Source organism: Arvicanthis niloticus, chromosome 5 (assembly GCF_011762505.2).
Source record: "Arvicanthis niloticus isolate mArvNil1 chromosome 5, mArvNil1.pat.X, whole genome shotgun sequence".
In the NCBI taxonomy this organism is placed as follows: Eukaryota; Metazoa; Chordata; class Mammalia; order Rodentia; family Muridae; genus Arvicanthis; species Arvicanthis niloticus.
In genome coordinates this window covers 773,394-915,107 of record NC_047662.1, presented here as the reverse complement: position 1 = coordinate 915,107, position 141,714 = coordinate 773,394, and the positions used below count along the sequence as shown (strand labels likewise).

The window sequence follows — 141,714 nt, the reverse complement described above, 5'->3', positions numbered from 1 at the left end:
CCCAGGCCCCTGTCAATTGGGGTCACCCTGACATAGTTGGCCCAGGCTGCCCAACATACTCAGCATTGGCCAACCTTCCAGCTGGGAACTCTGGAAATCAGGTCTGACATCCCTTTCATGGACCTCTTTCTGAACTCTTGGACACCATCCTTCACTCATGGCCTCCAGTGCCCAGAGGACAGATGGACCTTAGGAGGTGCCACACAACACTGTACCCTGGTCACATGTCCCCTCAGTCAAGTTTTGGAGAGCTCTCCTCATGCCACAACTCTAAGAAACTGAGCCTCATAGAAGCCAGGCCTGCCTGGATGGACCACCCATCTCTGACTGACTCTTGTATCTTCAAGGGCCACAGCAGGTCTTCCATGGTGAAAGTTTGTAACAAGAGCCTCAGCAGGAGGGAAGACCCACCCTCTATGCTGTCTGAAGTCTCAGAAAAGCAGGCACCTCAGCTTTGAATGTCAAGCTCTCCTGTAATCCCCTGAGAACACAGTGTTGCCTGACACTCCTCAAATATAGGTGACCACTGGTGGCAGCACTCATCTCTCAAGCCTCAAAGGATCAGAGGAACAAATGGAGGGCAAATGGCCACCACTGTCTAAGGACAGGGCTGTATCTTTGACTCTCAGCTGCGGCTGTCACCTTCCTTAGGGCATGTCTAACCCTGAGGCCCCAAGACACTGCTTTCCTGGACAGAACATCTCCAATCCACAACTTTCACAGGTGAGAGAGTACCTCTACATTTCTCATTTCACTGCTTGGGGCTCAAGCTCTGGAGAGGCACCCAGTTGGCAGATTTCAGAGTAAGTGGGGAGGAAGGCTGTGGAGGAGATTCTTCCAGGGGGAGATGAAAGAAGAGGGAGTACAGAAGGGGTGCAGGGGCGTGGAGAAGTGAGGAGAAAGAAAAGAAGGCAAGAAGGGTTGGAGAAAGGGAGAGGGGAAGTAGGGAAGGAAGGGGCGCCGCTTTTGTCAGTTGAGGAAACTGGAGTCAACAGGTTGAATTACACTGCCAGTAACCAAAGTGCTCCCCAGAGGCAAAAGGGAGGGAGGGGTGGGAAAGACTGACAAGTTCATGACATTGGGAACTGTCCAAGGTGAGCCAATACCCTAAGGTGTTGGCTGAACCCACCCTAAGGGCAAGGTGGATCCTGCAGGGTGGATCGGCTTTAGCTTGGGGGTTCCAGGCAGATGAGCCAGGCTCTCAGCTTTAACAGGCTCAACTACAGAATCTGCAAGCCGGAGGACACAGCTTTCCCTTTTGGCAGGGGCCCTTCAGGCAGGAGGCAAGGCTGCAGACCTGACATCTTTGGGTGGGGCTGGCTGCTAACTATCCCCTACCCTCAAAATCTTTCTTTCTCTGGTTCTACCAGAAACCCGCCTCCAAATCCAGCACCACCATAAGTTGGCCACAGTGAGAGGGCTCCCCCAGGCTGAAAAGAAAGACGTCTACTCAGGCAAGGAACTACCTCAAAGGACCACAGCCACTTGTCTCTGTGGCTGGGACGGGCCACTCTGTAAAACTCCTAGGAATGCCGAGAGCCCAGTTCAGCCACAGGACCAGCATTCCACTCCACTCCCTTTCTCCTTCCCAAGAGCAGCGACCCTCGACCCTTGACCTGGGAGTACCCAGGTTGGTTCTAGGACACACAGCACCTAAGGAAGAAGCCATCAAAGCCTTGGGACTCTACCTGCTTTCTGTCTACACAATCAGAGTCAAGATTATGGGATTCTCCAGCCCAGTCTGGGCGAACCAGCCACCAGAAAACCGACACCACCACTTCGCAGTCATCACTCAATGCTCCCGGGAAACCATACTGACCACTGTCAAGTGCTCATCCCTCTATTCGAGACCGCCCCGCCCCCCTCCACACACTCCACCCTCTCCCTCCCAGAAAACAAGGTGGAATCCAGGGCTAAGGGCCGAGGCTAGCCCCCAAAACCACCTCCAGGAATGTGACAAAAAAGCCCATCATTCCTGTCCTCTAAAACAGGGCAAGACTGTATGTATTCTTTCTGGAGCTCTCCAAAAAGTTCTGTTCCCCAAACCAAAGCTGCGAAAATGTGCTCTTAATGTTCCCACAACTTCAAGCATTCTTGTGCGTTCCTTTATCTGGGTCAAAGGTTTTCCTTACATTTAAACCGCGACCAATTTAAATAACCTTGGGTGTTGTTTTGGGGTTTTTTGTTGTTGTTGTTTAATGCACCAGAAGTTTTCACAATCTGATGAAAACTTTTAGACCATGCAAGTTTGTCCTTAATGTCCCTGACTGAGACCACAGCTAAGAGCGCAATAACACCCGCCTGGTGTGTGCGCCCAGAGAGAAATAACTACGCGGAGCGCGCCCCGCCCTCGAGGTTTCCCTCGGGCCACATTGAAGGGCGCCACGGCAGCTCCCGGGGCGCCTCACCGTCGCCTCCCTGCCTCCCTCGCGCGCAGCACCGACAGCCCCGAACTCCGCCGCCGCGCAACCCGCTTTGCCCGCTGTCGGGCGCTGCGCGCTCACCCGCCGTAGTGCACCTTCAGACGGACGCGGCCGCCGCTCCGGTCCATCTTGGGGTCCGTCCTGCTGGGCATGGCGCACTCCGCCAGCCGCCGTCAGCGCTGCTTCCAGGGCGCTCCGGCCATGGCTAGCGGCCCCGGAGAAGGGCCGGGTTGCCAGGCGGGGCAGACGGCGGAACGCGGAAGGGAGCGCGCAGCGCGGGACCGACGGCACCCGCCTCGCCAACTCCGCGGAACTTGGGCGGTGCGCGGGGCGGGGGGCACACTGGGCAGAGGCGGAACCTGGCCGTCGAGAGGGCCAATCCACGGTGCGGGAGGCACCTGTGGCCAATGAGGGCTCCCCGGGGCCGCCACCTGGGCCAATCCTCGGGGGACAGCGCGGCCGCGGCCCAATAACCAGAATGCAGGACGAACTACCTGTCGGGCGGGGCACGGCCACCTGCGGCCAATGGGAGCGTGCACGGTATGGCTTTGCCCGGCAACGGGCGGCGACCTGAATAGCCCAGGGACAGCCAGGCCACTCCGCCCCGCGCTTGAGTGTACTGGGGCTGTCGTGCGGAAGAGCCGGGCAAACTTGATGGAGGTGCGGGTTGTCCGGTGTTTTCAGACCTTCGGCGTAGAAACTCTAGCTGTCCGCGGGGTCCCCGAATGTGAGGTTGTAGTCCGCGTGAGCGCCACAGACCCACAACTGGCCACGGCCCCACACCCGAAGCTGCGAGGAGCTGAGCAACTCGTCAAAGTGCGAGCTGGACTGGCCCTCAGGTCCCAGCCCTCCCAACTGCAGGGGCATCCCACATCCCCGGCCAGGGAGACCTGTCTACACTCGCTGCCTCTGCTCCAGTTAGCTTCTTGGCCGGACAGATCTGGAAAATCGTAAGGCCTTCTTAGCCCTTCGCTTTACATTCCACAGGCGTGCCTGGTTCTTCTTGGTGCCAGGCACTGAGGTGACGCTGGAGGGCTGAAAAGACGCAGCGGCCCTGATCTTTGATCTCATGTTCTTTCTACAAGACACCTGTTGGCCTCCTGCTGGTCATCTCCAGATGCCGTTTTGTTTATTTGTTTTGTTTTTTGAGACAGGCTTTCTCTGTGTAGCTCAGGCTGCCCTGGAGCTCACTCTGTAGACCAGGCTGGCCTTGAACTCAGAGATCCACCTTCCTCACCCTCCCAAGTGCTGGGATTAAAGGCTTTTAAACACTTTCATCTTAAAAATAATTTTTAAAAAATGGTTGCATGCCTATAATGCCAATATTAGAGAAGCTGAGGCAGGAGGACCTGGAGCCATAGGCCAGCCCGGTAATTCCCAGTAATGTCTCAGATAATAATTTTTTAAAACTCTTTCGCCGGGCAGTGGTGGCGCACGCCTTTAATCCCAGCATTTGGGAGGCAGAGGCAGGCGGATTTCTGAGTTCGAGGTCAGCCTGGTCTACAGAGTGAGTTCAGGACAGCCAGGGCTACACAGAGAAACCCTGTCTCAAAACAAACAAAGAAAAAAACCAAACCAAACAAACAAACAAAACCTCTTTGGCCTCAAACCTGGTTTCTCTGCACCTCTGTAACCTCTGTACATCCTGCCTGGCTAAGAGCACTCCTTCTCCTCAACCACCCAGGCTCCCAAGTGCTGAGATTCCAGATGTGTGTCACACTGAGTTCAGAGAGATATATTTTTGTTTATTTTAGTATTGGGAATTGGACGAAAGATTTGTTTTTATTTTAGGTGTGTGAGTGTTGTTTTGACAGCATGTGTGTTCCTGTACATTTGCACACCTCTTGGTGCACGTGCAGTGCCCTGAAGAGATTAGAAGAGCATCAGGCTCACATTGGAACTGGAGTTAGAGCCAGTCATGAGATGCCATGTGGGCGTGGCAGGTCCTCTGAAAGGGCAGCCTGTGCGCTTAACCACTGAGACATTGATACAGCTCAGTATTTATTTTTGAGATACCTCACTAAATTGCCTGGGCCAGCCTTGAACCCTCAGTCCTCCTGCCTCAGTCTTCCAAGTTGTTAAAATGACAGCCTGAGTTAGACTTTGCTGCTTGGACTTTTACTTACTTTTCTGTTTGTCTGTTTGTCTCTTGTGTAATTATGTAACTATGTAGCCCATGCTGTCCTGGAACTCACTCTGTAGTCAAGGCTAGACTCAAACGCAAACTGCTTGCCTTTTCCTCCCACATGCTAGAATTAAAAGCATGCTGTACCATGTCCAGTTTAACCTTTAACAACAGACTTAACCAGGATGTTGTTCTTTATAACTACACCCACCTTCCTCTGGTCACAGCCTTTTTTTGTTTTTTTTTTTTGTTTTGTTTTTTTTTTTTGTTTTTGTTTTTGTTTTTCAAGGGAGTGTTTCTCTGTGTAGCCCCGGCTGTCCTGGAACTCACTCTGTAGACCAGGCTGGCCTCAAACTCAGAAATCCGCCTGCCTCTGCCTCCCAAGTGCTGGGATTAAAGGCGTGCGCCACCACTACCCAGCTGGTCACGGCCTTTACATTTTACTTTTTATTGTTGTTGTATTTTGGGGAGGTTTTTGTTTGTTTGTTTGTTTGTTTTGTTTTTTGTTTGTTTGTTTGTTTGGTTGGTTGATTTTTTTAAGACAAGGGCTCCCTATGTGGCCCCGGTCAGTCTAGAACTTGTGACCCTCCTGAGTCATCAAGCACTGGGTTCCCTAATTACATGGCCTGTCAGTCTGGGTACCCAGACACTCAGACATTGGCGGCTTCTCAAGAAGATGTTCTCCAAGCTCTGATCAAGCCTCATGCTTCCCCATGTCTTCCCAGCCCTTCTACTAGCATGCTCCTGAAAGCTACCTTAGCATCACTGTTTCCAAGGTAACCACTGCCATCCCTACCCTCCACTGAGTGCCCCCAAGAACTCACATGCCCCTGCACATTCCCACAGTTTTGATATATTCTCACGGTCTACCACGCACCTCCCTTTATATTCACTAAGAGCCATTGGCCTAGCCTCCCTCTCTGTGCTGGGATCATGACACAGTGTCCAAGATCTTAAAAAAAAACAAGTCAGTCCTTGATGGGGTTGTAGTTTAGTGTTTAAAAGCCTCTGGTAGAAACGGGAGAGATGGTCAAACGGTAAAGAGTAGGGGTTGCCCTCCAGGCGGGTTCTCTATTCCTAGGACCCACACCTAACTCAGATTCCAGTTCCAGGTGATCCAAGGCCCTCTTCTGGTCTCCGTGGTCACCAACACATGTATGATACACATACATACATGCAGGCCAAACACTCACACACATAAATTTAAAATGTACATGTTAAAAGCCTTTGGTGGTTCCCCTTGCCCTTGGGTGAAAGCCAGTTTTTCACCACGGTAGATAGATTCATAGGACCTGGGACTGCCCTCCTTTCTGCTGTCACCTTCCCCCACATTCACCTACCCCATGGCTGACCTTGTATCCCCTGGCCATGGAACCTTTGCCTGTGCTCTCAGGAGCACCTCTGATGCCTGCCCAATGCGCTTGATGTCCATGTGAGCAGTCTGTTCTCACCCCAGTCACTAAAAGGCAACTGGACAGACATGATGATGAACCTGATCTTGCACCCAAGTAAGAGTACACTGTATCCCGCCCAGCAATTATGATCTAGGAAAGTCATGCTGGCCACCTGTCCAGCTCTGCATGGGGCTAGCCATATAGCCATCTTGAACCCACTTCAGTGTATAGCTTTTAGTACTTCCTGATATTTTGGGAAGAATAAGGCATGCCTTGGATGAGCTAGGGAATCTGGTGGGAAGGGATGTTGGTGTGGGTCCGTGTTCCACCCCGCCGCAGGGAAAGTCTGGGGAGGTAAAATGCTGACTGCGCTCATCCCACACTGCCGCTGGGCAGGTGCTGGGCTTCAGGGAAGCGCCGAGACATCTTTCCGTGGGTAGAAAAATGCAGTCTGAGATATAGGGAAGCTGAAGCTGGGGTTCCCAGACCCCTGGGCATCCAGGCGCCCATGGGGTAACACCACACAGAGGAGTTGGGAACAAAGTGTCAGGGGTCCACGGCCCGTGAAGAGGCTAGGACCAAGCGCCCCCAAACTCCAAACGTTCAGTCTCTACTGAGTCTCAGAGAGTTGAGAGCAGAGTCAGATGCTCATCTCTGTGAAGGTCCTTAGCTTGGCTGCGGTTGTGGTGGGAAGCACAGAGAGGCCTTCTGCAGGAAGCTTAGGCTGCAGCTCTGTAGGTGAAGGCCTGTTCCATGTTCCCCATGGCAGTTCTCGATGAAAGAGACAGTCCTTGGTTCCAAACTGTTTATTGGTTGTTCAGCATGGAGAATGGATAGGTACCATACCAACTTCCCAGGGTGGGCCCAAGATTACATACCTTTTGCGGAAGCGGGGGAGGGGGGGTGGTGTCTGGGAAGGGAAGGTTATTGGCTAAACCCTCAGGGCCTCTAGGTACCTCAGTAGCATGGAGAACTCTGTTCTCGGCCTACATGACCACAGGTCACATATCCTTATGTGGGAATTGTGGCATAAGTTCCAGGCCAGGAATTTGTCTTGGAGCAGGGAGGCACAGACTATCTCAGGTGTGTCCTGGGGGTCTCAGACCTGCTCTACCCACCAAGCTTCCTGGTGTCGTTCACTGTCACACATGCCGGCACGTCTAGAATTTCCTCCCTGGCCAACTGGAAGAAACAACATATCCCTGTCCCAGCAGGCAGGATAGGCTATTGAGTGTGTCCCCAACTAGACACCTAAGTCTTTCTAGCCTTGGTGGCCCTGGCCAGGGAAGTCCCTGTGGGATCCTCAGTTCTAAGAGAGGAGTCAAGGGTCCTCTAGACCTCTGACAACCTCTAGTCCTGGTGAAGCAAAGCTGGGTTTGTTGGCTGTTGGACAGGCTCTATTTTCCACAAGGGCAGGGAAGGACAATGAGTCCAGGTCCCAGTCCTGGACCATTTACAGCCAGAGGGGCCTTAGGAGAGGTGTCATGCAGTATGTGAAAGCCTCTCAGTAGAACAGAAAACTGAGCTCTAGGGTTAACTGAAGTGGAAACTTCTAGTTTCTTTGGAAAGTTAGTTATGTCAAATGTTTGCTGGGGCACAGAGGTGAGAGGATGTCTTGCTAAAGCCAACACATGAAAGATTGTTTTCCTGAAGCAGACGCATGAAAGGAGGTGTGATGAGGGAGTATAAGTGTGACCTCACAGACAGTGGGAGAGGAGCACTGAGCCTTGGTTTGGTTTGCTCCGCCCCATTATTCTTTGCTAAGGACACACACACATGTGTTGGTTCACTAGCCCAGCTGGGTGGGGAAGACCCACATGCCTGGCGTCACTCAGATCTCTTGGGACCAGCTGGTGGACGGTGTCTTACTTCGGTTTCTATTGCTGTAATAAAACATGACCAAAAGGGAAGAAAAGGTTTATTTCTTTTACACTTCCATATAACAGTTAATCACTGAAAGCAGTCAGGGCAGGAACTCAAACAGAGAAGGAACCTAGAAGCAGGAGTGATGGGCCATGGCAGAAGGCTGTGTCCTGGCTTGTCCAGACTGCTTATGGTACACCCAGAACCACCTGTCCAGGGGTGGTGCCACCCACAGCGGGCTGAGCTCTTCCACATGACCAGTTAAGAAAATGTCCTTCAGGCCTGTCTACAGCCCAATCATATAGAGGCATTTCTCAGTTGACTCTCAGATGACTAAAGCTGTGTCAAGCTGACGTAAAACAAGCCAGCACAGAAGGGCAGGGTAGATACTTCCAGGTGCCAGGGTGAAGGGTAAGGAGTGGCCAGTGGCTCACAGAGGGTTAAGTGAGGGCTCCTCCCACCTCCCCAGGAGGCTCTACCAAGTCCAGGCTTCCCTGTGGATCTCTGTTATCTGGTTTTCTCAGAGCCCATGGGAGAGAGGAAACATTGTTCACCTTTCCAGATGTGAGGCTGACCTGGGTGGGGTCTGGCAGGAACCCACCTGCTACAGGAAGGGCCTAGAGCATTTGCTGACTGGTACTTGGCATCCAAACCAGAGGGAGGCACCCTACAGCAGATGTTTCCTTTCTTTGTCAGGGTTCATAGGACTTAGAAAAACCAACTGAAGTGACATCAACTGCACTTATTCATTCACTCACTCATTCATTCATCAGACATTGCTTCATGTCCTATTAAGTGACAAAAGTTGTGCAGCCATAAGCCAGGGTTTTTCCCTCATGCAGCCTGATGCCAGTCAAGACAGGCCGCTGTCAGTGTTTTCCACAGACCTATAGAGATGACAGTTCTGTGGGGCTGGAGATGTGGCTCAGTGGCACCCACGTAACAAGCTGTCTGTCCAGCACGTACCTGTAAACCAGCTCTGAATGGAAGGTAGAGGCAGGAGGATGACTGGGGCTTGCCGGCTTTCATAGGTCCAGGGAAAAACCCTGCCTTGATCACACGTAAGTGCACAGGGTCTTGGTTCCCTGCCTATTGTGGTAAACACCACGACCAAAAGCAACCTAGGGAGGAAAGGGTTTATTTGGCTTAGATATCACCCAGAGTCACAGCCTGTCATGGTAAGTCAAGGCAGGCACGTAGGAAAGGAACTGAAACAGAAGCAGCCTGCTCAGTTTGCTTTCCGATATACCTCAAGGCCACCTACCCAGGAAGGGCACCTAGGACAACCACCAATCAGGAAAATGCCCCACAGTCTTGCCTGCAGGCCAACTGAATGGGGCATTTTCTCAACTGGGGTTCCTACTCAGACTGGCTCTAGCTTCCTTAAACTGACAGAAAACTAACCAGCACACCACACATACAAATACACTCACACATAAATAGATGCCAGGGTTATGAAGCTTTTTGTTGTTGTTTTTCAAGACAGGGTTTCTGTGTGTAGCCCTGGCTGTCCTGGAACTCACTCTGTAGACCAGGCTGGCCTCAAACTCAGAAATCCGCCTGCCTCTGCCTCTCAAGTGCTGGGATTAAAGGCATGTGCCACCACTGCCCAGCTAGTTATGAAGCTTTTAATCCCAGCACTTGTGAGGCAGAGGCAGGTAGATCTCTGTGAGTTAGAGGCCAGCCAGGGATATACAGAGAAACTCTGGGGGGTAGGAGGAACAGGAGAGATACAACAACAATCCCCCCCCACCGCAAAAAAAAAAACCCTAAATAAACAAGTAGATTGACGACTCTGTTGAATGTGAAAGACCAGGTTCTTGAAGAGACTGGTTTGGGAAACTAACAACATATTACAGGGGATGGAAACGATGGGCTGGCAAAGAGGCCTATGACCCCAGGAAGCAGGGAATTCTGGGAAAGCCAAAGCTGTGGAAACGGTGGAAAGAAGGATACAGGGTTAGTGAAACAGTTGGGGGGACACATCAGAAGTACTAGATGCCCATGGCCAGTTTTGCCTCGACCTTGCATTTCGCCTACACTGCTTGTGAGATGAAATTCCAGTCCACCTGGTCCTTCCTGTCCTCCATAGGCAAGCGCAGTACCGAGCATTCCCAGAAGGGGGCACAAGAGAGACGCAGCTGAGGGAGGGCTTGGCTCTTTGTTCCTTACCTCCACCCTAGTGCTATCCTAGAATGTGGGGATGCTACCCTACTTCCTCGTGATCCCAGCTCTGGCCAGCTATCCCCCCAAGACCATCGCGTGGGCTCTGGCTCTCCATCCCCACACAATCCCGCTTCTCACCTTCCAGGCCCATAGGATGTTTTCTGTATCTTCAGTTCTGCCTCTCCAGTCATCTGCTCCTCCCTCCACTGCACAGTTACTTGTGCTAATCATTCCGGGTTTTGTTTTTTTGTTGTTGTTTTTGTTTGTTTTTCGAGACAGGGTTTCTCTGTGTAGCCCTGGCTGTCCTGGAACTCACTCTGTAGACCAGGCTGGCCTCGAACTCAGAAATCCACCTCCCAAGTGCTGGGATTAAAGGCCTGTGCCACCACTGCCCGGCCTTGTTTTGTTTTTTTTAAATCTGTGAGTTGCTAAAACAGAGCTCTTCGTGAAAGCCTGTAATTCTCACCTGTTTAGGAGACTGAGAAAGGAATTATTGAAGGTTCAAGGTAGCCCAGCCAACTTAAAAAAACTTTCACTCAGAGTAAAAACCAGAAATGTGGGTTTGGAAATGTAGCTCTGTAGCACATAATGAGGTCCTCAGTTCAACTTTCAATAATACCACAAGAAGCAAAGAAATTTTGTTCTCTTGATTTAAATAGTATTTTGACTTTTATTTGCTCCGTCACCTGGAAATTTGCTCTATTGAAACCCTCCCAGAAATTATTGCAAGTAATTATCCCATGGCCTTATGCTTAATATTGAAACCAAAAATAAATACTGTTCTTCTGGGGATGCAGCTCTGTCCCTAGAATGTACAAAACCAGCGTTCAACCCCCCCTCCCCCCAGCACTGCAGAAACCAAGCATGGCTGTACACACCTAAAATCCCAGCTCTCAGGGTGCAGTGTGATATGCCTAAGAGGTCAAGTACAGTGCTATCTCACCTAGAAAAGGACTAGCAATGCATGTTGGAAAAAAAAAATAGGTCAGAGGGGTTGGAGGGATGGCTCAGTGGTTAAAAGCACTGACTGCTCTTCCAGAGGTCCTGAGTAACCACATGGTGGCTCACATCCATCTGTAATGGGATCTGATGCCCTCTTCTGGTGTGTCTGGAGACAGCTATAGTGTACTCATACATATATAATAAATAAATAATGCTTTAAAAAAAGTTTTAAAAAATAGGTCAGAGCTGAATGTGATGGCACACACCTTTAATCCTAGCACTTGGGAGACAGAGGGAGGCAAGCCGATCTCTGTGACTTCCAGGTCAGCCTGGTTTACAAAGTGAGTTCTAGAACAGTTAAGGCTGTTACAGAGAAACTCTGTCTCAGAGAGGGGAACAGGGAAGAAAAAACAGGCCAATGCAATATGGAATCTGAAACAGAAAACATTGTTCAAAACTTGAGAAACCCAAATAAAATGTATTCTTTTTGTTTGTTTGTTTGTTTTTCGAGATAGGGTTTCTCTGTGTAGTCCTGGCTGTCCTGGAACTCACTCTGTAGACCAGGCTGGCCTCGAACTCAGAAATCTGCCTGCCTCTGCCTCCCAAGTGCTGGGATTAAAGGCGTGCGCCACCACCACCCGGCAAATGTATTCTTAATAGTATGGAAATTACGTGTTTTATTGTAATAAACATGCCATGGCTATGTGCAGCCTTAACTTCCAGTTATAGGATGAGTGAGAACCCTGTGTATCTTCCAACCCTCCAAATTAAATTATGTTACCATTTAATATTATCTATTTATTATTTATTGTGTGTGTGTAGAAGGATGTGCACCTGTAACAGTGCACATATGGTCAGAGGACAACCTGTAGGAACCCATTCTCTCACCATGTGGGATCTAGGGATGCAGATGAGGTTGGTGGCAAGTGTCTTTACCTCTGAATCCTGCCCTATTTTTATGTAAAAATAAAACATTTCTCAGAAAATAAAAACCCATGGACACTAAACCTTACGACACTGAGTGTACACATGTCCCTGAATGTGCAGACATAATCTTCTTCTATACATGTGTATCTCTGTGTGTGTGTGTGTGTGTGTGTGTGTGTGTGTGTTGTATCTGGGTATTTTGAATGTGGGTCATGCTAAGTCAGCAAAGGTAGAAAAGCCAAGAAAAATTGTCGGTTGTTGGGTCAACAAGCTAGAAAGAAGGGGAGCTAGGTAAAAGTATAGGAGAATTGTAAAATAACAAACAACCATCTAGACTGTTCCCACACACTTAGCAGCCAAGCTATGCAGAGGGCCCAGGCCATGCTCTAGGGCTATATCCTGCACAGGGCACAATTGTGACTCCCTTTGTACCAGGTATCACCACCCAAGCCTCAGTATCTCCCTAGGATGTGGAGTCAAGACTTTACATGCCTGAGAGACTCCATACTTGTTTCTTGGTCGTGTGCTCCCAGGGTACAGGCCTAAGGCCTGAGAAGCACTGGACCTGTTCTAGGATCACATGGCTGCAAAAGCAGGGTGAAGGCTCAAGGTCCCTGCAGATATTCTAGGCCACAGCAATACAACACACATATACTCACTCCTTTCTCTGTACCTTGGCTGAACACAGAGTGATGCTGACCCAAGCCTGAGTTACAGGTTAGGGGAATTGTCAACGCATGTGAGCATAAAGGCGGCTGGACTACTGTGCTGCACCAATCTGGAGGCCTCTGCAAACAAACTGGGTTCCACTGCACCTTCCTGAGGACTGGGGTTACTTAAGACCCAGTGGAGGATGAGGGGACTCTGCCAGAACCGTGTCGCCATGGCAATGACTACGGCAACAGCTCCAGGACTACCAGCACTATTTTAGCCCCATGAAAATAGTCACTTTAACTCAAACAATCAGACAGTAAAAAGTTTCCCATCCCCCAGTCTGAGTCCCCCACTGGCTTTATGCAATCTGAGCTCTGTGGTCTTGGGTGTCAAGCTGCCTGCAGTCTGTGGGGTAGCCATCAACTAAGCTGAGCTCAGGCCCAGAATATGTGTGAATCATTCCTGAGTGAGATGCACAGAGAGAGACAAAACGTTGTCCAGTAGGTCCTCTGACCTGGTAAGGCTGCAGAATGGGAGAGACCCACTCTCCAGCTGCCTACTAGGGACTTGTTTTTAGAAAGCAAGTTAAAAAGGACAGCAGAACCTCAGCAGCACCCATGACATCTTTCTGATCATTCCTCCTCAGGGACCCAACCCAAGGAAAAACCTGGAAGTACAGACAACTCTTGAAGCACACGTCATCAGCGAGTTACTGTGGTGGCCAGGCGGCAGGTGGTTGTGGCCAGCAGGGAAGAGTAGCCCAAAGCTACCACAGACTTCACTTGGCCCGTGGCCCATGGCCTTGGAGATGAAAGGTCGCACATTTGGACATGCAGATCCACCCCACACAAGACCCTGGCACTCACACGGGCCATACAGAAGCTGTTCTGCCAGGACATAAGGAGGCATGCCCCTGCTGGGTGGCACTGGCTCCAGCAATCTAGCAGATGGAGAAGTTGCTGCTCTGTAGGGAGGCTCCAGACTGAGGCCTTGCAGCTTGGCTGTGTCCAGGTATCTTTCTCTTTGGAAGCATCTGAGCTTTCTTGCTGAGAGCAGCTCATCAAGATCTCACAAAGATCAGGAGCCTCCGAAGAGCAGGGCCCTGCTGGATCCCCTGACTTTCCCTAGACAGGGTGGCTTTGTGGACGCTCTGGACACTTCCTCAGATTCCTTTGTACCCTAGGACATGGCAGCTGTGGGGCCATCCTAGGCATATAAGCTCAGTGTACACACACACACACACACACACACACACACCCCGCCATCCCCCAGCCAAGATGGCTGCACAGAACTTGAGTTTTGGAATGCTGAGGTTAAGGATGCTGAGGAAGTCCCAGAACAAAGGTTTAATAGATTTCTTGGGAATTAAGGGCCCGCCCGCACAGCCACGGCACTCATCTGACAGAGACAGAAAGGTCTAGAGTGTGGAGCCAGATGGACTGGAGTCCTTCTTGCCACATGGCCAGGAGTTACCTCAACCTTTCCAGGCCTTGAGTTCCCCACATGTGGTATGGGAGCTATCCCATCTCATCCAGGGTAGTAGCTAGCCCTGCCAGGTGCCAGCTCCACGTCAGAAGCCCATCTTTCTGCATGTCTTCCCAAAGGCTATTAACACTTAACAAGGAGACTTGAGCCAATTAATAAAGCTGAACTGTATCCACTGAGGGGAACAAGAGATAGACAATGTTCTAGATGTTCTGCAGAAGAAGCAATATTGCCTGGTTTTATGGGAAATGCTAACTTCCCGTTGTCACAAAATACCTGGAAAAAAAACTTGATTTTTTTTTTCACACAGGATCTTCTTGTGTAGACCAGGGTAGCCTGAGCCTCACCACGGAGCTCACCACTATGTCAGACACATAGATGGGCAGATACATTGACATCTTTCCCTAATGTCTGAATTTATTAGATAGTTAATAAATTCACAAGTTATGTTGATTTTATTGGCTATAATTTGTCAAGTAGTCCTGATTTCCCTTGATAGCTGGCTGTTAGCAAACAGATTCTTTATCCAACTTAATTGCTAATATTAACTCCCAGATACAAAATACACACCATAAATATGTAAATCTTCTCTCTCTTTCTCTCTCTCTCAACACACACACTCACGCACGCACACACCTGTGGGCACACTCATGCACACAAGCTACGGAGAATTGTCTCTGGGAGTTAAATACTGATATTGAGTTAGATACTATAGCCAAGCTGGCCTCAGGGAATGGATGAAGGTCAGAATCACAAAGAATCCATGGAATTGCAACCTCAGTAGTAGAGCAGAGTGTGAAGTTCCCTTGTCTAAAGTCTCCATAAGTGTCCTAAACCATCTTCTCTGTTGTCTTAGTTTTCTGCAGCTCAGCTACTAACAAGTACCCACAGGCCTATAACACAAAAGCACAAAAGCAGTTCTGAGGACAGAAGTCTGAATCTTCTCTCACTGCAACCAAAACCAATAGATGGGACCAGTTCTCAGAACAGCCTGAAAACACATCAGGTCTCCACTGGCAACAATAGCCTATTGTTACTGCATCCTGGACCATCTGTTCTGGCAGAGTCCAGGGGTCAGAGTCCAGGGGTCAGCTGTGCAAGTAGTCCAGAGAATGACTGGTGGGGGAGGGCTTATCAGTAGGATACCCTTATCTGACTCAGGATTAATCTTCCCATAGAGGTAGAACAGCCCAAATACACCTTAGTGGGCCTTTGAAACTAGGTCACGATGGTTGCCAGCTATAATGGTTATTCCTGGTTGTCAACTTGACTATATCTGGAATAAAATACAATCCAGAAATGGAGGGCTCACCTGAGATCCAGATATTGAGGCTGGAAGACACAAATTTCTGACCTGGATCTTAGCATGGAGATCTGAGGCATAGTGGCCAGGTACAGTAGTACATGCCTTTAATCCCAGGAGACTGAGGCAAGATCTCTGAGTTCAAGGTCAGCCTGGGACAAAGCAAGTCCCAGATCCAGGTGTAGTGGTACACACCTTTAATCTGGGCCACACCTTCTGCTGGAGGCCTACATAAGGACATTGGAAGAAGGAAGATTCACTTTTCTTCGACTACTTCTGCTCACTGTGGGGTCATATCCAGGTTCCTAGTATACTTTGAATGGCAAAGCCATGTTTGTAAGCCCTGGCACACAAGTGGCCAGGCTGTTCCCCACCCTGAGGTCCCATCCACAGAACATTTTAACTTCCCTACAGAGTAAAAAGCACAGGCTCAGGGCTTAAAATTCTACCAATCCCTATTCTGAAATCTCCACCCTCCAAGAAATCTTATATAAACTGCTTGTAAGTAGTGTAGCTCCGAGGGAAAGGCTTCCCCTATTATCAATGTTACAGCTCTGCTCAGACGCTGGCTTCTTCATTGCAAGTATAACAATTGAGGGTAACAATGTTACAGGTCAGCTTCTGGCAGTAAGGAGCCACGGATTACCACAAAGTCGAAGCTTGCACAAGAGATTTACTGAGAAGGAAAAACCCAGGAGGGTGTCTGCCCCTGCTTGAGTGAAAAGCAGCAAGTAATTAAGGGAAGACAGGGTGGGGCTGGAGAGATGGCTCAGTGATTAAGTGCTCTTCCAGAGGTCCTGAGCTCAATTCCCAGCAATCACATGGTGGCTCACAAACATCTATAAAGGAATCTTACATGTTCTTCTGGTGTGTCTTAGTCGACAGTGTACTTACATAAAACAAACAAATAAATCTTTAAAAGGGGGGGAGGTGAGGAGACCAGCTTTATACGGGATTTCTGGGGGTGGAGCTTTCCAGGGTTGAGAATTCCAAGGTGAGGATTGGTGAGATTTCAAGTCTCGAGCTTTTAGGCAAACTCAGGGATTGGTGGGTTTTCCTGTTCAGGGATTGGTGAGTTTCTGTGGCATGATTAGGGGTTTGGTCTTGATCATTGGGCTTGGGGTGAAGTCAGAGTCAGGGTGTTCTTTCCTTTGCCCCCTTTACCCTACACTCTGTCTTCTGTGGTGTGTGACTTTGTCTCTTGACAGCCAGAATACCTTTCTTCTCAGCGCTGTAACACTTGCATTGATGATTCAGATAAACTCTCCTGGAGTCTGCACTCTCCCTCGGGGGTCTAAGATGTACTGGAATCTTTTTTTTTTTTTTACTTATCAAATCATAATTTTTACTTTTTAACATAGGGGTTATAAACACAAAAATGCAGGATGTGGGGAAGGGGATGACACAGGAACATAGGTGTTCAAGGTGAGTACAGATATCTTTCAGAACAGGGTATCAGCTGGGTAAAGGTTCAGGGGACAGGTCACTATGACTCTGCCTATGATTCACTTGTCCTTATCTAAATTGGTACTATCCGCCAAGGCTGCCTATTTGATGTACTGGAAGCTTATTGCTCATCTCTGCTCTCACCTAACATCTCACTGATAGTTCATCGCCCCATCCACCAATGGCAATTATGTAAGTTTCCCCTTTGGTCCATGTAAATGCTTCCCTGAGTCCGAGGAAGTGACCGTGGAGTGCCCAGCATACCTCTGGTATTCTTGGAGGTAGAGATACCCCAGCCACATCTTTAAAGCCCTTTTTACCTGACCCAATCCCCCCTCAACCCTTGGACTTGCAAGGTTTTCTTAGGCCCAACTGGGCTATCATGCCCCTTCCTGCCTGCATCACTCACCTTCCTTTCAGAGCAGCCCATATTCTCATAGCTTCTGTGGGACCGATTGGTTTCTGTGACTCTAACACTTTCATGTGGATGAGGATATTCCTCCAGCTCAGTTTCTGAGCTTACCTTACCTTCCAGCCTCCACAAGAGCCCTGGTACCAGGCACCAAGTCTCTCCTTTGGCTCATCCAGGCCAAGGCCCCCATCCTCCATTGAGTGTGGTGACACACTGAATGGCTTGGGTCTCCCTCTGGTCCTCTCTGACTCCTGGGGACACCCTGGACTACAGGTTGCAGTGACATTTTTTCTCCCTTTCTCATCCATGGGAACAGTTTCTTCCATCCCCTCACTCCTTCCTGGGATGCCTTTTAGAAAACCTCCAGCCTTTCCACCTGATGCCCAATTGGAAGGGCCCTAAATTTATTCACTTTTTTCAATCAAATTTAGCCTCAACATGCCTTAGACAATCAACCCAAAGGGCCACCCAAGGGCACCCTAGGTCCTAATATTATTTGGGACCTTTACAAATACTGTGAGCTATCAGGAAAATGCAAAGACATTCCCTATTTCTCTTTTCTCAGCTCCAAGCCCTGTCTGTTTTTGTCTGGTCTCCCCAGCACAGGCACACAAATGATGTACATGTCCTGTCTTTTAAGTCACCATTGATGGATTTGCAAGCTTGTTGTGAATGGGAGCCCAGAGCTTGGCCTAGCAGGAGGGGGAGAAAGCAAAGGAGTAGGCCAGCTACAATGTATCCTATCCACACACTCTCCGTACACACTCTGATCGCTGGTAGTCTCTCAACTATCTCCTACAGAGTCCTCTGTTTATACACAGGACTCGCACATTTCCTATCTCTAAGCCTTCTTTGTTCTTAGCTTACTGGATTCAGTTTTACAGGGATTCAGGTGTCTTTAGGAATGAGTGGCATTAAACTGTTGTTTTGTGCTGCCCCAGGACAATTAAAAGCTAGCTCTGGAGTTGAGGTATGGATTCCCCCTCCTCTAGAGCCAAACATGCTTCTTTAAAGGTTTCCTCTAAAATCTCTGTCCCATATCAAAACAAAATAAAGAGACAGACTATTCCCAGTGGGGATTATTGAATCTCATCTTATCTCATACTCTTTTGGTTTTGGTTTAACTCTCTAAAACTTTTGTTAAGGTATAAATCTCACCTCAAGATTCGTAAGACTATTATGTAAATTCCTCATACATCAAGATTCGTAAGCATATTGAGTATGATTAAAACTCTGAAAAATCTGTAACAAGAAGGTTAACTTAAGACTTGTAGCACTGGAGTTGATAGTTAAAAATTTATACGTAGGTAATCTTAAAGAAAACATCAGGCTTGCTGCTGTCTTAGCTGCTGTCTCCCTATCAGGATGGAGGTAGCCATCTGGCCCACAGACATCTTTGCTAGAGTTTTTGTCGTGTGACTTCACTCACATCTTGATTAGAACTGACCACATGCCATAAGCCAACCAAAGCCAGAGAGAGAGAGAGAGAGAGAGAGAGAGAGAGAAACAACTCCTCCTAGCTATGAAGCCCAAACCCAATGATTTCTCCAGAAGCCTCCCCTTATCAGCCTGAACCCACAGTCTGTTCTTTTGCTCTCTGGCCTCTTCAGTCTCCCTTTCTCCCTCCTCAGTGATTGACCTTTCGCATCAACCCTCCCAGGCGCCCACTTTCAGCTCACTGCCAGCCCTTATTCCTCCCACCTCTTGCTCCACTCCTCCATGGGACACCCCCCTTTATCTCCCCCTACCCTGCCTAAACTGGCCACGGTTCTCCCTTTGCAGGAAGTTGCCCAGGTAGGAGGTTTGGTCAGGGTACATATCCCTTCTCATTAAGCAAACTCTCAAATAGAAAAAACATTGGGGTCTCACACTGCTAATTCTTCCACCTTTATTAAGAATTCCAGTATGTTACCCAATCTTACAACCTCACCTTCCATGATGTTTATATGATTCTCACCAACGAGCCCCATGCCCCAGGAGTGCAGGCAAGCCTGGGACCAGACACATGCAGACAAAATCCACCCAACTAATGCCACCCAGCCAGCTGGGGCTGAGGCTGTCCCTGACCAGAACCCTGAATGGAATTACAATACCCCAGGGGACATCCTTGCTAGGGATAATTTAATTACTTGCTTCCAGGCTGGTCTCTGCAAGGCCAGCTGCAATGTGTACCACTCCACCCTACCACTCCCTGCAAGTAGTAAATTATGAAAAAAAAATCCAAGAGGCCATTCATGATGAACAGAAAAGCCCGTCTCAATTCCTAGACCTCCTTACAAAGGCCCTCTTGCAGTATACCAATCTGGATCCCGAGTCTTCAGATGGAAAACAACTCCTTATGACATACTTCTTCTTCCACACGTGTATCTCCCAGGATATTCTCTCCTAATAGCAGGGTAATTTCCCTGATACTAGGGCCAAACTTAAACATCTAGAGAAAGGGGCCCTGACTCCACAGACAGAAGTCTTAGCAGTGGCCTTCAATGTGTACCATGAAAGAGACGAAAAAATAAACAAACAAACAAAAATACCTGATGCTGGCTAAGGCCTTTTAGCTGGTCATAGCAGCTGCCCAGGCTCCCAAAGCCTGAGAACCTCTGGGTCATTGGCCAGGGAGGGGTCTATCCAAACCCTTGAAAAACATTCTGGCCATGCCCACAGTGCCATCAAGAGGAACACTGGGCTGTTGGCTGTCCTCATGTCCTTCAAGGCATAAGGACACTAAGCCCAAATCACCCTTCAGCCAACCTCCTAGGTCTGGCATGGATAACTGAGGGGGCCCAGGCTCCCTTGGTCTGATCACTGCCGTCTTCAACATGGAACCTCTGGTAGTCATCACAGTATAAGGGGGATTTATCTCCTACCTTCTGGATACTTGGGCCATTTTTTTTCATGGTGGAGTTTGGGGGACCCACCTCTTCTTCTCATTCCTCTGTTGTCAGAGTAGGGGTACAGCCTTACCAGTGTCATCAAACCCTACCTCTTAGCTCTATTTTTAGGGATATTCCCCTTGCCCATCCTTTCCTACTGGTATCTGTCCTGTTCCCTTGCTGAGAAGAGACCCCCCCTAGCTAAAACAGAAAACTCTATTTCTTTTGTTCCCCATATTTCCTTGACCCCCCGGGTCTCTAGCCACCCTCTTCTCTTCCAAATGACACAATCTAATATGTTTTTTCTTTTCCAGGTGGATCCCTACATATGGGGCACCCCAAACCCCTCTATAGCTAAACACTATTCCCCTCTCATCTCACTTACCCAATTACAAAGCCCTTCCACTCCCACCCAGAGCAACGGGCAAGACATAGACCGCCTGCGTGGTTCTGGTTGTTTGAAAAGCATGTCTATCTGTCTGTGTATGAAGATGGGTCTATGTTTTCTGATGTGTCCATAAGTTTCGTTGTAAACCTGGGAGCAAAGACAGAAATCGGTTGGGCACAGAAGAGTGTACAAATGATTGTGGCCACCTAATGCTTCGTGTCTGACTGGTCTTTGAGTATATGAACTTTCTGTGTTCTGTGTTTATTGGTTTTGTTTTTGCTTTTTGTGCTGATGCCAGCCACCAGCCACCACTCCTAACACTGCTTACTAGGGCTGCTTTGATGGCCAGAGATCAGAATTTATCTCTGGGCTTTCTGGTCACTGGATTCAGTTGACGTGAAACCGTGAAAAGTATCTTGGTCCCTGGTTGAGTTAAGGCTAGAAGCCCTGAAGACCCTAAAGGGACAGTAGGAGCTTTGCCTGCCCCTGGGCAGGCCCCTGTCACTAGCTGCAACCCACCATAGATTCGTGGCCATCAGTTACATAAGGGCAACACCCCAAGCCCTCCACATGTAGATGAGGAAAAGGAAGTGACCTGTGGTCATGTAGGCTCAAGACAGATCTCCATGTTAATGAGGTACATAGAGGCCTGGAGGGCTTAGCCAATAAGCTTTCCTTCCTAGACATTCTTCCCTACAAAAGGTATTTAATCTCAGGCCTACCCTGAGAAGTGGGGTATTGTTGTGGGAAATATTTGAAATGGCGTTACCCGATCTGTCTTGTGCCATGTTTTTGACTAGGCAAGGCCTATGGCCACAAGCGGTGGCTTGGCTCAGACCACTGGCTCAGGCAGCCAGAGACCCCAGCCCTGCCACCCACAAGACACCAGCGTGGGAAATGGCTCTGTCAATCTTCCACGCTGTCTCTACAAAGCTGGGCTGTGCTCAGACCATCCCGCCATCTATGTGGGCCTGGTAGGAAATAAGACTTTAATGTTTAAATATTAAGCAAAGGCTTTATGTTTGGTAATGTTCAATAACAATATGCCCATACAATTAGAGGTGTTTTCTAATTAGCTAACTTAAGTATAAGTTGTTACCCAGGACTGCTCTCCATACTTGCGTGACTCTTTATTCTCTTACATCTCTGTCCTCTCTCCCTCACCTCGCTCCTCTTCTTCCTTTTCTCTTTCCTCTACTTACTCCTCCCACCTTAACTCTTCCTACAGGGTATGGTTTTACACATCCTCTTTCCACCATAACAATAAATGCCTTAAAACCATGGACTGTCTCTTTTCATTGGGATCCACCATGGGGAACCATAGAGAAGACCTTTGTATAATCTCCCAGCCAAGATTGCCACCAGTTGTCAAGCCAAGGACTCTCCCCATGGGACCAGCTGGAGTTCCTCCCTTCTCCCCCTCCAATGCCCCTGTAACCACTGGCCAGACCCAGTCTGTGGGCCCAGATTCCACCCTCAGCTCTTCTACGACTTCCAGCAGCACCTGGGTGTCCAAGAGCCTCTGAACTCCATGGCCTCAGCCTCTTCGCAGGCCTGGGGACCGCTGAACCAGCTCCAGCTATCCCATGAGTCAGACTGCACTTTCCCACCCCTGGAGCAAAGTTGGGGTGGCAGGTGGCTTCTCTATGGCCCAACAACCACCCTGCAATGATATGGGTAAGCACAGTCAAACTTCCCGCATCCCACCTTGCCAAGCAGCTGTGACCTGTGGCGGATAGGACACGAGACTTACTACCCTACAAGTTGACAAAAGATATGTTTATTTAATAAGGTATTAAAAGCTATATATCCAAGGGACCTTGACCTCTAACCAACATCCTGTTTTAGCAGGGTTGGGAAATTGCTCGCTCTCTCTCTCTCTCTCTCTCTCTCTCTCTCTCTCTCTCTCTCTGAAGCTAACAAAGGCCAATTCAGTCCCCGATAACCCACAACTCTCTTATCCATGTCACCTTCTCTGGGGCTTACCCCATACCTGTTTAACTCTATGACAAAAAATGATTACTGTAAAAAGTGGACAAAACTTTAAAGAGTAACTACCCACATTGATGCTGTAAATTCCATGGATCTAATTTGGGCTATCCTAATTGCACATGAGCTACTGAATAACACTATGCCTGGCCACTTTGGATAGTGCTGCTTGTGTGTCCCTCCCAGGTCAACTCATGGACCTCTGGTTCTTAGCCTCACCCATTGGATTAGGGGAAACTCTCACCTTGCCTCTCAATAACTGCTCCAGTTCAAGTACCACTATCACCCTTATGTCTCCCACATCTCTCTTCAGTATTGCAGACTCTTTCAACTCCTCAGGGACACACTTTATGGGCACTCCGGATCGCTCAAACTGTAATAATACCTTGACTCTGAGCACTTCCACCTGGTTCCTATGTCCGAACACTCACAATACCTCCATCCTCTGTGGCACTCAGGTTATGGGTGCCTACCTGCTAAATGGTCTGGGACTTTTGCCTAGATGTTCATTTTTCCAAAATCAGGAGTGGTACCAGTTAAAGAACCCTTGCCAATTCCCATCAGAGGGTTCCTAGTAGCAACACATGACAACCAAGTGGCCCAGAGCCTACCTTTTCTAGGGTTCCTGGCTATAGCTGCTGGTGTCCCACTGGAGCAGCAGGACTGACTACTTCACTAGTTGTTTTCCTCGGTTTTTTCTAAGATCATTCAGGATCTCCAATAGGAGGCAACAGGGGGCTCAGAGCAGCCTTAACCTCCAGGGCCAAACAGACTCACTGGCCACTGTAGTGCTGCAAAATAAGCACGGACTGGATTTACTAACAGCAGAGAGAGGTGGTCTTTGCCTCTTCCTCAGGGAAGAATGTTTGCTTCTATGTCAACCAGTCAAGTATAGAAAAGTCAAGATCTGACAGCTCCAGATGGATTCCCCCCTAAAATGCAAGAAATACCTGGATGCTTCTAGCTTCTAGCCAGTGGTTCATTGGATATTACCCTTATACCCCTTTCTCCTCCTTTCCTTAGTCCTTCTAGTCATACCCTGACCTATAAACATGTTGTCTGGATTTCTTCAACAATAAACCCAAAGGATTTCTTTTTTTTTCTCCTTAAGACTTATTTGTTTTATGTATGTGAGTACCTTGCCACTATCTCCAGACACACCAGAAGAAGGCATTGGATCCCATTACAGATGGTTGTGAGCCACCGTGTAGTTGCTGGAAATTAAACTCAGGACCCATGGAAGAGCAGTTAGTGCTCTCAACTGCTGAGCCATCTCTCCAGCCCTGATCTGAAAGATTTCTAACTAGACTTTTAATCAGTCGCTATTACAGGATTATTAGTCCCTAGCTTCTGAGCCAGAGACCTAGGACTCCTAATTATCCCCTGATACTCAGGGTAAAGTTTGCTCCAAGGATTTTAATGCTCTCGTTCAGCAGGAAGTAGTTTAATGATAGCATCATCCCCCCTTTCCTGACCCCTGATTGTTAATTGATAATAAACAAAATAGGGGGGAAGCCCTTCAGTCATGCAAGTGGCCAGGCCCCCTTCTGAAGTCCTTCAGGTTCCACCCAGAAAACACTCCAATTGCCCTAACAGCTGGACCCAGCCTCCGCCCCACAGAGTAAAAAGCCCAAGCTCAGGACTTGAAATCCCACCAATCCCCACCCTGGAAAGCTCCGCCCCACAAGAAATCCTACATAATCTTCTGATTAGCTCTCTGCTGCTTCTCACCCGATCAGAGGCAGCCACCTTCCTGGGTTTTCCCCTCCCAATAAATGTCTTGTGGGAGGTTTATCTTGTGCTGTGACTTTGTGGTATTCCTTGGCTGTCAACCTCCAGGATGGATACCTTTTCCGTTGGAGTTTAACACATCATTGTTTTCTCCACCTGTGAAACAATGTCTACAGTAGAAGAAGCCAGGACAGAGTCTCTGTGGTTTTGGGTTAACATTAGAACCCTTCAGAGGCTGGGAAGAGAAGGTCTAGATGTCAGAGGACTTACTACTGGAGCTTCCCATAGGCATACAGTTGTCCAGTGACTGCTGTATGGTAAAGATTACCAAGGCCAGCACCTGGAATGGCATGTGTCACTGCAACAGAGACACCTAAGCCTTGAAGTTGGTGGGGAGGGAACGGATTCACGCAGGCATGGCCTCACTCCTTGAGGCTACTACAACTGAAAGGATAGCTAAGTTCATCTCACCAACCTCCCATTGTCTATTTTGGCGGCTGTTGCTACAATGTTGTTACAATGACAGTTGCTACAATAACAGCTACAAAGACACTACAAATGGACTTAATGGGTGCCTAAGTGTATGCAAACAGTATTAAGGGGTGGATTGCAGGTGACCCTGTCTGGCCTTGGTTTAAGCAGTAGCCAAAGGAGACAGGTGCCTTCTGGTAATACTATGGCACTGGGGTCGTTCACTCAGCTGGAAAGCATTAGGGACCTGGGGGCAGTTACTCACTAGGGGTGTTTAGAGATGATATGTAGATGTCCAGTGGGATGCCCGCTCCTTGCTCTGGGTCATGAAGCACATTCTCTGCTTTTCCTCTTTCCCATTCTCTCCCTGCATCATACTCTCCTGCTTCTGGGGTTGCCATCTGTACTGAGCTGAACAACTTCCTCCTGGGACGCTTCACACCCAAAACCTCAGAATGTGGCTTATTTGGAAATTGGGTTCTTGTAGATATAATTGGCTAAGATGAGCCATGCTCCAGTTTGCAGGTGTTTGTGTAAGAAGAGAAGGGGCAGAAGCCAAGTGTGTGATGATGGACATAGAGGTCAGGACAATAAATCTTAAATCCAAGGAGTGCAGGCGACTGGGGAAGCAGAGGGAGGTTGAGGTAAACTCTTCCCTGGAGCCAGCCTGCCTGCTCCTAGGCTTATTATGACTTCTGGCCTCCATAGCTCTAACAGAACAGTTTGTAGCCCTAGAAAATAGAAACCCTGACCCTAGACCTGTCTCAGCTCTTTTGATACCCTGCATGTCTTCTCACCTTGAGTCTGGGAGATTGTCTTGTCCTTGATGCCAGAGAAAAGCAGGGCTGTCTCCTGACATCCAGGCCCCCTCAGCTACATCAGCCTCCAGTCTCAGGAAGGAACAGTCCACATTCAAAGCATGCACTCTCCAGCCCAGGACAAAGAGGAAGGCACTGTGGGTTCCAAGAGCTGTCCCTGCTAGGATGAAAAGCCCCCTGCCTGTCACCCTTTGTCCCTGGTGCCATTGCAGGCAGGAGGCACTGACATCCTCTTTCTAAGCTGCTCTTCTCAGCTGCAGCCCTTGATCCACCCCTAGCCTTCAGTCAGCTCCTGTCCTCACCACTGGAACAGAAGCTGGTGTTTGAAAAGCATCAGTCCTTCCTGTCCTTCCTCCTGCCCTGTAAACATGTGGGCAGAAATAGAAGCCTGCAGGCTGAGGGAGTGATTGCTGGTTGCAGAATCAGGCGAAGGCTGCTGCCCGGGTGGGCCTGGCTGCGTGGGAGCCCAAGGCAATCGCAAAGGCCGCTTTAAATAGCTCCCCGTGGGTACATGCAGCAGAAAGAGGGCAGACTGCAGGCGGCAAGAGGCAGGGCAGAGGCGGGTGCTGAAGCTGGCAGGTTGTGTAGTTGGAGGGGTGTTAGGCTGCTGGCCTCTGGGTCCAGGTGAACTCAGCAGCTCTGAAAACTTGAACCCACCAGCCTCCCCGCCCCCCAAAGGCCCGGAGAGCTGGAGCTGACCCTGCCTCTCCTGGGAGTTGCTTGCTCTCCTGGGAATGGGACCTAGATTGCACTAAAGGTGAGACAAAACAATAGGGTGTCTTGGACTATCTACAGTGTGTCCCATCTAGGACTTACTTGTGTCCCCATCCCCAGGCAACTCTCTAAACTGCAGAGGTGGGAACAGTAACCATGTAGGAAGCCTATAGAACAGACATATAGAGATGAAGAAAACACCCCAGCTCCTGGGCCCAAGTAGGGACATTCCTGTCCTGTGGCTGTCCCAAGGTGATTGGGTTTCTTCTGCCTCTCCTGTTGTCAGGAACTGGAGCCCCAGCTGACCCAGATCAAGCTTTGCTTGACCACCTGCTCTCTGCTGACTCCTAGGTCCATTCTATCATTGTAGTTCCTGATCACGCCAGGGCCCAGTGCTCCCAGCCACTGGACAGCCTGTAAAGCTATACTACCTCATCCTTTAGCACAAAGTAGCCAAGGTGCCTGGAGGAAGGTGTTCTTAGGTCATGGACCTTTGAGATAGAAAGAAAGAATGAGCACTGGTGTGTGGTCTGAGCAGAGGGGCCAGTGTCTTCCTCTACACTTTGAGAACAACACGGTCCTGTGTATCTCATGAGCCCTGCAGTGGTGTTATGGTACTGCTACCTATGATGATTTGGGGCTGTGGAGGGTCAAGCATCTTAGCAAGTGGGGGCCCACCAGGACCATGCTTCAGGACTAATGGAGCATGGTCTGACATTACCCTGACTAAGCAGAGTGGTGGGTCTGGCTGACTCTGTCACCTCTTGAGTTGCTAGCTGCTGACTTTGAACAGACCCAGGATGAAAAGCTAATTGTACCCTTCAATTTTTCTACATGGAAGACTCTGTGTATGGAAAAGCTGGCCCCCTTTATTAGGAGCTGCCTGTCACATGCTCCAATGGTGTCAGGGTTCTCAGGCTGCTGTGGGAAGTAGCTAAGGGGTGTCTCTAGGTCCTGAGATAGGCTCTGAGTTCCCATTACCTCATCCAAGAAGGCACCATAGTGGCGCCTTGGGCCTGAGCCTTCACCAGGTGATCAAGGGCTCAATCAATGACTTCTTAAGCCATTCCCAGGTTTCTGCACCTCTGCCTTTCCTGACCCTTCATTTGAACCACACAGCTTATCCTCTGGGATACAACCCCCAAACTTCCCTGGCTACAGATCTGTTCCCAGTTCTGAAATTTTGGGGAAGAATTATGTGATTTTGGAATCTAGGGTTCTCAGCTCATGCTCCTAAATCTGCTTCTGCCTTAGTGAAGATGGCTCCAGTGTAGTCCAGTGACAGGGAGGGACAGATGCCAATGCATCATGCTGGTTTCACCAATGATCATGTCATCAATGCTGATGTTACCATGTTGATGTCACCAATGCTGGTGTCACCAATACTGATGTCACCAGTGATGGTGTCATCACCAATGCTGGTGTCACCAAAGATGTCACCAATGATAATGTCATCAATGCTGGTGTCATTTATGCTAGTGTCACCAATGCTGATTATTATTCTTTCCAAGAACCCTCTCCCAGTGTCATCTTTGTTAGTCAGCCTCTCTGTTGGGACCCTGACCCCATTGCTTCCCCTGCACAGAGTGCATGCTTACCCTAGACTTTCTGGGTTTCTGTAGGCTGTCCCTATCCACATCCTTCCTATGTCACCTGTGGCAGAGAGAGAAGCCCACACTGCAACTGCCATGTTCAACAAAGACAAAATCTAGCTGCCAGGTCAAGGCTTTATTTCATGCTGGGACCAAAGAGGCCTCATAATGCCCTTCTCCTCCAGTTCACCATGAGAGTGGTCATCCAGCCCCACTCTCTTTCTCTCTGATCCTGATCCCACAGAGCAAAGACCTAGAAATCAGGACCATTCTGATGTGATTCTAAAACTTCACAGCTCCCAAGGGCCCAGCAGCGCTAGGCTCAGCTTCAGGGTCAGGCCAGCTATGGCCTCTATGCAAAGCCTATCCTGCTTCATCTACAGGAAACGCAGGCTGGTCTTAAGGGCAAAATTGAGGTAAAGCCCAAGAAGCGGAGCCTCCTCTCTGTCCCACTTTGGGACCCACGGAGAGGACTGTTCCTCCCGGAGTTTGTGGCAACCACCGCACGTGGTACATGTACATCCATCACGTGGTGTACGCACTGCTGTCACATGGTGTACGCCGCCCAGTAGATGATGTTGACCGCTGCAAAAGCTGCCGGGAACACGGCGCGGGCATAGATGTCGATGGTGTCTGCATCGATGGGTTTAAGTCTGGAACGGATACCTCCTGGGCCCCCTGGGCGGGACCCCGCCTCCTTCTTTGCCTCCACTTCCACAGACCTATAGGAACCCATGAGGTTCCCAGGGACCCGGCCTTGACGGCGGGAGATAGCCAACTCCTGACTGACCCCAGCAGCTGAGAGGGAGAAAAGGACGATGGCGTTCCTCACATCCATCTGCAGAGGGTGGGGCGGGAGACAGGAGGACAGCGCTGAGGATGCCCTGGTTGACTAGGGTTCCTGTGCAGTACCCTGTTCCTGTCTGTATTTATTAAGCACTGCTGAGACCCTGGAGAGGACTGTGCTAAGGAGCTGGCCCCAGGGATAGGGGCTCAGGGCCAACAGTGACCTCAGAGCTGGCCAACAGAAGAATAATATTTCTTTCTGCTCCCTTTTGCCAGGCAGGAATCTATCCCTGATTCTGAACCCTGAGACAAGCCCACCCACTCTCTCACCTCTGCCCTTGGCTTCGTGACCTTGACCTTGGCTTTCCGTTTCTTCCTGTAGTCAGCATTGAAGTGGGCAAATGCATACTCCACCAGGGCAGCAAACACAAAGACGTAGCAGATCCAGAAATACACATCCAGAGCCTTGATAGCAGAAGCCCGTGGCAAGGAGGAGCGAGCACTGACCATGAGTGTGGTCATTGTCAGCACAGTGGTGATGCCTGGTGGGAGTGGATGGTCAGCGATGAAGCCTTACCCTCTCCTCCTTACCCTAGCCAACGGGGCCTGGGTCCCCGGAAAAGAGGAGTTCTTCAGCCCTCCACTCCCACCCGAGGCTCGTGAGGCCAACCCTATTCTGACCGGCCATTGCATAGGGCAGACAGAATGAGGTCTAGAGTCCAAAGAATTGGCTCATGGATAACAGGGTCTTTATACATCGCTTCCACCAGCTCACGGGAAGGAAAGACAAAACTCATACCTAAAGATACTCTGGCAGGTACCGCTGCCTGGCTAATCCAGAAGGAGACCCAGGACATGGCAACCAGGAGGACAGAGGGCATGTAAGACTGGATGATGTAGACACCCCGGTTCCTCCGAAGCTGGAAGTGCAAGCTGAGCCGTGGGAACTGGCCAGCTGTGGGGACAACTTACTGTCAGATGAGCTCTTCCTGACTACTCCATCTGCCCATATGCCTCAGGGAGGGCACCTGGTTGGCTGTTGGGTCTACTGTGAGGCTCAGATGGAAGACCCTAGAAAACCCACCTTCCACACATTACTCAAGGTCCAGTCACAAGGATGTTGGGTTACCCAGACTAAGAAGGGAGAAGGGTCAAGTTTGCTGACTTGATTCTGAGCAACCTGCCCAGCTAATGTCAGGGTACCTGCTGCCTCTCTTTGTGCCTTCCGCCCTACTCTAAGCATATCCACACTCTGAGAGGAAAGGTGGCCAAGAAAGGGGCTAAGAGCCTACAATATTCACTTTCATGTTCTCTCTAAGCCTAAAGTACTGGGAAGAAATAGCCCAAGAGTAAGAAGGTAGAACCTGGCTGTATGGCATGTCAGCATGCTCCCATTCCATCTGAGCACAGCCACCAACACTCAGCTAATGCCCAACTCGCCGGTTTTCCAGGTGCATCCTCCACCCTCAGAACTGGCTGGGAGCTCAGTTATAAAGCACAAGGAACCTGTGGGTAGCTCACGGGAGAGGCCACATTACCTGATTTGAAGTTCATCAGCTCCGTGGTGAATCGGTAACTGGTGATAGTGAACTGGGCCAGTTGCAGCCTGTCCAGCCCGTGGATCTGCTCCTGGTTTTCTGACCAGTAATAGACGATGTCCTCAGAAGAGTAGCCATCTGTAAGAGAGCCCACCGGTGGGCAGCAGGGCCTAGCTCAGTCCTTAGCAGCCTCAGAGGGAATGCCCCATCTACATGGAGAGTCTGAGTGGTGGAGCTGACCAGGTGACAGCAACGGAGACCTCATTCAGTCATGTTCAGTCAGGGGTGGGGGTGGGAGATGCGGGGGAGCATCCTCAGCTCTGGCATGACATTCTACATCTCTGAGGAGGATGACAGGGCCGGAGGTGCTGACAGAATTGGAGCCATCCTTGATGAGATATACAAAGGGACCCAGGTTATCTGAGCTCTGTTCTGTTGGTACAGCCTGGTTGCCACAGCCAGATCTTCTGGGCTCTTTTCCACTTGTGCTGGCTAAGTTCCTTTAGGTCTCCCAGCCTAAAGTGGGAGCCCAGGTTCCCACTGGCTCTTAGGAAAGCCCTGTCCTGGATGCTTCCCTGTCCTCTGATCAAGACCAGCCTGGCCCTGGGTCTGAGCTTCACAGATTTCCAATCCTTACTGCCCTGACCCACTGGAGGAGCCAGGGCAGCCCCAAACAAGAAGGAGGCTACCCCAGCTTTAGAGAGGACACTCACAGCTCTCCAGGTCCAGCATGCACTCTTGCTCATCCATGGGGTACTTTGCGAGGTCCATGTCACAGGCCACTGTGGAGGTGATGCTGTACAGGCAACATGGATTAATGAGGTCATGGTGTCCCTTAGAAGCTAGCAGGTCCCCTGCCCCTAGATAGCAGATATATACCCCCCCCCCCTGCACCAACACAGAGGAGCCACATGCAGCTCCAGCTGCCTACTGTAACATCTGAAGCAGCCCCCAAAAGCTAGAGGGGACAACATGTACCACCGTCTACCACCATGTTTCTGTGTCGTGGAAGAGTGAGGGTCTGTGCCTGAGCTTATGGGATGCTCTTCCAGAAGGCATGGGGAGGTAGACCCAGCTCACCGGATGCTGTATAAAATCACTCCGTCAGGCTGTAGGCGAATAAGCTTGTTTTCCACAGTCACATCATGGAACCAGGCGGACTTGGCATTCACAATGAAGGTGTCGGGGAGCCACAGCTTGTCCACAAAGCGGCTGTCCAGGCCTAGGGTCTCGTTGGTATGGTTGTAGGACAGCCTGCTATCTCGCCAGCTCTGGTGCAGGAATACTGTCATGGTGTATTCCTGTAGAGAAGGAGGGTAAGCACTGATACTATTACCCTCCTCCTAATGTCACACAACCCAGGAAGCAATGTTGGCTGGCACCTACCATGTTTGCCTCTGAGATGTGGTCAATGCTGGCCACCTCTAGGGCAAGTGCCACATTCACAGGAGGACCTGTAAGAAGGAGAGGCCTGCTAATGTTGTCGTAGTAGAAACCCCAGCCCAGCACCCAGCTCCCCTTCTAGGCCAGCCCAAACAGGTGGGACAGAGGAATACCCACAGCCTTTTCAGGGAACTTATACATTTGCCTCAGTGCCTGGGGAGATACATCTTCCATCTGGGATGCTTGGGGCTTGAAATCCAGCGAACCCCTGGAATTGCCAAACCAGAGCCCAGCAGAGCCCGCACCCACAGCACATCCCGGGTTGGAACTGTTTCTGTCTGTGTTCCTATGCCATCATCTGCCTGTACCTCCAATGCCGGGTCGGAAGTTTCGGGCATAGCCCTCCATTAGGCCATCGAGGTTGGGGAGCCAGGATATCTCCAGGTTGGAACCCACGTAGTCCCCAATGTCATTCATTGCTCTGGGAACACAAGGTTAACTGGTCACAGTGGGCAGAGCACAGGGCCTGGGGGTGAGACATTGCCCTCAGTATAGGTGTCAAGGAAGAGCAGGTGCCGGCCGCTTTGGGCCCTTCAGGCAAGACACAGGAAAATGAAGAGGTCCTCTACACTTCTGCTACCTTTCTTGTCAGGCACTTTTTTGTCTGCTCTTGAGAACTGATGCCCTGTGTCCATCCTAGAATATAGACAAAGATCCCAGACTCCCTAGTCCCCTTCTTCCATGTATCTATGGAGAAAAATTAAAGGCTTGGCAACTGGAGTCCCAATCCCCAGGGCTTTTCTCCAAAGCAGAGAACCCCAACAAGACCACATAGTCTTCCTGTCAGCAAAGATCCCCTGGATGTGGCTGAAAAAAAAAGAAGTGAAAGATACCCATGAACTCCAGCTCTATCTTCTCAGGAGGGTCCAGGCTGCCCCACCCTCTCATCCCAGCTCCTTAAGCAGCCATGCACATCTGGGGCTTAGCCTGACCCTGGAACAGCTGGGGACAGCACTACAAAAACCTGTGCTGGCCCTGCTGTTCCCAGCAGGGCTACCATGTAGAACAGAAAGACAGGGGAAATCTTGGGGACATGAGAAGAGAGAGGAACCCCCTCACTTGGGAATCCAATTGAAGCTTCTGGCCAGTAGAGAAGCAAGAATTCCACACAATCAACAACTCTTAAGTCCCCCCCCCCACCGCCTTTTCCTGCTGAGTTGTAAACACTTGCAATTTTCGAGGACTTTCACCAGAAACCCCATTTACAGGAAAAGGACATGTCTTAAACCCTTTGTGTAATTTAGTGGCTGTCGTGGCCCAAGCTGCCTCATGTTGGGCTCCAAAAATGTTGAGAACCACTTTACCCCATGTTTGGGGGCCAAAATGTTGAGGACCGCTCTGTCAGTGTTGGAACCCGCACTGCCAAAAGCCTTGGGGGCTAAATTATTAGAGCCTGCACTGCCCCAAGCTGCTCCGGTCTGTGGGTCAGGGTTCAGCAAGAGAGCGCGTGAGGACGGACGCGAAGAATGGAGACCAGACAGAGTATGATTCAATCCCGCTTATTCCTCAGTCTCTTTTCCTAGTCCAAGTCCCAAGTCTTGAGTTCTTAGTCCCTAGTTTCTAGTCCCTAGTGCCTCCAAGTTCCAAGTTTCCAGTTCCAAGTTCTAGTGCCTAATGTCTAAATCCAAGTTATTCCTTCAATTGCCAAGTGCCTAATAATAGTTGAATGTCTCGAGTCTCAAGTGCCTACCCCAAGTGCCTAATACTTAATAATAACTTCTTCTGTCTGCCTCTCGCCTTTTATATGTCTCACTTCTAAGCCACACCTCTAAGTCACGCCCTTAAGTCATGCCCTTAGGTCTTGTCTCTAAATCTGATCTCTAAGTCACACCCTTAAGTCACACACCTTTAAGTCTCACACACCCAAGGGAAAATCCTGGGTATCTAAAACAAGATGTTATCAGAGTGTGCTCAGCTGTTGTAGGCTGATGTAATCAAGTCTCTTGTCAGGGTATATGGCTCAAGATGGCTGCAAGGATCATAGCCACCTTCTGTTGGCTCCCCACAAGTGGCTTCCGGTTCTACTGGGGTATTGCTTGAGCTGTCCCATATCCTCACTTATCGGGAAAGAAAAGAAGAAAAAGCTTCTTAGTAACACTTTAAGATGCAACTAGAAAACCCACAAAAAAAAGGTATTTATGGCTAAAGCTAATACAATTAATCGAGACTCCCTTGAGAAGCCTGTATGTTTTGCTTTCCACTGCTTGCTTTTGGGAAGCATGCATATACTATATGACTGTCCGTCTGACTGATTTCTCTTCTCTTAACCCTCATGCTTAAGCCTATATTAAAATATCGCTAATAAAATATGGCCCTGTAACTCCGACACTCAGGAGACAGAGGCAGTCAGTGCCTGTGAACTCAGAAAGTCTGATCCGGTTTATATAGTGAGTTCCAAGCCAGCCAGAGCTACATGAGATCCTGTCTATATACCATCTTTCTCTCTACTTAATAAACTACCTAGTACCAAAAATTTTCTGTACTGAAGCCACAAATCCCAATATAGCCTGAGTTGAGGTCCCTAAAAGTTTGGGGGATCTCCCCAGGCTACTGAGGGTAGCAGTGTAGACACCACTGGATCCAAAACTACCCATGAGGCAGACATTGTGACTCACCCTACCACCAAAGCAGGCACCGTCAGAGCAGGGAGCCCTTGGCAGTCTCTCCATACTTTCCTCTGTTTGCCAAAACTGTGCCCCTACCCTTCCTCACCCTCCCAGCCTTCATTTCCACTGGGAACCCGAGTATGGGACCTTATCTGAGCATGAAGTCTTTGTGAATGTAGTTAGGGGAAGACCACATTTCAGTAGGGCAGGCCTCTTAGTAGAAAACAGATGGCAGAGATGGGAAGGCAGATAAAGACAAGAGAGAGGCTGGGTAGTACCTCTACAAGGTGAGGAGTGCTCAGTACTGCTGGCCACAGCTAGAAGCAGGAGTGAAGCCTGGGGCAACTGTGCTCAAATGTTCCAGAGGGTTTGGGGTTTCTGCCTCAGAAGTACAAAAGAATCAGTTCCTGTTATTTGAATGCACCCAGTTTGTGTGATTTGTTGTGGCAGCATGGGACACTAATGCATGCTACGCTCCTGCCTATGGGGAAAATGGTCCAGCAGGAAGGAGGGGACTCTACTAAAAGCATGGGGACTGATGCTGGGTAGGAAGGACTTAGACATCGCAATGAAGGAAAATAAGGTTGCGTTCTGGTAACAGTGTCTGCTGTTGGTCAGAATGCTCCTTTGTGGTTGAACATCCTTGAAACTTTAGTGAGGTTTGCTCCATACCAGGAACAAAGGCACCAGAACCTTCTCCCACACATGTGCACTAACAAAGGGTCTGTATCCTCAAGAGACTTGTTGTTACGGTATATTCTGCACTGTGACATTGACACCACTTTTTTAGAAAGTCATGTGAAGAAACACCCTAAAAGAAAGACCCGCCGGGCAGTGGTGGCACACGCCTTTAATCCCAGCACTTGGGAGGCAGAGGCAGGCGGATTTCTGAGTTTGATGCCAGCCTGGTCTACAGAAGTGAGTTCCAGGACAGCCAGAGCTACACAGAGAAACCCTGTCTCAACCTCCCCCCCCCCAAAAAAAAATGCCTGTCCACTCTGATTTGAGAGGGGAAAAGTGTTATTCTACCCCATAAATATACCACCCACCTCATACACATTCATAAAAGTGTCTTTTAAAATGCACAATCCAGAACCACTGAGCTGCTCCCTGTCTTGTTGCAGCCCACTCCAGTCTCTTTTTGAGTACTTGCCTTGCTAAATAAACTTCTACTTAAATTGTCTTGACAGAATTCCTTCCTTCAAGAAGGCAAAACCCCAGTGGATCTCCTTATCAGGAACAGAGAACAGTCAGTCAGTGAATTCCAGGGACAAGAGAGTAACTTTGGACATGGTCTCCAGGTCCTTGGTCTGGGACAGTGGAAAAGAGTCCTACCTGGTACTACCAGGGAAATGCCATCTCTTGCTGGGTCACCTTGTCAGGCCACTACAACAGCCACTCCGCCCTCCTGGGTACTGAACACACCTGGCTCTACTCTGTTCATTGCCTGATTCTATTTTTTATTTTGGGGGGGGTTGTTTTTGTTTCTTGGGGGGGAGGAGGGGGGAAGTTGCTTGGTTCTCTTTCTTTCTTTCTTTCTTTCTTTCTTTCTTTCTTTCTTTCTTTTTTTTCGACTAGGTCTCTCTACACAGCTCTGGTTGTTTTAGAACTCACTTCATCTACTAATTCAACTCCATCTGCTCTGCCTCCTGAGTAGTGTGATTAAAGGCAGGCACCAGGAAGCTTGGCTACCTGCTTCTTAGTGCAGGGTCACTCAGTCAGGCTCATCTTCAGTCCTGTTTCTTGGTGGCAACTAAAAATCACAGTAGCCCCTCCTGCTATGTGAGGACTGCCACCTTACCCTGGCATGCCATGAAAGCCAATAGCAGGCTAGCTTCTCTCCTCAGACCCCTTGTATCCCTCTGCTTTACTGAAAACAATGCTCTTCCTCCCACTTGACCTCTCCCTATATCTTCCCTGCCCCCTCCTCTGACTCTTCAGCTCTCCCTAGGCCTGCTGCACTTGCCCCCCCATTCTATCTCCAGCTTCACCCGCCCAGCCTTCCTGTCCCTCCAGTCCTTCTTGCTCCTCTCCCTCCTTTCCAAATGCCAACAGCCTGTTCTCTATTGCCTTTCTGTTTTGCCTTAAGACATAAACCCAAGCACCCCTCAGGAATTATTTCTAACTATCCATCTTTCCACTCCAAATATCAAGAGACTCCCTGTACATGTGTATGTGTTCATGCATGCATGTTCTTGTATGTGTGTGTGTATGTGAGTGCAAATACATATGGAAGCCAAAGGATGGATGTTATTCCTCAGGCTCTGTCCATCCTGGTTTTTTGAGACAGGGACTCTCAGTAGCCTGAACATACCTAGTAAAGTTTACAGGCGTGGTGGTTTGAATGGGAATGACTCCCATAGACTCATGTGTCTGAAAGCTTGGCCCATAGGGAGTGGCACTATTAGGAGGTGTGGCCTTATTGGAGTAGGTGTGGCCATGTTGGAGGAAGTGTGTCATTGTGAAGATGGACTCCTGTTTGTATTTTTACATTGCTGTCCACCCAGTATTTTCACATGTTAGGGTTCAAAGTGAAGACCTTATCCTTTTGTGGCAAACACTTTGAGTCATCTGTCTAGACCATTAAATAACCTCCAAGGATGAGACATAGACAGATGTCACAGCCCAGGTTAGCTAGCAGTCCAGGAATTGTGGGAAAAATCAACGTGAGTGGTGTTAAGAGAAATGCATTCCTCAGGTGGGACTTCAGAATCTCTTCTGCCTAGACTGGAGGTTATACAGAGAGACAACCTTCTGGAGAAGGTGGCAATGGGACAGAGAGGGTTCTGGGTTGTGAAAAGGCCATGATCAGAGGCTGTGACAAAGAGGACGTAGACATAAAGGGCTTTGAAGACAGGAAAAGCCTCGATCTGGAGTCAGGGCCAGGGTTCTAAACAGCAGGTCTCACAGTTAAGCTCACAGTTTAAACACACAGTTCTGTCCAGTATGATAGCATGTGCTTATAATCTCAGAAGTGAAAGCAGGAGGATCAGAAATTTAAGGCCAGCTGAAAATATATAGTGAGCTCAAGGCCAGACTGGGCTACATAAAATCTTGTTTTAAAGAACCAAAATGGGGCTGGGCGGTGGTGGTGCACGCCTTTAATCCCAGCATTTGGGAGGCAGAGGCAGGCGGATTTCTGAGTTCGAGGCCAGCCTGGTCTACAGGGTGAGTTCCAGGACAGCCAGGGCTACACAGAGAAACCCTGTCTCAAAAAACCAAAAAAAAAAAAAAAAAAAAAAAAAAAAAAAACCAAAATGGGAGAGGGGAGCAAACAATCCCCGCCCCCAAGTTCTGCTAGAACTAAAGTGGCTAGGGAAGCCATACTCAGCCCTTCCTACCTCTGCACATGGTAAGGTCATGTTCCTATGACTTTACTCTCAGGCGTGTCTTAGAAATACCATTTAGTTCATCTGCTTCGTATACTGGACTTCATATACTGGACTTTGAAGAATCCGCTTTCTCTCAAGATTTCCTTAGCTAACAAATTTTTCCAGACCTCTGACCTACCAAGCACTGATGCTTTAGCCCGTCATGAGGGGCAAGACAAGGTAGCTGGGTCTGTTGTTTATCCCAAACAGAGAACCACTAACTACTCCGTCCCTACCCCCAGGAGTTCCTTGGAGTGATAGACAGAGCTGGAGATGAGACAATGTGGTTATAGGGCATGAAATGGTTAAATTAAGTCCTAGTCTTCACAAAGTACAATTAGGAATGCAAATGAAAGTCATCCTGAAGGCCAGATGTGAAGGGACTTGAAATGGGCTTTATTTTTGGACTACCCAGCTGTCATGTAGCCTGCTTGGAATGAGGCCATCAAGAGACACGGTCCTTCCTGACACTGTCTCAGGGCAGTGGCACACGTGTGCACATGTGTACACATTTCTCCTCTATCTTCATACAAGGTCTGCTTGGAACATGAAACTAAGGTCATGGAAGTAAAATCCTCAGGGAAAACACCTTGAGTTGGCAGAGACAAGATCTTACTACATTCTAGAAGTAAGAAAGGGGGAGACCATACTCACTTTGGAGTCTTTTCTTTGCTGGGAGAGCGACTACCATTTTCCAGCTCTGAACAAGTACAAAGGACTGGGGTGTGAGAAAGACCCAGCTACATGCCAGAGTCTGGGATCTGAAGCCCGCAGTTGCTACAGCTCTGCTCTTATCCCGTGGTTTGTGACAGGTTTTACAGAGTGAGTAGGTTAATGGGCAGGATGTACACACGCAGTGCACTCAAGAAACACAACATGGAGTAGAAAGATCTCCATTCCTACTAGTAAGTTACAGTGATCTTGGTAGAAGGCTGCTGGTGCTCCCAGCTCTCTTAGAAACCATTGATAACCTGGGGTTGGGCATCATTCGGATAGATGGAGAGAGAGGCTTAGAGACACATGCCAGGCTTTGGTTTTGGGGGATTCAGAGTCTTGAAGCAGAGTAGATGCAGTGCAAACACATTAGCTGTCCCCCCTGAACTACTTCTGGTGTGTTATGGGAACTTCTTCCCTCCTCTCCCACTGAGAAATGAGCCCACCCTTATGCCTCTGGAGACAGAAAAGGAAGGTGGGTGCAGCTGAGCCAGGCAGCGGATGCTCCCCACTGCAGCATGCATCCACTGTGCACACATAAGCCCACGGATCCCACAGCTCTGCTTTTAGATCAGAATGCTCCTTGCTAGCATCCCAGTTACCAAGGCAAAGAAGAGTACTGCGACCATCGCACCGTGAGTGCCAGGGAGATAGAGGTGCCAACAGCCTGGGAGGGACACCCACACGGGTGTGCAGTTGACAAGCTCGGTGCCCACTATAGATGTAGGTCTTCATACTCTATACCCAGCCCACAAATATGACATGTACACTGTCCTCCTACCTCAAAGCCTTTCCCACAAGAAACCATTAAGGCCAAGACTGAGGAGGGGCTGGAGACTAAGAAAGGAGGGGAAGCTGTCCAAAGTAGAAGGGCTGGAAGAGGTGAGAGGGCACAGATAGCACCTGGCTAAATTTGAAGGTCACCACAAGGGCTTGAGCTGGCAGCTATGCCTTTGGCTCCTTCCCTCTCTGGAAAGATCCTTTAGCCCTGCCCCACTGACAATTCCATATTGTGTAATTGTCAGGCCAGGCCAAGAGAAGGAGGTCTGGACAGAGACGTCTAAGGACAGACTTTTAAGATATGACAAGACAATAGCTATTTTCGATCCGAGGATGAGATGGAAACTCAGCAGAGCAGCGCTTCCTCCACTTTTCACACGGTGCTGATCCACATAAGGATAGGATAAGGATAAAAGTCCCAAGCTTGGATCCCTCAGCTCCCCTGCCCAAGGAATCAGCTACACAGTCCCTTGTTCGATGTCTCAGAAGCCTCACACAAGCCAGGATTTAGAATTTTTCTTTTTTAACTCTGGGGAAAGGGGATAGGCTATGCATGCAGAGTTGAGGGAGGGGTCTGGAGAATTTCCCAGCAAGCAACCTATAAATAGGTCCTGTAAATAGAATAAATAGGAAACAAGCTTCATGTCAGCATAGGACAGGATTTGCCAACAAACGAGTTTTGGTGTCATGCTCAGACTAAAAAATGTTGAGCTGTCAGAGCCTCTCAGTTTTCAAATTCTTGGCTACCTGGCCATGGACAGGGCCGACATTTGACCTCAGAGCCTCAAACATGACAACTGCAGCCATGTCACTATGCTTCACCCTTCTGAGAAGAAAGGAAATAAAGCCCACAGGGACTAAATAAAGAACAAAACCCTTCCCCGGGCATTGGCTGATCTGAGGCTCACGGTCAATGGCCATTCTCTGATCTCCAACCTAGTTATAACATTTGTAGCCAGATCTAGGCCTTCTGGACCTGTCCCTCAGCCAACAGAGAAGCTCAGACACCTGCATGATGCACTTCCTGGGTATCTATGGCCAAAATACAGCTGGCATGCAGCCATATGTGTTGTGCAACTCTCTCCTATGTCCGTGCCAGTTGGCCCTCAAGTCCAGAGCTCAAGGGACCTGTCTCCGCTGTGTGTCTTCTGCCTTTTCCTCCAAAGGATTTTCACAAAAGCCCTTCACTTGCTTCTCATGACTCTCATGGCAGGTTACTTGGCCCAAGATGACCAAGGTTGGGTTTTAAGTCCCAGTGTCTTCTTTCTAGACAGGGACTATGGAGTGTTGGCGGCTCCTGAGAGGACACCCCAGCCTAAGGCCTCCCTACTTAGACTCTTCTTGCTCTGGGGAAACAGCTCTTTTTTTTTTTTTTAATCCCCAAGAATATAGTCTTCTTCCACGGGGGCATTCAACAGAACTACTTGACTGCTGTTCACCTGCAATCAGGATTCAGTCCGGAAACTCGGAAGCAACTCCTGAGAGAAGACCCACAGTCACCTTCGCCCTACTGACAGGGTTGGGACAAACCTTCCTGAGGCGTCCATACAAGCCAGGTGCAAAGAAATGGTCATTTCTCCCGACCGCCAGGGCAGACCTGCTTTCCCCCCCCCCCCCCCAGTTCTTAAGTCTTCCCTTCTTCTTGTTCTCAGCTCATCCTGCAGAGCTTTAGCTCTGCACATGGAAGCAGGAACCAGCTCAGTGGGATGCGGCCAAGGACAAGGATGAAGAGAGGTGTCCACATTAACCTAGCCTGGTGACTCCAATCCCGCCCCCAAAGCGCAGCGTTCAGCACCGAAGACGGCGGACAGCACCCGGGCAGCGGGAGAGAGGTCAGCGCGGGGTCCTCAGAACTGGAAGAACAGCATGGGCAAAGCAGAACAGGGTGGACCTAGGGAGGAAGACTCAGGGTCCTGGCAACTCGGAACTCTGCCCCACCGAGGGTGCCCGCCAAAGGACAAGTCCCTCCCGCCCCACATCATCCCTGGCCCAGGAGCTGCTCACCTGGCGCCATGGTGCGGCTGCGTGCACAGCAGCAGGAGAGGCAGCAGCAGCCAGCCCAGAACATCCATGGCCTTGGCGGGCTGTGCGCGGGACAGGTCCGGCTAGCCCCAGCGCAAGCAAAGTTGCTTTTCCTGCGGCCGCGCGGCGGCACCAGAAGGGCGGGAGCGCGAAGGAGAGTGGAACGGGCACGGAAGGGGGGTGGGGGGAAGGACTGAACGTCGAGCCTGCCCCGCCCCGCCCCGCCCCGCGCTCCAGTCCCACCCCCGCTCGCACGCCCCGCCGCACGCGGGAGGCTTCTGCGCACCGCATAGCACCCGGTGGAAGCTCCGCTGCGCTCCCAGAGCCTAGCGCACAGCGTCCTCTCCATTGCTGTCAGAAGTCAGGCGGCCGAGACCCTCCTCCAGCTGTGGCCCTTGCTGTCTGCAAACAGGTTCCTCCACGTGTCTGCCTGGCCAGGACAGAAGACTTGTGTGGACTCCCTTATGCAGGTAGTGCAAAACCTCATCCCTGAGGTCCTGCTTGCTTGAGAGGTTTGTGAGGGTCTCAGGCTTGGCTTGTCTAGGCAGGGAGTGTTCATGAAGCCACCATCCACTCTGTCAGGGAAAAGACACCTCCCCACATCCCACTCCCTGGATACCCTCCATCTGAACAGCCTCCCTCATGAGAGAGAAAGCTGGTAGGTACCACTGACTACCTCTCTGATCTGCGCTGAAAACCCTACTGGACAAGAGAGGATACTGATACCTGAGTCTGGATGGTCAGGTCCCATCTTACCTATCCACACCAACTAGGACAGGTCCTGCTGACAACGCTGACATTACTCCTTCATAGGAGAGCAGAAGACTCACACATCTTTTATATTTTTAAAATTGTCTTTTTTTATTTTTGAAATTACAATTCTATCATTTCCCCCTTTCCTCCCTCCAGTGTCTCCTGTATATTACCATTCTTTTCTCTCTTTCAAATTCATGGCCTCTTTTTCCATTAATTGTTGCTACAGACATATATATATATTCCTAAATATAACCAGCTCTGTCTACATAACGTTACTTTGTATTTTGTTCTCAGGGCTGACCATTTGGTATTGGATAACCAATTAGTGTGCTTTTCCCGGGGCACATCTTCCGTTTTAATTCTTTTGAGTAAAAAGTTTTGGAGGATTCCGTTTAAAAGCTAATCACAAGCTTTAGCCACTGTTCAGCCTCAATCACTGGCCTTACTGGATGCCTGGGATCATAGAAAACACTTTAAAATGAGCAGATTCCACCTACCAGTTGGTGAACACTTGGAGTTACAGCTGCTTCAGAGAGTGAAGCAGAAGATCAGGAGTTTAGATACTGCCTAATCAACATAGCAAGAATGTCCTATGCCCAGGTGACATAAGTCCCCTGGGGATGCCTGGCCACTGGCCAGTTGAGTGTGAAGAAAAAGAGCTTCTAGCACAAAGGACTCCTTAGATATTTTTATTGTTTTGCTTTCATTTTTCAGACAGGGTCTGATGTAGTCCAGGTTGGCTTTGAACTTGCTATATACCAAGGATGACTCTGAACTCCTGGCCATTCATCTGGTCCTAATATTGCAAGTTTTCAAAAATTTTGTCTCTAGCAATATTTCTGAGTAGTTTCTGAGCTTTGGTTCCTTCCTATACATATACATGTATAGGTTGTATGTATACATTTTGAATACTAGTTATGGGTCTGTCTTTACCTCTCACCTGGGTTCTACTCAGGCAATCAGGAAAGACATCTATGGAACTGACTCACCCAAGGCCAGGAAACAGAACCTTGGTCCTGCATGGACTTAGGACCTTCTTTTCTTCCTTCCTTTCTCTCTCTCTCTCTCTCTCTCTCTCTCTCTCTCTCTTTCTTTCTTTCTTTCTTTCTTTCTTGGTTTGTTTATTATGTACAGTGTTCTGTCTGCACGCCAGAAGAGGGCTCCAAGATCACATTACAGATGGTTGTGAGCCACCATGTGGTTGCTGGGAGTTGAACTCAGGACCTCTGGAAGCCCAGTCAGTGCGTTAAACCTCTGAGCCACCTCTCCAGCCCTCTTAGGCTGTTTCTAACATGCCTGGCCTGCTTCTTCCTCTGCAGACACTACAGAATGTTCTTGTACTCTCTCCACCCACTCCTATTCTTGCTCTGAGGGAGAGTCCCCCTCACTGCCTACCACCACAAGGCGTTTATCACAGAAAGGCCATCCTTCTCAGAGGTGTGTGCTCTTTTCCAAATACCTAAAGAAGCCCCCTTTCTAGTATTGGTTCACCTAGAGGATGTATTAGGGGACCTGCTAACCCTGATAGAACAGCAGTAGGGCTGGGGAGATGGCTCAGTGGTTCATAGCAGTTGGTACTTTTTTTTTTTTTTTTTTTTTGAGACAAAGTTTCTGTCTTAGAGTTTCTGTGTGTGGCACTGGCTGTGCTGGAATGTGCTCTGTAGACCAGACTAACCTGGAACTCACAGAGATTTGCCTGCCTCTACCTCTCATGTGCTGGGATTAAAGGCATGCAACCACCACTGCACTGCAACAGTTGCTACAGTTGTAGAGTAGCTGGGTTTGAGACCCAGTATCCACATCTCCCAAACTAGTTCCAGGGGATCAACAACCCTCTTCTGATCTTCTTGGGCACTAGGCATGCACAGTACACTTGCATACATGCATGCAAATATTCGTGCACAATAAAATTGAAATACATAAAACTTTAAACAATAGCAATAGGGGAAATGAATGCAGGACTTCAAGCCTACTCATATATCCACAGAGCTATGCATTCTTCAGTGGCCTGTGTCCATGGCTCATTTTCACTGTCAACTTGACTAGATTAGGAATGGCCTATGAGATGTACCTTTGAGAGAGTCTCTGCTTCTTCCTGATTGCAGATACAATGTGACCAGCACCTCCCTCTGATCCCACTGTTCTTTCTCCCATGCTTCCTCCACAGTGGTGGACTACACCTTTAAACTGTGAGCTAAAATAAACTCTTTCTTCCTTAAATTGTCCTGTGAGGTATTTCATCAGAGAAATGAGATCACTAATACACAACCACTACTACTTGTTTGACATGCAAAACTCTGGCTTTTCCGTTGGGTAGACTCTAATGTTGGATGATTGATCGAGGCAATGGCTGCTGCCTCTTCATTCCGGGGAGAGAGGCGTGTTGTTTTCCTGATGTGGGTCTGAGAAGGAGAGTTAAAGGGTTGGAAATTCTTCCTCTGTGGGCAGCCCCAGGGCAGCCATCAGATCCTAAGTTTATGCATGGAGAGCAAAGCCCCATGTGGCACTGACAAAGCCACAGAGGTATGGTCTTCTAACCATACTAATCATATGACTGGCCTGCAGTTTTCTTTGCCTTGGATTTGGACGGTCACTTTATCTGCACACACAGCACATGGGAAGGGCTGGTACAAATGTGAGGTCTGGGCAGGGGAGCTGGCCTAAGCCCATTACTGCAGCAGGTTGGCCCCAGGAGGTGGAGGTGAGTCACACAGCCTGCAAGAGGAAATGACAATTGGCTAAATTTAAAATCTTTGCCTGATGCATTTATAAAGTCGCTTTGCTAGTTTCCTGGGGAAAATTTACCCAATACAGAAAAATGACAGTGATCTAAATAGAGATTCATTGAGCCTAGAGAATAATTATTAATCTTATTTATTTATTTATTTATTATAAACCTGTGGCTTTCAGATAGAGTTGTTCGGGTGGATAAGCAAGGGAAACCTGGCAGAAAGGATCAAATGCAAAATACTTGGAGCAGACCAAACTTCACAGGCTGCTCAAAGGAAGCATGCAGTCCATTCAGAAAAGGGTTTAGTTATCTTTTCCTCAGTAATCTCAATACCATGCCCCACTGAAGAGTTACCCGGGACATTTAGAACATCTGTTTTTACCTGGATCAAGACAGACAATCAAAGTATCACTATTTGAATTTAATGTAGAGAAGTCCAAATTCTACTCTCAGACTCTGTTTTGAAAGTGACATATTGAAGTATTTCACATGATAGAAAATGTTGGACACAAATTAACATTTCTAACCAAAGAGCTGTCAACCAATGAGAAAAGCTCTACCCTAGATGTTAGCATGAGTGGATCTGTGTCACAAAACTCCTAAAAACAGCTGCTAAGAAGATCCTATACCAGAGTTAATGTACAAGGGGTCAGACTGGAACTTCTGTAGCTGCCCTTGTGAGAAAGGCTTACCATTGACCTGACTCCTGGACCTGGATTCTTTGATTATGCGTGCTAGTCTAACAAGTCAATGAAGGTTTGCTAGCTATGCACGGTTGAGAATATCTGTAATCCTAGCGCTCGGCAGACTGAGGCAGGAGAACTTCAAGACCCAACTGGGCTACGTTAGCATGTTACAGGCCTTCTAGTTTAGATAACAAGATGCTGCCTAAAAAAGAGTAAAGTAGGATTTCTGTCATTTTTTTTCATACTTTATAAATGGAGTCACACAGTATGATCCTGGTGTAGGTAACCTTCCAAAGTTTGATCCTGCCTCTGGTTCCTAGAACCTGCTTCCCTTTATAGGATCTGGATCCAGTGATATCCCTGGGGTGTAAAGGAATCACCCTGGTCACAAAAACCATGGGCTTGCAGGCACATCTGGTGTTTCCATTCTTCGATGAAGAATACCTCATACTCATCGTGAGCTGACAGATGGCAGACCAGAAAAACGAGGGCAGCTTTGAGATACTCATAGCCGGGAGTAAGATCGGCCCTAGTCCCCAGATAGAGGAACTGAATCCTGTCCCCTTCTTTCATGGAGCTTCAAAGTGGGTAATGCCTGAATTACCTTGAGCCCCCTGAATCTCAGGTGATAGGTGACTGCAGAACTGGGAACAGACAAACATTTGTGGCTGCATGCATCAGCATTTTGGATGGGTGCTGTGGGGGGAGGGTTGGGGACACGATAGCTTCTTACCCTTACTCACAGAAAGCTGCCTGCCTTTGCCTCCTGAGAGCTGGGATTTAAGGTGTACACCACCATGCCTGGCCATCAGCAGTATTTTTATTGCTGAGCTGCGTTGCCCTGAATGTACTTTAATTGTTCAACTTCCCACCTGTTGGCAGTCGTCAGGCTGAGTAAAAGTGCTTTGAACATTCAAGTGCAAGTCTTCGAGTGGACATATGTTTTCATTTCTTTTGGATAAATATGTAGGTGTAGGATTGTTGGGTTTTAGGGGAACGGATGCTTAATTTATAAGAGGCTTCCAATCTGCTCTCCAAAGTGGCTGTACCATTTAGAGCTACCGCCTAGAGATGTGTGAGGCCCCATGTTGCCTCGACTCCTCACTGACACTTAACATTGCAAATCTGTAATGTGGACCAATGTAAAGCTATGCAGCAGTATCTCGTTACAGATATAATGAGAAATTTTGCAATGACTAAGGCGCTGAGTACCTATTCGGTGTTTACTTTTAATTTCTTACCAAGTAAAATAATGAGGTTATTTGCCGTCTATTTTTTTGAACTGAGTAGTTATGTTTCAGATAGATGTTTTACAGATATTTTTACCCAGTCTGGGGCTTCTCTATTTAGTTTCCATTTCAGTCACTTTTGCAGGCCCAGAGTTTGCTTGTTGTTGTTTGTTTGTTTGTTTGTTTTCCAGACAGGGTTTCTCTGCATATCCCTAACTGTCTTGGAATTCACTCTGTAGACCAGGCTGACCTAGACCCAGAGATTCTCCTACCTCTGTCTCCCGAGCTGAGATTAAAGGCTCATGCCACCGCTGCCCTGCTTGCCCAGAAATTTTGTCTTTATTAAATAATCCACATTATCTGTTTTCCTTTATTGCTGCTCTCTTGCCTTGAGCATGGCCTTGGCACTTTCCTTGGTAGAAGTTGGCATCTTCTGAGGGTTCTGTGGTGTTCTAACTGAGAATTGCTCCCACGGGGGTTCTATATTTGAATGCTTGGTTCCCATTGGGTGGAATTCTTTGGGAAGAAAGAGGAGGTGTGGCCTTTTTAGAGGAGGCGTGTCCCTGACTCGGGTTATCTGCAGAGCTCCTTTTCTCTGGGTCAAATATGAGTTCCCAGCTACTCTCCAGCCCCTGGTCTGCCTGCTGCCATGCTCCCACCATTTTTGGTCATGGACTCAAGCCCTCTGGAACCGTGAGGCACAAACTAAAAGCTCTCTTTTATAAGTTGCCTTTATCATGGTGTTTTGTCATGGCAACATAAAAATGATTAAGATAGACTCCCTCACCCACTTCCCATCTCCAAGGTCATGACCTGATGGCCGGTAACTTGAGAACTGTTATTGTCTCGTGTATTTGGTTAAGTTTTTAAAAAGTTGTTCTAGATAAGAGAAAAGTAACAGAAAGTCTCCTTTATTCTTTTCATATACTTATTTGTATGTTTTGCAGCACAGGGGGTGGAACCTAGGTCCCTACACATGCTATATATGGTTGTTGCACACCAAGTTAAACTGTCCATCCATCTTCATTTTTTATTATTTATTTTAGGGGCTAGAGATATGTATGGTTCAGCACTTAAGGGCCTTTGTTGCTCTTATTTAAAAAAAACAAAAACAAAAACAAAAACAAAAAACCCCGACAACCCTAGATTCAGTTCCCAGGGCCCACATGGTGACTTACAGACATTTGTGACTCCAGTTTTAGGCAACCTGATACCATCTTCTCACCTCTGAAGGCACCAGGCATGCATGTAGCTCACATACATACATACATACATACATACGTACATACATACAGGCAAAACACACACACAAAATAAAAATAATAAATCTAAAAATAAATTTATTTTTCCTTAACATTTTATTTTAAAAAGTGTGTGTGTGTGTGTGAGAGAGAGAGAGAGAGAGAGAGAGAGAGAGAGAGAGAGAGAGAGAGTGTTTAGGTCCCTTCAGAGCCCAGAAGAAGGCATCAGATCTCCTGGAACTGGAATTACAGACCATTTTGAGCTACTGACTTGGGTGTTGGGAACTTAATTGTGATCCTCTGGTGGAGCAGCAGGTGCTCTTGACCTCTGAGTCATCTCTATAGGCCCTAAGTTTTTTTTTTAAAGATTTACTTATTTATTTTATGTATATAAATACATTGTAGCTGTCTTCAGACACACCAGAAGAGGGCGTCAGATCCCATTACAGATGATTGTGATAACTGGGTTCTGAGAATTGAACTCAGGACTTCTGAAAGAGCAACCAGTGCGCTTGACCTCTGAGCCATCTCTATAGGCCCTAATTTATTTTTAATTTGTAATTTTTATTTATACATACGTGTGTATGTCTGTGTGTGGATATGCCATGTCTGTGTGAGTGCCCTCAGAGACCAGATGGTGTGTCCAAATCTGGTGCTAAAGTTATAGGCAGCTGTAAGCTACCCAGTGTGAATGCAGAGAACCAAACTTAGGTTCTCTGAGAAAACACTCATAACCTCTGAATTCGAGAGCATATGCACTCGAGAATGTGTGCGCATGTGCGCACACACTCACACACACTTTTTAGATTTATGCTTTTTGAGATAAGGTCTCATGTAGCCCAGGCTGTCCTTAAACTCACTACGTAACTAAGAATAATGAAGAACTTCTGATCCTCCTTTCTGTCTCCTAAGTGCTGGGATAAATAATATGTGCCACTCCTGGTTTTTACAGTGTTGGAGATTAAACAGAAGGTCTTGTGCATGCTAGGCAAGCACTCTGTTAACTGAACTACACCGTCTGCCCAACTATTATTTTTTAAACAAAACAACTTTACTGTCAATGGTTTGCATGCCACAACATTGTGTTCATTTCCAACAACCAGCTTCCTAGGATATAGATAGCTAGGTTATTGGTGTGCCTGTCAGTCTGTCCTTAGGTTATTGGACTGCCTGTCTGTCTGTCTTTAGGTTATTGGATTGCCTGTCAATCTGTCCTTAGGTTATTGGATTGCCTGTCAATCTGTCCTTAAGTTATTGGACTGTCTGTCTGTCTGTCCTTAGGTTATTGGACTGCCTGTCTGTCTGTCCTTAGGTTATTGGTGTGCCTGTCAATCTGTCCTTTGCTTATTCTCCTCAGTGTTTCCAGGATGCCTCTCCCTTGGATTGTGGCTTGGTGCACTCTGTAAAATTGGGCCTTTCCTTTGGGTGTTTTAAGGAGTTTTAATTTATATCTTATCTCTATCTGTTTGCTTATTATATGTCTTGGTGCAACATTTCCTGGTTTATTTGCCTTGATGCTTGTGAAATTCCTCGGTTATCACATTGTTCTTCCAGTTTCTTATGTCAAATAAACACCTTGCTCTTTGTGGTGATATGTGAATGGCTCCAGTTTGATCTGGTCGGTTGGGCCGTGGGAGTTCAGTACAAGTCAGCAGCCCCATGGATTTTACTTATTAGTTAGCTAGAAAGTATCTTGCCCCTTGTTGCCCTTGTGGCAACCAGGAGAGGGGATAAAATAAGGTACAAAAGGGAATCTTGTTGTCCCTTCAGGGGAAACCAGTACTGTGCCTTCATGAACATTTTGGGGTACTCTGTCTTCCTAGTAAGGCAGAAGCTACCTTGGAATGATCTGAAGCCATTTCAGAAGGTTCTGGACAGCTGTACACTCAAGGACACAAGGACATCAGTGAGTGCCCACCCCACAGGCCCAGGCACTGGTCCACGGGTTAGGACTGTGGTTTTTGGTAAGCCTGTTCAACAGAGACATCATCATTCCTGAGCTTACTCCTGTTCTGGCATTGCTTGTCTTTTGCTCTCACTGTGAGAGATCAGGCTCCCACCAACTACCAAGGCAACACCAGATTTCACAACGGTGTTAGCATTGGATTGATGACCTCCACCTCATGATCCCTCTGTAGGTACTAATACAACTGAACTCCAGGTGGAGCGTTCTCCTATGCTCCACGACATACTGAGATAAAAGTGGAAGAGAGACAAACCTAATGTATACCTGACAGGCTTGGCCAGCCCACCAGAGGAACAGATTCCACTAGAGAACACTGTGCACGTGTTAATCAGGGTTTTGTCCCTGCAACAAATAATTGAGGCAACATGAAAGAGAAAACCTTTTTTTTCACTTATTTTACTGTAGTGGGGATTACACTTCATACCAAAAATATTAGCATTGGATATGGTTGCCTTACAACCCTCTCTGCTCAGCCATGTATCAGGGACAACCCAGAGGAAGGAGGTTCAGTTCACACTCTCCCACAGCTAGAGGTTATATACCGACAGGCTTATCTTTTCCAAATTTCTTTGGGTCAGTGTTTTTTCATAGCAATTGAGGATTGCTCCCATACACAATGTTCTAAACTTATAGAACACCTGGGTTCAGTCCCTACCCCACCCCAGACCGCCTACACACACACACACACACACACACACACCAATACAATATTGCAGTGGTATTTCTCAGGCTTACAGTTCTGAGAGGCAAAGTATCTGAAGGGAGTGCAGAGGTACCCCTTCACCAATCTCCACCGACATTTCCACAGCCTCTGTATTTTTTGAGGACTTCTTGATTCTGAAGGTTCTCCATCTCCAAAACAAAACTAAAGGAGTTGTCAGTCATCCCTGCGACCCTGAGGAAAGGGAACATGTCCTGTCCACTGTTGAGCCCACCTCCTGCCCGGACTAGTGACAACGCCAACCTAACCTAAACGACCAAACACAATTCAAAGAATCCTGTGGGTTATACAGAGGAGTCAGATGTCACCACCTAGAGGGCACAACACAGGCTGCACAGGACCTGGGAGAGCCAGAATTCAGATCCAAGAGATGGAGGAGATTCCAACTTTTGCGTAAATAAATGGTCTTTTAAGTTAGAAGTTGACCCAAGTTTCAACTGGCTTTAGCCAAGTAATCAAGCACCTGCCCCAGTCTCCAGGAGAATGCGTCTGGGCAACTGTCAGCTCCGACTTTGCCCTCCGCGACGCTCCCCCCACTTCACACACACACACACACACACACACACACACACACACACACACACACACACACACACACACACACACACACCCGCTGCTGCACTCTACGCCTGCGCGCAGGCTCTCCCTCCGCAGCCACAGCCGAGCCAGCTACCCAAACGCAGCCTTCCGTTGCCATGGAGCTGCGCGCCCAAACTACGCAGCCTCAGACCCACGGTGGCTGGGGGGCAGTCGGGCCGTTAAGAAGCCATCGTCAAGAGGCTAAGGAACTGATCCTGCGGGCCTAGTGCTGAGGAACCGTCGCCGAGGATCTGTTTTTGGGGGGCGATCTTGTTGCGGGAACACTGTCTAGGGGTCATTTGTGAGGAGCTGTTGCTAAAGGACCACCACCGAGGAGCCGTTCCTGAGGGGGTTTGACAACAGTCCAGTCCATTCCTGGGGGACCTTTGCTGAAGTCTCATCGCTGAGGGACATCACTGGACTGGCCAGAAAGGTGGGTACTGGTGACGTTCTGCCGTGGGGCTGCACTGAGGATGCGCTGAAAGCGGGTGGCTTCTCTGTGTGGACACGTGGCCGTGAGTCACGTGATTACCACAGCCTAGGAAGCGGCAGAATCAATCTTGCTCACAAGCCAGGCATCAGTCTGGTGCAAGCTGAGTCACATCCCGCTGTTCCAGCCTGGCTTTAAATACAGAACCCTTCGTTGTCAGTGGATAAGCCTCCTTGGCTTGATTTTCCATAAAATGAGTCCTTCATCTGGGTCAAGATGCTTAGCGAAATACTCCCTGAATGAATGTCTGCTGTGTGCCAAGGACCAAGCTAAGTAATGAGAGGACTGTTCAGGTACTCACTGATGGATATTCTCTTCAGACACATGGTGCCTAACTAATTGTGCACAATTTAAGGGTTGATTATCGAGCAATTATCAAAAGCCCTCCCAAGCCAATAAATAGAATCTTATCTTCACCCGTAACATAGTACCCTCCTTTCTTGGTCAACTATGAACAAACCCATTATACCCACTTCTACTTGTGTGTAACCACACACCTTTGCTTATCTTAGATTAGAAATTTATTCTTGAACAGCAGTTTTTGTTAATAGGTTGACTAGTTTTTGAGACAGGGTTTCTGTGTGGCCCTAACTATCCCGAAACTTCCTCTGTAGACCAAACTTAAACTTCCTCTGACCTCAAACTCAGAGATCCACCTACCTCTGCCTCTCGAGTGCTGGCATTAAAAGGCCTTTGCCACCACACCCAGCTTGAAGCCCTCCCTGTTTTTTAAAACAAATAAGACAAACTTCAAGACTGACAGAATATATTTCTGTTATGTAAAGAATACAAGTTGGGGTACTTCGTTATGGCAACTTGGAAAACTACTGTGACAAGTGACAGTTTCTGCAGCCCTCTCTAAGAAGAGGGTCATCCTCTCAGAGGAAAAGTTAGAGCAGGCAGTAAAGTGGCCCCAGAGACACCCAACATGCCAGTCCTTCTAACCAGTAAAAACATGACGTTCCATAGCTAAGAGGAACTGAGGTGATTCATCAGCTTCCTTTGAGATGGAAGAAGTATCTTGGGTCTTCTCAGTGGAAGAGGGAGTCAGGAGAGCGACCATCAAAGGCTATGGTAGGACTGGCTCAGCTGACACTGCAGCTTTGAACACATTAAATGAAGGCAGGTGCCAGGGCTTGAAGCCAGCTCTAGACAGAAAGTGAAAAGCAAAGAAAGTAGACACATCCCCCTTGGCTTCCAAGAAGGTGCACACAGCCCTGCTCTTACAGAATGACCTACTCCTAATTTATAAGGATGAGCCTCAAGGTGCTTCAAGACTGAAAAAAAAAAGAGAGAGAGAGAGAAAGACAAATCCAGGGTTATACCATGTGTAGTTTACTGCCAGATGTTGGGGGACAGGAGCTTATAAGTGTGGGCTTGAATGGCAGCAGTCCGGATGAACCCAAGTGTAGGTCAAAAAGTTTGGGTCAAAATGAAGAGTGTATTTGTGGAGTAGAGCAAAGAGTCAAACTTGCTGGGTGGTGATGGACACAGCAAAACCCTGTCTCAAAACCAAAGCAAACTCACTCTTTCTGTGACGTGCCTATTTATCTTAAAATAATATCTGTAGTGACAATTTTGGGAGTTTTGGTTTCTTTAAAAAAAAAAACACAGAAATATTTAAGAATATATTTTTGTCTTAATCCCAGGTGTGGGGTACAGGGTTGCTTCAGACTGTCCACCACAGCTGACTATGATTTGCCTCGTGCTCTAGCAGGAGTGTGATTTTGCCAGATGCAGATGGTTTCTGTGAGTGTGTGAGTGTTTGGAATTCTGAGGCCATTTCAGAGGTATATATAAATGCTAGAGTCCTGCTAGGTGGTTTATTGTTGTTGGGTTGTTGGTTGGTTATTGGCTGCTGTTGGTTGTGGTTTGTTAAGCAAGCCTACACAAAGAAGAAACAACAAGAAATTAGATATCCTGACATGAAGATCAAATTTGGCCCAAGGAACTCCACGCCCCTAATCAGCAGGAAGTAGTGTAACGGTAGCATCATCCCCTTTCCAACCCCAGACTATATTCAGGGATCTCTTTCCTTTCCCCTCTCTCCTCTTTCTCTCCTATCTAGTGTTAGGGGGTGGAGAAGGGTGGAGAAAAGAACCCACAAAGTAGCCAAAGACTGGCTACAAATATCAAAGCTGAACAGAGTGGCATATTATTGTAACCCCCGGCTTTCAGGGGGTTGAGACAGGAGGATTGTGGATTCAGGACTATATTGAGATGCTGTCAAAAAAGGGAAGGTTCAACTGGGAAGTCAGGGACGTCTCTGAGGCGGAGTCTGGATATCGAGTTTCACATAAGATGCCAATGATCTCATCGATGCATGCTTTGCTGAGAGAAAATAAATCAGCCAGGGCTATCTGGAGAACATCCTAAGTACTGCTCAAGATGGGAGTGCTTGTGTCCAGCTGGTTCCACACGTACCTGCGGACACCGTGGCTCTACACTCCTGAGACTCAGGTGCCTGGCCTCTGGAGTAGGGTTCTCAATCTTCCTAACTCGGTGACCCTTTAATACAGTTCCTCATGCTGCGGTGACCCACAACCACAAAATTATTTTTGTTGCTACTTTATACTTATAACCATAATTTTGCTACCATCATAAACCATAATGTAAATATCTGATATGCAACCACCCAAAGGGCTGAGACCCACAGGGTTGAGAACTACTGTTCTAGAATAAGATAAATTTGTGCTGTTTTAAGCCACCAAATATGTGGTAATTTATTTAAAAAATAATAGGAAAAGCAAACAGTTTGTTCTTTTTTTTTTTTTTTTTCCTGTAGAATGCTTAGCTCCTAATGTCGAACTCCCAAGCTCCAGCTCTTCAGTTCTCATTCTGCTGTGGAGCCTTTTACTGTTCTGTGTCCTCTCCAATGCCTGCTAGATCTTCATGTCCTTGTGCTCCAAAGTCTGGCGACCATGTATTGACAGGTCACTAGCTTTGGTTTGCAGTTCCCTTATTTCAGATCATGTTGAAAACTTTTCTTTCTTCTCTCTCTCTCTCTCTCTCTCTCTCTCTCTCTCTCTCTCTCTTTTTTCCCTTTGGTTTTTTTGAGATAGGGTTTCTCTGTGTAGCCTTGGCTGTCCTGGAACTCGATCGATCTGTAGACCAGGCTGGCCTCGAACTCAGAGATCCCCCTGTCCCTGCCTCCCTAGGGCTGGGATTAAAGGCATGCACTATCATCACCCTGCTCAACTTTTCTTAAGTTATAATCATGAGATAGTTTATCATTCAATTGAGGGCTCCATTAAATAACACTCGGAGAATAGCTGTACAGCCAGGGATGCTGGCAAACCGAATATTGGCTCCTGCGTGTGTTGGCTGAATGCCCCTTATTATAAAGCTCCTGGTAATGAGGCTTCTGCCTGATGGTAACCCTTTTAAGCTATGGGTTGTGGTTATCCTCTGCCCCATAGATTTGCTCCACGTCTCTTTAGGGTATCACCTATCGGAAATTTTAAATTCAAATACAGGTGAGTCTACCAGCATTTTCTCTCATACCTAATAGGTTTGGTGTCTTATTTAGGAACCTTGACGTCATAACTCGTCTTGGCCACTGCCACTTGGTTGGTGGTTTCACTTTTCAGAAATGAGCTCTTAATCTGCATGGAGCTGATTTTCCAGGAAAGGGTCCAGCTTCTTAACATGCCCACTAAATATACCCGCTCTACTGGTGACCCATCAGATTTTGTACTAAGTGGCATCCGTCCTTAGCAACCAGTTTCTAGGCCTGTTTCTTTGTGCCTGGTACCATTGTAACTTTGTAACTTTAGAATAAATACCAGCAGGACAGGACACTCCCCTCCCCCCTCATTCTCCTTCAATACTATTGTTCTTTGTTCTTCCACATATATTTTAAATTTCATTGGGCAAGCTTCTAATTTATTTTCCTCAAGGGGATACACATAGGCACCTACACATGTTCAGACTCTTGCTGAGACTTGGATGCAGTTTAGAGAATTTAAAATTGACTTACTGACTGTGGGACATCTCCAGTGTCTGAACCTGAGTCTGTTCCTTTGCTTGCTCTCGTTTTTCCTCCTTTTGCAATTTTTTTCTTTTAGAAAAATCCAGAATCACAAAAATAAGAAGAGGCTGGAGATATGGTCGAACTATTAAAAGCAGTCGTGCCTCTTGCAAAGAACTGAAGTTTAATTCCTGGTGCCAATTTGAGGCCATTTACAACCACCTGTAACTCTAGTTGCAGGAAATCTGAAACCCTCGTTGGCTCTTTCTAGTATACACATGCGCGCGCGCACACACACATACACACACACACACACACACACACACACAGGAGAAGGATAATATGAAGCCTAGATTCCAACCACCTTTCATCAGCAAGATCAGTGCTGTTTTATTTCTCTTCCAGCTGTTCCAACTGGGCTGACACATTGTGAAGATAACCAGGCATACCTTCATCTCTCTCTGAAAACGTCAGTACATACCTCTGTACTTTTTTTTGTTTGTTTGGTTTGGTTTGGCTTTGGTTTTTTATTTTTTTATTTTTCGAGACAGGGTTTCTCTGTGTAGCCCTGGCTGTCCTGGAACTCACTCTGTAGACCAGGCTGGCCTCGAACTCAAAAATCCGCCTGCCTCTGCCTCCTAAGTGCTGGGATTAAAGGCGTGCGCCACCACCGCCCGGCACCTCTGTACTTTTAGCCAACTCCCAAAGCCATTTAAACTCCGACAAAATCAATAGTAATTTCTTCATAAAATCCAACACCTGTTGCCAATTTTCAGTAACCATCCCAAGAAGCTTATTTAGGGTTGTCCGCTTGAATCAAGAGCCAAACACAATCCTCACAGGACATGCGGCTGGTTTGCCTTTGAAGGCTGTGATCTGAGAGGCATCTCCACCTCTCCTCTCACTCTGCAACAATTATTCACTGAAGAAATTGGGTCATTTGATCCTTTTAGTACTTGTTAAATCTTTGTATATGTGACAACATGTGTGGTTAGAAAACAACTTGTGGGGGTCAGTTGTCTCCTACCAAGCGGGTCCTGGGGACTGAACTTAAGATTGTCAGGGTTGGTAGCAAGCACCCTTACCTTCTGAACCATCTCAGCAGCCCAGACCATATATATTAGGTGAGAGTGAACAGACAGGTTTACTCCCCATTTCTGCATCTTGTTTACAACATGTATCAAACAGCCTTGACCTTTTGCAAGTTTGTAGTTTTACCTTGTTCATATTTAGGGCCTCTGTCTTCTGGATACAAAGTTTTGCCAATGTCTCCTCTGTGAGCATTTTTTCTTAGTCTCTAGCTTATCCACTTTCTTAATGGATATTAATATAAGAGAAATCATTAATTTTTTGTACTTTTGAGTTTTATTGTGTAGCCCATTGTACTCTCCAATGTCTCTCTTCCTCTGCTTCCTGATTACTGGTACATGTCTCTGCATCCTTAGGTTATTAGAAACTTTAAAGTTTTAAAAAATATAACCTTGTTGATGTATATTTTATAATACTGTTTTACAGCTAATTTCTGTCTCCCAGTATGGAAGAACCTACTGTCCAGTTTTCTGATGAGGACCTTGTGGACAACTTTCCTACCATGGATGATGGTAATAGAGGCCTTTTCCCAGCACAGACTGTTTCAGAACAGGGAAGACAGTGTGTTTCTTGGCTACCCTTTATTTCAGGGAAAGTACATCTTCTAAATTAATTTCTCAAACGGAATTCTGCTATTGTTTTTAGTTGAAAAATAATAAATAATGGCTGAGACTTTGAATGTGGCAGTTCGTATTTTTCTAGTTTCCATCATTAGTAAACCGATGCCAGTTTAAATCTTAATCCTTTGAATGTGGCCTATTTTTCCCTTTCTGGAATGTTTTAGAATTTCCTTTAAAATTTTCTGATGTTCCAAAGTTTTATGAGATGTCTTTGATTTGACATCCCTTCCAGCCTACAGACTTGACCCCCTGACCATGTTTTCTGGGTCTATAAAAACCTCTGTCCCTGCTCCTCCCTGACCCAACTCCTCCCTGACCCTGTTCCTCCCTGACCCTGCTTCTTCCTAATCCTGTTCCTCCTTGACCCTGCTCCACCCTGACCCTGACCCTGCTCCACCCTGACCCTGACCCTGACCCTGCTCCTCTCTGACCCTGCTCCTCCCTGACCCCACCTTTTTTCCTCCTGGGTTTGTATGTCCCTCTCACCCAGTTGCCTCTTGCTCATCCTCCTTGTGGTGTAGGCTCTAGACTTTTGCATTTTCTTTTCAGTAATTTTCACAGCCATACAATAAGGATATGGAGATAAACCCATAATTCTCCATGTTTTTTTTTAAGTCTACAGGGATTTTTCAAGACAATGTTATTTTTAAAAAGGTTTTTGGTTTTTTTTTTTTTTTTTTTTAATAGGGGTTAGAAAGATGTCTCAAAGACTTGCTGTACTTACTGCTGTTGCAGAGGACCCAGGTTCAGTTCTCAGTACCTACATGACAGCTTACAACTGTCTATAACTCCAGCTCCTGGGGATTTTCGACCATTTTCTGATTACTGCAGGCACACACAAGGTGCACATACATATATGTAGGCAAACACTTATCCAAAAAAATCAAAATTATGGTTTTTACTTGTGTTTCTGTGCGTGTGCATGTGTGTAGGCCATGGGTGTGTGGAGGTCAGAGGACAACATGCTTGAATTGGTTCTCTCCTTTCAATTCAGTTCTGGAGTTTGAACTCAGCTCATCAGATTGGGCACACAGGCTCTTTTACCCACGAAGCCATTTAGCTGGTCTTCAGGTTTTTTGAGAACCCTTCTACATTTATACTTACTAGAGATTCAGAGAACCTTTACCACTTCTTTCTACCCACATTTTCTCTCTCTCTCTCTCTCTCTCTCTCTCTCTCTCTCTCTCTCTCTCTCTCTCTCTCTCTCTCTCTCTCTCTCTCTCTCTCTCTCTCTCTCTCTCTGTGTGTGTGTGTGTGTGTGTGTGTGTGTGTGTGTGTGTGTATTACTTGGGCCAGGCATGGCGGCATACAACTTTAATCCCATCCCAGAGACAGAGATCTGTGGATCTCTGTGAGCTTGAGGCCAGCCTAACCTCCATAGCAAGCTCTTGGGAAGCAAAGGCTATACAGTGAGAACATCTCTCTCTACTTGGGAGGCCAAATCAAGAGGAACTGATGTGAGTTCAAGACCAAGCTAGGATACAAAGTGAAACCCTGTCTGAAATGAAAAGTCATAAATAACGTAACAACTGAGTCAGGCTTGGTGGAAACGTCGTTTAAACTCTAGCTGAGGCAGGAGGGCAATGGTAAGGTCAAGGCTAGCAGGGTAAGCTACAAATACTTTATCTAAAAGAAAAAAGTAAAATTGAAACACTTCTTAAAAGCAATACTGTCTGAAGGGGAGACCTGGAAAGGAGAAAACAATTGAAATGTAATAAGAAAATATCCAATAAAAAATAACAACAACAAAGCAATGAGGAACTACTGTGCTTAGAATAGTATCCAGTTCAACAGAGAACAGGCACCGCAGGGTACACATCCATGGCCACCACAAACGCCCCCAAACAGTGAAAAGAAAAAGGAAAGGGAAGTGTGGGTAACACCATGGAAACCGTCTAAGGGTGACTGAGGACACCCAGTGTTCCCTGGATACATGTGTGTGTGCTCTTATTTGTTTTCCCTTTTAAAAAGTATTTTTATCTTCTGGTAATATGTTTTGTTTTGTTTTGTATATTGAGGCAGGGCCTCACATAGCCCAGGATGGCCTCGAACTTCCAGACCTGACCTGGAATTCCTGCTTCTGCTTTTATCCTTCCTGCGCTGGATACATAGGCCCGGGCCATCACACTCTGACTATAATTTGGCTCTTTGCTGCTTCTGTTTTGTTTTGACTGTTTCCTTGATTTCTAGAAAGAATCCAGCTAGAGGATCTGGAGTTCGAGGTAGACCGGTCTCCTGAGGGACTAGAGGATGACGGTGGCAACAGGTGATTCACCGAGATGCACTGAGACTCCTCCTTTGAAAGAAGGCTGCATCTCTAGTGGGCTGAGGAGCTGTGGGGTGGAGAGCAGTCTAGGGTCAAACTGAGCTTTAGGGTTTGTGTGTGAAGCAAGTGCTATCTTTTTATGTCAAGTTCAGCGAAAAAGGAGAGCGCAGATGCCGAGAAAATGAGGAAGGCAACCACGAAAGACAGAGTGCAGGCGTTTCATCTTCGGAAGAGCTTGAACCTCCTAGACAAGATGCATGAGGAAAAGGATGTTTTCATCCAGAAGACCAAGTGAGCCCAGCCACACCTTCTGTTGTACAGCATCCATGCGGGAGGTCCTGCCTTTGTTTTCTTGAGAGTTCTGTGCAGGAGAGTCTTTACAGAGTCTTTACAGGGAGCAACCTCACAAGCCTGAACAGTTGGGACGCTCAGGGCTCCACCTCCTTTCCCTCTCCCTCAGTCCAGACAAGCTCCCAGAGAACTAAGGTGCTCCTGGTTCCTGCTGGGGCCTCCATAATCATCTCGTTTCTGCACATTTCAGCTGTGACTGAGGCCTTAGTGGATATAGCCTGCTACTTCTCAGGGTCCTGCTGGCCTTGGCTCACTGACACTTAGCCTGCCAGAATAGTCAGCTGAATACTGAGTGTGTCCCCAACACAAAGGAAAGCTGGAAACTAGTAGGAGGCAGCTGTCCCCTTACACCACCCCTAGATCGTTGTGGTTGGCTTTTCCCACTGAGTGTGTCAGCGTGTGTGTCATAGCTATAATTCTTGTGCTGAATCTGGTGCTTTACTCCTGTTTCAGCATCTCTGAAAAACAAAAGCATCTTTCTACATGACATCATGTGTGGGTATAGGATTTACCCAACAGCAATGGCGTGTTGCATTGTCCTGATATCCTTTGGGTGTTCTTTAGAACTCATGGTTTAGGTTGTGTTCTGTTGCTTCCAACAAGGTCACATAGCAGGAGTGAGCCTTTCATCCAGGACTACACAGGGAACTAACTGCTGGTCTGTGTCACTGCATGCTGATGAAGAGTTACAGCCATGTGGAGCTGTGTGCTCCTCAGGGGCTTGTGCTTACACAGATTCATGTTAACCATGCTTCCCTTGGCTTCCTAGACATATCACCTTTTGGAGAAGTTTACATGACTAGCCCCTTTGGCAGGTTTTTTTGGAAAACACCCCAGTAATGTGACTTGATAGAGGCTGAGACACCTAGGAAAACAAAGTATTGTTAGTCCTTGGCCTGAACCTTAGGCTTTCTCCTTCCCCTTCCCCACTGGCCCCCTCTGAGGCTGGAACCTTAAGAAAACATCACGCCAATTCTTATTTCAATGTTCTAGAGGGGAGCTGCGTATCTGTCGTCAGAGGATGGACCTCCTCGCCAAACAGCAGGAGAGTTTGGCAGCCGAGATCTCCACAGAGAAAGAAGCCAACAACATGTAGGTCATCCTGTAACCTACAAGTGTGACCATGATGGCCAAGATAGTGTAATACCACAGAGGTTCATTCACTCATTCAGCAAAAAATAGTGTTAAGCTCCAGCTGTGTTCAGATAGTCAAGAGGCAAATAGCATCTCTCCAGGTGGCAAACAGACAATATGACACAAAAAGAAATGTCAGTCTAGGAGCTGGTTCAGTTGGTGAAATACTTGCTACCCGAGAGTGAGGACCTGCATCTGGTCCCAGCCCCCATGTGCAGCAGTGCAGAACATACCAATAATCCCAACACAGGAGATGCAGAGACAGGAGGATCCAGAGGTCTGACTGGCTGGCAAGACTAGCAGAATCTGTGAGTTCCAAACTCAGTGACAGAGACTGTCTCCAAAGAATAAGGCAGAGAATGATCGAGGAAGACATCTCAGCACGTGTGTACACATGTGACCATACACACATGTGTATGCACACACACGAGTGCACACACCCATATGCAAAAGAAAGAACAGAAATGCTAGTATAGGATGCTGAGGTCAGGGAAGAGACAGGGCTGTGTCCATGCAGCTCCTGAAGTAGAAGTTGTAGCATTGGTCACTGGTGGAAATGGCTTCTCTGTAGAGTGTGTATATCTGTTTACTTTATTTAGAGACAGAGTCTAACTCTGCAATCCATCCTATCCCCAAATTCACAGTCTTCTGCCTCACAAACCCCAAGCGCTGGAATTACAAGACTGAGCCACCACACCTGGCTCTTTGTAGTATCAAAACCCCATCTGATTCTGTGGATCAGCAGCTCGGTGTTCACAGATAATCAGTTGATCAGTTACAGGAAATGTGCTCACCACACAAGTGCAGGAGCATTCTTCATCCCTGTCCCATGTCCTCAGGCAAACATGTAACTGCTGAGAGGAGATGCCTGCTCACCCTTCATGAAGGGCTGGCATCTGGTAGTGTGATTGGGCCTCAACAACAGTAGACGGCACACTGAGAGCTGTACACTGGGAAGGAAGGGGGACAGTGAAGACTCAGAGTAGCTGAGGGAGTGTACCAGGCCTTGGGAGTGTTTGAGGGAGTGTGCTGGTCCTTCCTGAACTTAAGGCCTGGGCCTTATATTCTGAGGGGCCTGACAAGTAGGACTTTGGCTTCTAGCTTCCTAAGAGAAAGTGAGACGCCAATATCAGAGAGTTCATGAGTGGAGATGAAAACAAACCCCCCCCTGCCAACCTCCGACCTCCACAGACCCTGTGTAAGGCCCTACCCCAGTCCTTCTTGCCCAGCTGGAAATGGGTGTAGGAAGCACCTTACTTGACACCACAGGATCTCACCTCTGGTCATCTGCTTCCGATGGATTTCCTCCTGAGTGAGGGATGGCCAAGGGAAAGCACCAGGCTGTCCTCAGCTCTCTCTTCGTCAGTTAGGCCACTGTGCTGACCTGAGGTCCATCCTCTGTTCTCCAGGGCTGCTATTGGCCGTCTCCAGGCTGCCTCCAGACGCCTGCAAACAGAGCTAGAGAATGAGAAAGATCTGCAGTCCAAAATCACAGCCATGCTGAAGGACAGCGAGTAAGTTTTTCAGTTTCCTTTTGTTTATAATCTTGGTAACTACATAGTCAGTTTCTTCCCCTCTTTTTCTTATTTCCTGTATTCTTGGACAGGGGCTCAATAATACATTTAGGGGCAGATTATTTGAACAGCATGCATACAGCCCTAATCTGATCCCTAGCATTGAGGGGGAAAAAAAGTACTATCAACTTTTACAGAATACTCCTTGGGAGTCTGGGGGATAAAGCTGCATGATTTTAAGTATTTTACTAGTCAGAGTTTAGACTGCAAATTAGAAATGCCTCTAGCAAGTCCACAAAGAAAGAGTTTCTTTGGGAAGTATAGACAGCTCACTGATAAAACCAGCAAGGGCTCCCACTACATGTGGTCCAGTGAACCATGGGGCTGGCGCCCAGCTCTGAATCAAGATCACAGAGCTTGTGTTAATGACAGCAGATCAGGTTGGAAAGCACCCTAGTCTGAGGACAGGGGATACACAGATGACCAGAGCACTGACAGAAACACTGACTGTGAGTATAACAGCTGCTAACCCTTGCTGCACACCACCATCACACCAGACTCGTCACTTTCTCCCTCAGTGAACTCTGGAGCCTTACCACTCTGTGACTTGCACACAGTATGATTGGTCACAATCCAAGCCAATATCTTATGACCCCACACCCACATAAGAGACAAGTCCATCTATGGCTGATAAGTGCATATTTCTACTGTCCTTGATTGACACCTAGCTGGCACTGGCACTTTCTCTCTCTGTGGTTCAGAAACCAGGGCAGGTGAGACCCCTGGAGGCCCTGCCTGTATTGAGTTTTGCTGTAAGCATCTGCTTACTTTTAAAAAAATTTTTTTTTACTCTGAAACAATGTCATACTTACAGAGGTAATTTATAAATGGCTATGGCATCTCCTATATCCAATGCCACTAGGATCCTTTTCCTTTAACCTTTCCCTTGCCGTGATCTCCTTCTGACCATAGAATGAAGGTCTCCAGAGGTATACCTATTTGTGTAGGATCTGATATCAGTTTGCCACTTTCTCAAAGAACTTTGTCCTATCTAGACCGAGACACACTGAGCGAACCTCTGCCCTTGGCCAAGCATGTCCCCCTGGCCTCTCTCTGCCTCTTGGGATTCCATCAATACAGAGCCCATCTCTAAAGGCAGTGTTTCCCACCCGTATGCCTAATGCACATCACAGGACCATAATGGCTTTGAATGTCATTGGAGCTACAATGAAGGGGAGTGTTCCCTGCCCAAGATAAAATTTCCATGTTCTCTCCAGATACATGGCTCCTTTTTCTTTCTTTTACCCAGCATTGAGGGATTTCTGGTATTTCAACTCAGTCCAGATTTCCCCCCACTGCCATGGAACTGATTGAAGAGAAAGACTGGACTCAACTCCATTGTCGTGATTTAAAAAAAAAATTAACAAGATAAGGATGGAAGGACATTATCTTTTTTTTTTTAAAGAATTATTTATTTATTTTATGTTACTTGAGTACACTGTAGCTGTCTTCAGACACACCAGAAGAGGGCATCAGATCCCATTTCAGATGGTTGTGAGCCACCATGTGGTTGCTGGGAATTGAACTCAGGACCTCTGAAAGAGCAGTCAGTGCTCTTAACCGCTGAGCCATCTCTCTAGCCCAGAAGGACATTTTCTTAATGCAAGTTAGCACATTTATTTAAAAATCTACAGCTCTTAGCTCACCAGGACGGCTTGAGGCATTCACTTTACTGTCAGATCTGCAAAGTTGGAATACTTCTTCCCAACGTTGTGTGGTGACCCATGCATTTCTGTCCTTAGCTCTGGTCTGCCAGGGTCTTCTGGGCAGAGCTTCTAGCAAGGCCATCCTGCAGGCAAAGCAAAGTCCGAGGAGGTGATGCTGTGTGGCTGTGGTCAGTATTCTGTAGCGCACCTAGGCGTGTCAGCTGGGATGGCTAGAAACCACACTTGACTCATTAAAGAGGCACACAGATGCATGGATTCCCACATCCTAGGAAAGCCAGTTCTTTCTTGCTTTTCATCCCAAATGAAGGTGAGCTGCAGAGCTCCTGGACTTGGGCTGGGAACCTGAGGCACGCTGTGCACACCACAGTCACCAAAGAGGCAGGGCTCACTGACAGTTGATGACAGAGTCACCCAAGCCCAGAGTCAGGCAGATCTCTTGTTATCCAGATACCCCTGGTCAGAGCTGGCTGCTGCCATTCTCTGAGCCTCTTCCTAAGTGTGTCTGAAGACTTGGGGTGTTTCATGGTAGCTCCAAGGAACCCCTCAGAAGGCATTTTCTAGACCTTTCTTCAGTCCAGGTGTAACTTTAATTTTTTTCAAAACCTATTTTTAATGATGGTTCTTAAACACTTTAACTTCCCTTATAGCCCACCACCCACCAGAGGTAGTGGGAAAGAAAGGATACGGGGGAAGTGGACCTGTTTAAAAGGTTCTTTGGAGCAGCTCCTGTCTGTGTTGTCTGGAAATCAGCAGTTCAGTTCACAGGTCAGCAGCTGCAGCTCAGTACACTCACGAACACTTCATGGATACACCAGCAGTCCAGTTCAGTAGAGACAACCAGGCCTCAGCCTTGGCACAAGTCAGCAGAAGAGGCCCAAAGGGAGACGTTCTCAACTGTGCCTCTTTCAGGGAAGTGAAGATCAGTGAAGACATGAGACCAGCAAGTGTTGCACAGCTAGCTGTACCAGCAAGCCAAGCTCTGTCTGTCACTCACTCCATGGAGTCCTGTTTATACCCTCCAAACATCACGTGTCCTCCATGTGCCTTGCCTCAGCACATGCATCCAATAAGCCTGAGTCCATAGAAGTGGCAAGAAACTGCAACACACCACCAGAGTTTTTTGGTGTGTTTCTCTCTATGGTGTCCTAACAAATGCAGCTCAACTATGCAGTGTAAGACCAACACATGCGTGTTGTTAGCAAAGACTCCATCATGATCCTTTCGCTTGTTTGCTTTACCAGGTCATCCTCTCTCCGGTGTCTGCTTCAGCTAAATGTTCCTCCACGAGTCTGCCTTAGCCTTTCACACCTGTGTCCACTTTAATGGAACGTCCCTTCATGTGTTTGCCCCAGCAAAACACCATTCAACTGACTTTCCAAACAACCTTTAAGTTTCCACTTCAGTCAGGCAAAAGGGTCAGTGTCGAGCTGACTCAATCTGTAGGTCAGGCAAGTGTCTGAGGCCAGATGTTAGCTCTGGTTAGATTTAATGTAATGGTGATTTTTCTCCTTTAGAAACCAAGTAGTGAGACCTCATTCTCTGGTAATATTGAGCCAAGCCTAAGCCTTAGAGGAGGGTGCTGACTCCTCATTAGTGGTGTCTGATATCTGCCTAGAGTGTTTATCAAAAGAAAGAGCTTCTCAAATTCCCAGATGGATGCTTCACAGAGGGTAGATGCAGGTCTTCAAATCCTTAGCTACTTTAAACAGCAAATGTTCTATCTTCACAAGGAATGCCATGTGGCACATTGAGATCCAGAAGGGGCAATTTGAGGATGTCCGGAAGCATCATGAAGAGGAGGCAGAAGCTAGACAGAGGGGCCTTGAGATACACTCAGCTCAGCAGCTTCAAAAGGAGAAAAAGGCCATGGAGAAGTCAGAGAGGAACCGCCTGCTGAGGGCCCGGTAAGTGCCACCCAGACCTGGCCCCCGCCAGTTCCTTCATGTTCTACACTGAGTCTCTCTAGATCCAGCTCACAGTTCCCTCTCTTTGCATTTGTGCCACGAGTCCTGCAATGGCTCCATGTTAAGTGCCCACAGTCACCACTTACCTGATCCTTCCTTCTGCATATTCCTTTATACCTTCCAGCTGTTCTGTTCTCTGGATCCATCACACATCTGGATACCCCTTGGCCTACACAAGCCTCAGAGTGCTCAGTCTCACTGAGGTGTCTCCTATCTCTGCTTAACCACTGACCCCCAGGGACTTCAGGGCTACTGGACTCTGCTCTTTCAAGATGGTATCTCTTTCTACCACCATCTTTGCTGGTTTCTTCTCCTGTCAGATTCCTGCCCAGCCTGGGTCAAACCCTGGTTTTGGTGACTTCTCACACCAGAGCCCCCAGCAGCACTTAAATATCTGTGACAGGCAAGTATATGTGATACCTATTCCAGTTTCTGCCTGTGTCACTGCAGGAAATCTTTGCATACACAAAAGGAGCTGGGGCTGAAACATCAGAAGTTAGTGGAAGATGCCCAGAGAAACCACAGAATCGCAGTGAAGTTCCTGAAGGCCTCTCTGGGAAGGTGAGTTTTCACCTTAAAGCTTTCTTCTGTCAATGCCCTTGAGGAATACAGGAATGTGGGTTCCTAGATTTCACTTTGAAATCCTCTAATTAAGTCATTACCTAATTATCAGAAACAAACATATCTGCAGTTTTATTTTGAGGAGCTATTTGTACTTGCAAGAGGAGCATGAGACACATTGAAGCCCTGTGAGTGTAGAGAACATCCCTAGCCATGGGTCCCACAGGCACAGCCCTGACAGAGCTTATCCATTCACTTTCACATTGTCAGTGTTTATTGTTTCCCTGGTAGAGGTAACCAACACCTAAGGCTCCTATAGCTGTGTAATTGCCAGCATTGCCTGCACACATCCCTACTGAAAGTGCACATTTCGTCAGGCATAGAAGCACACACCTTCAGTGCTAGCACTCAGGAGGCAGAGGCGGGCTGATCTCTGAGTTTGAGGCCAGCCTGGTATACATAGCAAGTTCCAGAACCGCCAGGGTTACATAGAGAGACCCTGTCACAAAAGAGACAAACAAAAATAAAAAGTAAATAAAATGCACATTACTACAGAGTCCGTGAGCAAGAGCAGAAGGAAGAGATGGAGTCCCGTAAGCACATGCAACGGCGCATGGATGCTGTGCTGGCCCTGAAGAACAACATCACTGCCAGCCGGGTAGGTGGAGCCTCACCTCTAGGCTACCTGGAAAGAAGCCAGCCTCTCTGGCACATCTAACCAACTGGCTACCTGTTGCGGTAAATCTTTTTCTCATAGGGAGTCCAGAGAATAACGACACAAGTCAATAAGTATCAAATGAATGCTGCATGCCTAGATTGGGCAGATTTACCATTAAACTACACTATTCCCCGGCTATGAGAGCTCTTAACAACTTGCGGTTTCCTAGGTCAAGGTCTTCTTCTCTTCTTCGTCTTCTCTCTCTCCACCAACTGCCCTCTAGCTTCTAGCTTCGGCCAACTGCCCACTCTGCGCCGCGCTGCCTTCTCTCCTCCCCTTTCCGGTTCTCCTCGTCTTCCTCTTTTCCTCCTCTGGCTCCTCCCACTCCTCTTCCACTGCCCAATCACTGGCTGTAGCCTTTATTTAACAAATTTGATTGGACAGAAGGTTTACAAGATTCACTCCTCCTTCGCAGCCCCTCCCAGGAGTGGAGTTACCATGACAACAAGAGGCTAGGGCTATCCACCACAGCTACCCTCTGGGTCCTGCTCTTCTTAGAGCTAGAATTCTTCTATCCTTGGGCTCCTGCCATGAGCCAACCAGCCTGTTGAGCCTGAAAGTTTGCCATGCATCTACCACAGGCTTCCTACCTGGACTGCAAATAGGAACCATTGTCCAGCAGAAAGAGAACAACTTAGCACTATTCTGAGAAGGCCTCATCTCAGTGGAACAGTAGTCATAGGGCCCAGGGCAGTGTGAGGCCCAGCACTAGGGCTCAGATCTGGGTTAGGAAAGAGTAGGTAGGCCACATTATGAAGACTCACAGGCAAGGGAACCAATAGGAGAGGGCCAACATGTACCCCAGTGCACAGAGTCAACATGCTCACCACTGCAGAGTCTATATGCACAGCGCTGCACAGAGTCAACATACTCACCACTGCACAGAGTCAACATGCTCACCACTGCAGAGTCAACATGGACACAGCTGCACAGAGTCAACATACTCACCACTGCACAGAGTCAACACACTCACCACTGCAGAGTCAACATGCACACTGCTGCACAGAGTCAACATGCTCACCACTGCAGAGTCAACATGCTCACCACTGCACAGAGTCAACATGCTCACCACTGCACAGAGTCAACATGCTCACCACTGCAGAGTCAATGTGCTCACCACTGCACAGAGTCAACGTGCTCACCACTGCACAGAGTCAACGTGCTCACCACTGCACAGAGTCAACGTGCTCACCACTGCACAGAGTCAACACGCACACCACTGCACAGAGTCAACACGCTCACCACTGCACAGAGTCAACGTGCTCACCACTGCACAGAGTCAACACGCTCACCACTGCACAGAGTCAACACGCTCACCACTGCACAGAGTCAACACGCTCACCACTGCACAGAGTCAACACGCTCACCACTGCACAGAGTCAACACGCTCACCACTGCACAGAGTCAACATGCTCACCACTGCACAGAGTCAACGTGCTCACCACTGCACAGAGTCAACGTGCTCACCACTGCACAGAGTCAACACGCACACCACTGCACAGAGTCAACACGCTCACCACTGCACAGAGTCAACGTGCTCACCACTGCACAGAGTCAACATGCACACCACTGCACAGAGTCAACATGCTCACCACTGCACAGAGTCAACGTGCTCACCACTGCACAGAGTCAACGTGCTCACCACTGCACAGAGTCAACATGCACACCACTGCACAGAGTCAACGTGCTCACCACTGCACAGAGTCAACATGCTCACCACTGCACAGAGTCAACATGCTCACCACTGCAGAGTCAACATGCTCACCACTGCACAGAGTCAACGTGCTCACCACTGCACAGAGTCAACACGCTCACCACTGCACAGAGTCAACACGCACACCACTGCACAGAGTCAACGTGCTCACCACTGCACAGAGTCAACACGCTCACCACTGCACAGAGTCAACACGCACACCACTGCACAGAGTCAACGTGCTCACCACTGCACAGAGTCAACGTGCTCACCACTGCACAGAGTCAACGTGCTCACCACTGCACAGAGTCAACGTGCTCACCACTGCACAGAGTCAACGTGCTCACCACTGCACAGAGTCAACGTGCTCACCACTGCACAGAGTCAACGTGCACACCACTGCACAGAGTCAACGTGCTCACCACTGCACAGAGTCAACGTGCTCACCACTGCACAGAGTCAACGTGCACACCACTGCACAGAGTCAACGTGCTCACCACTGCACAGAGTCAACGTGCTCACCACTGCACAGAGTCAACGTGCTCACCACTGCACAGAGTCAACGTGCTCACCACTGCACAGAGTCAACGTGCTCACCACTGCACAGAGTCAACGAGCACACCACTGCACAGAGTCAACGTGCTCACCACTGCACAGAGTCAACGTGCTCACCACTGCACAGAGTCAACGTGCTCACCACTGCACAGAGTCAACGTGCTCACCACTGCACAGAGTCAACACGCACACCACTGCACAGAGTCAACACGCTCACCACTGCACAGAGTCAACGTGCTCACCACTGCACAGAGTCAACACGCTCACCACTGCACAGAGTCAACGTGCTCACCACTGCACAGAGTCAACATGCACACCACTGCACAGAGTCAACGTGCTCACCACTGCACAGAGTCAACATGCACACCACTGCACAGAGTCAACGTGCACACCACTGCACAGAGTCAACGTGCTCACCACTGCACAGAGTCAACGTGCTCACCACTGCACAGAGTCAACATGCTCACCACTGCACAGAGTCAACGTGCACACCACTGCACAGAGTCAACGTGCTCACCACTGCACAGAGTCAACGTGCTCACCACTGCACAGAGTCAACGTGCACACCACTGCACAGAGTCAACGTGCTCACCACTGCACAGAGTCAACGTGCTCACCACTGCACAGAGTCAACGTGCTCACCACTGCACAGAGTCAACATGCACACCACTGCACAGAGTCAACGTGCTCACCACTGCACAGAGTCAACGTGCTCACCACTGCACAGAGTCAACATGCACACCACTGCACAGAGTCAACGTGCTCACCACTGCACAGAGTCAACGTGCTCACCACTGCACAGAGTCAACATGCTCACCACTGTTCAGAATCAACATGCACACCACTGCACAGAACTCTAGACCCATGGGTCCCAGGACTACATGTTAGGTGAGAAACTCATAGAAAATTATGTGTATTTGAAAACTGCCTACCATGGGACCCATGTGTTTCAGCATTGGTTTAAAGAAAATATCTGTATGTGCAAGTTGTGTGTGTGTGTGTGTGTGTGTGTGTGTGTGTGTGTGTACATATGCTGATAATGTGACTTTAGAGTTCCCTATTTCCAGGAAACACTAAAGAAGTTCCAAGCATGGGGCCAAAACAGGGCAGAGCTGGCTAAGCAGAAGGCCCATACAGAGAAAGAAGTCATCCTGTCCCAAGGTGGAGATGCATTCAAGTACCTTTACCATCAACGCAGACACCAGGAACTGGAAGCCGAGAAGCGGTAAGAGCTGAGTGACACTTACCTGTTAGGGAAGTGGGCACAGAGAGAGCCGAAAGGATCAACACTCATCACCTGAAAGTAACAAAGCTCGTTCCCACCCAGACTTTTCTTGGAAAGTGGATGTGGGCTGTGGGAGAGGACCACAGCACCTGTCCCCAGCCCCTAATCCCCAACCCCAAGAAAAGTCTCCAGGGATTTCTGCCACTTCGGGGGCTTTATATAGAGGCTCTGTGTAGATAAGACACATCTTTGCTCATTTCTTCTCTTGGCTTCCTGAACTCCTGTGGCCACCTCCTCCCTAGGGGTTTCCTGGGGCTCATTCCTCACAAATCACCCTACTGCTTCATTCTTTGGTCTCCCCCAGGCTTGGTCTAACAGAGCTTCCAAAGGGACCTGGCTTATACCTGGAATTTTCCACCTTGCACACACTAGCTTCTCAGCATCTCTGTCTAAAGATGTCTCATTCTGAAGGATCAAGTCCTTTCTCCCAAGTCCCTGTTGCCTACTGGTCATTGCATAGGATCTGCTTGGATATTGCCTGCTTGTTTTCTTGCTGCAGGGAATCTTTCTTTTCATAGTGTCTCACAAATATGCAACACACACACACAACCTACAATTGCCACCAGAGTTTTGATGTGTCCTGTCAGTCTGCCCATGTGTGTTTGGTATAGATCACCGGTTGCCTGGGCGGTGCCTCCCAGGATGGCTATAAAGAATCAGAGACTGAGTGAGAGGTCACCAAACCCTCATGTTGCCCCTGTTTTTTGTATCACCGAGGACTTCTCAGCAGTCAGTCTAGAAACTAGAGTGGGGGTGGGGCTCATGAGGGCCAGGGTTTGCTGTAGGGATTTGTAGACTGGGCCAAGTGAGGCACTTCAAAACCAGACAGGTCAACTACAAAGCTAGACAGGGCAGGGAGGGTTAAGGTGAGGTAAGAGTTCAAGTCTCACCTCCAGCCTCCTTGCTCTTATGAGGTTTATCTGTTCTACTGTCCACGGAGCTTGGAGCTTACCAAGGACAGGGCATCCTCACACCAGAGCCCTCCTAGGCTGGACCTGAGCTTTTGGGAAGGACCAGAGGCTAAGAGGAGCACCATGCCTAACTTTAGTAGCCACTGGGCATCCAGCTCGAAGGTGCTGTGCTGGCTCTTATCTGAGAAGCACTTCCCACAGGGTTTTTGAAGAGGAGCAGAAACTCCGGAAGCAGGAGATTGTAAGTAGGATTTTGAAAGAGGAAGCTGAGGAAGAACAAAGGAAAAGGAGACAGCATCCACCCTCTAAATCCATAAACCGATGGACTCTGAGAGACAAGACATGGAAATACATCTCTGACTTTTGTGAAGGGAAGACTGCTTTGACCAGCACTAAACAGCAGGTGAGTAGGAAGCTGCCTTTTCAAGCTGAGGTCAGGCACTTGACTGTGCAGGTGCAGCTGGGAAGAGAAGGCTGGCTCAGGTCCCCAGAGCCATGGCCTTGTGAGACCCAGCAAGGTCCTCTTCTCCCTCATGTAAATTCCTCATATTAGCCAATGGTACTACTGCAGCCCTTCAGAGCTACCTGTCTGTGAGACAGGGGAAAGTCTCCTCCATCCCTACATACGATGTGGAAACAGCCTCATGTGAAGAGATGTGTGTAACCAGTCCATACACATGCTATCACACCACTGCCAGGTGTTTCTAGTGTCTCCCTGAAAGCAGTGTTGCCCTCACTCACACGAAGGCCTGATCTGAGACCCTGCCTGTGTAGTCAACAGGCAGAGCCGGGGAGGTTTGTTTGCACCTTTCCTCTCCTTGAGGGTGTAGTGTAAGGACATTGGATGCCCATTAACCTAGCGCTCTGCACCCCACACAAGCCCCGCGCTCGAGCTGCCTGGTCTGTGGTCTCTGGAGCGTTTTCCTGTGTGTTTCAGTGGTGCACCAGAGGCTGTTTTCTGTTTCTCATCTCTCCCAGCCACTTGCACCATGGGGCCCATCAGATCCTCCCTTTGGGGGCACATTCTGCACACTTCCTGCAACCTCTGTTTGAGCGGCTTGAATTTTCACAGGTCTTTTCCTGGGGTTGGTGTGCCATCCATCATGAAAATTCAGCACATAGAGCATGGCTGCCAGAACAATAGAGAAAATCACAAGCATCCACGACTCACACCATTTTCCCATGAACAAGACTTTGCCATGGCCTCCGCTGAACATTTGATAATCCAGAGACATGTGTGTTATATTTTAAATGGAAAAGTTACAAGGATTTTTGAGTATACAATTGTATCTGTAAAGAACAAAAGAACGGGAAGAACTGTGTGAAGCTGTCAGGCTGAGTCCCCAGCAGCAGGGATTCATCCACGGGGATTGTTCTACTGTCAGTCTCCACACTCTCCAGTCTGTGATGAACGTGTGCTTGCTCAGCTGCACACATCCTTTCTGTAATGCGTGCGACTTACTGCACTGCTCTTCTGCTGGCAGGACATTGAGCTGGTCTTACACCCCAAGCCTTTGCATGTACTGAAAGCCATCTCCAGTGAGTCTGTGCAGGTGGACCTGGGAACCCTCAATACAGAGGACGAGGTACTGGCTGAACCAGAAATCCCAGGGCTTTGGAGCAAAGAGTCATACCAGTCACACCAGGTAACAGCTTTCCTCCGTCACCCTGAGCCACACTGGGATTCCAGATTCCCAGATGTAATTCCCCACCTTCATGCCCCATTCTGTACCTGCCACGGCCTCTTCCAGATTCTAGGTCCTTCTCCCCTTTCCATAATCTCTAAGAGAAATGGCCTGTGTCAGGAGGTGGCGGCACATGCCTCTAATAGAGGTAGTAGCAGCAAAACTCTGAGTTCAAGGCCAACCTGGTCTACAGATCGAGTTCTAGTACACAGAGAAACCCCATCTCATAAAACCAAGACAGACAGACAGACAGACACAGAGAGAACTGGGGTGTGCATGATGATCCCACACTCCTAGCCCCTTCTCACTGGGACGCAGGGCTCAGCCACGTACTGCTGCACACAGCCTAGAGCAACAGAGGTGCTGGAAGGCTCCCAAAATGGGTTTGTATCGCTTTGCTTACTACCGAGAAATCACTCCTTTCTAAAAAGCATTTTATTTTTAATGTGTATGTGTGTACCCACAGGCACTCATGGAGACCAGAGGTGTCAGATGTCTTGTAGCTAGATCACAGGTAGTTGTAAGCTGCCAGATATAGATGCTGGGAATCAAACTAGGGTTTTCTGGAAGAGCAGTTATGCAGTCTTAACTGCTGAGCCATCTCTCTGGTCAAAAAAAAAACTATTTCTATAAAAATCCATGATTTTTTTTACAAAATCAAACTTCCTTTAATGGCCCTTTTCAAGAAACACACCTCACACAGAATGCTGCTTCTCTGGATTACCGTTTACAAGAGGCACCTCACACAGAATGCTGCTTCTCTGGATCACCGTTTACAAGAGCCACCGGTTATATATACCGGTTATTTACAGCCCATCCCAAGCGCTTCTGTAAACATTAGTTAACATCACTACCAGAACAAAGAGATTTGATTCTCCTGCTTCTAGGGAAGAAGTTAAGAAGGCAGACTGGGTTAGTCATTCCATTTAAATTCAGCAGAAAGGTGGTGGGCCTAGGCAGGCACCAGTCACTCTCCACCCTGGAGAATCAAGGAGAAATCCAACCAGTGACTGGGATGCCCAGGGTCTCAGGCAGATTTCACACAAATGCCGAAAGGAAAATTTTAGCCTATCTTGGATTACCCTTTTTCCAGTTGCTAACCCTAATTAATGGGGTTGCCTGATTTTCACTAACATTGCCATTCAAGAAAACTGTGTCCTGAAGAATTCCCCAAAGGCCTTCCTTTGCCCTCACTCAACAATCTAGAGCAGTCATTTCTGCGGTTACTTCCCAAAGAGTCTGACATATTTCTGTCTTCTCCCTTTGGCCCTTCTCTCTTTCTGTCTCTTCTCTGTGTGTGTCTCTCTGTCTCTCCCACTCTGTATATGTCTCTCTGTCTTTGTCACTGTGTCTCTGTCTGTCTCTGTCTCTGCTACTCTCTGCTTCTCTGTGTCTTTCTTTGTCTCTGAGTATCTCTGACTCTGTGTGTCTCTCTGTGTCTCTGTGTGTCTCTGTTTCTCTGTTTCTGTCTCTGTGTGTATGTTTGTCTCTGTGTGTCTCTCTTTCTCTGTTTCTGTGTGTCTCTGTCTCTGACTCTCTGTTTCTATCTCTCTGTCTCTGTGTGTTTCTGCCTCTCTTTGCCTCTCTGTATCTCTGTGTGTGTTTCTATCTTTGTGTGTGTCTCTCTCTCTCTCTCTCTCTCTCTCTCTCTCTCTCTCTCTCTCTCTCTCTCTGTTTCTCTCAAGCTGGGGCCCTTCAGAGAAATCTCCTGGGTACAAGCCATCCTTTATTGCCAGGTTAGGTCTTGCACTTTGTTCATTATGAGGGTTTGGTTGGGTTGGGTTGGGTTGGGTTGGGTTGGGTTGGTTTTTGGTTTGGTTTGGTTTGGTTTGGTTTGGTTTGGTTTGGTTTGGTTTGGTTTGGTTTGGTTTTCCAAGACAGGGTTTCTCTGTGTAGCCCTGGCTGTCCTGGAACTCACTCTGTAGATCGGGCTGACCTCGAACTCAGAAATTCACCTGCCTCTGCTTCCCAAGTGCTGGGATTAAAGGCATGCGCCACCACCGCCCGGCTCATTATGAGGCTTTGAATAAGCATGGACCTCTGTCTGTTTGAACCCAAGGTGCCAAAGGAGGACATGGAACGAAAACCTGTGGGCGGAAGTAAGATGGAAAAGGATATCCTGGCTCGGACTATGGAGCAGCTGCGCAGTGGGGTGGTCCGAAAGCAGGTGGCATCTGGGCGGGAGTTCAAGGGCCGTCCATTCAACAGCAAGCCTGAGGTCATCCACTTCAAGGTGAGCCTTGAGGGGTGGACAGAAAAGCAAGCCTATTGTCACTCTCCTGCCTCTGATGCTTTCTGTTTTGACCATGGGAAATCCAGGAAAGTCTTCAGCTTTGGGGCTGGTGTGCAGGGCTGAGTTGACAGTCTAAGCAACAAGAAGCACCTGGGCACCCTTAATAGGGGCCTGGACTCCTGAGAAGGAAAATAATACGATAATTACCTGTTAGACCCCTTTTGCTTGGCAAATTCCACCTTCTCATGAGGTGGCCCCAAGGACCCAGCACCAGCTGGCTAGTATTAGCGTTTACAGAAGGGCAGACTATGCTTCTGTGCTTCTGTCCTCTCTTCCACCCAGCCAGTCCCCCCACAGAATTCATATCCCACCGAGGAGAAAGTTCTTATGAGGTAGGCCCTTCCCTGTCCTTCTCAGACCTCAATGTGGGCATTATGACCCAAGGGAGACCTTTTCTACCTCAGTATCTTTAACCTTTCCTGAGGAAGCACCAGGGAAGGCCCCTCTTCCTGTGGCCATTTCTTGGATCCTTCTGGAGGGCTTGGAGTCATCATGCCCCCTCTATCTCTGCAGGACTTTGATATTGGCAAAGTGTACAAGAAGAAAATCACGTTGATAAATGCTACTTATACAATCAACTATTGCAAGCTGGTGGGTGTGGAGGAGAAGCTGAAGGACTTCATCCACATTGAGTGAGTCTTTGAGAGTCTGGGCATGAGACCATGGGCCAGCTTGCCTTAAAGAACTGGAGAGGCCACAAAGGCCAGCCCAGCTCCTCTGAACATATGACCAGGCTAGATAGGCTGCCTATGTCTTCCAACACTGTCACTGTGTGTTGTGTTTGGCCCCGTAGGAGTCCCTGCTGGCATCTGGCATGTGCTCTCACTATGAAAATTTTATGACTGCTTTTCTGAACTATAATTACTTTTTCTCTTTGTGCTAGTGTTTCAGTTTTCTTCTTCTTGGACTCTTCTGGTGGACATACTGTCACTTCCTTGCTGGCTTTTTAGGTGTGTGTTCTGTGGCTCCCTTTGCTGCTGCTGCTTCTGTGTCCCACATGGCCTCCTGTCTTCACCTTGCACCTCCCCAACACTCTTTGTTGTTGCTCAGCATCTGACCCTCATCTTCCTTTTATATTTTTTCCTTGTTTCTTTTTGTTGTTTTTGAAACAGAATCTTGCTTTGTAGCTGACTTGTACTCATCATGTAATCCAGGCTGCTCTCAAGCCTGCAATCCTCCTGCCTCAGTTCCCAAATAGCTGACACTACAGTTGTGTTTCACTGTATCCAGATTATAGGCAGGTCAGTTCACAGCTCAAGCCACCTACATCTGTCACTGTGTGTGATATGCAGTTTCTAAAATGGTGACTCCTCTGCTCAGGGTGGAAAAAGTATCTTATTTGTCTGAGGTATTTGTCATCTCAGAGGTTTACTGCCTCCATCTGCTAACCTTGGCATAGTCCTGGAAGTTTCTAGCCTCCACACAGTCTTATCTAGGCCTAGAACGTTCTTAACCTGAGACTTGCTGCTGAATAAGCTCACCCTTTCTAACTCTTTCTGAACTCTGGATGGCTGCTCAACTCTGCTGTTCTGGCTCAAACTTTCTCTCTGTGCCGACTGATTCAGATTGGCTTCTTTAAGCTTCTGACTGAATTGCTCTGCTTGGCCTCATTCTAACTTTGGCAATATGCTCTTATTTTCTGGCTCCTTCTGTCTTCACTTGTGTCTGTCTGTCTCTCTGTCTGTCTGTCTCCCTCTTCCTCCTCTTCTTCCTTCTCCTTCTTCCTCTTCTCTTTCTCTCTCTCTCTTTCTTGTTCTCTCTCTCTCTCTCTCTCTCTCTCTCTCTCTCTCTCTCTCTCTCCAACCTGTCTCTATATAAAAATCCTGGTAAAACTTCCATCTCCCCTCCTCTTTTTGCACTACTCTCTCTTAAGTAGTCTGTCTTTCTCTCTGTTCTGGTGAGAGTTGGGCATATCCTATTCTGTCAAAACTTTCTCTGATTCATTACTTTGCCTGCCTCTCAGTTAAACACCACTTTCAAACATGGGTACTTCCCTCTACAAATTAACTTTACCTTCATTGTTTGGGATTAAAGGTGTGCACTAAGGTTGAGTCTGTATTCCAGCCAGAGTAGCCATGTCACTGGATTAAAATTCCTCTACACCAGAGGTCCCTTTTTTCTCTCCTGCAGGACTTCATGGGGCTGCTCCTGGGAGATTACATTGCTGTGTCGTTCTCCATGGGCAGCACTGTCTGACAGAACTCTGATAGGTACTTCCCACCTGAGAGTAGCTGTTCTCCTGGGAACTGAGTGGAAGTAGCTAGTAGGATCTTTGGTTCTCTGCTCCCTCTTTCTGGCAATTTGCAGGATCTCCTAGCTATCTGCAAAGTGCTCGAGTGGAGGGAATATTGCTTTAAAAATGTTTATTTTACTCATTGTGTTCATTTGAGACCTGAGAGCTTCTCTGTCTTTTAGCATGAGACACTTCTGTTAGCCTGTATAGTTTCTGAAGAGTGTATGGAAGACCCAGGTTAGGTAGTCGCCATTACCTCAGCTACCACCAAGTCCTCCTTCCCAGGCCTGGATTAAAGATTTTCTCCATTTCTTTCTTCTGATATATATATATATATATATATATATATATATATATATATATATATATATTCTGATAAATATATATATATATATATATATATATATATATATATATATATATATTTGCTGTTGTAGCTGTTGTCTGTCTAGAATGTTCCTCATTTTCCCCTGGCTACATTGAGATCCCCGGCCCTGTGTCCTGGAGCCCCTACTGCAGCATGCCTTAGTCACTTGATTCTCTTTAGACTCGTTGTATATTTTGTATCTGAGGTTCATATCTCTGAGCAGCTCTAGAAAAGTCTTATCCGTAGCCCTCAGATACCATCTCTCCCTGTTCATCACCTCTCCCTATGACCCTCTCCGCCCTGCTCCTCCCATGCAAAGCCTTCCCATTCCAGCCTCCCTGTCCTTACAGCACCTGCTTCACACTCTCTGCCTAGTCAGGGAGTGTGTGTGTGATGTCCCCAGTTTACTGGTCTTTTCAGCTGTGTCTAGCTGGCTGCAGAAAATGCTGACTGTGTGTCTTGTTTCGGTACTTTTCATTTCTAAAAATTCCTAGTTCTTTTTCAGATGAGCTGGCATTTCTTAACAGTGTTCTTTTCTTTCCTCCCGCCCATAACTCTCTATCTTACGACTTGACTATTTTACCACATGCCTTTTAGAAGCGCCACTTAATCGTGTAATTGTGTCAATAGTTTATTGTGTGTGTTCTTAAGAGTTTGGCCCTGCTTCTCCCTGCATTGGTTCATGAACACCCCACATGTACATAGCCTTGGATTCTTACCACTTAGTCTTTAGGGTGAGAGCCCCAGGGATCTTGCTGTCTCTGTCTCCCCTGTGCTGTGATTACGGCACATATCACCACACCTGGCTTTTTTTTCTAGAATTCTGGGAATTGAATTTTGGTTCTCATGCTTGCATAGCAAGCAGCTTACTGACTGAGGTATTTTTCCAGTATTCAGAGACACAGTTTTATATTAAGTTTTTGTATATTTCGAAGCCAAGCAAATTATGTAAAATCCAACATTGTAAACATATGCCTGATATTAGGAATTTTATAGGAAGACCCTTTCACTCACCCAGGCTTGGGATCAACAGACTGGTTCCCATCTCATTTTCCAGCAGTTGGGGCTGTTTTACTGCACGGTTTGACTTACAGCTCTTTGCCTCATGTTGCTGTTAGACTTCAACATCCTCGGTTCAAGGCCTGGTGTGTGCCCCCAGGGTAGCCACAACCCACAGCTCCATCCTTTTGGAGTTGACTTTTGGGAATGTACCTCATTCCATGTGCTGGCTCCCTCACTGGACAGATATCTGAAGATTGCCCAAGTCTTCTGTTCTTCAGAAGATGTGGTCAGAAGGGAGCACAGCAGACCCGGGACTGCTAACTTGCCAGTGCATCCAGGCAGAGGCATTGTCTCAGCTCAGGTTTCTACTGCTGGGGTAAAACATTGTGACCAAGAGCAAGTTGGGGAGGAAAAGGTTTATTTGGCTCACACTTCCACATCATAGTCCATTATTAAAGGAAATCACAACAAGAACTCAAACAGGGGAGGAACCTGGAGGCACACGTGATGCAGAGGACCTGGAGGGGTGCTGCGTACTGGCTTTGTTCATTATGGCCTGCTCAGCCTGCTTTCTTAGAGAACCTAGGATCATCAGCCCAGGAATGACACCACCCACAATAGGCTAGGGCCCTCCCACATCAATCACCAATTAATAGGATGTTATACATCTTGCTTGTAGCCGGATCTTATGGAGGCATTTTCTCATTTGAGATTTCTATCTCTCAAATAACTCTGCCCTGTGTTAATTTGACATAAAACTAGCCAGCGCAGGTGTGGTACCTGGAACAGAAAGAGAAGAGAGACTCTAAAAGGCCTAGCTGAGTATGTAGTGAGCATCTGCTTTCCACAGTAACCTAACTACCCATGTGCTGTGAATCCCTGTTTCTGCAGCTTTGACCCCCCTGGTCCCATGTCAGCTGGCATGTCCTGTGAAGTCCTTGTCACCTTCAAACCTATGGTAAGTCAAAGGTCACACAGGGGTGCTGGTTTTTTCTAGCTTAACAACAACAACAAAATTGAGCATCATTCTGCAATGCTAGTGGAATAGAGCTTGCCCAAAGGTCTGATCTGACCGAAGGGACTCCAGTAGGCTGTGACATGTGTTTCTTCAGGACTTGCTTATGTGGAACACTTTGGGACTCTTCCCCTGGGGGGGGGGGGGGGCATGCAGGTCCAGGCATAGTTATACAGATGCTGCCTGGGTAACTGTGACATCATAGATATCATAGACATGGGATTGCTTTGTTTTTTTAGATAAATAAAGATCTGGAAGGAAATGTCTCATTTTTGGCTCAGACGGGCGGCTTTTCTGTTCCACTGAAATGTTCAACGAAAAAATGTTCTGTAAGTTTCAATTCCCTGAATCTCTCTCCAGGGTTAGGGCCCTGGAGTTCTGAGGACATGAGGCCAGAGCTCCTCCACAGAAGTACATCTGCCTCTACCTATAGATAGGGTCTCACCATGCATCTCTGGCTGTCCTCGAACTCACTGTGTAGACCAGGCTAGCCTCAAAATCAGAGAAATCCACCTGCCTCTGCCCCCTGAGTGCTAGCATTAAAGATGTACACCTCCATTACCAGCTTCCAGATATTTTTATTGTGAGTAAATTTTTAAATCTAATGAAGAGCAGAATCATGCAGCGAATTTCCATATGCTCACTACCTGCATCGGAGCTTTCAACACTGCCACGTTGGCTTCGTCTATACACGACTTGTTGTTGTAGGACTACGTCACAGGAAAAACCAACATCAGATTCAACATCCTTAATAAACAGAACCCACCACGCCATCATGTCTTCCCAGGGACACTGCACAGCACGCAGACTCCGTGTTTGCAGCAGACTACAGCATGGCTTTAGTGCCACATAGACTGATAAGCCTGTCACAGGTTTACTGCGATCTGACTAACATGGGCTGAGGAGGGTCAGGAGGCTCTGCCCCAGCATCTCACCATGGTCTCTGACTGTAGCTTCCAGCCTCTATCTAGCAAGAAGTTCTCATGGAAAATGACTGGACATGTAGAAATCAAAGCCAGCTCTTTGTCTTTGAATGTCTTCCTTCATTTATTACACATCTTCCAGTGATTGATTGGCCAAACCAAGGCACACATACAAGTTCAAAACCAATGGGGTAGAGAGAGGGCTTCTCCGCTGTAATAGGTGGAGCAAAGAAAGGAGGGAGAGCTGAGGTAAGAGTCTGGGTCACACCAACAGGACTATCGTAGCTCCTGATTGTCACCAGCCATAGCCAAAGCAGCCATAGTCCCCACAGTACCCTTTACAGAGCAGTTACTTCCGATGCACTGAGATTACATTTGATGGTTTATGACCTAGAATATCAGCCCCCTTTCTGGTGCTGGGTCATAAAGCCTTACTCAGACAACTCTAGAACATTACATGCTTGTGTCTCTTGTCTTCCTTTAAATTAGATACTAGGTCAAATTAGATTTTAAAATGATATTATTTTTAAGAAAAGAAGGATTTATTCCGGCTGATGGTCTGAGGATATGGTTCCTAAAGTTGGGGAAACCATGGCTACAAGAGACTGAGACAGGTGGTCACATTGTATCCTGGGTGGAAGCAGAGAGTGAGGAATTCTAGTCGAGGTCAGTATATTCTTTGCTAAAAGATAGCTTTAGTTTAAACTATTTGCTTGTTGCTCTCCCAGACGTTCCTAGCACCCACCTGGTGGTTCGCAACCATCTGTAACTTCAGTTCCAGGAAATCCTATGAACTACTCGGGCATGCGTGTGCATGCGCACATGCAGGAAAAACACTCATGCATAAAATAAAACAGAAATGGTTATAAAAGATGGCTTTTATTGAGTTTCGTTTTGGCACTTTCCAACATGTCTGGAGTACATTGTGATTACTTTAAGTCCCGCCCCCTCTACTTCCCTCCCACCTTTAATATTCTCCCCTCCCTGTAAGGAGGAGCCATCTTGAGGAAGCTGGTGCTCTGTGCATCACATGTCCCACACTCCCTCCAGCTGTGTGCCAAGTTCCTGTCACAGACACCAAGGCCCACCTATACAAGAGGAGCTCTCAGAGAAGATCTAGGGTGGGCTGCAAAAATAGTCAGAGCTTTGTCTCTGACAGTCCTTGCCAGTCATCTGTAGCGGGCAGAGGTGGCCTCGCCTCTTTGGCCTAAATCTGGACTACTCTGTTTTATACTTTGGTCTGTCTGTTTTAGTGGCCCATTGTCACGTCTCTGGAGAAGGGCACTGCAGGTGGAGCCCTGGCTTTAGATTCGATGTTCCAAAACAGCCTTGTGAGAGATGGCCGTTTGTGGAACCATGGTGATGCCCAGGCATGGCACTCTTAGCTTGAGCACAGAGAGTCTGCGGCCTATAGCCCATGTAGAGCATGAATGCTACAATCCCACTCTGAAAAAAATAGTACTTTCTAGGCCCTGCATCTGCCACACAGTTTATGTCATCCAGGAGTGATAGCTGTTAGTTTGTCCACCATTCCCAGACCCCCCTCTTTGAATTACTGTCATCTCTCAATCAGGGAGCTGCTTGTTTGACTTTCTTAAAACCAGACACAGGAGCCCTAAGCTGCCCTGGTTACTGTATGAGTCTGTGATTTCTTAAGTGGGCTTGGTCCCTGATGTACAGTGCACAGAGGCCCATGAAAAACAGGTGTCCCTGTAAAGAAGAAGAGTCAGGTTTCCCCTAGCTTCTTAGGACTGCATCTGATATTCAGGAGAGGAAACCTTCTCCTAATGAGACATTGGGTCCTCTGGTCCACGATTCCTGCAAGGACCTAATCTTCCTTTGTGATTGAGGATCCAGCCAGGCTAGAGGCCACCATGACTTACGCTTGTGTTCTTTGGCAGCTGTCCCTTGACAAGGAGCTCATTGCATTTGGAAGCTATGTGGTGGGTGAGACCACATCCCGAGTCATCACACTGACCAATGTTGGTGGCCTGGGCACCAAATTCAAGTTTCTCCTCGATTCTGAGTTCTATGAGATGGATGAGTCCCAGCCCGCCGTGAAAATAGTGAGTGTTCTGTCAGTTTCTGACCAGCAGCCATGGTTACCATGGGTGTCTGTTCTGTCAGCTTCTGACCAGCAGCCATGGTTACCATGGGTGTCTGTGGTTCTGCTTATCCAAGGACAGGGTGGGAAGCCTCCCAGCCATGCAAACAACCTCACATGTATCCCAGCAAAACCTCTCAACATATAAAAACAGGATGTGTACAACCTTGCATGTATAAAGATGGATGAGCAAATAAGGCTGTCAGCAAACAGGTGGAGGGGAATAGGGAGAGGGAAATGTCAAGACAGCCTTAAGCTTGTGAGAGCAAAATGTCTGGCTAGACACACATGCAGCCTGGCTTCGGGGGCTACAGCAGCAGAATGGATGTACACCCTGATCAGAAGCACCGGGAGTCCCACCGGAATCTAATCAGACAGCTCCATGAGAGAGACCATAGCTATTTTCCCAAGGCATGAAAAGAACCTTTTGCCTTTTTCCAAGACGGCTATGCAGGGGCCATAGTGGATGGCAACAGCCTCGGGGTGGGGGGCAGAGAGGAATGAGCTCACCTTGTTCATGGATTGTGGAGATCATTCAGGGAAGGTAAACAAAAGGAGATGTACCTTTCCCTAGATGCTTCTAAAATATTTGAGCATTCTTTTGAGAAGCATGTAGCAATCCTATTAGCTCTGTGTAGGTGCCCCAACAAAGACCTCAGAAAGAATCTCGAGAGATGGCAGGGCAAATAAGGCAGTTGTGGCCAAGGCAGGATGAGTGGCAAGCTGCTGTGGGGGAAGGAACCAGGGAGCAAGGCGGGTGGAATGGGGAGACTGGGAACCAGGCTTTCTTTGTGCAGGGACATGGGTTGCTCAGGAGGCTCCCGGGCATCCAGAAGCTCTGCCTCCAACCACCTGTGGAGAAAAGTTAGTCAGCTCAACCCAGGAGAGAGCAGAGCCAGCCTCAGGACAAATGACCAAGTAGAGCAGACTCTGTTGCTCACAGGTAGGTGGGGTCTATGATAGAGCATAGATGCTGATAACAGAGAGGAGCCAGGTCAGCTGAGGTAAAATAGTCATTCTTAGCCTAGGCAAGCTGATGCTGTGGTCTAATGACCACAGGATAGACGGAATGAGAGCCCTAGACACATGGGGCCAGGAGCCTTGGGAACAGATACATTGTATCTTCTCCTGCGACAAGGGTATCTGCAAAGTTGAATGGGCACTGAAGATACTAACCTTCCTTTCAGAGCAGCCTCTTCACCTGTGAGGACAAAAGTCTGTATGACAAGATCATTAACAGTCTCTCTGAGCAACAGCTTGAAGTCAATGAGTCCCCACCCCCAGTGGACCTCCTGAGCCAAAAGGAGTCCGAGAAGCAGCTGGATGGTAAGGGCTGGGAGACTGGTAAATGCGTTCCTTACCTTGTAAGTAAGAGGCACCTACCTCAAACTTCCCACATTGACTCCTGAGCCAGGACACTTTGCCTCAAATGCATACTGAATAAGCAATGAAGAGGGATGACATGGACACAAGGGCCTCCCAAAGTTAAGCCATCCAGAAGCAACGCTCAGCACAGGTCAACCAGAAGGGCCAGAGAGCCAGAGTCTCAACTAAAGACCGACAGGCCTGTGAGCCGAGTGGTGCTGGGGGTCAAAGTGCAGGGTTTTCTCGGGGCTTCAGTTATGAGACAGTAAATATAAAAAGTACTCAGACGTGAAAAACATGCACTGGGTGCGGTGTGCGTTGAAATTCTATTTGTGTTGAAACTAACAGCATCAACAGAAGCCCCAGCTGTGAACAGCTAGGATGGTCACAGGGTGTGCAGGTTTGAAGGCTTTGAAGGCACCACCTACGGTCCCTGCTGGTGCCCGGTGTTTTTCAGGTCAACCAGGCTCTGAAGAGGGTTCTTGGTTCACACTGAACAAAAGTATTGAAAAGGGACAGTTTTTAAAACTGAATAATCCCGATGCTGAGTGTACCCTGTCAAAGCACTTGTCCTTACTGTAATGCAGCCTTCTGGCTACCCTGTGACCCTGTGACTCTGTGACCCTGTGACCCTCAGCAGACTTGTCTCCTCATTTACCTGTTTACTTACTTACCTTCCTTCCTTCCTTATTTCTTTCTTTCCTTCCATCCTCCCTCCCTCGTTTCTTATTTTGTTTCGTTGTAGTTTTTTTTTTTTTCCAAAACAGGCTTCTCTTTGTAGCCCTAGCTATCCTGGAGTTCACACTGTAGACCAGGCTAGCCCTAAACTCAGACATCCACCTGCCAATGTCTCCCAAGTGCTGGGACTAAAGGTGTGCAGCTCCAGTTTTTATTTTAAGATTTCCAAACTTACCATTTGTTTTGGCTGTGTGTGTGCCCTTTGAGTTATCCTCCTCGTGCCAATGTCAAACAACTGTGACACATACACCTTACAGTTAGGTCAGTAGTCTATTTCAAAGTTTTTAAAAGTTATGTTGAGGAGTTCCTCTTAGTTCACTGTAGTCCAAGTGCCGCTCATTTCAAGGGATTGTCCCTTAAGCCTCAGACCCACAAGCACTTAAAACCCACAAGTCTACAGCAGATCAATCACCCTTAGCTTATGCCATCTCTACCTGGTGCTGGCATGGTTTCTCCCACCGTGAGGCTGAAGCCGAGTTACTTCTCCATATTTGGTGTGTGCAATATCCCTACCGCTGCACACTTTCTTCTTACATGCCTTTGCTGGGTTCTTTTTATCATTCTCATTAACAGAAAATGATGGGTGAGGGTCTTCCTGCCACCTCTCTGTCTAATTCATACATGGATACAATTCTCATTCCCAGGAGGAAGCAGGTCCTCAGTCTTACCTGGATCAGCAAAAAAAGTCAAAAGAGTAGCAGACTGAATAGGGAATGTACTTCCTTTTTGGAAAATGCAGGCAGGTTGGAACACAGGGTAGGACATCAATGGAAACTGCAGGCAGGTTGGAACACAGGGTAGGACATCAATGGAGAAGCAGCTGAACCCTCAGCACTGGCTCATTCAAATTAGCTCTTGTATGTGGCACTAAACGGGGACTGAGCCTCAGTTTCTGTGAGGATAGCCTTTTGTTCTTGAAATTTTCACTGAAATATATGTTTGGGCTGGGCAGATGTGGCAAACACCTTTAATCCTAGCATTCAGGAGGCAGAGGCACATGGATCTCTGAGTTCGAGGCCAGCCTGGTCAACAAATCAAGTTCCAAGACAGAGGGTTACATAGAGAGACTCTGTCTCAAAAACAACACAAAAAAGAAAGAAAGAAAGAAAAAGAAATATATGTTTGGTGGATGGGTTACTTACGCTAGTAATCTACTATCTAGGCAGGAATGCACTTTAAGCTCTGTTTTTAACCAGTTGGTCAATTTATCTTATACTAATATACTTTCTTGGTTATCATGAACTTAGATTAGGTCTTGAAGCCAGGAAGTGCCTGTTGCCAAACTTTGTTTTTTCAAAGTAGTTGCTTTACATTGCATTGGTTCCTTGCATTGTTGGATACATTTTAGAATCAGTTTCTTGGGTAACACACACACACACACACAGCCAGACATGTTGGTACATTGATACATATCTATAATCCCAGCACCTAGGAAATAGAGGCAAAAGGATCAGGAGTTTGAAGGTCATTGAGTTCAAGGTCATCCCTGGCTAAATCAGACCTTATCTGAAGAAGAAGGAGGAGGAAGAGGATGAGGAAGAGGAGGAGGAAGAGGAAGAGGAGGAGGAAGAGGAGGAGGAAGAGGAAGAGGAGGAGGAGGAGGAAGAGGAGGAGGTGGTGGTTCATGCCCTTAATCCCAGTCCTTAGGAAACAGAAGCAGGCAGATCTCAGTAAGTTTAAGGCCAGCCTAGTCCTCAAACAAATCAAGTCAAGTCCAGGACAGCCAAAGATACACAGAAACACCATCTTGAAAAAAAAAAAAAACAAAAATAAAGAAAAGAAAAACAAAAAAAAGGCCTGGAATGAACATAATTACTATAGCTTTGAATGTCATCAGTTTGGAAATAATATCTTGGCATATTGAGTCTTCAGCCCATAAGGATGGTGACCCAATGGGTCTCATGGTCTTTGATTTTCCTTAGCGGTGCCTCAGAGTTTGCAGCAAGAAAGTCTTATGCATTTTTAGCTTATTCAGTCTGATGACCTTTGACTGGTTACTGATATAGGCTTATATGTCTTCCAGAAACAGAGGTTACTACAGCTGCCGTCAGTGCCATGACCGTGATTCCCAGTGAGGAGCAGGCAGAGATCACACTGGGGGAGGTCAGTCCACCTGCCCTGCCAGGTAGCAGCTCATCTCTCTCCATCCCTAGCCACACGGTCTTTGATCAATGACCTCCTGACTCTCAGGAGACTCTTTCATCTGTCCAGAGCCAGACTAAACCCACAGTCTCCAGGCTGTGATCTGTTGTCTGGTACCAAGGCATCCCCTCCCCATGTCGAGTGTAGGTAGGACCAGAGCAGGGGAGCCAGTTTTCTGTGTATAGTCCTTGGAGAGGACACCAACAATGAGCCCTCCCTTGCCTGGCAGTGGTGGCGCACGCCTTTAATCCCAGCACTTGGGAGGCAGAGACACGTGAATTTCTGAGTTCGAGGCCAGCCTGGTCTACAGAGTGAGTTCCAGGACAGCCAGGGCTATACAGAGAAACCCTGTCTCAAAAAAACAAATTAAAAAACCAAATACAAAACAACAAACAAACAAACAAAAAACAATGAGCCCTCCCTAGCTAAAATGTGGAGGAAGATGCATAGAAAGGTTCAGGCTGCCTTTCTTATCCCAGTCCAAGTGGATTATGAACCTTAGAATCAGGAGTGGGATCTCTGAAAGTCCAGGAGCTTGAAGATAGGATAGGGTGGTAGGGAATTGTGTATCCTATACACAAGATAAAAATACTGCCAGCATCTACCAAGGTCTTCCCGCTTCTAACACTGGTGAAAAGGGCCTGGCCTCTGGGAGGGGGGGCTGAGGGTGTGTGGAAAGTACACAGGTGACTCACTGCTGTGCAGCGTGGGCCCTAACTCCCAGTCTGTTGGGACTCCACAGCAGTAAGCATTCAAGAGAAGAGACAACCTTAAAACTAATAATACTCGTATGTGACCAAGTGGACAACCTAAGGACATGGTCCTGCTACCCCCCATCCATGCAGTGGTAGCAAGCATCGGGGTTAGGAAGAAACACCCTAATAAAAACCACGATGCATACGTTCTGACCCCATGGCACTCTGTCCTTACACAGGTGACAGAGGGAGAAATTGGTCCCTTCAGTTCCATCAAAGTGCCCATTACCTTCACCCCAGTTATCCCAGGAGAGGTCCATACTAAGTTCAAGGTCATGTTTAAGGATCCGCAGAGTCCGACGGTGAGTACCCCTGATGCTACCTGATGTGACTGATCCCCACAGCTACATCAGACAGCTGCTTTTGGTGACATGAGGTTTTCACTTGCTCTTGCTTAAATCTTCAGTGGATGGCACAGAAGGCTGACACCTCAGCCAATAACATGCATGTGCACATGCGTGCTTAGATGCTCACCTGCAAACTCTAACCATACTCTTGTTTGTAAGTTTTGCATGTATTTGATGTACATGCCTGTGAGTGAGAGTTCATGCATATGGTCACACATGTGTGTACAAATGTATGCACATGTTTGTTTACAGAGGCCAGAGGTTGATACTGGTCCTCTTCCTTGATCGCTACCCATGTCACATTCTGTGGCAAGGTTTCTCACTTGAACCAGAGCACACTGATGCAGCTAGCCTAGCTTGTCAGCTTGCTCAAGAGATCCCTTATCTTCTGCATCCTGGGATTGCAGGAGGGCCACCATGCCCACTGGGCCTTTCTGTGAGTGCTGGCAACCCAAACTCTGGCCTGATGCTTACACAGCCAGACTTTCACCTGTTGAGCTGTTTTTTCAGCTCCCCTAAACCCCCGCTCTTAATTATTAGAAATGTCTTTCTTAATTTATAATCTTATAGATGTACTAAATTATGATCAGAGAAGATGATCACTTCGTTAATGTGAACTCCCCAAGGAAGCAATCTCAGGAGCTGGAGAGGTGGCTTACTACACTGACTTAAAAGCACTGACTATTCTGGTAGAAGATCCAGGTTTGATTCCCAGCCACCACCCCACATGTTGGTTCACAACCATCTGTAACTCCAGTTCCAGAGTATCTGACGCCCTCTTCTGGCTTCCACGGGCACTACATGCACATTGGTGCACAGACATACATGGAAGAAAAACACCCATACACATAAAATAAAGATCAATAATTAAGCCAGGCAGTGGTTGCTCACACCTTTAATCCCAGCATTTTGAAGGCAGATACAGATGCAAACTCTGTGAGTTTGAGGCCAGCTTGACCTATAGAGTGAGTCCAGGACAGCCAGGACTACACAGAGAAACCCTGTCTGGAGGGGGAAAAAAATCATGGAAACTGACCAGCTCTCTATCGAATGACCACTCGGTCAAGTCAGAAAGGAAGGAAGGAAGGAAGGAAGGGAGGGAAGGAGGAAGAGAGAGAGAGAGAGAGAGAGAGAGAGAGAGAGAGAGAGAGAGAGAGAGAGAGAGAAAGACTAAAGAGTGTACAACATACGCAAACTTATGGGACACAATGAAAGTACAAGAGGAAAGTTGATAGCACTGAGTGCCTTCATAATGAACCTGGAGAGATTTTATTCTAGCAGCTTAACAGCACACCTGAAAGAAGCAAACACACCCAGAGGAGTAGACTGCAGGAAACAACCCAGCTGAGGGCTAAATTCAAAGAAAGCAATACAAAAACTCAACAAAACAAAGAGCTGGTTCTTTGAGAAAATCCACAGAATAAAAAAATCCCTTAACCAAAACAAACAAACAAACAAACAAACAAAAAAGACAGAGGGACAACATCCAAATTAACAAAAACCAGAAATGAAAAGGGAGACATAACAACAGACCAAGGAAATCCAGAGAATCATTAGGTCTTACTTCAAAATTCTGTGCTACACAAAATTGGAAACCCCCGAAAGAAATGGATACTTTTCTTTATAAATACATTTACCAAAGTTAAATCAGATAAACAATTAAATAGACTAATGACCCCTAAGGTGGTAGAAGCAGTCACTGAAACTCTCCCATTCAAAAAAGAACCAAAGCCAGACTTTCAAAGATCTAATGCCAATACTCCTCAAATTATTCCATAAAACAGAAACAGGAGGATCATTGCCAAATTTATTTTATGAGACCACAGTCATCCTAATACCCAAATCACACAAAGACACAACAAAGAAAAAGAATTACAGACTAATTTCCCTCGTGGACATAGATGTAAAAGTACTCAATAAAATACTCACAAATGGAATCCAAGAACACACCAAAATAATCATCCACCATGACCTAGTAGGCTTCACCCCGGAGATTCAGAGATGGTTCAACATATGAAAATCTGTAAATGTAATCCACCATATAAACAAACAAACAAAAGGCCATACAATCATCTTATTAGATGCAGAAAAGGCCATAGACATAATCCAATACCCCTTTATGGTAAAAAGTCCTGGAGAGATCAGGGATACAGAGATTAGGGGTCACACCTAAACATAATAAAGGCAGTTTACAGCAGACTGGTAGCCAACATCAAACTAAGTGGAGAGAAACTCAAAGAAAAACAAAAATTCCACTAAAATCAGGAACAAGACAAGGCTGGCTGTCCACCCTCTGCAAATCTATTCAATATGGTACTGAAGTTCTTGATCAAGCAGGAAAAAAAAAACTAAAGTTGATCAAGGGGATATAAATTAGATAGGAAGAAATCAAAGTATTCACAGATGGTATGATACCATATGTCAGTGACCCCCAAAAGTTCTACCAGAGAACTCCGACAGCTGATAAACACTTTCAACAAAGTGGCTGGATACACAGTTAATTAAAAAAAAAATCAGTAACCCTACTATATGCAAATGACAAACGGGCTGAGAAAGAAATCAGGGAAGCAACACCCCTCACAATAGCCACGATTAATGTAAAACATCTTGGGGTAACAAAACAAATGAAGGACCTATAGGACAAAAACTTCAAATTTTTTTTTTTAAGATTTATTTATTTTATGTATATGCTTACACTGTCGCTCTCTTCAGACACACCAGAAGAGTGCATTGGATTTCATTACAGATGGCTGTGAGCCACCATGTGGTTGCTGGGAATTGAACTCAGGGATCTCTAAAAGAGCAGTCGGTGCTCTTAACCACTTGAGCCATCTCTCGAGTCCCTCAAATCTTTGTAGAAAGAAATTAAAGAAGATATCAGAAAATGGAAAGATCGCCCATGCTCATGGATCTATAAGACTAACATAGTAAAAATGGCCATCCTACCAAAAACAGATTCAGTGCAATCCCCATCAAAATTCCAACACAATTCTTTACAGACCTTGAATGTAATATGGAGTTTTTTTTAAAAAAAAAAAAATAATAATGACATCATGAAATTTGCAGGCAAATAAATACCCAACTTGAAAAAAAAAATTGCCCTGAGTGAGATAACCCAGACCCAGAAAGACAAACGTGGTATGCACTCATAAGTGGCTATTGGCCGTACAGGATAATCGTGCTACCGTCCACAGACCTAAAGGGGATAAGTAACAAGGCTAGCTCACAGGGAGATGCATAGATCTCCCTGGGAAGGGGAAATAAAATAATAGATTTCAAGGGTGGACTGGGGGCGGGTGGGGACAGGAACAAGAAGGATCCAGTCAGGGGGTGGAGGGAGAGAGATGACTGGAGTTGGAGAATATTTCAGGCCAGGCAGAAACCTAGTGCAATGGAAACTCCTAGAATCTACAAGGGTGACTCTTGTGAAGACTCCCAGTAATGGGGGATACAGAGCCTGAACTGGCCAAATTCTGTAACCAGACAAGGCTTCCAGTGAAGGGACTGGGACACCAACCCAGCCACAAAACTTTCAACCTACAATTTGCCCTACCTGCAAGATGGGCTGGGGTAAAGCTGGTGCAGAACTCATGGGAGTGGCCAACAATGTCTGGTCCAACTGGAGGTTCACACCACAAGAGGGAGCCCATGCCTGACATTGCCTGGAGAGCCCGGAACCAGAGGCTGGATAGCCCAGAGACCTAGGATAGAACCAAACACTGGCTATTGTAGGAGGCAGAGAGGTCAAGAACACCACAAGAATGTGGCCCACAGAATCAACTAACTAGAGCTCATAGGGGCTTACAGAGACAGAACGGACAATCAGGGAGCCTGTATGGATCTGACCTAGGTCCTCTGCCTATGTGCTGTTGTGTAGCTTGTTCTTATGGGACTCCTAACAGTGAGGGCAGGGGGAGCTGTCTCTGAGTCCTTTGCCTGCTTTGGGACCCTTTCCTCCTACTGGGTTCCCTCACCCAGCCTTGGTATGAGGATATGTGTGGCTAGTCTTATTGTAACTTGTTATGCCACATTTGGTTGATATCTCTGGGAAGCCTGCTGATCTCTGAAGAGAAACTAAAGAGGAGTCAGTCTGGGGGAGAGGAGGGAGGGGAAACTACAGTCAGGAAGTAATATCTGAGAGAAGAATAAATTTTGAAAAGGAAACAGAATAACTGTTCTCTGAAATGGAGCAACAGGAGAGCTCAAAGAATGGTTTGGACAATCCATCTTGCTGAGCGTGGATGATCTGTTACTAAGGGTTACCCACAGAGAGACGGAGATGATGGCAGAGGCTCTACCAAGTCCTAGGCAGTGGAGAATGGTCTTAGCGAGCCTGCCCCTGAGCCAGGAACACATGCTAACAGTATCGATACCTATCATCCCTCTAGCTTGATGTATAATTTGTGTGTGTTCTTACCTCGACTTCCGGCCAGGGTCTCCTGCCCAAAAGAATGAGTTGTGTCAGGGTGTCAGGTCCCCATGACGGTGACCTGTCTCTTTTTAATATTAAAAGTGTTTAAAGTTTTCCTTGTTAAGCAGAGGCAAGGCTTATCCAGAAACGATGAACAGGTGTCTCTGCTTTGAAGCTGTAAACAAACTTAGTAACAGGGTCACTTCCCTCCTGTCCATCCCATAAAATCTCTCTTCCTTTTATGTTTTACATGTCCAGCTGTCACACATCATAGGCCAGCTTTACTGGTTGGTACATGAGGGACTACACGCTTCTTCAGTTTGAGTTAGCCTTTTGGCCCAAAACAAACACCCTTTGTCACTCCATTTTGTGGTCATTTTGTTTTGTCCTCTCTCCCTATCTGGCTTTTTTTGTTTGGGGGGGGGGGGGGTTGGTAACCTGCATACAGGGAAAAGGACCCAGGTATTAGCTCCTGTCCCTAGCTTGCTCCATTCTTTTAACTCTCCCTTGACAGAGTCCACACTGCCAGCCTCACAGCCTACCCGCTGTCCCATGGATGTGCCCTGATCCATTCCTGTATTCCCTGCCCCCAGGGGCTAATGACCAATCCCTCCCAGTGACAAAGTAGGTAACAGGCTTATCTGAGGACTCTGGATGCTCCAAATGAACATGCAGTGTTTACTGGATGTATTTCAACAATGCCACTAAGAACAATAAAAAGACATAGTAGAAATAAATTAGATGACTTGAAAGGAGGAGCAGAGGAGGGTGAGAACAAGGAGGATGAGGATGAAGAGGAGGCTCCATCCTAGCTGGACCACCTATGAATTGTGACTTCCCTTTGCTTCTTGAGACTCCTAGAACTTCTCTTTTTTTTTGTCATTTGTGTCTGTCCTCCAGATCTAAGATCCCCACATGCTCCATAGGACCTAGTCTCTGCTGTAATAGGCTTGCGCTGACCCCTTAGCATCTCAGCCAGCCTGTGCAGGCTCAGAGACAATGTTATGCTGACCCCACGACTCCTGCTCCCCTGCAGAACTGTGTCCCTGGAATGTTTTCTGATTTTGTCTCTGATCCAGAAATAGATTGCACTTTTTGTCAACCCTGTGGCCTCAGACTTGATAATTGAAACATTTTAAACGGCACAAGCTCTCTAGCCTATGCAAAAGAAAATTTCTTACCCACTAACTCCCACATCAACTTAACCCTACTGACAAGTCTAAAAGGCGATTGTCTCTCAGCTGGCACCATCCTTGCCATGTTCATGTGGTCTGACCACCTTCTAAATATTTACATTTACATAATGTATAAAGCTGTGCTGCTCCCCAACCTCGGTCAGAAAAGCTTCTGACTGCAGTGGGCAGTTGATGAAGAACCACGGTGCTGTTTAAAGTGCTGTCAGTGAGGGGCTGACTGCTCAGCCGGGACGGGAGCATCGCCATCAGTTCCCAGTCTGTTTTCTCTGGACGTGATGATGTTACCATCTGCTGTTATTTGTTCTTTTGCTTGGAAGATTCATCCAGAGTCTCTGTCTCTCTCTGTCTCTCTGTCTCTCTCTCTGTCTCTCTCTCTGTCTCTCTCTCTCTCTCTGTCTCTCTCTCTCTCTCTCTCTCCAAGACTCTCTGTGGAAACTCCAGTCGACTGTCCTCAACAGGATGCCCCAGTTGATTTCTGATGGATTGTGGTGGTGGTAGTGGTGGTGGTGGCAGTGGTGGTGGTGACATGGCTAGAGTGATCTGTAGCCTTGGCTGGCTTGGAACTCTCAACTTAGACTGAAAAGGCCTCAGATTCACAGAGATCTGCTTGCCTCTGCCTCCCAAATAACAGGACTAAAGATGTATGCCACCACACCCTAAATCTGCTGAATATTTTGAGCACCAAATTCGATGTTTTACCACCATCTATCTATAGATCAATCTGTCTTTTACCTTGGCTTGCTAAACGCTTAATAAAACTCATTCAAATCCAAAAGTATCAATATTATAGATTCTCTGTCAGTGTTTTGGGTTACTCGGATGATTGAACAAAGAAGGAAAAACAGGATGAATTTCAGGTGGGGGTGGGTGGCCAGTCTCTGCAGGACTGAACGAACCCCAAACCCACTTTGCACAGTCTCTTTGTCATTACACAAAGACACTTCCAGCAAGCCAATTTCTGCACATCAAAACCTCTTATCTGGTCTAGGAGTTGTGAAGGAACTCCTAGAAAGGAAGGATTACCTAAAAAACTCTTAGCCATAGAAGACTTCCTGATCTCCTCTGGGGACTAAGTTATTCAAAGACTGTGAATCCTTCCCCCCTCCCCCCCCCAAAAAAAAACCCATAAAACCTCAGATACAATCACTGGCTATTTACAAAAGGCTACTTCAAAGCCTGGGAGCCATTGCTCTAGAATTCATGCCTTACACAACGGCTCTGCAAGAGTTCTGCAACAATTCTCTGGTTCCCACAGAAAAGGATAATCACATAAAAAAAAAATCACAAAACCCTTTACCACACGCCACATTTAATTATTAACTTCAGACTTGTCATACAGTAAGTTGCAAAAATCCAACCGTGAGACTTTTTGCTAAGTACTGTGTTAACGCTCATTGTGGTCTCCTACACTGTGATTTAAACATATGTTGGGTTTACATGTTCTACCTCAGTTATATTTCAGAGCCACCGGTACTGGCATAGATGTGCCAGTCTGGGTGCCAAAGTCCACAGTGGACCTGAAGATCTGCATGTATGACCGACTCTACCAGGACTCCATTACTGTCCACACAAGGTAAGCCCCCACGGTGACCAGAAGGAGTATCATACCTGGAGCTGGCTACACACTGGCTCTGAATGGCACCTTAGATGGCAGAGGACTAAACAGCTGATTAGGCTATGGACCTTGAGGAAAGTAATCCTAACTATTCAGGAGATTCCAGTGTTGTCAAGGCATTGTAGAGAAGCACAGGAGAGTCAATGACAGAGACAGATCTCTGACAGAGGAAGAGACCATGAGCTACAGAATGTCAGAACCTGAAATTGTGAAAAAAAAAAAAGGGGGGGGGGGTTGCTCAAACCATCACATCCTGCAATCTCCCAAGGAATCAGTCCTACCTCATCCTGACCTTTAGTCTAGCTAGTGCCCCTTTGGCCTCTGCCCTCTGAGACGCCAAGAGAATTACTCGTGATGTGTTAGGTCTGAGTTTGTGGAAACCATTTCAGCAGCCAGAGCACACTAGCTGCATGCCCTGGGTACTAGGCAAGAGTCCCAAGTGCCCCAAGGACATAGGACATTAGCAACATGGAGAGCAGACGAGGCCCAAAAAAAGACATCAGGTGTTAGACTGACAGTATTTTCCTTGAAGCACAACCTGAGATAGAAGCATCCAAGGCTTCACGGCTTCAGCAGCTCTGAACCACTGGTCCCCAGACCAAAGGGCAGATGCTGCCACACCAAGCCCCTGTCACTACCCCTTCACCCATGGCGGCTATCACAGAAGACCTGGAAGAACCGTACTCCCACGGCATGGTTCCTGCCAGGCTTTTTCTTGCTCTGTGAAGGTGAAGCTTGTGGTGTCCAGCAAACTCCTCTTTGGGAACCAGAGAGCCATAGGATGGCAGTGTGCTGTCAGTCTTGGGGAACCTGTTTAATGGAGGAGTCTGGGGGAACCCAGTTAATAGAGGAACCTGAGCCTTGGAAGAAGGGTTTTCCCTGGGGGGGGGGCACAACAACAGCAATAATTTTTATTTTAAAAATTTTATAGCCGGGCAGTGGTGGCGCATGCCTTTAATCCCAGCACTTGGGAGGCAGAGGCGAGCGGATTTCTGAGTTCGAGGCCAGCCTGATCTAAAGAGCGAGTTCCAGGACAGCCAGGGCTACACAGAGAGACCCTGTCTTGAAAAAAAAAAAAAAAAACAAATTTATTATAGGCAGAGCCAAGAGGATCTCTGTGAGTTCAAGGCCAGTGAAGTGTGCATAACAAGTTCCAGGACTATGTAAAGAGACTGTCTCAAATATATGTATATAGGTGTGTGTGTGTGTGTGTGTGTGTGTGTGTGTGTGTGTATACATATACATATACATATATATATATACATATATATATATATATATATATATATATATATATTATTTTATGTCTAGCTTTTTTGCCTGCTTGTGTGTATGTGTACCACGTGGTGCATGCTTGGTGTCCACGGAGGTCAGAAGAGGGTATCAGTTCCCCTGGAACTACAGAGTTATAGATGGTTATGAAATATCATGTGGGTGCTCGATCCTCTGCAAAAGCAGCAAGTATTCTTAACACTGTGCTATTCTCTGGCCCAACAATAATTTTTTTTAATTTAATCAAACTTCATTTCAAACAACACATCCCTTAAGAAACAGTGTTGCAGCTGCTTTCTGACCATCGGTGTGCTGTTTGGCTCAGAGTAACAGGTACACTGCTGCATACCTCTCACCGCTTCTATCATTACAAGTACCTTAATGAGTCAGGATTAAACATGCTTGGTCATCCGTGACCTCTTGCAGATCAAAAGCAGCCCTGCGCCTAAAGTTTGAAGTCTGTAAGGAGCTGAGAGGCCACATAGAGCTTCTGCCAGAAACCGGCTACATCCAGGCCCAGTCCACCTACTCAGTACAGCTCAAGTTCCTGCCTCGGTGAGAACTGGGAAAGCCCTGGAGCATGATGGGATGGGGTGGGACTGAAGCATGATGGGAGGGGGATGGGGATGCTGGTCACAGCATCCCGGACCTACCTCTGCCAAAATAAGAACCAACCCCCGACCTTCCACACATTGGTCCTGCCCTGGCTTCTGCTCAGTCTCAGCGAGCACCCTGCTCTTTGGAGATCTTCCTCCTGGTTCCTGAGGCTCTGTGTCTGGCTGGGGCAAACACTTGAAGCTTGTTTCCTTACCTCTGTCACTAAGCTCTATGAAGTGTTCCTGTCTCCCAGTTCTCCTTGCATCCTACTGTTCCTGAGTCCTTCTTGGTTCTTGCCCTTGAGATACCTGTACAGCCAGTGTCCAGGCCGTTTTGCTATGTGGTGTGTCCTGTCTTTGGTTTCTGCCTTTCCTCACATGGACTTCAGCTTTTTTTGGTGCTTTGGCAACCCAGGGTCCTGCTTTTTCACTTTGGCTGCTCTGTTGCCCTAAAGTGACCCTTGGTTCCTGCCACTGAGACAATTTCCCAGGGCTAAGATATAGCCCTAAGCTGTCAACAGAGTTTGGACCAGAGAAGTAGGTGTAGCTGGGGAGCTGGGGAGCCAAGGAGGATCTGCCACCAGGCCGCACACTCAGAGGGTACTGAAGAGGAGCTGACACTGATTTTAGAAATCTGAGCTACTTCTTGGACATTCTTGCAGATTTCCCATCATGGTAAAAGGGGACATTTTTTCCTCTGTTTTTTTTTTTTTTTTTTAAATATTTCTATCATGACACTAATCCTTTTTATAATCAAAAAAAAAAAAAAAAAAACTTTTCAAGACAAGAGTCATAACGAAGTATCTCAGGCTGCCTGGCCTACATTATGGTCTTCTGGCTTATTACAGGTGCATTCCAACCAACTCTGCGTGTTTCTGTACTGGGGATCGAAACCTGGGCCGTACACTCTACCTACCACTGAGGCATATACCAGTCCCATGAACAACCTGCTTTTAAAGTGATTTTTGAGAGGGAGGGAATTTTAGGATTCCTTCAAATAATAGGCTCTTCATCAGTTTATTTAATTTTTGTCATTAAAACTTTTATTATGGGCTGGAGAGATGGCTCAGAGGTTAAGAGCACTGACTGCTCTTCCAGAGGTCCTGAGTTCAATTCCCAGCAACCACATGGTGGCTCACAACCATCTATCGTAGGATCTGATGCCCTCTTCTGGTGTCTCTGAAGAGAGTGACAGTGTATTCACATATGCAAAATAAATAAATAAATCTCTAAAAGTAAATAAATACGTCTTTTAAAAAAAACTTTTATTATTTTGAACTAAAGAGATGGTTTGCCTGACAACCTGAGTTCATATACCAGAATCCACAAGGGAAGAGAGATCAAACTTCTGCCAGTTACCCCTGACATTGACACACGAGCAGTGATACATGAGTTCTCCTTCAAAATAAAACCATAAAATTTTAATTTTATTGTAGAATTATGATTGCACATATTTATGAGATAAAATATGATGTCTTGATACACATAGTGAGTAGGGGGGAACAGGAAAATATGGAATAATCAAACCAAGTTCCCCCTCTTTTTGGTACTTTTTTGAGACAGGATCTCACTATGGTGACCAGGTTGACCTGCCTCAGTCACTAAAGTGCTGGAATTAAAGGCATATGCCACCACATCTGGCTAAGCCAAGCTAATTAATTTTTAATTTTTTAAATTGGAAATAGATTCTTCTCTCAAACTATATATCCCAACCACAGTTTCCTTTCCCTCCCCTCCTCTTCAATCCCCCTCCCGCTCCCCTCTCCTCCAGATCTTCCTCCATTTCCTTTCAGAAAAGATGGAGCCTCCAAAAGATGGCAGCCAAACAGGACAACACAAGATACAATAAGACAAGGCAAAAAAAAAAAAAAAAAAAAAAAACAACAACAAAACAAACCCATATTTAGGCTGGACAAGGCCACCCAAGAGGAGGGAAGGAGTCTCAAGAACATATAAAGGAGTCAGAGATAGAAATACAGCCACTCCACTGTGAGCACCCACTCCACTGTGAGGAGCCCCACAAGAACACCAAGCGCAGCCATAACATACACAGAAGACCTGATGCAGACCCCTTGCCGTTTCATTCTCTGTGAGCCCATGTGAGTCCTGCTTAGCCGACTTGGTGGGCCATTCAATGGCAAGACATTTCATTTTTAAAGTTAGTATATGAACCAGGCAGTGGTGAAGCAGCATGCTTTTAATCCCAGCACTTGGGAGGCAGAGGCGGGCGGATTTCTGAGTTTGAGGCCAGCCTGGTCTACAGAGTGAGTTCCAGGACAGCCAGGGCTACACAGAGAAACCCTGTCTCGAAAAACAAACAAACAAACAAACAAACAAACAAAAAAGTTAGTATATGAAGGAATGAGTTTCCTTATGTTAATCCATACATACATCATTATACATGTTTTATATATATATAATATATTAATGTGTGTGTGTGTGTGTGTGTGTGTGTGTGTGTGTGTTGTTCTTATTTGCCCTTGCCCTTAGATTTTAGAACAGTTTTATTGTGCAAAATATAAAGAGGAAAAGTCTATTCAAGTGGATCCTACCTCTTGCAGACAAACCCTCCCGGAAGATGCAAGGAAGTATTTTGACCCTGCCAGTCGAGTTCTGGAGGCTCCGATGACCATTCGGGTAGCTGACCAGGTCTGTATAGGACACTTTCTGAGACTGTCCCCAGGGACCAGGTGGCTTCCGTGGGAGACCAAACCCTGTACCCCCAATGGGAATACTCACACACATAGAACCCCGATTTCAGAACCCATCCTCATTTCCCAGCTGACGATGCTCAGGGGCCTGACTGGCAACTCTGCCATTTATCCACACAACCCCTACGTAGTATGAAACGAAGGGGGCACATGTGGGCCAGTAAGAGCCTTCTCTTATTCTGGCCAAGCATACTGATTCAAATACTTTGCTCACATATGCACACAAGAAACATGCCTGCATAGTTGAACAGGGTTGCACACACGAATGCACTACACACGTACACATAGCTACACATGTTATGCTCTCGTCAACAGGGCTTCACACATGTGTGTGCTTATAAACAATTCACATACATATAGTCCCATGCACTGATTACCACAGCTCATCCTTTACACTGCTGCCTGCCCCCCCCCCCGCCCCACACAACCTTCACCGTGGATCTCTGGCCCAGATTCATTCATTCACCAGGATCCACTGAGGAGTGGGCTGCTTGAGGAAGTCATGTTCCAGAAATAGAATGCTGTTGGCCACAAAGCAACAGGGGCAGCCTTTATTATCTGGGGGCTTTTGCATAAAGCTTCAGTGGCCAGGAACATTCTTTGCCTTCTGAACTTCAGATCAAACCCGTGAGGTTCACTGTCCAAGCCATCGTTACCACCTCAGACTTGGAAATCAACCCCTCAGAGATAAACTTTGGCTGCTGCACCATCTATGAGGCTATCAGGACAGAGATCCGCCTCAGCAACCTCTCACTGTTGCCCCAGGAGTTTGGGTTTGTTGGACTTCCCAAGGTACCTGCTGCGGTCAGCCCTGGGGATACGGGGTGGGACATTAACAACTGCTCTCTAGGCCCAGCATCAGCAACTCTGCCGCCCTCCATACCTCCCAGCTGACCCTCTCTCTGTCCAGAGGGAAAGGCCTCCTCCCTTTTTTTTTTTTCCTGTAAGGTACACCCAAAAAGCTGCTCTCTGTCTCTCTCTCTCTTTCTTTCTCTCTCTCTTCTCTTCCTCCCTTCCCTCTCTCTTCCCTTCCTCCCTCCCCCTTTCCTCCCTCCCTCTCCCTCTCTCTCCCTCTCTTCCTGACTTCCAAGACTTAACCTGACCAAGCCCCACAGGACAGTCTAAAAGGAATGCCCAGGCCTGGCTGCCGTCAGCCTAAGGAGCTAGGTTGTCCCTTACCCGTTTCCACACTCGCTTTACCCTCACCCTCAGTAAAGTCGAGCACTCACTCACACATGCACGCGTGTGCGCGCGCACACGCACACACACCTTTCATACCCTTCCTGTGTGCTCCAAAACTAGCATGTTCACATCTCACTTCCCCGCACAGGTGCATCCTTTCTGACCAGCTTCTCTACAGAGCGCAACTTTCATTTATTCACTCTAATGTGTTCCCATCTTCCAGTATATGGACATCCAGCCCAATGACGGGTTTGGGACAATCTTGCCACTGGAAACTTTGCGACTCCATCTGATCTTCCAGCCCATCAAGGCCAGGGAATACAAATTTGATTTAGTCTGCAAATCTGAGATAAACCGGTAAGCCTGCTAGACAAGAGGGGGCACGTGGCCCATGCCTTCCTCTCCTCAGATCTCACTAGGCTGACCTAGGGGCTGGAATAGACAGCGCTGCTGGCCAATAGGAGCCCAGGACCCAGGAAGCGATAGGTTTTGGGTTCCCATGACCTTTGACCTTGTACCAGTTTTACCCTTGTATGTGGGGAGAGAAGGAAACAATGATCTGCTAAACCCGGGTGTTGTGATCATGAGCATGTATGCGCGCTTCAGTCCACTGTGAAAAGTACCCGGCATAAGAATTCACCTTTACTCCTTGTCCAGGCTTTCCCGGGCTTCTGCTGGGAGGGCTGATGTTATTACAGTGTGTTGGCCTTTGTAAGTTGATAGCTTCTTAGAGTTCTTGCTTCACATGCTTGAGGCCCACATGAAGCAGGTATGTCAATAAATGACTATAATACCAGCACGTGGGAGGCAGAGGCAGGAGAGTAAAAGTGAAGGTTGCCTTTGGCCATATCATGTGATTGAGACCATCTTGGGAAAAAAAAAAAAAAAAAAAAATGTCTCAAAACCCCCCAAAAAAAACAAAAAAAAAACACCTTATTTTAAGATTTAAGAGGAGTCAGAGAGATGGATCATCAGTTAGAAGCAGTCAGTGTTTTTTGGAGAGGACCCCAGTTCAGTTCCCAGCACCCATATGGTGGCTCACATCATCTGTAACTCCGGTTCTAGGCAATAATGCCTTCTCTGGCTTCCTCAGACTCCTGTACACACATGGTATGGTACACATGAACTCATACAGTTGAACATGGACACACACATACACACATAATTTTTTTGAGACAGGGTTTCTCTGTGTATCCCTAGATGTCCTGGAACTCGTTCTGTAGACCAGGCTGGCCTTAAACTCAGAGATCCTCCTGCCACTGCTAGGATTAAAGGCGTGTGCCACCACTGCCCTGCCACACACAAAGTTTTTACCACAAAATTTTAATGTAAGGATTTGAGCCAGGTGCAATGAGGCCTTTAATTTCAGCCCTCAGCAAAACAGATCTCTGTGAGTTTGAGATCATCCTAAATACTGAATTCCTGGCGAGCCAAGGAGATCCTGTTTCAAAAACAAAACAAAAATGGTTTAAGGGCTGTAAGGATGTCAAACTGGGAGACAGAGACAGTAAAATCCTCACAAAACCCAAGGACCACCTAGCCTGACATGTGTAGCAGTAAACAGTAGCTAAGAGACAGAGCCTTGGGCCAGTGAGAGAAGGCACTTGCCTGGCAATCTGGTAGGAGAAAATTGACCTCCACACATATGCCATCACAGATGCATCACTCACACACACATGCACACGCACACACAAATACACTAAGTAAATATAAAGAAAATGTTTAAATAAGAGAGAGAGACAAAGAGAGACAGAGACCCTGGCTAGGCATGGTGACATATGCCATTAATCCTAGCATTTGGGAGGCAGAGGCAGGCAGATCTCTGTGAGTTCAAAGCCAGCTTAGTCTACAAAGTGAGTTCCAGGTTAACCAGAGCTACACAGAGAAACCCTGTCTCAAACAAACGAACAAATAAACAAAAGGAGACCCTACCTTAAACCAAGGCAGAAGGCAAGAAGCAACTTTCAAAGTTGTCCTCTGACCTCCACCCTTGCAGTATAGCATGTACAAGCACATACTTATACACACATATCATATACATACATACAAACTGAAGAAAAATTTAGAATTTTTAACTCAGATTCCTGTAAATTTTTATATTTTATATTTAGTTATTATCATACTTTATGCATTTATTCAGTTAAGTAGTCATAATGATCTCTCTTTCCCAGAAGATATAAACTTATATATTTGAATGTTTGACCATCTGAACATATTTTATACATGGTTTGTATGCACAATTGGGTACCTGTGCGGGCAAGCACGCGTGTGTGCCTGTGGAAGTCAGAGAGCCTTGGGTGTGGCACCTTCCACTATTTCTTTGTGACAAAATTTCTCCCTGGCCTGGAACTTTATGAAGTAGGCCAGGCTAGCTAACTAGCTATCACACTTCAAAGAGCAGTCTGATTTTCCTCCCATCTCACAGTTGCTGAGATTATAAGTATGTGCCATTGTGCTCAGTTTTGTGTGTGTGTGGGTTCTAAGGGTTAAGAGCTCCAAGAGTCTATTTACTTACAGACAAGTGATCTACCAATGGAGTCATCTCCCCAGCCTCGCAACACACTTTTGTTATGGATGAGAGTCTGTTGGGTCACCCATATCCTGGTTTAAAGCATTAAAAATACATGTAATGAAACTGGAGAAATGGCTCAGCAGTTAAAAGTCCTGGTTGCTCTTATAGGGGACCAGGGTTCAATTTCCACTACCCGTATGGTCTATAACCATATGCACAATGGTCTATAACCCCAATCCCAGGGGACCTTATGTCCTCTTTGACCACGGCAAGTACTTAGTGCACAGACATGCAGCAAAATGGCAACTCACATAAATTTAAAACAAACGGTCAAAACAACACATGAAACGAGTGCCATGTGCTACTGAACAGTTGAGTTCCATCTTAGCTGGCACAAGGACCTAGGTTCAATCCTCAGCACAGAAAACAAGCGTAATTAAGATAGAAGCTGATGAGCTAGGCCATGGTGGCTCACAGTTTTAATCCCAGCACTCGGGAGGCAGAGGCAGGCAGATCTCTGAGTTCCAGGCCACGTGGGTGCTGGGAACTGAACCTGGGTTGTCAGCAAGAGCAGCCAGTGCTCCTAACTTCTAAGTCAGCATTTCTCAACCTGTGGATTTCAACCACTTTGGAGGTCGCATATCAGATATCCTGCGCATCAGATATTTACATCACAATTCATAACAGTAGCAAAATTACAGTTATAAAGAGTAGCAATGAAATAACGTTATAGCTGGGATCACCACAACATGCAGAGCTATAGTAAACGGTCACAGCATTGGGAAGGTTGAGAGCCACTGGTCTACCCATCTCTCCATCCCCGAAACCACTTATTTTTAAAGCAACTTACAGATTTCTACTTTGCTTATATAATTTTGCTTATGCTTTTTTTTTAGCCACCTACCAAACATATATATCAGCCAACACACTTTTCCAAACTGGTTAGTCAGGTAGTAAATAACTGTAATAATTAACTTCAGGAATAAGTCCTGGGTGCCTGGGACGTCACCAGCACAACAGTCCTGTCCATCATAGTTAGCATATGAGGAACTATGTGTCCCCTCACCCAAGGTTGCAGAGGGAGCACAGATGCCATGGCACGGATGAAAAAAATGCTCGCACTGGTTGCTTCCAGGTGCTTCAAGGTGTCTTGCCAAGCAGTAGGTGTCCACCCACCCCTGGAGCTGTCCCACTACCAGATCAAGTTCTCAGCCACATCCCTGTATGACACTTCTGTGTCCACACTGTATGTGATCAACTCACACCTGAGCATGAACAAGCTGACCCACTCCGTGCCTCGGATTGGCTCAGAGGAAGCCACCCCAGTGGGACCAACATCCTTTGAGTTCCTGCTACCCCCTAACTCGCCCATCATCATCTCCCCTTCTGTGGGGACCGTGTTACCCGGAAAGGTGAGCATAACCCCCTGCCAGCAGGTGGAGCTTCCGGGCCTTTCTCCCAGGGTTCCTGACCTGGCTTTCCCTAAGTACAGGTATTTAACCACAGCGGGGCCAAGGAACATGATCCAGGGACCAAATAGGAGTTGTGGAAAGTAGACATGGTTTCTCTTTCCCCTCCTCTCCCTTCCCCCTTCACTCTTTCCATCTTCTGTCTTCTCTTCTGCCTCTTACCCATCATTTTATCCCCTACACCTTCCCTATCCTGAACATCAAGGAGACATGGTCCACATGTCACCATGGAATCTTTCCAGAGATCTGTCCCATGGAGACTTGCTGCAAATGGGGAAGGGCTCCCTGTTCCCTGGTTCATTTCTTACTCTAGTCTGGTGCCGTTCTGATTCATTCAGGACTCTGCTCTCAACACCTCCAGTTAAACAGACCCCCAACACACATCGACTCAAGTCTACTCCGGCCTACAGTCATGAGGGAGAATTTTCCTGGAAGGGCGTACCAGGTTAAAATCTCAAAACCAAATGGCCTTAAGAGAAGTGCATCCAGGCTCAGTGGCACATGCTTTCTAAGGGACAGAAGCAGGCAGATCTCTGAGTCTGAGGCTAGCCTCGTCTACAGAGAGTAGCCAGGGCTACACCAAGAGAATCTGTCTTGGGAAAAAAAATGGAGAGGGGGGTGGGGGAGAGACACACCACCATGAGAGAAGAGAGGTGTACCCTCTGGGCTTCTGGGGGAGAGTTGGCAATCCAGGTGTCTCTTTGCAGAGGTGTTTGGTCCAGGTGGCCTTCCAGCCTGTACTGCCACAGGAGACAATCTTTGAGGAAGCCATTCAGATGATGAACAAGGAATTAGAGACCAAGACTGTGCGTGAGGTATTTTAGGGGAAGTGCATAGTGGCCAGAGGGGAGGGGCACAAGGAAAGAAAAGGTGTGCTAGCAGAGGGAAGGGGGTACAGATGTGTGGGCCTCTGGCACTTGGGACTGCAGCTGTCCTAAGCTAGCCCATGTGACAGAAGTACAAGGCAGGCTTTCCTGGCACTCTACTTTAAGCTGTTTCCATGAGGGATAAAGGTTGTCATGCAAGACTACTCCCTCTCCTGGAAGCATCACCAGGCAGTAGGAGACAAGGCTGACCCTAAGGGCAGCTGGGGTTTTAATCAGAGCAGGACTGGGATAAAAACACAGCATTGCCTCTCACCAAGGGTCACACAGAAACCACCTTCGGAAGGCAGCCTTGAAACAGAAGGCAAGCCTCACCCAATGTTACGCATAGGCTTTGCATGCTGCACCCAGCCTGGGGAGTTGTGAAGCCAGTGGCTGCAGGCTTAGCCTTGTACCATACCATGGCCTCGTGTCTTTATGGTGTACACACAAGCAAAGAGCCCTGACATTACGACTTCTGATGAGGCAGTGAGGTACAAGAGAGTCATGAACTGGAAGACAACAAGGACCCTGACCCTAGCTATACAGACTTCTTGTCTGTGGCTTGGTCTCTTTAAGTTCAGACATTTCAGGCCATAAACTTGTCTCTGTGCTGGGCCTCCCTGGGTGTCCCTGGATGGTTCCCCCATTGCTGACTGTGTCAATCCTCTGTTGCACCTGTTGTCTGACTCCCTTGGAAACCTGTTGATCTGAGAACACCATTTACTCCAAACTTGAACTTGTGGCTCCTGCCACTCAGCAAGCAGCCATACCAAGTCAGCTAGGCCAGGCCTCAGGGGAGCCTGTGGTGGGGGAGTAGTTACGAAGCCTGCTATGCAGAGGCATGAGCCCCTGGGGCAGCTCTACATCATCTGCTCCTGCTTACAGTTCCAGAAGGAAACAGGGCAAAAAAAAGAACTGTGGAAACAGTCCTTGTCCGTGGTCCGGGTTCACAACCGGGAGCGACCAACCCGGGTCTCCACCAACCAAGCTGCAGAGCTGCAGAGGCCAGTGGTCAGTGCCAGGTAGGATGAAGGGGTCTTCCCAGACACACACCATCTCCACACACACCCCTACCTCTTAAGCCCCACTGCTGCTCAGATGAAACTTACCTTGTTCAGTAGAGAATTTCCCACACATTGCATAGAGCAAAGCTTCACCGGCTATGTGTCTGTAGGACTCGCTGGCTTCAGAAACAGCTGGACCCAGGGCTCTTCTTGCTAGGCATCTGCTCCTTGGCTATCCTTGTGGACCTTGTGTCCCCCTGAACAGACTATTCCATGGTCTGACTGTAACCTTCCTAATAAACAAATGAGCCCAAGCAAGCTATGATGGGTTGAGCCCCTAGCCAGCCCAGAAATTGTCCCTATGGGCCCAGAAATATGGCTCTGGTGTAACAAAACCATTTACTCACTCACTCTGGATGACCAGGATCTGCAATGGGGAAGAAGTGCCCTACAGAAGCCAAAGAAGAGTAGGAAAGCTAGCCTATCAGATAAAACTGGTATGGCCACCATCTGGGACCAATGGTGGCTCCAAGTTATGCCTCTTAATGCTTTGGCCTTCCCCAGAGAATTCACCTGAGCCCAAGCCCTAGAGAGTAGGCATATACATTACAGATGAAGAAGGCCTGTATCCCACACTGTATCCCAGGGGCAGATCCTGAGAGGTCACAGGAACATGCACGGATGTGCCTTGTTTCTTCCTTCCAGTTCCCCTGAGTACCAAGCTGCACAAGCCACCTTGTCCAAATCCTTCCAGGGGAAGTTTGAGAGGTTTGTGATCCCCTGTGTTGTTGCCAGTGGTGACATCAAAGACAGGAAGACAACGGAACCTCTGAGCTTCAGGTGTGGGGACCTTGAGCCAGGATAGGATGTGGTTGGCCATAAACCCACTGTCCCTCCTCTACTGCTGCTCATATCTGAGGCCCGAGGGATCCTGGGTCACCCTAATCTGTCCTTGTTTGTCCTTGTCCTGGCTTTAGCCCCCATAATACTCTATATCTGGAACTGTGGTGTCCAGCAGTGGCTCCCTTTATTGTGGTGACATCCCACAAAGGCAAGACTGTCTTTAACTTCGGCGATATTGCTGTGGGTAAGTCCGAATATACACCGACAGCCCTCACTCCCTAGAGCATAGCATCCACCCTGAGTATCAGGGCCACTCCAGCTAACATCTGCTTCCCTACCTTGCTGTTGAGAGAGGTGCTCCTCCTCGGGGCCTAGGAGCTGTCACCTGACTCTTTGCCACATTTCAGGGCATCGAAGCATAAAGAAGATCACCCTCCAGAACATTTGCAACGAGGACCTTACTGTATCCTTACCCATACCCAGCAAGCCAGCTTCCAGAACTAGGGATGGGAGCGAGGTGTGTGGCAGAGCCTGCAAAAGATTGTCTTCATCCTTGATAACCCTCAGTTGGAATACTCGGTGTTGAACCCCAACGGCCCCTTCGTTCGGCTAAACCCTTTCAACAAGCTATGCTCTGGCGAGACACAAACCCTGGTGCTGTCCTTCTCACCCCATGAGAACATGCTGGTGAGTGCAGCCCCCAGGCAATGCTGCTGCCCTGGGATCCCCACACTTCAGGACCATGGTGTGACCACGGGGGTGGGGGGACAGATACCACTGTGCTCTGAGACCCAAATGATCAACTGGAGCCTGAAAGCAGCCTATGCTCCTGACCCCAACTCTTGCCAACAAGTATGTGAAGGCAAAGTTCTCCAGGCCATCTCAGTGTACGATGCTCCCAGCCAGCTGCTCATGAGTGGAGCTCCCTTGTTTGCCCTTTGCTAAAGGACTGATCTCCTTAGGCTCAAGAAACTCTGGACATCATCACCAAGAGAGGCACTCTCAGTCTCACCCTCTTGGGCATGGGTGTGGCATCCATGATTACATGTTCCATTGATGGCAACATCCTCAACATGGGCTATGTGCTCGCCAGAGAATCTGTCTCAACAAACTTTAAGGTGAATTAAGCCTTTGTCTTGGCCCAGCTTCCTGGAAAAGGATTTTTTTTTTTTTTTTTTTTTTTTGAGGCAGTGAACACTGTGCTTGGAAGCATCCAGCTGGTTGGGGGAATCACTGAAGGCACAGACTCTCTCCCCCAAATGTTCTGTTCCCAAGAGGCTGTCATTTCTAATGCATTCCTAGCAGAGTCCCCAGAGCCTGCCCTTATGGGGAAACTGAGAGAACCTCTCCCTTGACCTTCAGCCAAAGCCTTGGCCTGCAGGATGTTTCATGTCCTTCTGCATCAGGCCTTCATTGAGCTTCTGCTTTGTTGCTGATTTACTTCTCTCAAGCCCTATGCAGGTGCCCTGCAGTGGGTAGACCTCTAAAGGAGACCCATGCCATTGCCTGGGCTCTCTCATCTCCACATGAGCATGGGCCTGCCTCATCCTGATGTCTACCCTAGGCTTGGGCTCAAGCAACTTTCCCACTGGCCCTGGTAGGATCCTGAAGCGGAGCACCAGACACAGTGCTTTTCAAAGAGGGAGGGTTAAGGGAGGGGAAGAGACTAGATGAGGATATGGTTCAGCCAAGAGGAGCTCTGAACAACAGCTGACAGGCTTAGGGCTGGCCACACGGCTGGCAGGGAAGCAGGCTGCCAGCCAGCCTTAGAAAAGGCCAGGGTGAGGGGAGTGACTGAATACTAAGAGTCCCAAACACTGCTATTGTGGTTACTGCTAGCAATGCCACCCAGTCCTGATCAGCGATCTAGCAGCTGGTAACCTAGTCAAAGGCACTAGGGCAGCCCACAGTATGCCAGTCAGGTGACAGCTTGCTCTTACAGCTACAGAACGAATCCTCGCTTCCCATTAAGTTCTGGGTGTGCCTGGAGAGCCTCTCCAAAAAAAAGGCTGAGGTCTACCAGCAGCTGCCAAAGTTCCTTACCTCCCGTGAGCAGAGGACAGAAATAGTCGGTGAGCTAACTGACACACTGCCAGGAACCACAGGGGTATAGCTCCACGGGGAGATACGTGCTAGGACATGAGGGTGGTGTTTGGGGTGGAGTGGGGTAACACAGATCATGGAGAGGCTGGGCAAGAAGGGAAGTAGAGGGGTCTGAGCTCAGTGGAGGAGAATGGTAGTGTTGACCGTAACCCCTGTACTGCCCACAGGCACACAGAACTATAACGGCCAGAGCGTATTCAGTATTGTCCCAGTTGAGGGCCTCATGTTCCCTGGGAAGGCTCAAGAGTTTACCGTCACCTTCAGTCCGGACCATGAGAGCCTCTACTTCTCTGACCTGCTCCAAGTGGTGCTCTTTGAAAAGGTGAGACTCATAGCTGGGCCCACTGAGATTTCACCCCATCCTATGGCTCCCTTATCTGCCCCTTCTCGACAGCTTTTATTATCTGGCCCTTTATGTTGGAAGCTGTCAGTCAGAGATCAGCATCCCCGGTTCTCCAGGCCCCACGCCTGAACCAGCCTCAGTCCTCAACCATCAAGCTTCATGGCAGGCTGCTATGCTTCTTGTCCCCAGAAAGTCTCCCACCAGATCCTCCTGAAGGGCGCGGCCCGCGAGCACATGATGTTTGTGGAGGGAGGAGACCCACTGGATGTGCCTGTGGAGTCCCTCGCAGTAATCACTGCCTTTGACCCAGAGCATAAAGAAGGTGAGCCCCAGCTGGGCGGTGGTGGCGCACACCTTTAATCCCAGCACTTGGGAGGCAGAGGCAGGCGAATTTCTGAGTTCGAGGCCAGCCTGGTCTACAGAGTGAGTTCCAGGACAGCCAGGGCTACACAGAGAAACAAAAAAAGAAGAAGAAGAAGGTGAGCCCCCACTGTGTGATTTCTGGCTCTGAGAAAGGGGAAGCAGGGGTAACTTACCTTATGGATCAGTGACAAGGCCCTCCAGCACCCGAGCCAACTAGCGGGCATAATGAGACAGAATTCTGGACCATCAATCCCAGAGCCAGAAGGATTGCTCAGGAGGGTGCCAGCTCTCCAGGTTCACCCTCTACCTCCGTTGTGCCACCCTGGACAAATTCCCCTCACTTGCAGGCCACACCCTTCCTCTAGACACTTTTCAGCTAGATTCTCCCTTTCCAGAAGCTGAGGAGATAAAGCCCATCCTGGTGACCTTCAACTATGTCCAGTTTGACACAGACGCAACAACCTCGCCTGCCACCCGAGAGCTGCAAGTGGGCTGTATCCGGACCACACAGCCATCACCAAGGAAGGTGATCACACCCCTAGCTCGAGTTAAACCCCAGAAGGAGGCCAGGGACTCCCTGACCTCCCCTGGCCTTGTACCTCACTGGCCTTGTATAGGATTTTTGCAGCAGATGTGGGATGGCAACTTCCCCCACCCCCAGTCCTAGTTGAGGGGTAGGTAAAGCCAACCCTCCTCACCCTCTAGTCCTACTACCTCCTGGGAGTCCCTGAACCTCTAACCTCCAGTAGTGTCAATGCTTCACAGACCGTGGAGTTCATCCTGGATGGTGTATCATGGCTTCAGCACAAGGGCTTCTCCATCGAGCCCTCCAGGGGTTCTGTGGAGCGCGGCCAGACTAAGACCATCAACATCTCGTGGGTACCAGCTGCTGACTTTGATGTAGGTGTTGGGACCTCCAGCAGGGCAGGGAGGCATGTGAGCTGAAGTAGGCATGGCACTGGGAAAGAACAGATTTGTATGGAAAATCTAAGGATTCTTCTTCTTCCAGCCAGACCACCCACTCATGGTGTCAACCCTGATGCAGCTCCGGGGAGACGTAAAGGAAACCTACAAAGTCATCTTTGTAGCCCATGTGGTCGCTGGGTTTTGAGGACACAGGAAACCCCAGAGCCTCCTGGACTCTCCCATCCGCTCTTGAACCCTTTCACAGGCTGTGGGTCAAGCCAACCCATTCCCCTAGGCCTGGGATGTGGCTGTCCCCAGCTGGGACATTGAAGTGAACAGTCCCAGAGTCAGAGCTTCCAGCCCTACAGACATAGCTAATTCCTTCTGTGCCCTGGGAGCAGTCTACGACCGTCCCCATACACACACACATCAAGAAATACTAATCCATCCAACCTACCACACACACAGCCTACTCCTAGATGCACCATCCCCACCCCCGGATCCCAAACCCACCAGCACCTCCCCATGCTTCAGAGATCCCAGGAGATCTCAACGTAGGCCTATCAATAAACTCTGAGAACCAACACACAGGTATGCAGTGTGGGGCCTAAGCACAGAGTGACGTGGATGGAGAACCTGAAGGAAGTCTAACCCATACCCACCCTCACAGGACCCAACCCATAAAACAGTGTTCTGGCTAGTAAGAACCTCTCAGAGGGTGGGATCTTGCCAGATAACTAGAGGGAGTTCATCCTGCCCCAAACCCTGGAAAACCCCTCCAGATCCATATCACTGAGGTTAACAGCAGGCAGCACAGGATGCTGGGGGGTGCAGGATGCTGCCAGGGGTTGAGCCTGGTTCAGACCTGGAAAGGTACAAGGTGGAGTAAGGGGGGGACAAGAGGTTCCGAAGTCCAGAGAAGACCCCTTAAGCCTCTCAACTCCTCCCAAGTCCCAGGACCACAGAAGATCCCAAACAAGGGGTGAGCTGGGTATGAGGCCAGACCCAGCCTGTGAGCTTGAGCTCACACTTCGTGGAAAAGGAGAGATTTTGCTCTCTACACCCTGACTCCAACACTGCACCAGCTCTTTCCTCTGAAGTACAGCTTGTCAAAAGCTTTCTCTTGAAGTGCATCCAGCCTGCCCTCCTATCAGTGAGCATACCTATTTTGCCACCCAATGTGGACAAGCTACAGAGACAGCCTTCCCAGCCTTCCTAGGCCCAGCAAGGTGATGGGGGTGATGGCTTCTATCTGGGTGCTCTGCTGAACACTGTTCTCACAAAAGCCCTTAGTGCCCTCCCCAATGCCTTGAAGGCTGACATGGCCCCTAACTGAGCCAGCCACACTGATCTTAAAAACAGCATTTTGCAGGAATCCTGCCCAGTGACTTTGGAAGTAGCAGCCCCAGGCCTTTGGCTTCCCTGATGGTAGCTGACCAGATGACCCTTTACATGATTCTAGGCCAGATGGGTGGACAAGGCAGGACTAATAGACCAGTCTGGGATTAATGAGAACAAGAGCAGAGCCTTCTCTCTTCTGGACTCCAGGCTCTGGTCCCAGCCTCATACTATACTTTTGACATCTACTCTTCCTATTCCGGTGCTGGCCCTATGGTACCAAGCACGGCCAAGACAGAGCAAAGGACAGAAGCAGCATAGGAGCTAACCTCATTGGCCTGGCAGAAAGGGCCCTTGAGAGGGGGGGCACGGGTCCCGAGTGCGTAGGACAGCTGTAGAACTCCTAACCACTGAGGGAGAAACCCAAGATTCATGCAGGTATGTGCACAGTGAAGAAGGCAGGAGAGTGGGCAGGCACACCTCCAGTGCTCCCTTAATGAAGGCAGGAGAGCGGGCGGGCACACCTTCAGTGCTCCCTTACCCGGCCTGGTTGTGCTGACCAGGCTGCAATTTGGTCACTAGTGTTCTAATAGTGCCCTAGTATCGGAGGCACAGCTCTGAGCCTGGAGGATGATAAAAGAGATCCTTCAGGAAGCCGCAGCCGCTTCAGCAGAAGAAGAAGCAGGCATTCCGGGTTGAGGGAGGGGGGAGTGGTGGTTCCCAACGAATGCGACCTTTAAAGCCAAATGTTTTCTGGAAAGTGGTCCGTTTGCAGTGGTTCAGTAGCCCAGAGCCAGGTGCTGGCTCCAGACCAAATGGGCCATTCCCCAGAGGTATCCACACGGAGGATCCGTAGCAAATGTCCTTGAATGGTGGTTTGGAAGACTCGTCATATTAATGGTGTAAATCTCCACTCCTTTTTACCTAGCCGACTGTGGGGTATGAGGATGGATTCTACTTATTCTGAGAGGCCACAACTCAGTGCAGTCCAGACTGCAAGTTTCAGGAAACCTGGTTTGTGGGTGGGGATGGGGATGGGGAAAATAGGGGATACAGGTCGCTGGGTAAGGCATCAGATTGATACAAGACAGACAGACCAATGTCCCATGCCCAGAGAGAGTACTGCTCTATCCCCTCCTGGGGCTCCCACCGAAAGATCTTGATCCTTGATGACACGGAGGGAGAGACGTGTGTGTGTGTGTGTGTGTGTGTGTGTGTGTGTGTGGCGCGCGCCTCTCTCGCTCTCTCTCTCTCTCTCTCTCTCTCTCTCTCTCTCTCTCTCTCTCTCTCTCTCTCTCTCTCTCAAACTTCTATTGGAAAAAACCAAAACAACAAAAAACGGAGAGCAGGGAGCAAGGAGCCAAGAATACCACGGTGGGCGTGACCCTGGACCTTCAGCTGACAAGGCCCAGGGGCGGGGCCTCATAAAGCTGAGCCGGTGTTGGACTGAGTTCCGCTAGGTCTACGGAACATGGCCCCGGGGCCGTCAGCCACACAGGGGATCCTGCTGCTGCTGCCTCTCCTGCCTCTGTCGCAGGTGGGTTGGGCCGCACTCACGACGTGTTTATGGCAAGTGGGGCGGTCCTGAGTTCGGTCTCGCCCTGCTCTGGCTCACCCTTGTCCCCACAGGTGACGCTGGGTTCTGCGGACGGCAACTGTGACCCCTCGGATCAGTAAGTAGCTGGGGGCCAAGGGAAGAGGCAGAACTTGGAAAGGCTGGGAGCGGTGGAGTGAGCTAGCAGATACCCCACCCGCTCCAGGTGCCGCTGTCCCCGCAGGTGCCCTCCCCAGGCCCGCTGGAGCAGCCTATGGCATGTGGGGTAAGTGGAAACCGACGTGCCAAGCCTCTGGTCCGACAGTTCCTCTGAAGGTAGACTTAGGCTAGGACTACCAGAACCCCTTCTGCCTCACCTGCTTCATCTACTTCCCCCAACTCTCTCCACGCTGTTTGAAGGGCACTTGAGCCCTAGGCAGCCTTGGAAACAGACCCGATTATCCTCAGCAGAAGGCACTGTGCAGTTGCCTGGGGACAGTGTGTCCTGGGAGTGAACCCAAGGCCACCCCTGGCCAGCACTATAGAGCCAAGCCAGGACTGGCCCCAGCTGGAAGAGACCAGTGCAGGCAGCTCCTCGGGCCTGAATCCAGCTGAGGAAGTGTCTGGCATGGAAAGACTTCTCTTACTTTCTTCTCACCTGTCTGTTATCCTGTTTGGGGTGGTTAGGCATGACTGGCTCGCAGGTGCCCAGTGACAGAAGGCCAGTCCGGTGGTAGATCCTTGCTCTTCCTTGCCAGGCTTATCCTGCTTGCCATACTCCTGATGCTTCTGTGTGGGGTCACAGCCAGTTGTGTACGATTCTGCTGCCTCAGGAAGCAGGCACACACCCAGACACACACGCCAGCAGCATGGCAGCCCTGTGACGGGACAGTCATCCCTATGGACAGCGACAGCCCCGCACACAGCACTGTGACCTGTGAGTGTCTGGAACTCTCTAGCCAGCGGGGGTTGGGGGAGTAGAGGGAAGGAGTAGAGGACACCGTAGGGTGAATGCCAAGCCATCTTGATAAACCCACTCTTGTTCCCTGCAGCCTACAGTTCCGTGCAGTACCCACTGGGCATGCGGTTGCCCCTGTACTTTGGGGAGCCAGACCCTGACTCCATGGTCCCCCCCACCTACAGCCTGTACCCTTCCGAACTGCCACCCTCCTATGATGAGGCTGTGAAGATGATAAAAGCCAGGGAGGAAGCAGCAGCTCCCTCTGAGAAAACCAACTCTCTGCCTGAGGCCTTGGAGCTAGAGATCACTGGAGAACCCCAGCAGTCAGGCTCCGATGCCCAGCGGCCCTAGTCGTGCCCGTTTGAAAGGGGTGGGAGTTCTTTCTTCTGGAGCCATTAAACCATAGCCTGGATTCCTGGCATTTAGGACTAAGGAACCCCACCGGTGTCATCCTTCCCCTGGGAAGGCCAGCCATCCAGCACATTGCTGCAGACTCGGCCTCGTTGCTATGCAATGCCCGGCCAGCCAGCCCCGTATTGGCCCCTCTTCCTCACCCCTCCCACCCATCTGGGGCCCAGCAGACCCTCAGCCCGGAGGAGCCTGGATCTTGGGAGCTCAGGCCCCACTGGCTTGTCAGCCCTTTGAGGGGAAAATAAAGTTTCTGTAAACACGGTCTCCACCTTTAAGGAAAGGGCTCTAGTGCCCCACCCCCAGGGTGTCCAGCAGGCCTTAGGTAGCCACCCCAGTGTAAACAGCCAGGGCTGGGGGGTGGGAGGGTCCATCTGCTCTTCCTGGTGCTGTTTAGAGTCCACATCTGGACAGTGGGAAGGGCCAGGAGTCAGAGAAAAATGATTTGAATTTCGGAGTGTGCCCACATTCCCTTACCCATGCCCACCTCTTCCCTCCAGGTTGGGGCTGTGGAAAAAACAGAGTCTGGCTGAAACATTTACCTGATACAGACCTAGTGGCAGGGAGGGTGGCGGTGGACAGCAGACTCCCTGGGCAGCCCCCCCCCCCCCCCCCAGCCACAGCAGCTATACCACTGGACCAATTTGAAGGACTTTCCCATCATCCGGCTACAAATCCTAGGGGTAGAAGGGCAGGTAGTAGCCTTCCCTGGCCCACCCAAAGGCTTTAGTTCCCAGGCTCATCCACACTCACCTTCATAGGCAATGGTTCCATCCCCATCCCCTGTCAGTCTCCTTGGGTCAGCCTCCATTTTACCGAGGGTCTCACACACACGAGCACACGCCTGCCAAGGCTTCTCACTCAGCTACCATCTGCTTGTACCTTTATGAACTCCCCGTTTACTCAGGCACCACCAACCTCCCGGCCCAAGGTCCTCCTTGAATATGTCTCAGTCTATCCATTCCCTTGGTATCCTTATCAAAGCTGCCCTCAGTTTGCCCTCCTGGACCTGGGCTCTCTCATAGTAAAGCCCATTAACGCCAGGAAGCCATCGCAGTTAGAGTTTTACTGATCCGGAAACCAAGTTAGGACCAGCTCCCAGGTCCACCCTTTCTCCTCTCACTGCATCTCCCCCAACTCACACACACAGGTGACCACAGCCCAAGACTGCACCCACACCCACACACTGCCAGCCCTGACTTACCGGCCCTGTCCACATCCTTGTTCACATAGGCCAGCTTGCTCTTAGTGAAGTCAGTACCCAGCAGGCTCATTAGCTGCCCCCACTCTCCAGTCCTCACTTTCCCCTTGCTCTCCTTATCCAACATCTCAAAGACATCCCCGTACCCCTCGATCTACTCAGCTGCCAAGCACTCAGTATGTATGGACACCCGGCTTCTCCAGGAGCTCCCCATTGCCCTGCTATCCAGGAGAGGGTAGGAAGTAACCTATCGTCTACTTGGCTATCCCTCAGGGCATACAGTTTAAAAAGAGGCCCTGGGAGAGAGAAGATGCCTAAGAACAAGCGGGTAAGTGGTGAGCTTCATGGTGAGTGAAGTCCTGACAGAGGCAAGAACACCTCAAACGGAGGGTGGCGCAGTTGTGAAGGCCAGATGAAGGCCATCAGGCAGGCACACAATAGCCAGGCAGCCTTGAGAGGTAGCATCAGGGACTTAAAAAACAATCTATGTAACAAACCCTAGGGCCAAAGCAGTAGATGAGACCAAATGAAAGACACAGGAAACTAGCATGGGGGTGGGGAGTTGTCCAAGGAGGCCATGGTAAAGGTCTCCAGGCCAAGGCTTCCCTGCCAGCAGGTCTTGGGACATCCTGTGGAGGAGCATTCCAAGGGGCAGCTCAGCATTCAACCATCTTTACACAGCCTTGCTGCCACAGGCCCCTATGAAAGCCTTCAGCAAGGGGTGCTTTACCTTAGAGCTGGAGGAAGGAAATGTTGGCAGTGAAAGTCTTCCTCCCTAGGCTTTCGAAGCTCCTTCTTAGGTTCCCAAAAGGCCCTCACACCTTGGGTGCATTCTCTGCCTGCAGGTCCTGCACACATTACCTCCCCAACCCACCAGAGGTTGTGTCTTAGATGACCGAAAAGAAACTGAAGTGACTTCAGGCTGCTTTAGGCAGAGCATGCTGGACCACAGTGTTAGCCTGGTCTTAACTAGGCTCAACTACCTAGGGTTTCCAGGATACAGATCCCAAAATCCTTTTAGGGGTAGAAAATCCCACCAGTCCTATTTCAGGACAGGCTCAGTCCATCCCTTCGGGGCCACTTCCTGAACCTTCTCAGCTTGGGCATTTGCTCACCCTGAAGGGCCAGTGGCAGAGGGACAGAGAAGCGCCAGCCAATGCTAGATCCTTGCATGGACTGTTGTTCCCTTTTCTATGTCCCCACATATGTGAACACACACACAACCACACACACGCACACACACACATATACACATTCAAATAATAAACAAATAAATATAAATGTGATAATTTTTTAAGTTCAGGATTGGGGAGATGGTTCAGTAGATTAAAAGTATCTAAGTTCTGCTACAGAGACCCTCATTAAAGGCTGTGATCGCTTATTTGGGAAACTTCTTGCAAAAGGCCCAGCACAACCGGCTAGTTTCCCATTTGCTTTTTCATCTGGCTGGACCCACATGCAGGCTCGGTGCCAATCCCACTGCCAAGACTTGGCAAACACTCTATAAAGGTAGAAGGACTGAGCAAGTGCCTTGAGGGATCCCGGCTACCATGCACAGATGGGACTGTAGGCCCCCAACTTAGAGCAGAAACATGGGCACAGCCTGTGGCTGGGCAGGTGAACCTAGGGCAAGCTGGCACTGTGAGACTGGCAGGTTGCCTCCAGGCAGTTGGGGGCTATTCTGGGGTTTCTTGGGAAACCTGACCTCCTATCCACTCAGAACAGCAAAGCCAACTCCCTAGGAAGTAGCAGGAAACACTCAAATACTCTATGCCCACTTACACATTTGTGGTTTTTTTCAGACGAGTACCAGCCCCTCTTATCTGAGGGAAGCAAACCACCCTCAGATAACCGGTGCTGACTCTCAACACCATAGTTGGGGGGTCCTCCTTGCTCCCATCCAGGCAGAAGCAGAAGAGTTGCTGGGGACACAGCACTCGGGTTTATACTTGCAGACCTCAGAAGCTGTGCATTGAGAGGCCCCGCTCATCCCTAGCTGGCTCGCTGCCAAGACTACTCATGACCTTGGCCCACCTGTCCCATGCCTATCTGATGACTCTAAGCATGTGTGGCACTCAGTGTCCTCTAACAGCCCGGCCCTCTGCCTGCCAGAATACCCAGACTTGCAGGATGCTCCCTGTTGTCCAAAGCAAGCCAACGGCTGAGGCTAAAGGTTTGTGCCTTAAACGGGGTTCCCTGCAGCAGAACCTAGGTGCTCTTAATCCACTGAACTGTTTCTCAGCCCTGAACTTAAAACATAAAGAAAAAAATTATCGTGTGTGTGTGTGTGTGTGTGTGTGTGTGTGTGTGTGTGTGTGTGTTTGCTCTGTCTCCCAGGTGAGGACATGGACAGTGGGAGGGGCCAACTCTGGGTTTAAGGTGGTGAGAGGGTCAACCTATTCCTTCATCCTGGCTGTTATCTGTCTTTGTCTTTCCCCAAGGTTGGGGGCTTGCAGTGGTTTGTATATGCTTGGCCCAGGGAGTGACACTATTAGGAGGTATGGCCTTGTTGGAGTAGGTGTGTCACTGTGATTGTGAGCTTAGGACCCTCACCCTAGCTGCCTGGAAGTCAGTCTTCCACTAGCAGCCTTCAGATGAAGATGTAGAACTCTCAGCTCCTCCTGCACCATGCCTGCCTGGATGCTGCCATGCTCCCACCTTGATAATGATGGACTGAACCTCTGAACCTGTAAGCAAGCCCCAATTAGATATTGTCGTTTATAAGACTTACCTTAGTCATGGTGTCAGTTCACAGCAGTAAAACCCTAAGGCGTGGGCTATCTGTGCACTTAATGCCTTCTTCCAAGGGTATGGAGTAAGGGAACTCACACTGTCCAGACAAAGACCATCCTACCTAGAGCCCAGAGTCAGAGAGAAGAGGCAGCAGGTTACAGAAGGCTGACTTCATGGTCCTAGACAGCCATACCTCACATCTCTTACCTGGCCGTGGCTCATAGCTGTAAATAATAATGGACTTGGTTTCCTGCATCCCAGACCACTATCTTCTGACAGAGGTAGGCTATAGCTCTGAAGTCCTGAAATCTTGATGACTTCATAATTGATACTCAAATTATCCATCGCTGGAGTCCAAGTCAGAGCCAAGACAACATTCCTACATCTCCCCTGCCTCCAGCACTGTTCTCCTCCCAGCTGTGATTCTATCTTCCCCTATCCCCTAACAGCCAAATCTTCATCTTCTTTCTCCTTTTCTTTTTTTTCCCCCTTCCCTTCTCCCTCTTGCTCTGGCTTCGCTCACTCTAGCCCTGTTCTTTCTCCTTTTCATGCTGGCGCATCCAGGTTAGAGAAAAATAAATCTTCATTTTCCATCATTTTATATCTTCTGGTCACTGAAGAAGAAAGGAAAACCTAGAACAGCATCTGACCCATCCTCCCCCCCCCACCCCCCCGCTCTGTGTGTGTGTGTGTGTGTGTGTGTGTGTGTGTGTGTGTGCGTTCACATGTGTGCTACAGTGCACATGTAGAGACCAAAGGACAACTTGCAGAGGGTCAGTTCTCTCCTTCCACTGCATGGGTTCCAGGGATCAAACTCAGGTTGTAGGAATTGGTAGTGAGTTAGCCACTGGGCCACCTTGCTGCCCCCAAATAGCATATTGTCCTCAAAACAGAATTTCTTTCTATAGGTTAACAGCATCCACTATGTGCAGAGACCATGTTTGGTTCTTCATATATCAGCAGACCTTCAGAATGTTTCTACCTCTTTGCTTTTGTGAATAATTCTGTAAGGAACATGCAAAGACACTTTTTAGATAAGATTAACATTTGAATGGGTAGGATTTGAGAAAAGCAGATAACTGCCTACACAGAAGGGCCTGATCCATTCCACTGAAGGCCTTGAGAGGAAAGACCAAGGCAGGAGAGGGGGAGGGGGAGCAATTCTATCTGCCTGCAGATGAAGGCCAAGAATGCAACATCAGATCTTCCCTGGCCCTGCAGCCTCCATAATCATGTGATCCACTTTTTTAAATTCAATCACTGTCCTTACCAAACATTTATGTATGGGAGAGACAGGTGCTTGTGTGTGTGTGTGTGTGTGTGTGTGTGTGTGTGTGTGTGTGTGTGTGAAATGTCTCTCTAATCCAGAAGGTCACACAGGGGAAAAGACCAAACTCCCAAGAGCCAGAAAGGCTTAGGAACAGTGTGTTTCAGGTACCTTGAGACATTCTCTACTGTAGAGCATGCTGTGTATTTTCTGAATACAGCAACACGTGTCCCAGAAGTTTGGGAGACTATGTACACAACAGGAAGAGCCCAGTACTCCCTGGCCCTGGTGCTTTCAAAGACAGAGACCCAGTATCCTAGCTTCATCTGTCGTTAAGATGTAATATCCTGACAAAAAGCAATTTAAAGAAGAAAAGGGTTTATTTAGCACATGGTTCCAGGTTTCAGTCCATCACTGTGGGGAAGTCAGCAGCAGAGGCTTGAGATAGCTCGTATCTCACCAGCAATCAAGAGCAGAAGGAGGAACTCACACATGCTCACTTGCTCATCTGCACTGAGCTCAGTTTCTCCACTCTTACCCCCCAACTACTGAATGGTGCCACCCACAGTGTGCTGGGTCCTCCTTCATCAATTAATTAAGAGGATCCCCACAGACATGCTACTGGCCAACAAAATGCAGACAGTCGCTCACTGGGACTCTTCTCAGGTGACTGTAGGTATTCACATTGATAACTCGAACAGTTGCAAACTCCACCCCCCCTCACCCTGCTCAGCCCATCTTCCGCAGATTTCCCCAGACAAACTGAGTCGTTACCTCATCATCCTCCTGGAACATTAGACCACAGCATATAGAAAGAGGTATTAAAGATGAAAGTCAAACATTGAACCCCAAAAACAGATACAATAAGTTGAAGAGCCTAGCCTCCTATTTAGGAGATGGCTAGAGGTCAGGTAATGTGTGTTAAGTCCTGAAGAAGACAAATATGACTCAGTCCCTGTGGCTTCTCCCAGCACCCTGCTCCCTATCTGTGATGGTTTGTATATGCTTGTCCCAGGGAGTGGCACTATTAGAAGGTGTGGCCTTGTTGGAGTAGGTGTGTCACTGTGGGTGTGGGCTTTAAGATCCTCATCCTAGCTGCCTGGAAGCCAGTATTCTGCTAGCAGCCTTCAGATGAAGATGTAGAACTCTCAGCTCCTCCTGCACTATGCCTGCCTGGATGCTGCCATGCTCCCACCTTGATGATAATGGACTGAACCTCTGAACCTGTAAGCCAGCCCCAATTAAATGTCATCCTTATAAGAGTTGTCTTGGTCATGATGTTTGTTCACAGAAGTAAAACCCTAACTAAGACACTACCTTAACCCTCTCCAGAGTAGAGGCTGGGCTTCTGTCCCCCCCCCCCCCCAGTCTCTCTTTCCTGTATAAACCTGCATTTTGGCATTGCACTCTCCTGGTTCCTCTCTACATCTGCTTGCCCTCTGTCCTTTCTCTTCTCTTCCCGCTCACTCTTCCCCCACCCCTCATGGCCCCTGTTCAGTCTGGACCCCTAGATGCCTCTGGCTCTACTCTCCCTCACACGTACAATAGGAGTGATTATGCTTTCATTTTCATTCACCTAGTGCTCAGAACCCTGGAGGGACATATAAGAGCCCCCTTCCCAGGGGATTGGCCTCTCCTAATTTGATTTGACTCTTCTAAGATATGCATAGATCATTTGTTTCTGCTGGCTTCTGCCACCCACCATATTCAACTCCAAATTCTAAGATCTGAAGCTTCAGAAACTTCTGCCTTTCCTTGCCTACTCAATAAGTGCCCTCTCTCTGGATCCTGGAGCTGACTACACCCTCCGGGGTGCCTACCTCATGGGCATCTCTCTACTAAGACACTTATTCCTCCTCTTTCTCTGTTGGAATCCTCCCTTTTCCCAGAAGCCTGTCAGGGTTCTCTTCAGCTATAAACATCTACTCAAATTAATACAAGCTGACTTAGAGGTTTGTCTCTAGCTATGTAATGTCTTTGCCAACTGTTTAACACCGGGCTTCTAGAAAATCTAAATAAAGAGGAACATACATTTGATAAACAATATTCATGATTCCTCAGGTCTACTCAGATTAACAGTAACTATGTCTGGTCTCTCTGTCTTTCCTAACTTTAATAAGCTTTAGCTATTTGGGTATACTGAGCCATACAAGAAACTGTGATGTTCTCTAATCCTGTGCTATAAAGGGATCAAGAAAGTATGGTTCCTAGTCTCTGTATGGACTGCATTTATGGTTTAAAGTTTTACACTGATGCTAAAGAATCTTTAAGTAAATAGGATTCAAATTTTTTAAGACAGATTTAAACAGGGATGAACAGTAAAATCCTAATGTTATAAAAGCTACTAACTTGTAAACTATTAAAAAGAATTGAGATATGCAAGTTAACATTCAGTCACCTAATAAATGATCAAATCCATTAATGTATTTGGAACTACACCTATAGTCAAGCTAAGTACAAACATACAGTGACAGGCTTTATTTAATCTCTTATAAGTGTGTTTAAGGCTAACCCTAAAGCAAGTAACTAAAGTTTGTTTAAATCAGGTATACTTAACAGACAATAGTCCTCACACTTTTCAAAGATCTGCTGAATATGGCATTTAAAACGTTTAATGAGAGACTGGAGAAGATGGCTCAATGGTTAAGAGCACTAACTGCTCTCCCAGAGGTCCTGAGTTCAATTCCCAGCAACCACACGGTGGCTCACAACTATCTGCCTCACTGAGGTATGTTTTCTCAAGTTCCTCCTCTACAGGAAAATCTCAGACCTTCTGGATCGAGCAGCTGAAGGTCTATGCTGTCCTGTGCAGCAGCTGAAGATGTAATGCTGTCTCGTGTGACACCCAAAGACCTGTAACCTCTGTTACAGAAGCAAAGCCTAGGATGGAGCCTAGGGGAACCATCCAGGTAGCCAGTAAGTCTCAGTCATATACAGAGGCCATTTGGATTATAATCTATCTCTGATGGTGTGGATGGCTAACTGTAGCTTTACTAGTTTAACAAGGAAACTAGCTCCTCCCAGCAAAGTTGCAGTGGCTCAGTACGTTTCATATGTAAAATTAGCCATCACTTTTTTCTAGAACTACTAGGTCCCCAGCTTAGAAAGGTAGACCCTGTTTCAATCTTGTTCGCAGATTTCATGCTAAAAGACATACCCTTCCTTTATTTACGGGAACTTGCTTTTTTTTTGTTGTTTTTTTGTTTTTTTGTTTTTTTTTTGTTCTTCGAGACAGGGTTTCTCTGTGTAGCCCTGGCTGTCCTGGAACTCACTCTGTAGACCAGGCTGGCCTCAAACTCAGAAATCCGCCTGCCTCTGCCTCCCAAGTGCTGGGATTAAAGATGTGCGCCACCACCGCCTGGCGGGAACTTGCTTTTCAATGGCTGCTCTCAGTAATCAACCACTTGGGGTTAAAGAAAAGGTTTAAAGCCTAAGTTCTGAGGTTCTATAAAAGTGTTTTAAAGCAAAAGCATGTGGATGCAAGTTGTAAGGGTCTTAAATTAAGATATGTAAAAAATTTTGTCTCAGATTTCTTTTCTTCTTGCTACTTCAAAAGTTCGGTTTTGACATTAATCAACGAAGTTCTGATAACCCACTAGTCTAGCCCAGGTAAAGCACTGGCTACTGTTATCACAGTTGAACGATCAAAAATTTAAATTTCCTTGGTTGTCTTCTAAGTACAGACTTTTAAAAGTGCTTATTGCTTATGCTAAAAACACTTCTGTCCAATGGATACATCCAGCCCTCTGGAAAGAGCGCTTATACTTTTAACCCAGAACCATGTTTTGGGTCCTCAGGCTTTTGTTATGAATCAAAGGCATGAATCTACTGCTTTTCTACAACGTGAATTTCAGTACAGATTACAAACAGTAGTAATGCTGACATGTCTAAAACATTTCTAGATTTATTTTATGCATGAGTGCTCTATCTGCATGTACACCTGCATGCCAGAAGAGGGCACTCATCATAGATGTTTGTAAGCTACCATGTGTTGTTAGGAATGGAACTCAGGACCTCTGGAAGAATGGCAGGGGTTCTTAACCACTGAGCAATCTCTCCAGCCCTGTCTAAAACATATATCTCTTTTTGTAAACTTTAAAAAAAAAATTCATGTAAGCTTCAGGGAGTCGTGAGACTTAAATCCACCTGTCACAGATCAAAAGAACTCCAGGTAAGAACTGCTGTCAAACCAACAGCTTACAATTTCCACCCTACTGCCTTGTAGGGTTATGGGTCCCTTGGGGAGGTGGGATGTGGGAAGTGACTGCACTTACCCCACCAGGTGGGTGTTGGGCCATAGGGAAGCCCCAGGACACCTCACTGGGGGTGGGGAAGTGTGGTCTGAGGTGTGGGACAGCCGGGCTGGCTCAGGGGTCCCCAGTCCTGCAAGGAGGCCAGACAGTCTGGTTCTTAGGCTCTTGGACATCCAGGTGCCACTAGGAAGCCGTGGAAGAGCTCAGAAGAGAGTGGGAACCTGTGGCTGGATCTAGCCCAGGGCCAGGGGTTGGGGGGTAGGGGTGGGGTGAAGGGGAGCTCTGGCTGGTCCCATGTTGGGAATCCTTGACTTGACAGTGGCAACAGGTTTGGGCTTGGTGGCAGCCATGGCTGGGAACACAGAGAGGCGATTAGACAGCGGCTCTGTAGACAAAGGCCTTCTCCACGCCTCTCCACAGCTGCTCCCCGATGAAAAGAGGCAGTCCATCGTTTTAAGACATTTGTTGTCAGGCTGGAAAGATGGCTCAGTGGCTAAGAGCACTGACTGCTCTTCCAAAGGTCCTGAGTTCAATTCCCAGCAACCACATGGTGGCTCACAACCATCTATAATGAAATCTGATGCCCTCTTCTGGTGTGTCTGAAGACAGTGACAGGACAAGTGTACTCACATACATAAAATAAATATATCTTTTTTTTTATTGAATAAATATATCTTTTTTAAAAAGACATTTATTGTCATGGCAGAAAGTGGATAAGTAAAACCACACCCCACTTCTCAAGGCGGGCCTGAGGTTAAATACCTTTTGCAGGGGGAGTGTGTGGGAAGGAAGGTTTATTGGCTAAGTCCTCTCGATCTGTAGGTACCTCATTAAAATGGAGACCTGTCTTGAGGCCATGTGACCATAGGTCATGTTCTCTACATATGGAAGGGCTTGGGGCATTGCCTTTACATGACTGATGGCCACATATCTATGGGGGGCTGCAGCTAGTGATGGGGGCTGGTGCCCGAGAATCAGGCAAAACGCCTACTATCCCTTCAGGGCCTCTGGGGCTTTGAGCCTTAGCTCAACTGGGGACCAAGATACCTTTGTGAAAGCACAGTCCCACACTGCTACCCTTGAAAGGTAGGCCACCTTTCCCTTGGTCTTGGGACTCCTTCCCTCCCTCATCTGCCAGGACCATGGATTGTCCTGGATGTTTCAAGTAAACACCCAAAATAAAGATTTTCCCCTAAAATCTTTAACTTTAGCTTCTGTCCCTAGTCTATACCTGTCCAGGAAATTTTCAAATCAACAGTAGATTGCAAACTGCTCCAGGACTGGCTGCAATGTAACAGCCCTAAGTGCTTCTGACAGAATTTCTGACCACTCTGAGTCTCTGCATGCAGCCTGCACTTCACTAGCCCCAGGTGGTTCTGCAGAACCTGGGCATCAAGAGAACAGACGTTCCCCCCGGCCTGTACTCCTCTCTCCTTCCTGGATTTGACCAATATTACAGACTTCCTACCCTTCACCCCCAACAAGCATCCCCATTTTCAGCTAAGAAGCAGTTACAAAAGGGATTACATTGCCGCTTGTCATCAACAAAAAGTCTGGAATGTCAGGTCCCAAAGAAACCCAGGACAAGGCTCACTCAGTACCAGCGGCTCCTCTCAGTTCTTCTCATCCTGTCCCCTGCCCTAAACCTCTCCAGCCCAGAAGCTGGGCTTCACTTCCCTTCCTCCAGCTTCTCATTCCTATACAAACCTGCCATTTTGGCCACGTGCTGTCTTGGTCTTCTGCTATTGGCTCCTGGGTGACCCACTTTTGGCTCTTTTGGCTCCCTTCTCTTCTTCTCTTCTCTTCTCTTCTCTTCTCTTCTCTTCTCTTCTCTTCTCTTCTCTTCTCTTCTCCTCCCCTCCCCTCCCCTCTCCTCTCTTCTCTTCTCTCCTCTTCCTTTTGCACTCCCACCCATCCACTCATGGCCCACTTAATGATTAAGGTTGTCTTAGTTAGGGTTTCATTGCTATGAAGAGACACCATGACCAATGCAACTCTTATAAAGGACAACATTTAATTGGGGCTGGCTTACAGTTTAGAGGTTTAGTCAATTATCATCATGGCAGAAAACATGGCAGCAAGCAGGCAGGCAGGGTGCTAGAAGAGCCAAGAGTTCTGCATCTTGATCAAAAGGCATCCAGGAGGAGACTCTTCTGTAGACAGTTGGAATAGGGTCTCTTCTGCAATGGGCTGAGCTTGAGCATAGCTCCTCCCCTACCAGTGACACACTTCCTCCAACAAGGCCACACCTCCTAATAGTGTCACTCCCTGGGCCAAGCGTATTCAAACCACCACAAATGTCATATATAAAGGTCAGGATAAATGTCAAGTCTGGACCCTTCTAGGTGTCTCTGTCTCTACTCTCCTGTCTATAATAAAACTTCTCCCAAACCTAGAAGCGATCAATCATGTCATTTTCATTCAATGTGAATGGTTTTGGTGAGCACTAAAAATAACACAAGTAAGTTGTTTAACTTCCACAATGGGGGGGGTGTGTTGGGGGGAAGCTAATAAAACATAAGCTCGGTGTGGCAAGGGAGGCAAAGGCAGGAATATAGCTGCAAGTTTAAGACTGGCCTGATTTACCTGCGGAGTGAGACATATCAGAGAGAGAGAGAGAACGGGAGAGAGAGAATGTGATAACCTAGTAAGACACAGGAATGGAGGGAGAAAGGTACAGGAGAAAGAAAGAGCAAGCTATATAAGTCGACTGAAGAGAAGAAAATCCATGAGCTGGAGAGATACCTCCACAGTCAAGAGCAAATACTGCTCTTTCAGACAACCTGTAAATGGCCCATCTCCATCTCCAATGTCTCTGACTTCTGTGAGCACCTGTACTCCCTCTATGCCCAAATGCCCACACACATACCTACACATGGATGCTGCCATGTTCCAGCCTTGATGATAATGGACTCATCCTCTGAAACTGTAAGCCAGCCCCAATTAAATGTTGTCCTTTGTAAGACTTGCCTTGGTCATGGTGTCTGTTCACACCACTACATCTCTAAGACACATAGATACCAACCAAACACAGCATATCAAGTTGCAGTAAGACTAGATTCCTCCCCCTGGTGTTAAGGCTGGACAAGGCAACCCAGTAAGAGGAAGAGTCAGAAAAGCAGGCAAAAGAATCAGAGATAGCCCCCACTGCCACTGTTTAGAATACCACAAGAAGACCAAACTACACAACTGTAACATATATGCCGAGGGCCTAGGTCAGACCCATAGTGTTACATTTTTTAAGAGAGAGAGAGAGAGAGGGAGGGAGAGAGAGAGAGAGAGAGGGAGAGAGAGAGAGAGAGCTAGCTCTGGGCCTACAAGATGGCTCAGGGAGCTAAGGTTCTTGCTGCCAAGGCTTACCTTAGTTCCTCTGACAAAACTTTCATGTTGGGAGGAGAAAACCAACTCCTGAAAGCTGTCCTCTGTCCTTCACATTCTCACCATGACACATGTGTGCTCGCGCACGTGCACGCACACACACACAAAATAAGTGTAAACAATTTTATAACAGCTCCTACAACTCTGCCACAAAAATAAGCAACTCAAATTTTAAAATAGGCAAAGGACTGGAATGGATGTCTCTCTGAAGAAGACAGAGCAGAGCTGTCAGGCAACAAACACAGGAAAATATGTTCAGTATCACTAACCATAGAGGAAAGGCAAATTAGACCACAGCAGGTAGGTAGGTTGGGGAGAACTCAACGGGAAATTAATGTTTGGCAAGCACACAAAGCCCTGGGTTTCATTCCCAGCACAGAGGGAATGATGTGTGTGTGGAAAGAAACATACACACACACACACACACACACACACACACATACATATACACATGCACACACATATGCACACACACAAATGCACACATAAACACACACAAACGCACACACATATACACACGCATACACATGCACACACAAACATATACACATGCACACACATATGCATGCACACATAAACACACACATACACACACAAACACAAATACACACATACACACAAACATACACATGCACATACATATGCACACACAAATGCACACATAAACACACACATACATACACACAAACACACACATATACACAAACACACACATACATATACACACATGCACACATAAACACACACATACATACACACACACACACACACACACACACACAGTGGGGTTAAAAAATAGAATCAGGGAAGAATTGAGATGGTTCCGTGAGAACATCTGGATTATCTACTAAGAGTATACATTACTTTGGTAAAATAGGCAATTAGGCTTTTACTCAGCTTGGTGGTAGTAGACCCACCTAGCATGCATAATACTCCAGGATCTATATCCAGCACAGCCAAATAATTTGCATTGAAACAAATATTCACCAACTTCCCCAAAGTCTCCACACTTTCCACCTACCACAGGAATGGGTCTTCCTGCATCCAAAGAAAACTGGTTGGAAGTGCAAGCCACCAGACATGGCCTCTGTCCTCATCTCTACCAGGCTAGGCTGTGCCACAGCTATGTTTTAGTGAAGTGACAGACGGTGCAGAAATGCAGGAAATGTATTGCCAACAGATCTTATCTCCCTTTTATTGTTTGTTTGTTTGTTTGTTTGAGACAGGGTTTCTCTGTGTAGCCCTGGTTGTCTTGGAACTTGCTCTGTAAACCAGGTTGGCCTCGAACCCAGAGATTTGCCTGTCTCTGTCTCCCAAGTGCTGGGATTAAAGGCGTATGCCACCACTGCCTAGTCCTTTGTATTCTTTTTGCTTCCCCTAAAGACTTTTTATGAGCACTGGTGTTTTGTTTGCATGTATGTCTGTGAAGGGGCCAGATCCCCAGGAAATGGAACTACAGACACTTGTAAGCTGCCATGTGGGAGCAAGCAACTGAACCCGGGTTCTCTGGAACAGCAGACAGTGCTCTAAAGTGCTGAAATCAGCCTTTTATCCTTTTTTTTTTTTTTTTTTTAAAGAATGCTTACCTTTACTTTCTGTGTATTTTCTGGAATGCACATATGTGAACCACGTGAATGCCTAGTACCCAGGAAGGCAGAAGAGGGTCTCAGACACCCTGGAACTGGAGCTATGTATAGACAGTTGTGAAGCATCATGGGAATGCTGGAAAGCAAACCTGGGTCCTCGAGCAAAAGCAACAGATGCTTTTAACTGCAGAGCCACTTCTCCCACAACTCATATTCTTTTTCTTTCTTTCAAGATTTATTTTCCTCCCTTCTCTTCTCCCTCTTGCTTCGGCCCCGCTCACTCCAGCCCCTCTCACTCTGGCCCAAAGTCCACTGTAGCTGTCTTCAGACAGCCATATGAGGGCATCAGATCTCATTATGGATGGCTGTGAGCCACCATGTGGTTGCTGGGATTTGAACTCATGATCTCCTGAAGAGCAATTGGTGCTTTTAACCACTGAGCCATCTCACCGGCTCCTCATCTTTACTTTCTTAAACTCAAATTTCACCTTGTACCCTAGGCTGTCGTCGAACACGTGATCCCCTTCTCTCCATCTCCTGAGTATTGAGACTTCAGGCTTTGCCAGCAGGCCTGCTAAGATTTTCTCTCCTTAATGTTTCTGAGGGGTTAGGAGGACAGCTGAATTGAAAACCTTTGGGTACTGGTACAAGAGCGCCCCACACTGTGAGGCGAGGTCAGCATCTTAAACCCCTTACTGGGGTGCTGGAGAGATGGCTCAGCGTTTAAGAGCACTGTTAAGACTGTTCTTCCAGAGGTTCTGAGTTCAATTCTCAGCAACCACATGGTGGCTTACAACCATCTGTAATGGGGTCAGATGCCCTCTTCTGGTGTGTCTGAAGACAGCAATGGTGGTGTACTCATATGCATAAATTAAATAAATAAATCTTTAAATAAAAAAAAAAAAAGACCCTTACTAGGAGCCAGGCGGTGGGGCGCTTGCTTTTAATATCAGCACTCACAAGCGGATCTCTTGAGTTCCAGGCAAGCAAGTCTCAGGACAGCCAGGGCTACATCACAGAACACTTTCTCGCGGGGGGGGGGGGGGAAGGAGGGGGAAGGGTGGTTATTGGACCTAGTTGGACATTCCTCCCAAGCCCTGTCCTAACATTGTCCATCTCAACTATGCCGATCTCCTCCGCTCCACTTTTAGCCCCACCTTCTTTCGGTCATTTAACCAGTTCGGAAGCAGCGCCTCACGGAGTTCGGAAGTTCCTCTTGTTCCCACCAGGGGGCGCTCGAGCACCATTCGCAACCGGGTGTGGCGGCCAGGGCTCTTCGGAATCTAGTGGGACTAAAAGCTTGGGTTGGAGACCAGGGGTGGGGCGCTCGCTGTTTTCGAAACTCTGTCTTTTAAGTATCACCTTCGGGTTTCCACAATTGCAAAGAACAAGAATAGACATTAATTCCATCTCAGCCACCTGGAAAACTGACGATAGCTACAGTCCCGCAGGTGCAGACTCTAACTCGGGGTGAGGCGGTGGGGAGGGGGACACACACACAACTCTAAGCCTAATAGGTGCAAGAGCCAAGTTTCCGACTAACAATTCCTCCAAACAGCCTTCTGAGCCTGGTGGCGCCGCGTTCCCACCAGGCGAGCCAACAGGCCTGGACCTAGTCCTTGGATAGGCAGTACCACGGTGTACTTCCTGCTTTGTCCAGCCCCAACTTGGCTCAGGCTGGGCTGAGCAGCCCAAGGCCCTGGATTCTACGATGGGATAGGGAAGGGCTCGCCCATCTTCTTTTCTGTCTTAAATGTGCAGCAGAGCCATTGTGTCCAAAGGCATTGAGGACACAGACTGCTCTACACCTTAAGTCCATGGTGACCAGCCACCGGAGTACAAGTGGCCTAAGTGGCCTTTGCATTTGCCAGGGAGTTCCGTCCTGAATACATCTCTACATTTATGGAAGGAAGACTGAGACTGGGGAGTAAAACCAGTGCAATTGCATGCATTCTTTCTTTATAGAGCCCTAGCCTGAGAGGCAGCATCTGCAAGCTGTTGGGACAGGTGAAGAAGCAGCGGACAAGAATCTCATTCCAACCGGACCCCAGGAACATCCAGTCAAGGCATCTACTCTTGTCCCCACTGCAAGGCTGGAGTGTTTCTCCATATATATAGTCTTTTCTAGAAATCAAGGAAGGGAAGTAGTGGCATACACCTTTGATCCCAGCACCCAGCGGCAGAGGCAGATGTATCTTTGTGTGTTCGAGGTCAGCTTGGTCTATATAGCTAGTTGCAGAGCAGCCAGAAATACACAGAGAGACTGCTGAGAAAGAGAGAGAGAGAGAGAGAGAGAGAGAGAGAGAGAGAGAGAGAGAAACAGAGACAGAGACAGAGACAGAGACTGAGACACAGAGAGAAAAGAAAAAAAAGAAAAAGAAAGAACCCCCCAAGGGTAGACTGGTGTGGTGGCACTCATCTTTCATTCAGTAATTCTTTTTTTTTTTTTTTTCTTTTTGGTTTTTCAAGACAGAGTTTCTCTGTGTAGCCCTGCCTGTCCTGGAACTCACTCTGTAGACCAGGCTGGCCTCGAACTCAGAAATCCTCCTGCCTCTGCCTCCCAAGTGTTGGGATTAAAGGCGTGCGCCACCACTGCCTGGCCCATTCAGTAATTCTATAATTTCAGCAAAGGCTGACAGATCTCTGTGAGCTCCAAGCCAACCAAGTCTACACAGTGAGACACTATCTCAAAATAAATAAGTATATAAAAAATAAACTTCAGAGAGCAATAGAAGGGCAAAGGAGGCAGAATAGGAAACCATTAGAAGTCTGAGCTAGTCCCAGGGCCGACACAGAGGACTCAGGGCAGGCCTAGGAATGAGCCCCAAAGGTATTGCTGCAGGGCCCAACCCATCTCACAGGGACGTCACAGAGAGAAACTCTAGGGCCCTAGCTCCCTTCATGGCTTCCTAGGCTGTTTTTCAAAACACCTAGCACCTTTGGCCCAGCCTCCCTAGGAAGGTATCTAGATCCAGCATGCATACCTTACAGCTGGAGGCCAAACACCAATTCCAGTCCCACACTATCAGACCTCCCAGAGCACAGCACTGTGTAACTGCCTGGAGCCATGGCTCCCCCCCCCCACCCCACCCCAACTCCCCCATACCTGCCTCTCCTCATTGCCTCTTTCCGGCAAACCTTGCATCATTTCCCAGATGGCAGGTGACTGAACTACAGGGACAAGATTCTAGACAAACAGCTCTTGGACCCCAGAGGCCACTCAGGAGGAAGCTGCCCCTGCAGGATCCAGGTCCTGCCAAGGATGTGTGGGCTGAGCCCCTGGGGTGCTGCCCTGAGGCTTGAAGCTTAGCATCAGGGATGGCTCTACAGAAGGTTAAACTGCTAACTGCTTCTTGCCTTGGGGGCCTGCACAATAGGGTCCAGGGCTCAGTCTGAGTGTCAAGCATGGATAAACATGGTTTAGATCACAGCTGAGTGGCTCTGGGTAAGGAAGTAGGGTGAGGAGGCTATTCAGTGACTCCTTCATTCCTAATCCTGTTTAACTCAGGAGGGGTACCACTACTTCAGAAGGTACTGGTGGGTTCTTGCTTGGGTCCCAGGCAGAGGTCTGGAACAGTGTCTGTGGCAGGATGAGCAGACTCGGGCATGAGGTGAAAGGTCAGCTGGCCTGAGGAAGAAGCAGAAGGGCCCAGAGCAGCTATAGCTACCTCAGCTGGGCAACCTCAGCAGGGAGGGACAAACTCCAGAAGACTGACTTCACACCTAGCATGGGGCCGCTGGGTGGGAGTCAAGAGACCAGCAGGACAGAAAGGATCATGACTTAGATGCAGGCAGAGAGAGAGAGGCAGAGGCCAAGCAATCTTAGCTCAAAGCTGAACCAACCCTGATCCTGTCTCAAAGCTGTTGGTGGTGTGACACACCTTAAATTCCATCACTGGGGAGGCAAAACCAAACCAAAACAAACCAAAACAAAACAAAAAAAGAATCCTGCTGTCTTGAATTTTTTTTTTTTAATTAAAAAAAAATGGCTGTGGTGATATATCCTTCAATCCCGGCTTTGAAGGGCAGAGGCAGGAGAATTAGGAGCTCAAGGTCATTGTTGACCTCATAGTGACTTAGAGGCCAGCCCTTGGATACACGAGACACAGTCCCACAAATCAATCAATCAATCAATCAATCAATAACAAAAACAGCACATTTTGACAGCCAGTGTCAAATCCCAGCACTCAGGAAGCAGAGGCAGGTGGATCTCTGAGTTCCAGGACAGCCAGGGCTACACAGAGAAATCTCTCAAAACAAAACAATGTGTGTATGTGCGCCATGGGCATGTCTGGTGTCCACAGAGGCCACAAGAGGGTATTGGATTCCTCTGGATTTGGAGTTACAGAAGGTTATGAACCACCGTGTGACCACTGAAAACCAAACCCAGGTTCTTTGGAAGAGTAGCCAGTGCTTATAACTGCTAAGCCATTTCCCCAGCCCTTTCCACATTAAAAAAATAAAAAATAAAAAGACAAGGTAAGGTAAAGTTGGGGAAGTGAGTCAATAGAAATATTCAAAGGCTCTTTCTCCCTTCTGATTAAGTCCATGAGCCCATGTGAGACCTGTGGAAGTTCTTTGTGGAGACTTCCATACCTGGAGCTGGCACAGGGGAGGGGAGGGGAGGAGTCATGGGTGTGGTGAGGAGAGCAGGTAAGGACATCATGCATGGGTTTGCTGAGGCTAGAAGGCTGCAACCCAGAACCTTCATCAGGGAGGGTCAATCTGGTAAACTGGGGTGACTTTCTGTTAAAAAGAATGTGGTATACAGATCTTCAGCCTGAGGGGGAATTCAGGACTCTAGGAACAGGAACCACTGTGGCCAGAACCATACCTGCTAGGGGTTCTGGGCCCATTGTAACCTCATGTCAACACCCTGCAGCTTGTAGTTCCCAATGGCCAGAGAAGGTTTGTAGATGGCCTCCCCTGCCCACTGGAAATGCCTCTGACAGTACTGTGCATTGTCTTGCCCAGTGACCTCCGCTAGTTTCCTGGTGTAGAAGGGCACTTCCAGGTACACATTCCACCCACAACTGGTGGCCCAGCAGGGTTGTGGACAGGAGTCTGGGAAAATCTCAGTGTCAGCGACAATCCTGTGGCCCCTTAGCCAGAACTTTCCTGTGGAAACTTTGATAGCTGGGTGGCTTGCCCCTACCTACTGCTGCCACAGGTGTGAGATGTTTACCTAGCAGGTGTTGGAAGAGCCTAGTCTCAGGATAGTGGGTCCCAGGGTGCCATCTGCTGGGAAAAGAGTCCCCAGGATGTCAGGAACTCCCTTCCCCCAGGCAAGGCTCTAGGCAGAGAAGAGAACTAGAGGCAAGGGCCCGAACAGAATCTAGCAGCTCAGAATCTAGATAGCTCCTTTGCCCCAGACAGGCTATCATGACCTCAGGGTCCATATCCGGTTCCTGGGTTCAGCATGGCCAATAGTATGTATGTTTTCCCGTTCATTGTTCCAAGAACCCTCTTCCTGTGCATGCCTAGGTCTGTACGTAACATTGTGGGGGAAAGACATGTTCTGTCAGGGAGCCACAAAATGTCTCAGGGCTAAGAACTGCCTTTGGACCAGTCTGCTTCACCAAGCCACCCATCAGACCTCATCTCTGGACACTGAGGCCTGTACCCTACATCCTTGTTCACTCAAATCCTCTCATCTGTGTGTATGTCAGAGTCTGAGTATAGGTCTCTACCCTCCTCAACCTCTGTCACATCTCCATCCATTCTTTCTCACAGAGTGTGAACCCAGGGTATGATCACTAGCTGTCCCCTCAGGCAGAAGCGGTGGCCTGCAGGAAATGGAGGAAGTCCAAGAAAACAACTGTGGCCTTTGCTTAAATTGATTTTCCAGGCTGGGCAAGACATAGGACTGGGGACTGTTGGGAAGGTGGGAGCCATGATGGCCCCAGAATTCCCTGAGATCCCACTCCAAGAGATGCCTCAAACGCTGTCTAGGGGTAGGGCTGGGGCCCAAAGGTGAGGAAAGGGAGCCCTAGCTCAATTAAGCTATTAGGTAGATTTAAACAGCACAGGGGTCTTGGAATTATGTTTATTTCAGTTGTCCCTCCCAGTACTAACCGGACAGTCTGACAAGCCAGTGTCCAGAGCTGCCCTAATAATTCCTGCATTGGACAGCAACTAAAGCAGGAAACACCTGGGAAACTGATCTTCACCCATGAGTACAACAAACAAGACAGCCTCCTTTAGATGGAGTTTAACTGCTCTCCAGATTCTGAAGCTTTGTTTTCTTTTGGTTTTATTTTTTTTTAATGTGCATTGGTGTTTGACCTAAAAGTTTGTCTGTGTACAGGTGTCAGATCCACTAGCATCTGAGTTACATACAGACAGTTGTGAGCTGCCATGTGGGTGCTGGGAATTGAACCTGGGTCCTCTGGAAGAACAGCTGATGCTCTTAACAGCTGCACTATCTCTCCAGCCCCTTAGTTTTGACTTTTTTTTTTTTTTTTTTTTTTTTTTAAGACAAAGTCTCACTTGGTAGCTTATGAAGGCCTGGAATTGGCTATGTAGAACAGGTTGGACTTGAATTCATAGCAACTACCCTGCCTGACCTTTTGAGTCCTGGTATTATAGGAGTATACCACCATGTATAACTCCAAATTTTAGTTTTAGCAGGAAGATTGGTTGTGGGGGGACCTTGAGGTTTTCTTCTCTTTTGAGCAGCATTTTTCTCCTGCCTGGTGACAGGAAACAGTCCCATCCTTTGGTCTGGAAACTTTGTGTTGTCTAAACAGAGCTCCTAATAGTAGCCTCCAGCTTTCTGCCACGAGGCCCCTTGAAATCTAATCAGTGTCTTATTTTCTCAGACATCTCAGCTGCCTCTGAATACTGCAGTGCTAAGGCAGAGTTCATAGTCGTGATTTTCTTACCAGCTAGGAGATATCACATAGAGGCCTGAGGCCTGGGTAGGTAGTGCTGTACCCCAACAGTCTCATCGGACACCAGGATACAGCTTGCCTCCGTATCTCAGATGTCTGTTCTTGAACTATTTACCAAGTCAACTGCTTTGTATACAAGATGGTTTAAGATCGTGTTCTTGTTGGCTTGATTATCATTGCTTCAACCTTTATGTTTGGGCCCCTGCCCTTTCTGCTCACAGTTGCCTTCTTCATTAGAGTTTAAATGAAGATGGTATCGGGGAGCCCCTTGTTTAGGTTTCTCTATGGCACCCAGGCCACTGCATAGGCCAACAGGTTCACACATGTAACTCAGGCTGATGCACCCTCCCACAAATTCCACAAGAGATACTTGTTGCTTTTTCCAGGAAGGCAGCCAATACTGGCCATATCAGGCCTTTACTGAAGTCCAAACAGTGCACATGTCATGAGTGACAGGGAGCCATCTGGCCTCTTCCCAGGTTTCTGACTTAAGTGGAGGTGACACTCTACCCATTCTCATGGATAAGACACCTCAGCCTTCACCCCAGACATGCCTCAGCACGTATGGAAGTCAGAGGAAGTCTTTATAGTTTTCTCCTTCCATTTGCATGTCCAGCTTGTGTGGCAAGCTCTTTTAGCCAGCACCTGTTTTATTTTTGAGACAGTGGTTCTCTATGAAGGCCAAGATGGCTTCATCTGGACTTAGCCTTCTGAGTGATGGAATTACCATCATGCTTGGCTCACCGAGCAATGCTGGACATCTTTTCCACTTCCATCTATCTCATTTTGGTCGCTGGATATGGGATAGCTGGTTTGCAATCAGAAGGACCAGGGTTTGAAGCCTGTTAAGAAGAAATAGGCATGGGGCCAATCTGGTGAGACTGGGAGGGGACCGAGGGCCCTTTAAGGATTCTGGCCAGTCTACAAAGACTACCACCTTGTTCCTGCCATGTCCCCTTCTTGGGGATAGATGTGCCATAGGAGGTTAGGGCTGAGAGCTGCATGGGTCCTGTTCAGGTTACCTTAGCAGAGATGAAGAGGATAAGTGTTCTGAGTGGGTGAAGCAGGGATGAGGGTCTCCTGAAGAGCCCTGGCCCCGTTCTTTCACCAAGCCCTGCCTTTAGAAGCCCACAGGAACTAATTAGCACTCTTGTGTCCCTGTCACCTACATTCTGAGTCCCTGGACACCAGTCACATGCCCCTCCTCTCTTTCCTTCCTCTTCTCAGGGCTCGAGCTGTGGAGGCTGGGGCAGGCTACAGTCTCACTTACTGGAAGTGATGATGGGGTGTGTGGAGAAACTAGACAGTGCTCAGCAGGACAAGGATGGATGCCCACAGGGCCTGAATCCAGGTCAGGACAAAGGGACTTTACTGGTCACTACCCTGCCCTTTTTACCAGATCTGGAAATCTAAAATGCTCCTTGGTGTTTCAAGCCTCTTCAAAGCCTGGCTTGGAGCAAGGCACCGGGGCACTGCCTTGCTCTGGGTCCCTGTCACATGCCTAGATTGTTTGAATAATTCAGATTTAAGGAGACCTACTTTCCTGTTAGGCCATTTCCTGCTAAAGAGCAGGTGGGGGGAGGGGCACTTGAATTACACATCCATGCTCCCTGGGTTTTTAGAGAAGGCTGGGCACTGAGCCAGCCCCTGGGCAGTGCCTCCACCCTGGAGCTCTGCTCAGCCCTGCAGCCACTGCTGATGGGCCCTGGGCTGGTCACATCTGACTGGGTGTGGCTACGGACTTGCCAGCTGATTTCTGAGATATTTCCTGGGAAGGGAGTGTGCCTGAAAAATCAGGAGAGGCCTGAGTCCTGCGATAGAGGCAGGGATCCCTCAAGTTTCTGTCTAACTGTGGAAGGGGCTGGGCGGCAGTGTAGGAGCCAAAAATCACAAGAGACCTAAACTAAAGGGGGTGGATAAAGAAGCTTCAGAGACTTGGGGATACAATAGGAAAGGCTAGCTTCTTATCATCTTCAGGGCAGGCTTCTAGTTAGAGTAGGCTGGAGACTGACCAAGGTCCATGGCCAGAGGTTTCTGCTGCCTGGGGAGTGCACATATCAGATTGGGGTGAGGCCATGTGGCAACCTGAAGCTTCAGCTAGAGATCTGAGAATCAGGGGTCAGCCCCTCCTCTTCTTCCTTCCTTCCCCTCAACTTTGCCCCCATACCCTGTCCATAAACATAAAAATGATTACCTCAGCAAACACTATGGGGTAAGTTCCAGGGAAGCCTCTGCCCCACCCTGAACAGTTACAGATCACAGATACATGGAGGTACAGAGGCTAAATTTCAAAGCCTGAGGAGGCTGAAGCAGGACGATCCCAGAGTCTAGGTTAGCCTGGGCTGCAAGACTCTGTCTCTAAACCGACAGTCCAACCATATCAACCATGCTAGGCTCAATGTCCTCATAAGGGACGTTGCTCATGGGGTGGCAACTGGGAGCACGGAGGCAGCTGATAGAGCAGGGGAGCCCCAGAGCCTAGCCTCTAAGGGGCCCAGTCTGCTCCCCCTTGCCCCCATCTTCACTTATGAGACCTAGGAGTGGCTGAGGGGTACAGCAACATGGAGGGCTCTGGAGAGATAACTTGTCTTGTGTACTTTAGTCTAACTGCCTCTGTCTGTTTCCTGTCTATAGTATCTCTTCCTCCCTCCCTCTCATTTCTGCTTTAAGTCCTTCACCAGGGAGGTCCTGAAGGGTGTGCATCAGGCCTGCTGGAGTTTGAACCTGAGACCACCTGACAATACTCAGAAGCCCACACCCTCTAATTTTCAAAAGGTATCAGAATATACTCTATGCTCCCACCCTTCTCTGTGGAACCAGCAGGAGCCTTGGGCCCAATGTCTCCTGGTTACCCAGCTGTTCACGTTCCTCATTCCTCTAGCTCCACCTTCTTTTGGACCAGCAGGGACTAACAGACATCTTATCCCTCCCACTGTCCTCTCAGGCATTGCTCAGGTTGCTTGGTCTTGGCCCTCTCACTTGGAACTCAGAATGCCACTTAGATACCTTCTTCTCAGACCTTAAATATTCTCTGGGATCCTCTGGGGTTGGGGTGTGTATGGTGGGTGAGAAAGTCTTCACCAGAATCACAGTTTTAAGTAGGAAATGGGCAGGGCAAGGCCACTGGGAATAGGCTACCCTTGAGGAATGAAGCTGGCAGTGGACATTCTCTTGGGTCTGGGCTACCAAGGGGTTGGGAACATCTGTGCAGATGTGATAGCACCAAAGGACCTGGCCTTCACAAGGTTATGGAATAGACCCTTCTGGGAAGTTGGAGTCACAAGGGACAGTGGAGAGAATGGGGGAAAGGAAGAACCCTGGATTTTTGCTGGGAGCGAGTGGGATGATGGAGCTGTCAAGGACTTCAGGTAAAAGACAGTCACAAATGACAGAGTCAGGCCTTGAACAGATGGAGTGAAGGACAGAAAATCCCAGGGGTCAGAGGCCCTAGTGTGTAGGATGATAGCAATGGTGGTTATATTTGAGATAACTGGAACCAGGTTTCTTAATCTCAAAGCAGGTCACTTAATATTCAAGGAAAAGAATATGAAGGAACCCTGCAATATCATGCAAAGTATACAATAAGTGTGCTCAAGAAAAACATACACATGTCCACACGACTGTATGTACATACACGGATTTTCATTATATATATATTTTCCCTCAGGCTGTCTGCTTAGCAATGACACTTTAGTAACAAAGAATACCCAACACCTGGATCACACTTCTACCACCCACTAGCCGAAGCTAGGACTCTTGAAATAAGGGGTCAGATCTGATCTGGCACAGGGAAAGCAGATGAAGAAGCTGTCAGGGCTGAACAATGACAGAGACATTTCTATGGCCTGGCAGGAAGTGTCCAGGGCAGGGAGGGGAAAGTGTACAGACCATCCAAAAGCTGCTTCGAGAAGGAACGGGCTTCGAGAAAAGGCTGCAAGGTGCACAGAAGCTAACAAGAATGGAAGTTATCAAGTGTGAAAGAAAGCCTCTTCAGTAGCAAGCATGGAGAGGTGCTAGGCCCGCCGAGAGTCGTGGCTCTTGTTTAAAAGAGGCTGGCGCAGGCCAAGAGGA

At 48.0% G+C, this 141,714-nt stretch overlaps 4 protein-coding genes and 1 long non-coding RNA gene across 23 annotated transcripts in view; 3 read left to right on the top strand and 2 right to left on the bottom strand.

Moving 5' to 3' along the window:
- Prkcz (protein kinase C zeta) overlaps window positions 1-2,725 on the bottom strand; it is a 107,162-nt gene extending 104,437 nt beyond the window's left edge. Inside the window, exon 1 of one of the 2 annotated variants that reach the window (XM_034502057.2) lies at window positions 2,505-2,725. In XM_034502057.2, coding sequence (XP_034357948.1) covers window positions 2,505-2,575 — 71 coding nt within the window. In that variant the 5' untranslated portion in view covers window positions 2,576-2,725. The remainder of the gene's footprint in view (window positions 1-2,504) is intronic. The other variant, XM_034502058.2, reaches the window with a different exon arrangement.
- A 168-nt stretch (window positions 2,726-2,893) lies between these two features.
- LOC143442257 (uncharacterized) lies at window positions 2,894-14,432 on the top strand. Its single transcript, XR_013110282.1, has 2 exons — window positions 2,894-3,373; window positions 13,141-14,432. It is a non-coding gene; the product is annotated as an uncharacterized LOC143442257 (long non-coding RNA).
- Window positions 14,433-26,427: 11,995 nt separating this feature from the next.
- On the bottom strand, window positions 26,428-41,147 carry Gabrd (gamma-aminobutyric acid type A receptor subunit delta). Of its 2 annotated transcripts, none has more exons than XM_076933597.1 (9): window positions 40,956-41,147; window positions 31,789-31,946; window positions 31,424-31,491; window positions 31,118-31,338; window positions 30,751-30,833; window positions 30,038-30,175; window positions 29,299-29,454; window positions 28,830-29,041; window positions 26,428-28,551 (listed from the first exon to the last, which is right to left on the bottom strand). In XM_076933597.1, exons 2-9 carry the CDS (start codon window positions 31,895-31,897, stop codon window positions 28,261-28,263), a joined length of 1,278 nt encoding a protein of 425 aa, XP_076789712.1. In that variant the 5' UTR covers window positions 31,898-31,946; window positions 40,956-41,147; the 3' UTR covers window positions 26,428-28,260. The 2 variants fall into 2 exon arrangements, with proteins under 2 accessions (XP_076789712.1, XP_034358768.1); XM_034502877.2 differs by having other exon boundaries at window positions 26,430-28,551; window positions 31,789-31,901.
- Window positions 41,148-41,241: 94 nt separating this feature from the next.
- Cfap74 (cilia and flagella associated protein 74) lies at window positions 41,242-112,675 on the top strand. 14 transcript variants are annotated; one of them, XM_076933586.1, is made up of 40 exons: window positions 41,242-41,443; window positions 55,748-55,811; window positions 56,858-56,943; window positions 59,242-59,317; window positions 59,465-59,608; window positions 60,662-60,760; window positions 62,212-62,316; window positions 65,774-65,947; window positions 66,458-66,568; window positions 67,124-67,226; window positions 70,602-70,759; window positions 71,932-72,133; window positions 73,215-73,376; window positions 75,475-75,648; window positions 76,222-76,340; window positions 80,202-80,268; window positions 80,565-80,654; window positions 83,150-83,314; window positions 84,540-84,678; window positions 87,479-87,558; window positions 88,532-88,654; window positions 95,758-95,879; window positions 97,620-97,748; window positions 100,351-100,438; window positions 101,119-101,292; window positions 101,906-102,039; window positions 105,330-105,606; window positions 106,371-106,478; window positions 107,415-107,551; window positions 108,239-108,373; window positions 108,511-108,620; window positions 108,784-108,839; window positions 108,944-109,063; window positions 109,339-109,494; window positions 110,319-110,448; window positions 110,647-110,801; window positions 111,012-111,144; window positions 111,581-111,711; window positions 111,951-112,085; window positions 112,195-112,675. In XM_076933586.1, the coding sequence occupies exons 3-40, from the start codon at window positions 56,877-56,879 to the stop codon at window positions 112,294-112,296; spliced, it is 4,890 nt and encodes a 1,629-aa protein (XP_076789701.1). In that variant the 5' UTR covers window positions 41,242-41,443; window positions 55,748-55,811; window positions 56,858-56,876; the 3' UTR covers window positions 112,297-112,675. The 14 variants fall into 14 exon arrangements, 12 of the variants coding, with proteins under 12 accessions (XP_076789701.1, XP_076789702.1, XP_076789710.1 ...); XM_076933588.1 differs by lacking the exon at window positions 41,242-41,443 and adding an exon at window positions 50,925-51,315 and having other exon boundaries at window positions 111,584-111,711; XM_076933589.1 differs by lacking the exon at window positions 41,242-41,443 and adding an exon at window positions 50,925-51,315 and having other exon boundaries at window positions 112,199-112,675.
- A 2,075-nt stretch (window positions 112,676-114,750) lies between these two features.
- On the top strand, window positions 114,751-116,597 carry Tmem52 (transmembrane protein 52). 4 transcript variants are annotated; one of them, XM_034503017.2, is made up of 5 exons: window positions 114,751-114,959; window positions 115,004-115,102; window positions 115,208-115,249; window positions 115,722-115,900; window positions 116,016-116,597. In XM_034503017.2, exons 1-5 carry the CDS (start codon window positions 114,901-114,903, stop codon window positions 116,273-116,275), a joined length of 639 nt encoding a protein of 212 aa, XP_034358908.1. In that variant the 5' UTR covers window positions 114,751-114,900; the 3' UTR covers window positions 116,276-116,597. The 4 variants fall into 4 exon arrangements, with proteins under 4 accessions (XP_034358908.1, XP_034358907.1, XP_034358906.1 ...); XM_034503016.2 differs by having other exon boundaries at window positions 114,751-114,966; window positions 115,059-115,102; XM_034503015.2 differs by having other exon boundaries at window positions 114,751-114,966; window positions 115,059-115,102; window positions 115,190-115,249.
- The last annotated feature ends 25,117 nt before the right edge of the window (window positions 116,598-141,714 follow it).

Excerpts from the sequence above, each read along its gene's own strand:
- Gabrd (XM_034502877.2), bottom strand. The coding sequence starts at position 41,023 with ATGGATGTTCTGGGCTGGCTGCTGCTGCCTCTCCTGCTGCTGTGCACG. Across the intron at positions 30,176-30,750 it reads CATGCTGGACCTGGAGAGCT|ATGGCTACTCTTCTGAGGAC; the intron begins GTGAGTGTCCTC and ends GCTCTCTTACAG. Across the intron at positions 28,552-28,829 it reads TCACGAAGCCAAGGGCAGAG|ATGGATGTGAGGAACGCCAT; the intron begins GTGAGAGAGTGG and ends CACCCTCTGCAG.
- Tmem52 (XM_034503017.2), top strand. The coding sequence starts at position 114,901 with ATGGCCCCGGGGCCGTCAGCCACACAGGGGATCCTGCTGCTGCTGCCT. Across the intron at positions 114,960-115,003 it reads CTGCTGCCTCTCCTGCCTCT|TGGGGCGGTCCTGAGTTCGG; the intron begins GTCGCAGGTGGG and ends GTTTATGGCAAG. Across the intron at positions 115,250-115,721 it reads AGCAGCCTATGGCATGTGGG|GCTTATCCTGCTTGCCATAC; the intron begins GTAAGTGGAAAC and ends CTTCCTTGCCAG.
- Cfap74 (XM_076933587.1), top strand. The coding sequence starts at position 56,877 with ATGGAAGAACCTACTGTCCAGTTTTCTGATGAGGACCTTGTGGACAAC. Across the intron at positions 109,064-109,338 it reads CACCCCATGAGAACATGCTG|GCTCAAGAAACTCTGGACAT; the intron begins GTGAGTGCAGCC and ends TGATCTCCTTAG. Across the intron at positions 110,449-110,646 it reads GCAGAGGACAGAAATAGTCG|GCACACAGAACTATAACGGC; the intron begins GTGAGCTAACTG and ends TACTGCCCACAG.